At 37.8% G+C, this 142,611-nt stretch overlaps 11 protein-coding genes, 1 long non-coding RNA gene and 2 pseudogenes across 17 annotated transcripts in view; 9 read left to right on the plus strand and 5 right to left on the minus strand.

Annotated features, from left to right (window-relative positions):
* Nucleotides 1-4,347: 4,347 nt before the first annotated feature.
* On the plus strand, nucleotides 4,348-7,737 carry LOC130717392 (26S proteasome regulatory subunit S10B homolog B-like). Its single transcript, XM_057567608.1, has 10 exons — nucleotides 4,348-4,522; nucleotides 4,645-4,764; nucleotides 5,273-5,409; nucleotides 5,511-5,672; nucleotides 5,776-5,862; nucleotides 5,944-6,030; nucleotides 6,114-6,251; nucleotides 6,869-7,060; nucleotides 7,138-7,236; nucleotides 7,348-7,737. The coding sequence occupies exons 1-10, from the start codon at nucleotides 4,417-4,419 to the stop codon at nucleotides 7,420-7,422; spliced, it is 1,203 nt and encodes a 400-aa protein (XP_057423591.1). The 5' UTR covers nucleotides 4,348-4,416; the 3' UTR covers nucleotides 7,423-7,737.
* Nucleotides 7,738-7,973: 236 nt separating this feature from the next.
* Nucleotides 7,974-12,271, minus strand: LOC130717393 (uncharacterized). 4 transcript variants are annotated; one of them, XM_057567613.1, is made up of 6 exons: nucleotides 12,137-12,271; nucleotides 11,469-11,707; nucleotides 10,988-11,128; nucleotides 9,835-9,954; nucleotides 8,491-8,586; nucleotides 7,974-8,378 (listed from the first exon to the last, which is right to left on the minus strand). In XM_057567613.1, exons 2-6 carry the CDS (start codon nucleotides 11,685-11,687, stop codon nucleotides 8,220-8,222), a joined length of 735 nt encoding a protein of 244 aa, XP_057423596.1. In that variant the 5' UTR covers nucleotides 11,688-11,707; nucleotides 12,137-12,271; the 3' UTR covers nucleotides 7,974-8,219. The 4 variants fall into 4 exon arrangements, with proteins under 4 accessions (XP_057423596.1, XP_057423592.1, XP_057423595.1 ...); XM_057567609.1 differs by having other exon boundaries at nucleotides 11,469-11,718; XM_057567612.1 differs by having other exon boundaries at nucleotides 11,469-11,718; nucleotides 12,021-12,150.
* Nucleotides 12,272-17,780: 5,509 nt separating this feature from the next.
* Nucleotides 17,781-29,326, plus strand: LOC130716970 (uncharacterized). Its single transcript, XM_057567042.1, has 8 exons — nucleotides 17,781-18,031; nucleotides 18,114-18,206; nucleotides 19,031-19,109; nucleotides 19,223-19,301; nucleotides 20,218-20,257; nucleotides 20,354-20,488; nucleotides 22,362-22,499; nucleotides 28,861-29,326. The coding sequence occupies exons 1-8, from the start codon at nucleotides 17,859-17,861 to the stop codon at nucleotides 29,126-29,128; spliced, it is 1,005 nt and encodes a 334-aa protein (XP_057423025.1). The 5' UTR covers nucleotides 17,781-17,858; the 3' UTR covers nucleotides 29,129-29,326.
* A 1,035-nt stretch (nucleotides 29,327-30,361) lies between these two features.
* On the minus strand, nucleotides 30,362-33,622 carry LOC130717927 (uncharacterized). The gene is made up of 5 exons (XM_057568336.1): nucleotides 33,379-33,622; nucleotides 32,708-32,765; nucleotides 32,296-32,610; nucleotides 31,548-31,579; nucleotides 30,362-31,439 (listed from the first exon to the last, which is right to left on the minus strand). Exons 3-5 carry the CDS (start codon nucleotides 32,603-32,605, stop codon nucleotides 30,501-30,503), a joined length of 1,281 nt encoding a protein of 426 aa, XP_057424319.1. The 5' UTR covers nucleotides 32,606-32,610; nucleotides 32,708-32,765; nucleotides 33,379-33,622; the 3' UTR covers nucleotides 30,362-30,500.
* Nucleotides 33,623-37,244: 3,622 nt separating this feature from the next.
* On the minus strand, nucleotides 37,245-50,844 carry LOC130717404 (60S ribosomal protein L7-4-like; annotated as a pseudogene).
* Nucleotides 43,931-45,501, minus strand: LOC130720498 (bZIP transcription factor 44-like). The gene has a single exon (XM_057571147.1). It carries the CDS (start codon nucleotides 44,947-44,949, stop codon nucleotides 44,482-44,484), a length of 468 nt encoding a protein of 155 aa, XP_057427130.1. The 5' UTR covers nucleotides 44,950-45,501; the 3' UTR covers nucleotides 43,931-44,481.
* A 4,352-nt stretch (nucleotides 50,845-55,196) lies between the features above and the next one.
* Nucleotides 55,197-59,507, plus strand: LOC130720631 (alcohol acyltransferase 9). Its single transcript, XM_057571302.1, has 2 exons — nucleotides 55,197-55,831; nucleotides 58,368-59,507. Exons 1-2 carry the CDS (start codon nucleotides 55,400-55,402, stop codon nucleotides 59,307-59,309), a joined length of 1,374 nt encoding a protein of 457 aa, XP_057427285.1. The 5' UTR covers nucleotides 55,197-55,399; the 3' UTR covers nucleotides 59,310-59,507.
* Nucleotides 59,508-75,108: 15,601 nt separating this feature from the next.
* Nucleotides 75,109-79,324, plus strand: LOC130721501 (bifunctional nuclease 1-like). The gene is made up of 11 exons (XM_057572302.1): nucleotides 75,109-75,367; nucleotides 75,920-76,211; nucleotides 76,536-76,706; nucleotides 76,809-76,858; nucleotides 77,025-77,081; nucleotides 77,197-77,262; nucleotides 77,386-77,460; nucleotides 77,750-77,868; nucleotides 78,042-78,133; nucleotides 78,785-78,839; nucleotides 78,990-79,324. The coding sequence occupies exons 2-11, from the start codon at nucleotides 75,929-75,931 to the stop codon at nucleotides 79,003-79,005; spliced, it is 984 nt and encodes a 327-aa protein (XP_057428285.1). The 5' UTR covers nucleotides 75,109-75,367; nucleotides 75,920-75,928; the 3' UTR covers nucleotides 79,006-79,324.
* Nucleotides 79,325-80,457: 1,133 nt separating this feature from the next.
* LOC130721500 (phosphatidylinositol/phosphatidylcholine transfer protein SFH8-like) lies at nucleotides 80,458-86,072 on the plus strand. 2 transcript variants are annotated; one of them, XM_057572298.1, is made up of 14 exons: nucleotides 80,458-80,745; nucleotides 81,015-81,321; nucleotides 81,841-81,940; nucleotides 82,049-82,315; nucleotides 82,409-82,486; nucleotides 82,601-82,702; nucleotides 82,833-82,882; nucleotides 82,972-83,071; nucleotides 83,184-83,279; nucleotides 83,368-83,481; nucleotides 83,590-83,725; nucleotides 84,219-84,616; nucleotides 85,579-85,653; nucleotides 85,763-86,072. In XM_057572298.1, the coding sequence occupies exons 1-14, from the start codon at nucleotides 80,712-80,714 to the stop codon at nucleotides 85,784-85,786; spliced, it is 1,881 nt and encodes a 626-aa protein (XP_057428281.1). In that variant the 5' UTR covers nucleotides 80,458-80,711; the 3' UTR covers nucleotides 85,787-86,072. The 2 variants fall into 2 exon arrangements, with proteins under 2 accessions (XP_057428281.1, XP_057428282.1); XM_057572299.1 differs by having other exon boundaries at nucleotides 80,460-80,745; nucleotides 85,766-86,072.
* A 5,546-nt stretch (nucleotides 86,073-91,618) lies between these two features.
* LOC130721419 (uncharacterized) lies at nucleotides 91,619-92,595 on the plus strand. The gene is made up of 3 exons (XR_009013446.1): nucleotides 91,619-91,791; nucleotides 91,907-91,960; nucleotides 92,344-92,595. It is a non-coding gene; the product is annotated as an uncharacterized LOC130721419 (long non-coding RNA).
* Nucleotides 92,596-95,945: 3,350 nt separating this feature from the next.
* On the plus strand, nucleotides 95,946-97,654 carry LOC130717409 (probable aspartic proteinase GIP2; annotated as a pseudogene).
* Nucleotides 97,655-98,792: 1,138 nt separating this feature from the next.
* LOC130717465 (inositol-pentakisphosphate 2-kinase-like) lies at nucleotides 98,793-103,409 on the minus strand. Of its 2 annotated transcripts, XM_057567696.1 has the most exons (9): nucleotides 102,683-103,409; nucleotides 102,325-102,506; nucleotides 102,119-102,236; nucleotides 101,817-102,026; nucleotides 101,093-101,240; nucleotides 100,919-100,959; nucleotides 100,646-100,756; nucleotides 99,850-100,446; nucleotides 98,793-99,184 (listed from the first exon to the last, which is right to left on the minus strand). In XM_057567696.1, exons 3-9 carry the CDS (start codon nucleotides 102,218-102,220, stop codon nucleotides 99,038-99,040), a joined length of 1,356 nt encoding a protein of 451 aa, XP_057423679.1. In that variant the 5' UTR covers nucleotides 102,221-102,236; nucleotides 102,325-102,506; nucleotides 102,683-103,409; the 3' UTR covers nucleotides 98,793-99,037. The 2 variants fall into 2 exon arrangements, with proteins under 2 accessions (XP_057423679.1, XP_057423678.1); XM_057567695.1 differs by lacking the exons at nucleotides 102,325-102,506; nucleotides 102,683-103,409 and having other exon boundaries at nucleotides 102,119-102,285.
* Nucleotides 103,410-120,300: 16,891 nt separating this feature from the next.
* On the plus strand, nucleotides 120,301-122,336 carry LOC130717411 (uncharacterized). The gene is made up of 2 exons (XM_057567630.1): nucleotides 120,301-121,300; nucleotides 121,537-122,336. Exons 1-2 carry the CDS (start codon nucleotides 120,301-120,303, stop codon nucleotides 122,334-122,336), a joined length of 1,800 nt encoding a protein of 599 aa, XP_057423613.1.
* Nucleotides 122,337-140,455: 18,119 nt separating this feature from the next.
* LOC130721386 (probable jasmonic acid carboxyl methyltransferase 2) overlaps nucleotides 140,456-142,611 on the plus strand; it is a 28,932-nt gene continuing 26,776 nt past the window's right edge. Inside the window, exons 1-2 of the mRNA XM_057572179.1 lie at nucleotides 140,456-140,596; nucleotides 141,052-141,235. Coding sequence (XP_057428162.1) covers nucleotides 141,161-141,235 — 75 coding nt within the window. The 5' untranslated portion in view covers nucleotides 140,456-140,596; nucleotides 141,052-141,160. The remainder of the gene's footprint in view (nucleotides 140,597-141,051; nucleotides 141,236-142,611) is intronic.

The following is a 142,611-nucleotide window of genomic DNA, read 5'->3' on the forward strand; positions in this document are numbered from 1 at the left end:
AATGAAGCCGCACTCTTTTTTCCTTTCTTTGGAGAGGTTTTTAATGAGGCGGCATGTAAAAAGAATGGAGACAATTGTTCTCATGTATGAAAGAGAAATGAAGATTATTTCAACAAAAGTTGCTTTTTCATTTTTTAATTTATATTACGAGTTTATGCAAAATAAATCGTATCAAGGTATATAATACCGCGAATAAACCTTTCGGAATAAGAAAGTATCGCCATCCAATATTGCAAGCCTTGGCAATTCTAGTGGCCACTAGAAACCAAGCCTCGTCGAAAAATCGACTAAGGTATATAGACCTAAGTAATAACAATAATTGATAACAACTCAAGGTAACAACAAAATTTAAAACGGTCTTCATTAAAAGCAAGAAAAAGGGGCGACGCCCGTACATAATTTGGAATGAAAAAAGACAAAAGGGGCAAGACCCCAAAGATAAAAGATGACTCAACAAAATAAAAACAAATTACAAATTCAAGCCAGATTCTCATTGTTGGCGTTGTTGCCCTGGCTTGTCCCAGCTTGAGGGTCTTCCTTCTCGTGATCCTCGTTCTTGTGCTGCTCATTCCCATCCTCGCCATCTTCTTCAGGCTCACTTTCATCATCGAATTGGGGAAGGAGGTCGAGGCTAATGTCATCATCACCAACTACTTGACCATCCTTGATCTCATTCAGCCACCCAATACGGGAAAGATCAAAGCCTGGCTCAACCACACTAATTTGCTCTTTGGCCGCCAGAAAGCCTTGAGCAAACTGGAGAGAAGCACGCCCCAAGATGGAAGCACTTAGGCGTTCGTACTTCTTTTCCAGATTTTGACACTTGGCCTGAACAGCAGTGTGTTTGTCGTTGATGGTTTCCTTTAGGGACTTGGTCTTCTGAAGGAGCAAGTCAGAAGCAGCCAAGTCATCAGCTAACTTAGCACACTTCTCCTCGGCGGCCTTCAGCTTCTTGTTGGCGGTTTCCGCATCGGCCTTCGCTCGCTCATATGCAATCTTATAATCAGCCGCCTTCTTTTCATAACGGTTCTTGGCCGATATCAACTCCTTCACGCACTGAGCCATTCCCGCCACAGTACTGGCGGCAGAAAGCGCGTGATGGATCGCCACGGAAGCAATGTTGGGGGGGCCTTGACCGGAAATGTCCTTGTGAATCCGGTTGTCAAAAGTACGGGTCATGAATTCCAGCCCATTGAAGTGAGGATCCGACAAGTTCAGCAAGGGGGGAGGAGCCTCGCCACCAATGGCTGAGCTAGGGCCAGCTTGGTTAAATGGAGTTGGTGGGCGGTTGATTAGCGCGCTTGAATCTTGTTGAGGGGCGGGACATTGTCATGTCCCTTCTTTTTCTCAGCCGGATGACTTTTTGGATCGAGAGTCGATTGGTGGAGAGGCTTACCACCAGCAGCACCTGAAGTTTTTTGACGCTTAGGGTCCCTGACGTTGTCAGAACCCGAAGTACCTTCATTCTTCTTCTTTTGCTCAGTTTCGGCGGCCCTCTTCTTCGCCGCTGCAGCAGACTGGGCGAGGTATTCCTTCATCTTGATTGGGTTCGCGTCAACCTTGCTTTTTCCCATCGTAGCTGTATGGAAAACACCAATTAGACGAGATACATGAACAAAAAGAAAAACAAGTTACGTGCAAAGATTATAAACTTACTAAAAAATTGATTTAAAGTGCCGGATTTCGACGCCTCAATCAAGTCGTGACCAGAAATTACTGGTAGTGTGCGGAGGTAATCGGCGACGCCTTGTTCAGATTCATCCAAGGCGTCGTATGAAACAGATATTTTTCGGCGAGGGTTTTTTTTCCAGTAAAAAGGGAAGAGAGGGTTATTGTCGGAATCTCGGAACAAGTTCTTTATTTCGGGCGACTCCATAACTTTAAAGTATTTTTTCTGCCATACTTTGTAATGGCTTTTAAGGGCGGTGAACCGACTCATGTTCTTACGGGCTAAAAGTGGAACCCATTTCAAAGAAGTAGGTTTAGTGGTGACTGACTTATAGAAAAGGAAGAACAAAGGATAGGTTGGAGTGAAACTCAAGTGTTCACAAAGAATTTCAAAGCAGCGGATAAAACCCTAGGCGTTGGGCTGGAGTTGGCAAGGCGCCACATTCAGAAAAGAAAGAACGTGACATATAAAAGGTGAGAAGGGAAGTTTGATATTCAAGTCTAAAAAGAAATAACCATAAACAAAAAAGAAATCAGGCGATTCATCGGTTGGCTCTTTGCGCAAAAGAACACAGTCATCCTCGCCACATGGAAGAACATTCAACTGAAGGTCTTCATTATTGGAGGTGGCGGGGTTTATCTTCGTGAACCCTTGGGCAGATATTCGAAGCGAATTAATGCTCCCAACACTGCTTCAGATAGAACGCAAGAGACACTTATCTTCAACTAAATGCGCGTTTGAGCGCCATTCAGGTGAAGACAACTCTCCATTGGAGGAGAGAATTGAATCTACAGAGCCGGCGGGACCGGAATCGTCGTGGGTAGAAGGCGAGGAGTGAATTTCAATTATGGTGTGGGCAACAACTTCCTCCTCCGTAGAGGGCGAAGAAAGTTCTAGGGAAGAAAAGCTGGCGTTTGGCAACGACATGCGAGGCAGTTTCATAAAAAGAAGAAAGAAGATAAACAAACTAAAAGAAGAAAGAAGATGAACAGAGTCAAAAGAAGAAAGAAGATGAACAGAGTCAAAAGAAGAAAGAAGATGAACAGAGTCAGAAAAAAGAAGTAAACGAAGAGTCTCAAGAAAGAGGAAGAACTAACCAGGGGAAGAACTGTGGATTTGAGAAAGGAGAACGTCGGCAATGGGGGAGCACCGCGCAATGACGACGGCCGGAGTAAGAAAGGTTCACCGGAGTTCAAAGAAGAGAAAGTGAGCGCTGCGGTGAAAAGTTTTCAGAACGAAAGTTTCAGGAAAGTGAAAAATGAAATGTGAAAAGGGGTTTTTATAGAGAGAAAAGGAGGAGAGAGAATGAGTGGGGAAAGATTGTGAAAGGACGTGGTATTTGAAATTTGAAAAGGCATGAACTGAAAAGGTGTAACTCCTCGAGACGCACAACCGCATTCATGGCAAATGATGACGAAATCCCGGAAAACAAGGATTACGTGCGTCAGTTGAAAAGACGTGATTGACGGTTATGACAAATGGCGGCCCATCTACAAAACGGCAACAAAAGTGGCGACGCACGAAAGTGGCGTCGTATAAATGAACACTGAAATGGCGATGAACGAATAAACAATAGAGGCGAACTACTAGGTAACATGATGAAGACATTTCGACTCATTACTCGAGTCTCATGTCTTGGGGGCATGTGGACTGGGCGGGACATAAAGAAGATTATGTCCCGCCCAAAATGAACAATAAACCATTGAAGATAGCCATGGCGGGAAGTGCGACACAACGAGCTTCTTCGCCCTCCCTTAGATGATGGACCCACAAGCCAGCTGGAAGATTCCTTTGGATTTGTCTTATATGTACAGGGATTTGGGCCCTGATTGTCAGGCCCAAATTTAGGAAAAGTCCATGTCATGACTTTACCCTCTATAAAAGGGAAGGTCATCAGCTTGTACAACTTAACCTTTAAAAACATTTAATGAGAATATTCCTTTTGTGATATTTTTAGTACTCTGCTAGGGTTTACTTTCTGTCAGTTTCCGACGTCAGATCTCCCTAGTACGGAACAGTCTCCTACACATTTCCCAAACTTCAATAGAGCTATCATCAAGACCTTTTATTATACGATTATTCATGCGCTTGAGAGTCTTTTTAATTTTAAGTCTGCAATGTTATAGTTCGATCTTTGTCCAACTAATACCTTTGTCTCCAACTCAAAAAACGACGACTCAAGGACTTAAAGGCCTTTAGAAAGGGATAGGGCACCATACTTGGCCAAGCAATCCACTGGAGCGTTGCAATCACGTTTACGCGATGGAGACGAACCACCTAATCCCTGTGAAGAAGCTCAACAATGTCATTCAAAAGCAGCACAAAATTCTTGCTATCCTGATCATCCAACGTCGACATGACCTCCGCATAATTCACTTCACATTTCACCCTTCTAAAGCCACAGGTCCAAGCGAGGTTCAAACCATCCTGCACCTCTGTTGCCTTTGCTGAGACACATTTATATTAATTTCATTTCATTTTATTTTTTCACCAATTGAAATATTTTATTTTCCTTTCCATTTGCTCTTCTTTTCTCTCTCAATTTAAATAACTAAGAATTTGGCTCTTTCTTTTTCTATTTTCTTCCTCTTCATTTTCTTTATTTTTATTTTTATTTTTATTTTCTTTGGTCTCAATTTCACCCCTTCTTGGAAACAAAGTAACTATTTAGATTAGAATATGTAAATGCAAAGTGCAATCTCACTGTTCTATTCTTCAGATTTGTTTTCTGCAACCAACTCACAACAATGACAGACGCTGCCGCTGAAGACGCCGCAAAACGCCGTAGTGCTGCGGCGGCGTACCAGAAGAAGCTCCTTCAACACAAGGAATTGGAATCCCGAGTACGATCAGGTTCGTTTCTTATCCTCTCGTTACTGCAATTCAATCTCGTTTTCGTTTTTCTTGAGTATTCAGAATGTCTAGGGTTTTGTTGCGATTGTGATGATTTTGCATTTTGAATCGCGAATTTGCAGTGAGGGAGAATTTGCGAGCTTCGAAGAAAGAGTACAATAAAACTGAAGATGACTTGAAGTCTCTTCAGAGCGTTGGACAGATCATTGGCGAAGTTCTCAGGCCTCTGGACAAAGAACGCTGTAATTGTTCTATCCTTTCATATCTGGCTATTCAATATACATATTGAGATTTAAGATTGAGATTATGTGCAAGAAGTTGATGTTTCATTTTTATTATTTATGTAATCAAATTAAGTAAAATTGATTTGTTTGTATATTTGGAGAAATTAACTGTAATTGTATGAGTGTGTAAACTTTGTGTAGGAACTAGGAATAGATACTCACTATTTAATTAGTTAGCAATACTATTTGGCACGAATTATTGGTAAACGAAACCTTTACGAGTGAAATAATTTGTCCAATCAGTAAAAAGATGGGATACAAGTTTCACTTCATGCTACAGGAGAGAGAAGGAAAAAAATCAAGTATGGCAACACGTAGGATTCGTACGTTTCGTTTCGTCACATTAACCATTTTCCTTAATTAGTTCATTTACCTGCTTGATAAGATGTCTTATTTGTTTCCTTGGTTGGTTGTTGTGAACTTGTGATTAGTGGTGAATGATTATTGTATGTTTTTGTTATCTCAGTGATTGTTAAAGCAAGCAGCGGGCCTAGGTATGTGGTTGGCTGCCGCAGTAAGGTAGACAAGGAAAAACTGACGTCCGGCACGCGAGTCGTTCTTGATATGACGACACTCACCATAATGCGAGCCCTTCCACGTGAAGTAATGTTTATTTGATGCATATGTTCATGTTCTTGTTGGGTTGTCTAATTTTGGTACCTTTTCTGAAAATCATCTGCTTGTTTCTTATCTGAAATTGACAGGTCGATCCAGTGGTTTACAGCATGTTGCATGAGGATCCTGGTAATGTTAGTTACTCCGCCGTTGGTGGTTTATCTGATCAGATAAGGGAATTGAGAGAATCAATTGAACTTCCTCTGATGAATCCTGAACTCTTTCTTCGAGTTGGAATTAAACCTCCTAAGGTGATTTGATTACCTTTTCACTGCACTATTTAGTCCCGGTCCTCCATTAGTGTTAAGTTATGTTGCTTTTTTTATCAACAAGTTCTCAATTCTGATCTTCCAGGGTGTTCTCCTTTATGGGCCTCCTGGTACCGGTAAAACATTGTTAGCTAGAGCAATTGCCAGTAATATAGATGCTAACTTCTTGAAGGTCAGTTTTTGTTTCTGTTCTGAACTCAATTATGTTTTGAAGTTTCCTTTGGTATAAATATACAGTTCCATTCTTTTGTAGGTTGTCTCAAGTGCAATAATTGATAAGTACATTGGAGAAAGTGCCAGGTTGATACGAGAAATGTTTGGGTATGCCCGTGATCACCAGGTAGATTCTTTTCTAAGGTTTCTTCCTTCCTGTTTATATATTCAATGAGAATGTAATTCTGAATCTCCACTTTGTTTGTTAAGCCCTGCATCATTTTTATGGATGAGATCGATGCCATTGGCGGTCGTCGTTTTAGTGAGGGAACAAGTGCAGATCGTGAGATTCAAAGAACACTAATGGAGTTGCTAAATCAACTTGATGGGTTTGATCAACTTGGGAAGGTATATCTTTCTTCATAATCCCCATTTAATTTAATTTGAAAACCATAATATTTGCTTTTAGATGAGGAGCTTTATCCTACTTTTGTATTTTGGTGGGAAGGCTAATAGATGGTGAACAATTGGTCAGCTTATAGAGTGACTGCATTTCAAAGTTTCTTAATTTTCATGTGGTCTTTATTTTTTTCATATTGTTGAGGTATATAATTTTTGCTGATGTATAAGACTTCAAAGATGCAGTTGCAAACATGATGGTTAATGTTAGCAAATAAATTCTTGTGTGACCATTTATAATCCAAAAGATTGAGCTACTACTCCATGACATTTTTCCTGTCTGGAATAGCGAAGTTGTAATGCTTACTTTTTTATCAGCAACGAAGTTGTAAAGTTGAGCTGAAATTTGTCAGGAATTTTCTCTTTGTCAACTTTGTTTATACATTTGAATTTCCGTGTATCTAGTACAGGTTTATTTCATTTATATGAGATTTAATTGAAATATCAACCTTTTCTGATTAATTTGTCTTCTGGATATGGTGATTGATTCTATATCTAGAAATGATTGTCAACCAAATTTTAATATTGGGTTGATAACGGAATTTCTGTCTGCATGGATGTTGTAGGTTAAAATGATAATGGCAACAAACCGGCCTGACGTACTGGACCCTGCTCTTCTGCGTCCAGGTAGATTGGATAGAAAAATAGAAATCCCATTGCCAAATGAACAATCAAGGATGGAAATTCTGAAGATTCACGCTGCTGGGATTGCTAAGCATGGTGAAATAGATTATGAAGCTGTTGTTAAGCTTGCTGAGGTGAGTCCAGTTTGGTTTAGTTTTGTTTGCCAATTGCTGCTTGTCTAATGTGCTTTATGTTGTTGCTAATTGCTCAGGGATTTAATGGGGCCGATCTTCGAAATGTCTGCACGGAAGCTGGAATGGCAGCAATTCGTGCAGAACGTGATTATGTGATCCATGAAGATTTTATGAAGGTGAGTTCTTTCTTTGAGGAAGCAATTTTCTGTGTATTAATCATCTACAAAGGGATTAACCCATCTTTATCACTCACGGGGAAATAACTTGACTTCTTGTTTCACTTCCAGGCTGTTAGAAAACTAAATGAGGCAAAGAAACTTGAATCCAGTGCTCACTACAATGCTGATTTTGGGAAAGACTAAAAACTGCGTTAAAATTCTCAGAGCCAGGATACGTAGGCAGTGCATTTTTTTAGGCCAGAAGGTCAGACCTTGGTAAGTAGTAGCCTTTTTGGGCTATGCTTTGTAGTTTGTACTATCTGAAAATGCAGTTAGATGAAAAAATTATCAACCAAAAATCAGATGGTGTTCAGTTGAGTTATTTTCCTAAACAATTGCATTGGTTTTTAGTTTTGTATTGGACATATTACTGATATTTGAAATGGGTCTTAACTTTGAGTTTCTCCCCATTTAAGATTGAAGACAGCTTATTAAATCAATTTGCATAGTTTAGTGTTGTGTTTGGATCCAGTTGAGTTCAATGTGAATGAACTTTCATTGCAATTGAAAAGTTCCGTTCACTTTTTGTCTCAAAGTGACTGCTAACGTCTATTTGCACTGGTGTCCAAACATTGCTTTAACCATTTATGCTAGCCTCCATATTAACCATTTTTTGAAATAATAAAAATATTGTTATCTCCCGGGTTAATAGGCCAATCAACTTTAGCAGCAAAATTGCTGTGTAGTTACATATATTTTCTTCACAAAGACAAATTGATAGCATGTTTAGATTAGCTTATTTTTTCTCAAAATCAATTCTGGCGTCCAAAAATTACTCACAGAAACTTCTCCCCATAATTGGTTTTGGCTTTAAAGTCAATTATAGAAAAATTTACAAACATGCACTGAAATGATTGATCAAGCCACTTAGATTTATCCTTTTGCACCGTGTCTCATCATCGAACTAAATAGCAGATTATTAAGTTCTCAAATGTTGATCTCTAGCTATGCTGAAACTGTGAGTTAGACATCTTCCTCCTTGTGTCGGCGTGCTTGATGCCATTTGTCATTGTTGATCTCTTGGTTAATTTGTGTTTCATTATTCTCACAATTTTGAAGAACCAGAAAGTGCTTACCAGCTGCAAACCCAATCCCATAGCCTGTAGCAATGGAAGGAATTAAGCACATGTGTGATGTGGGTAGCCCAGAATACAAAAGGAAGGTTATTTTGAGGAAAAAACTTCCTCCTAATGAAAAGCTAACAAATCATACCTTTATGAGAAATGGGTTGTTGGCAGATAAAGTTACATAAGTGAGACAAGGTCCAGCCATCATCCGAGCAAATGTAAATATTGCAGCAAATAGTATCTGTGACATTGTTCCAAATTCAGCTGTTGGCTAATTTAGATATGGTTCATGCATGCTTAAAAACTCTTGACACGTTTTGATTTATTTTATTTTATGCTTAACCTCTTATTTGCTAGTGAACATAAAACCATAAGATCCATTTCAAAATGACAATGAGTGATTACTCAACTATGTGGCTTGGGTTTAGTGCGCTGCCCCGAATGTTCTTTGATTGCATTATCGCAACATCTTCGGCAGAGCCGGCTGAGCTCAAAAATAAAGAGAGGGAAAAAAACGAAAAAAAATGATTTAAGAAGCATTTAGCCAAAGACCTAGTTTTAGTGACAAACTTGTGTGTTATTATGGATTTATGGGGTTTCTTATTTTCTCCTGTGTTTATCCTTGTGTTACTATGGATTTGTGATCAAGTGTGTCATGTGATGTATGGCATTATGTGTGAAGCATTGTTGTATTGCTTGTAAGATTTTCCCATTTATCTTATGTGGGTGTGGTTTTGCTGCTTTCTGGCTTTAATCGAATCACCGTTATAAAAAAAAACTATATCGCCCCTGTCCAAAAATACTATATTTTGCCCCTGAAGAAATAAGGTGTGCTTGTTGTTTCTGCAGTTATAATCCCATTAATGCTTGAATGTTTGTGTAGGAGATGTCTGAAGGGATTACCACACGAGTTTGATTTTGAAGCACTTATTAACATGTAATATTTTTAACAATGATTCAATTTTGTATTTGATTATATTAACAACTATTTGAAATGCCAAACTAATTAAAGAACATGACAATACATAACTAGTACTAGTAGTATACTTATATATTCTTTCAAAAAGGAAAGTAGTATACTTATATAATATTTTCAATTGCAATGCGCTAAAATTAAATTCCTCTCACATTTATTATGACATTTTAGATGTAGAAAAATGTATGTCGTTATTTAGCTAGGTCCGGTTCCTTTAAAATGAGTGAACTCACTTTAAAATGTAAAGTATCACAACTAGTGATTGAATTATTTTATTATTTTTTTAAGTAAATAGTCACTAATAATGCTTACTTATAAATAAAAAATCACTAATAATGCTTTTTTTATCATCTAAAGTACTCACTTCAAAGGAGGTGAATTCTATTTAGCTAAATTTAACAGCCACATTATATTTGGTGTGCTCAACAAAAATGTCGGTGATATGATATAACTAACAGATGCAGGTAATGCAGAAAGAAAATATAGTACTATGATAAGGCCTTAATTACTTACATCAGCAGTGAAATTAAGGAGGGTATCCCTGTAACCAAGCTCCTTCAGAAGCTCCCTCAAATGCAAGAATGGGCTTGACATTTCTGTTACCCATAATGCCGCCACCATTTCTGACCCACACTACTCACAGTCACTCCACATATATGGCAAAATGTTACTACCTTGATATCAAGAAAGCAATTTGGCAGTACTAGTAGAAATTAAGGAAATTTATTGCCAAATTTTACGGGAATTGATCACCAAGGTTTTGGAGAGAAACTCATTGTTTGAGTTTTACTCAAATATATTGTGGAAATTGTTTCCAGGTCTACGGTAGCGCATCTACTATGAGTCTATGAGTGTTAGGGCATAAAGAGCTTGATGTATGTTAATAGCTACTCAGTATGTAAATGTTTATTTATAAGTAAATTTAAGAAACTCCAAAAATAGGATTAAACGTACTGCTATATCATATAAACTATTATTTATAAGCTAAAAATAGTTTATAAATAGATATAAGTGCATATTAATAAAAAACAACTTATGAAAATAAATAAGGACAAAACAATTTATAGAGTCCAAACATTTACATAATGGTTTATAGCATAAACTCAAATAAGTTTTTGAAAACATTTTTTGTTTTGGTTGCAACACATGTATCCCTCACATGAGACAATTGTGTTCTAGGCAGGAACATTCACAACATGGTGAGATTAGCTCTTCCAACAGAGGGTTTTTTTTTTCATTCACAAGACTCGACCTCCAGATTATATAAGAAAAATCAATCATTTACCATTTTTATTTCAAAAAATATAGACAAACCTTATATACAATAGCTACCACACCATACACTCACTTTTGTAGTGGTTTTTTACCATCTCAACTTTATAACGGTAAAAAACCCTCACAAGACTTTGTGGCGGTAAAATATCTCCACAAAAGTAAGTGTCTGGTGTAATTTGCTGCCGTTATCGTGGTCTATGTATAAGTGCCCTTCTTTTATATATTTAAGCAGTGCTCTGCTAGGTATTACAGATGAATTCTCTTAAATACTCTATCTGTTTTTTTTTTGTTAATTATTTTTTTGTTACTCTATCTGTTTTTTTAATAAGGAATAGAATGCTAGACATAAACAATCTGAGTGAGAAATAATTCAATTCAAGTGATTAAATACCTTTTGATAATAAAGACCTGCTCCAATTCCAACAATGCTCACCAAATGGTGGATGGTGTTGTCCATATTGACTCTTCCATCAAAGAGACAACACACTAAATCATAAATGAGGTAAGAAAGGCTCACTGCCAGAACTTGCATCTGCTCAGAGTTCAAACATTCCACTTTTAAAGCAAAATCTACACAATTCATAAAAATGATGACATTTCCCTCAAAATCAACCCATAACATAGAGGCTCAAGGATGATGATTGCTCATACATTTATAAGAATTATTTTAACTATATTTCTTATCAATGTGATACTTTAACACTCTTCTCTGTCGTCTAAGACTAAGACTGGACATCTGGAGGGTGATGTTTGTAGCACTAGAAATATGACTAAATAAGTCTATATAAAAGGTAGAGTAATCATCGTCTCTGAACTAGTTTTTGAGTTAGGGTAGGCCTAATCCGAACTCTAAGATGCAATAAACTCAGTACCTTTGGATGGGAAGATTTTGAGGCCACAGGACAAATTGGACACTTCCAATCTTCGACAGAAAGGGAAGCCAATGTTACTGCTAAAGTTGCATGGATTGTAGAGACAATGCGGTTGGAGAAATCAAAGGTGCGTTTGGGAAAGATTCTTCTTACTAGGACAAAGGCTGTTGTCCATGAAACAACCCCAACAACTATGATCTTTGTAATGTAGTCTTCCATTTCTCTCTATACCATGCCAGCTGCAAAAATTCTGTTTTTGTTTTCAAATGAAGTTTCTGCAAATATATTACCATAGAAGATATACTACACTATAAGCATGTTTAGACTGCTTCTCTTTTCATAATCAATTCAGATAAGCGAAAGCTACTTGCAGAATTGATTTTGACTTTAAAATCTAAACATACACTATAAAAATTGACAAAGAAAAGTATGCTAAGCACATATAGAGTAATAGAGAGAAAATGAAATTTCAACGGAGTTGATAGATTGATACTTTTCTCCAGATATACAATATTTCTAATGAGGAATTCTAAGAGAAATATGCTTGCTTACATCTCAGAGTGAAGATTTTCATACATATGTATGTGTGATAAATTTGTGAAGAAGCTAAACTTTCAAACCTTGTAACTCAATATAATTAATATCTAAGAGAATGGATAAGAAAATACCACAAATAATAGCTTGCAATGGATGTAACAACTGCGGAACTGCCACCAGAAACGGGTGAAGCTGTGCAGTGTTGACAAGAACAGGTAGGCATGGACTTTACAGCAAATTATGACCCAACTACCATAATTATGATTATGAATTTATGATAGATGATAGATAATAATAGAAATTTTTTTGTACCTTTTAAATTTTTTATTCACCTCTCTATTTGACTTCTTCTTTTCTTGTCACACCATTCACCATATATTTTAATTAATTTCATCTTTACTAGAAGCAATACACACACATATATATGAGGCATTGAGGCAATATTATAAAAGATGAGAAATTAAACCAATTAGTTAGTACATCATGTTTTAAACTTACAGAACTGTTTGTAGTAAAAAATATAGTAAATGGTGAGGAATACCTATTCATATTTATGTCTCCCTTAGACCCTCACATGTATGTCGATATCAAGTTTAATGGGTGGTTTGTGGTCACCGAAGGGAAGGACCATGGAAAGATCAGACAACAAATTTTGCTATTAAATTATGTATGGAACTAAAAAAAGTAACTGATTAATGTATAGCTGTCAGAAAACGACAAATATTAATGATCTCTGAGAGCGCTATTTAATAATTAAAAGTAAAACATTTTATTAAATATTTTATTAATACATTGAATACTAAACTTTTAAATAAATAAATACTCATCTTTCAATAAATAAATTCTGTGCTTTTGGTTTTTTTAAATTTTTTTTTAATAAGCAATAAGAAATATATTGAATAAAAGTACAAGGGGTACTTCAACCCAATAGACTATCCACAATGGTTTCAACATTCAACACCCTCAACACTCCACTTTTTCTCTTCCCAACACTCCACATCACCTTCTCTCTCCAGTTCAACACTTCATTCAACTTTTACCCACTCCAATGGTTTTTCATTCAACACCCTACCCTACCACTTTTATTTCATATTTTGATTTAATTTTATATTTTTCTTTTTATGATTTCATAAAATTAAAATTTTCGATAAAAATTAAATTAAATAAACTATTATCGATTTAATTTAATTTAATGTTTTTTTTGTTTATTTAAATTAAATTAAATTAAATTAACGTAATATTTTTTTAACGTAAATTAAATTAAAACACTTAACAATTTAATAGAAAGAGGATAGTAGAAAGATAATAAGATGATGAAAAACTTGGTTTTTTTTTGTGTCCAAATCAAACGAACCAAGTCTCTATTTATAGAGAAAAAAAAATCATGAATTTTGGTAAAAAAATTATATTTTTAAAATTTTTTTTGAATGAAATAATTGAGTTGGAAAGATTAGGATAAACGAAAATCGCCCGGACCAATCAAACGGAGCCACGTGTTGATCTGCAACCCTTCTCTCTCTCCACTGGGTCCCACACGCAGGTTTCAACTATGTTGAAAGTTTTCAACACCTCTCTCCTCCTTCCAACTTTCAACACCCACCTTCAACACCATTAAACTACCATTTCAACATTAAACTACCCACTTTCAACACCATTGTGGGTAGTCATACAAGAGATAGAAGAAGGAAGTAGAGAATAAACACAGAAAATTACAAGTACAAATACATAACCCTATAAAAGATGAAACTACCCCACCTAATACCCCCTTGAAAATAAACTTAACAAAACAAGCCTCATTAAAACCTTGATAGGATAAAACCCCCTTGGGAAAACCTAACAAGGAAAAAGAGTACCAATTTTGAGAAGTCAAGAGGAATTTTCAAGGGTGTTTACAAAGAAAACTAATGCCCAACCCAGACCTCACTGCTAAACCTTCCAAGATCAGACCAAGCCTTCAACCAAGGAAAAAGAGTACCAATTTTGGTTTTTTTAAATGAAAAGAAAGTTGACAAAGCAGAATAGAAAAAGAAAGAAAAACGCGCTAGCCCGGCCTACGGCTTCACAAAAGAGACCTCATGGAATCAGCCAACAACAAATTGTCCAAGCCCTCATGAGGAGCCATCATCGAAATCATAAGTCTTCCTAGCGAGCTCCCGGCTTAGCCAAAAAGTTTGCACAAGTGTTTTGTGCTTGTTTAGCTTGCTTGACATGATGCTCTTTCAACAAATCAGCTTCGCCATCAGCAAGGGATGGCTTCCTTCTCTCTGTGCACTGTTTGTAATATTGTTGATGAGTCTGTTATCCACTGCCTCCGCGACTGCTCCTAGGCCAGGATGATTAATTTGGTCTCTCATGCAGTTTAACGTGTCTGCCCCAGTTTTTTGGGTTCAAGGACGCTTGTGTTTGGGTTCACCAAATCCTTGCCCGTTCCTCGCCATCACTAATTTTCTATCTCAATTAACCTATTAACATCACTAATCAAACCTATTCTATCATATTTTATTATTTACCATCAATTTTATAACCTTCAATTTAGGGGAAATGGGATAGAAAAAAAACTTTATGATCACTACTACAATAAAAAAACCACTTTTATATTTCTACCAATATTGCACTGTTAAAGTACATTTTAGTTTCATTCTCAAACACAATAGAATGTACCAAAAATTCTCAAACACAATAGTAACCAACCTTCTTTATGCATTAACTATTAACATGTAGTACAAGTTCTTACGAAATACTCCATAATAAAGTGGTTAAATGTTTTGTCTTCGAGAACCCCATAATTATTGTAGAGACTTTTTGTTTCATGACAGTACGAGAATTTCGGTGAAGACTACGGTGTCTACCATTTTAGGGGATGCACCGATGTCTCCTAAAAATTCAATGTATGACAAATTTGTCCCCTAAGCATTCTGGCGGTTTACAACCTCCAGTAGCTAGCTGCCAAAAAATCTGTCTTCTTCCTCTGTAGTTTCTTCTTTCTTTCCTTCTCCTTTCATCTGGGTTTATCTTTCTTCTCAATCAAAACATAAAACTCAACAAAGGAAGCAATCATCACAAACCTTGCTAAAGATTTCAGCAAAATAGATGAGAAGATTTATTTTTAGGATCCATTTACTTATAATAGTGAGAAGTGTCAATTGTACATTATGAATTCAATCATCTAAAATCCTAACCGATAGAACATGAGGGAAATCAAAAGATAAATTCTATCTTCAAAACCCTCAATTGACAATCCTGAGAGGAGAAACCCAACGCTGTGAATGATGATTCAGTTGTGAAGATTCAATGAATTGGTATAAGACAAATTAGTGCATGTTTTATTAACAACTGATCTGGCACTAAAAAGATGAAATTGACACCATCCAAAAATATATTTTCATCAATCTTTCTAGATCTGAACAACAATGGGTATTTGCTGAGAATCCAAAAATGAAACACATATCTCGAATCATCGCTGAGGAAGAGGAAGGAAGAATTGGAGGTCTGTGCATGTGGCATTCAGTGAAGAATCCTTGAGAGACACCGGAACGGGCGTCGAGGAGCTTCGATCGGTGGCGAATGGCGTTCGAGTGGAGCATCAGGTCGCGCACGATGTCGCGGTCACAAATAAGCTAATTGATGGGGCGGAGATTTGGGTGAGATTTTCGGACTCGATTAAAGGGGTGCAGGGGTGGGGTGAAGGGTGGTCGTGGGAGGGTTGTTGATGCGTCGTGGGCGGAAAATGACCAGGCTTGGGCGGAGGAGGAAGAAGGTGGTTGTTGAGATTGGGGGCTGATGAGGTTGGGAGGAAGAGCTTTCTTTTTTTTAAGTGAAGAAAAAGTTAGGGTTTAAAATGGGTATTTTGGTTTCTTCACTAGTTTAATCTGGACCATTCAATTTCTCTAATATTAAATCATTGGTGGAAATTAAAGAGGTATTGGGTGTCCCCCTTTTCATAAAAGTTTTTTCCATGGGGGCATGGGTGGAAATAGGCCGAGCCGAGCCAAGCTTTGTGTGGCCTAGGCCTGGCCTACATTCTCTTTTGGTGGTCCAAGCCTGGCCTGTGGCCTATCAATAGGACAAATTTTATGGTTTGGCCTGACCTACAAGCCTTCTTAAAAGCCTAACTTAACAAACAATTTTATCAAAAGAAGGTCATTAGGCTGGCGGGCTAATAAGCATTTTATATGTCATTGCACTTTCATTTCAAATAAAAAAACTTGTATCATTGCATTTCAAAAACTAAACCTATATCATTGCAAGAGAGGTGGACTTGGCAGCGGCAGATCAACAGTGGCGATTTTAGTAAACGAGTCAAGCCGGGCCGAGCCTCAAACGAGCCGAACCATAGGCCCCTGACGAGCCGCCTGGCCTATTTCCACCGCTAGGTGCATCCCATAAAAAAGGAGACATTATAGTCTTCACCGAGAATTTCTTTCTCAATGTTTGTTTTAGTTAGAGTTTGTTTTTTTTGTTACAGTTAGAGTTTGTTTATTTGTCCTCCTTCTAAAAAAACTCCATAATATGTAAATTTTAAAATTTTAAAATTATTTTTAAATGCCTTTATAACATATATAATAAGTTTTATTGTCACCGAATGATAGCTCAAGTCGTAAGACCTCGTGGATATGGGGAAGGTCCAGGGATCATTGCCGGAGGACAATAGTTTATCTTTCCCGTTGTAAATATATATATATATATATTAAAAAAGATAAAACACAATTTTTTTCTTGAATAGATGAAAACTAAAAATAAGGAAACAATAAACTAAACAAAACCAGCACAACAACGCCGATCCAAGATAAGCATCAGACTCAGCTCAGCCGGGGGCAAGGACCAAATATGAAGATCAAATTGACAACACAAGCCCAAATAAGCAAGTCCGTCAACACAAATATTAGCCTCACACGGGGCATGTCATAAACTAACACGTCATATATGGGTTGAAATATTAATAATCTTCATCGACAATGCTCCCAATTGCGATGCCAGGGGGGATTCAGCATCTGAATAGCATCACGAGAGTCACTCTCATAAATGACATGTCGACAATCCAACTGTCAAGCTAAAAGAAGACCATGTTTGATGGTCATCAACTCAGCCGAGAGCGCACAAGACTTAATGGAAGAGTCCGAGAAACCACCAACCAAGAAGCAGAATACATTACGAACAGGACCACCAAAATTAATCAGCTGCCTGCAGGAATCGAAGTTGCCATCAATGTTAAACTTAACAATAGAACCACTAGGACAAGACAAAAGAATCTTACAGGAGTGGGAAGAACCATAAATGAGAAGAGGACTCAAGAACTCATAACCCACTCTGTAATTAAAGTCGTAATTTGTTGTAAGACAAATTCTACAATCTGCATAGAATCCTTAAAAATAACACTATTATGCCAAAGCCAAAGCCACCATTGAATAATGATAAAACATAAATTATAGTTACATATTATAAATCCTTAAAAATAATAACTATAATTCATTTCATTCTATCAATTATTGAAGTATTCATCATAATATTATTCAATTAACCAAGTAGGTTGATGTAGTGGTTCAACACTTCATCTTTAAGCAAGTGGTTGGGGGTTCGAATCCCAACTCTTGCGAATAGAAAAAACTCTTTGGCCAGCCCCCTACCGCTTAGTACGCTGACCGTGGGACGAGAGATTAGTCTCACGACTGTCGGCTGTGGGATACCTTGTTCAAAGACCAAAAAAATAATATTATTCAATTCATAATGAGTTTTTTTTTTTGGTTCATTTTCATTTCTCATTCCTTTCACTCTCATTTTTGTCTTTTTTTCAGCTGCAATATAACATGGAAGCAAAGTAGAGAAGTGTAGCAGTGTGAGAGTGAGGAGTTTGACATGGAAGTTGGTCAAATTCGAGGTTCAGCGGTTTATCTCCACCGTGGCCATCATCGGAGAAGTTTGAGTGTCTCATTGTCAATAGCCCCACCAAAATCTGAAAAGCGCATATTCATGTTAGGAATGGGATTCGTGGGGCAAACACTCGCACGCAAACTCCACAACCAAGGATGGTTTGTTTCATTTGTTTAGTTTCCATTGTTAATTCTTGGTTCAAAGTTCCTGTTTTTCTTATGTTGGGTTAATTGTTTGCAGGGTTGTGTCTGGGACTTGTACAAACCATGTGAAGAAGAAGCAGCTTGAGGATATGGGGTTTCATGTTCACCTCTTTGATGCAAACTACCCTGAGTGAGTCTATTGGTAAATTAGTTTTTAATTTGAAAAAAATTAATTTTCTTTATGTGGGTTGTTAATGGATGTCAAACTCAAAGGAACCTCAAGGGGTTGCTCTAGTGGAGCATGACAGGGTCTCACACCTGTTCGAATCCCGGCTAGGCCCCTTGGGGGTGAGGTAGATGTATAAGTGTTCTTTGAACCCGACAACTTTCCTTGCCTTAGACGGGAGCACCATGCCCTCACCCTAAAATTTCAAAAGCCCAAAAAAAAAAATGTCAAAGGAGTTTGGATAAAATTTTCAATAAATACTTGTATGGAAGGAAAACAAATTGAAATGATCACCTAATCATAATGAGTTTTGCAAATAATAGTTTACTACATGGGTTGAAATCAGAAAATCAAGGAATTATCTCAGTTGAGAAGCTCTAATAACCTAGAAGCTAAACCAAATGAGACCCAAGTAGAGGATTATAGCGTACCTTGTTTTGGTCCATCAATTGATGATGTTGAGTTGTGATCTAGGGCTGCATCATATATGCTATGTAAGCATTTGAAAAATAATTAACAAGGTTACTTGATTTCATGATATTCAAAGGAAAGCAAATCTAGCCATGACTAGTTTCATGTGTTTGGATACCAGTTGTGTGTAACATGAATGGACATTCATACCAAATCATAAGAAGAGTTCCATTTCATTTTGTCTTGAAATGTGTGCTAACGTCCGTTTGCACTATACCAATGGAAACCAAGACATAACCGACATAATTTGTAGTCTTGGTTTATTGTTTTTAAATACATTTTCCTGGTTAGACCTGAAAAAGATGTTTGTTTTGCAGTCTGAATGTCCTACAACTACTGAAGAATTACACTCACTTTCTTGTTTCTGTCCCTCCTATGTTGGGCATTGGTGACCCGGTATGATATTACTGCAATAATTTTGAAGGAACCATGCTAAATAAATTTTGCATTCTGGTATTATCTCTTTGTGCTTCCCCTTTTTACTTATATTTATTTTATTTTATTTGTAGATGCTTCAGCATGAAGAACTTATAAGAAGCTCGTTAGTCAATGGGGATATGCAGTGGCTCTGTTACTTGTCTTCAACTAGTAAGTCTTCCGTGGAACTAGTAATGAAGTTTAATGTCACTTTTTCTTGATGCATCTAAATGAAAAAAATAAAAATGTGGCCAGGAGCTGTATTATCTATTGTATAAATGTTCATAAAATACTTTAGCTGTTCAGAGGAATCAGAGCAAGTAAACTTTGATAGTTGGAAGACATCATGTTTTATTCATACAAATGGCCCTTCACATTCACACTGACCTGAAATTGCAGTGCTATCTAGTACCACTGCTGGTTGATGACTGAAAAATCAACATTCTTATGACAATTCTAAACTCAGGAGATGTTTAGAAGACAAGTTTCCTAACAAACTGTTGAGGAACTACATATAATTATTACGTGCATTTTTCCTGTTAACAAGAAATTCAGTTTACTCAACTGGTTAAGTCTGATTTATGGCCTATTTGATTTGGATTCTTGTGCTCGTGAACTGCACAAATAATATGGTCAAAGTACATTTTTCCGGTGATGAAAATGTTCCTTCCTCCCAATGGCGTTTCAAGGGGTAAATGAACAGGCGTTTACTGTCAACAACAATCGTAAGTTTAAGTATTTGTTCCAGAAACAAAGAACAGTTTGACCTTTAAGTTATCGGATTGAATCAATTGACCTAAGGTTTGTTAGATTCCTTTTACAGCTAGCACAAAAATTTCATATGTTCATAAAAAAATGTAAGAACATTGTAAAAGAAATAAATTGATTTATATATGCATGAAGATACTAAGATAGGAATCAATTCATTTCAGAAATTAAGTTGGCACCCTGGTTGTTAGCTGATATGCTTCATGCTTTCAAGAATTAGATTTGGTCACTACAAGTCATGTGCTGCTTCTGCTTAAGGCATATTTTTCCAATGCTTTCAAATTCAAATATGATGATGGATACACTTTCTGTCTAGCAGGCGTTTATGGAGACTGCGGCGGTGAATTGGTGGATGAGGAGTAAGAGAGTGTAACGCAGTAAATGACTTTTGTCTTCCAAAATTTCTGAAACTACTCTGTTGGTTGGTTCTTAGTGTGTACATCATGTTGTGGCAGTTATCCAACAAATCCTGAAAATGAGTTGGCTAAATTAAGGTTAGCTTCTGAGGAAGGCTGGTCAAATTTGGCTCACTGTCTTGGGTTCTCACCACTAATATTTCGATTAGGAGGAATCTACGGCCCTCGGAGAAGGTACTCACATTTTTGTTAGGCTTAAATACTCTATTGGTCCTTGAAATTGTAAAGGGAATCAAACCTGGTCCTTATAAAATTTTCGTATCAAATTGGATCCCCAATTTTTTTTTTTAATTCAATTAAGGACAAAGTGTGCTTGCCGCTGATGTGTCTTAATTTTTTCATTGTCAGCTTTTCCACGTGGATTTTATCTTTTTTTTTAATACAAACTAATGCCACCTGATATGATTAAATGAAAATTAACATGAATTCCTAATTAAGCCCTAATTAACTAAGGTTAGTGAAGAAAGAAGGAACTGATCCAATTTTGTTTACTTCCCCTTTTCCCCCATTTTTTTTCTGGATAACCAAACGCACAAACAGAGAAGAAAGATCAATCTAGCCCGGCATGGTGCTCTGCCCTCTAGCCTCTTTCTCAGCTTCATCCACCCCAACGGAAGGACCCGCTCCGCTCTCATCGTCGTTTGCGGCGAAACGCTTCACCTGAGAGAATCTGGGTGCTTTGGGTGAAAACCCGATGAGGCTGCCACTGAAAGAGAGGTTGGGAGATAACAGGGGTAGGGTTGTGGTCGACATGGCTATAGGTATGGGTGTCGATCTTGGATCTAGAGAGGAATTGTCATTGCAGTGTGTGATAAAACATAAACAAATTCAGCAGCAAAGCTTGAGCAAGACCAAGAAGTGGAAGAAGCAGAGGCTGCCATGGAACAAGCTGTGAACTACCTCGAATCGGCCACGGAAAGCACCATGGTTTTGATCTGGGTTTTAGATCCAAATTGAGGTTCCTCTTCCTCTGTCATATGGGTTTCAAATTCAGATTGAGGATCCAGAACGTGTCTCTTCACTTATGTTTCCTCTTCCTTCCTTCAACTTCAAAGTTCAAATCAAATAAATCGTTGATGAGGGATTTGGGAAAATATGGAACCAAGGGATTTAATCAGTGTTGATGAGGTTTTGAGAAATTAGAACCCAGGGATTTTTTCTGTCAAATTGTTGATTAGGTTTTTTCTCAGATTCAGTTAGTTTTTTTTTTATTAGATTAGAATTTTTTTAATGATATGAGTTGGATTTAAAAAAAAGGAATAATAATTAATTATATTTAAAATAAAAGAAAAAAGCCACGTGGAAAAGCTGAGTGAGATAAAAAATAAGCCACATCAGACCAAGACACACTTTGGACCCAATTAGATTAAAAAAAAATAATTTAAGGACCTAATTTGATGCGAAAATTTTACAAGGATCAGATTTGATTCCCTTTGCAATTTCAGGGATCAAAAGAGTATTTAAGCCTTTTTGTTATTGTAATTTATCTTTAAAGTAATGTCTGAATCCCCAAATTCATCCCTAACGTTTATAAGGGCCATCAAATTAGTCCCTAAACTCAACAAAAGTAACAATAGGATGATCATTTTTATTTTCTGCAGGTCACATTAGGCCCCCATCTTTATTTTGTCTGTCAAATTAGTCGTTAATCATGGATTAAGAAGGACGAGCGTGACCTGCAAAAAATATATTGAGGATCCTATCACTAGTTTTCTAAGTCTGGGGACTAATTTGACGACTCTCGTAAACGTTGAGGTCAACTTGGGGATTCACTGATTCACTCTTCAACTAATGATCTTTTATTAGTTTCTTAATGAGATTTGCAAAAGCATATACTTTTTTTTGTCCAAATTGGACGTTGTGACAATCAATTCAAGCTAGTCATTCCAAGGATATATCATTCTAATAAGTGGCATACGAGATGTATACTCACATTAGGAATTTAAATTATAAATTGGGTCTATGTTTACATGGTGCATCTCTGTGTCACTTATGTATCCGTTTAGTATTTTTAATTCTTTTTTCTTAAACAGTTGTTTTGTTTTAGTGCTATTGATACATTAATCAAGCAAAAGCCCTTATCAGAAGGTCAGAAGAGGCGAACACATCGAAAGTACACGTCCAGAGTTCATGTGGAGGATATCTGTCAGGCACTTATGGCTACTATTGATAAACCTCCCCCCAGGTGAGTTTCTTCTATAATTATTGATAGAGACTTGTTCAGAAAGTAACAGTTACAGAAATCAAGAGGTTTTATTGGTGTACTCCTCTTTCCTTGAATCAAGATAACTCAATATTCATAAAAACAGAAATCTAAAATGGAAGCCACCAGGTATTTGAGAGCCTGGCTTCTCCCAGAATCAATAACCAACTAACTGCCCCTTCTTTCCTCTATATCCTTTTGGGTAAACAACTTAATTAAGTGTTTACTTCCATAAGTGTTTATCACATAAACTCGTATTCATAAGCTAATTTGAGAATCGTATTGAGATAAACTCAAAATAGCATATAGGTGGGTATAAGCGCTTGTGAAAATAAGTTCAAAACAACTTATAGATAGATATTAGATAGGTCATTAGCTCTTTTCATAAGTTTACCTAAACACTTGCATAATCACTTATGCCATAAGATAAGCTCAAATAGACTCTTCCAAACATGGTCCGGCACTTGTCAAACTGTTTGAACTTTGAACAGCTTACAAGGCTTGCTCTCAACTGACAAAGACTCAGTAATAGGCTGGGCCCACTTGATCTCTTGTAAACCTTCCTGATAGAAATCTGAATGAAGAGGTGGGCTTAGTGGTAAATGCTTCAGTGGGCCAAGAAGAGAACAGGCCCAAGGTTTGGCAAGTCTATAGGAGGAAACGGGGCAAGGCTGCTGAGGTGGCATTGGCTCAACAGAATTAGGTGTTAGTATAAAGTAACCAAGGAAAAGGGAATAAGATTATGCTGGATTGATAATTCTGTTATAGAGAGAGAGTAGCATCTCCCTCGGAGAGAACGCTCTAGAGCTTCTCTGGGTTGTTAGAGTTTTTCTAACAGCACACCTTATCACAATATCTTCTGTAATTGTCCACTTCAATCAATACAATTGCATTTCTATTCCTTCATTTCATCTTCATTACTTGTTAGCTTCCTAATATCCATCAAATTGGTCCGACCTGCCGGATCAACACCGTGGAAGGAGTCTCAACAAGCTGGTAGATGCCACCGAAAATGACCGATCGAATGGAAGCTCTGGAAAACCAGATGGGAAGCGTTACGACGGCGCTGCAAGAGCTCGCTCTCCAACTGCAGCAGCAGAGCTTGACTCTCACTGAACTGAGCAAGCAAATGGGTCGAAAGGAAACGGGTCACGAAGGAGATACCCCGATAGCGGATTCACACCCCGGTGAGTCTCGCTTGGCCGGAAAGAAGGTGAAGTTGCCGGTGTTCGAAGGAGAGGATCCTGTGGCTTGGATCACGAGAGCGGAGATCTACTTCGACGTGCAGAATACGCCGGATGAGATGCGGGTGAAGTTAACGCGATTAAGTATGGAAGGATCGACGATCCATTGGTTCAATCTGTTGATGGAGACTGAGGATAATCTATCCTGGGAGAAGCTGAAACGTGCGTTGATTGCACGCTACGGAGGAAGAAGATTGGAGAACCCTTTCGAAGAGCTATCGACATTACGACAGAAAGGAAGTGTAGACGAATTCGTCGAATCCTTTGAGTTGTTGTCATCGCAGGTAGGGAGGCTACCGGAGGACCAATACCTAGGATACTTCATGAGTGGGCTGAAGCCTGCGATCAGACGCCGAGTGCGCACACTTAATCCAGGAACTCGAATGGAGATGATGCGAATCGCGAAAGACGTGGAAGAGGAACTAAAGGAAGAAGACGAAGACGATGGCAAGAAAATGGTAAAGAGGAGCGGGTTCGATCGCTCGGGTCAAAGCAATTGGGCCGGGTCATCCGCCAATCGGGTTGGGCTTTTTAGTAGGGATGTGACCCGGTTCTCTAAACCAGGCGGGTCAATTCCAAGTCGCTCCATGAGTTCAGTAGGATCGACGACGAATTCAGCCGCGTCTCTGGGTTCCTCAACTCGAAAAGGAGAAAATGATCTCCGTACAGGATCATCGGAGAAGTGGAAAGGGGTCCGCAGCTTCCAGGTGGATGAAATCGCTGAGCGGAGAGCCAAGGGCTTGTGCTTCAAGTGTGGGGGAAAGTATCATCCTACCCTGCACAAGTGCCCCGAGAGATCCCTGCGTGTTCTAATCCTTGGAGACGGGGAAACCGTTGATGAAGAAGGTGAGATTGTGATGTTGGAGGGAGAACCGGAAGTGAGTGAAGAGGACGAGGCAGTGGTTGAGTACAAATTAATGGGGGTTCTGGGTCGTATGGAGGAGCATCATACGATGAAGATTGAAGGGCAGGTTGACAATGTGAACTTACTGGTGCTTATTGACAGTGGAGCTAGCCACAACTTCATCTCCCCAGCAGTCACCAATGCTCTGGGTTTGGTTATCACCCCTATAGCTTCCCGACACATCAGGTTAGGGGATGGACACAGGGTGGTTACACAGGGAGTGTGTAAGGGAATTAAGGCCAGGCTGGGGAAGATTGAGGTGGTGATTGATGCCTTGGTGTTGGAACTAGGAGGTTTGGACATGGTATTGGGGGTGTCCTGGCTGAGCACACTTGGAAAAGTGGTAATGGACTGGAAACTACTCACTATGCAATTTGTCCATGGAAATCAGGTAGTCAAGTTGCAAGGGCTAGGAGGAAAAGGGAGTAATCACAGTTTTCTACACTCATTCCTCATGGACAAGCAGTACAGAGGTGGTATGGAGTGGTGGTGGTCTCATCTGAATTCCGCAGAAGTCACCAATACTGAGGTAGAAACACCAAGAGAGCTTATGGAGACACTGGAAGAGTTTCAAGAGGTATTTAGGAGCAAGATTCAACTGCCACCAGAGAGGTCTAAGGTGCATCAGATAAAGCTTTTCCCTGAGCAGGAGACCATCAATGTGAGGCCTTATAGGTATCCTCACCATCAAAAAGAAGAGATTGAGAGGCAAGTGGCAGAGTTAATGGAGGCAGGAATCATCAGACCTAGCATGAGTGCTTATTCAAGTCCTGTGATCTTGGTAAAGAAGAAAGACAAGAGCTGGAGGATGTGTGTTGACTACAGAGCTTTAAATAAGGCCACCATTCCAGATAAGTATCCAATTCCGATAGTTGATGAGCTGCTGGATGAATTAAATGGAGCTTCAATTTTCTCTAAAATAGACCTGAAATCTGGCTATCATCAAATCAGGGTGCATGAGGATGACATAGAAAAAACTGCATTTAGAACCCATAATGGACATTATGAATACTTAGTGATGCCATTTGGGCTAATGAATGCTCCAGCTACATTTCAAGCAGTAATGAATGATATTTTCAGACCTTACTTACGGAAATTCGTGTTGGTCTTTTTTGATGATATACTAATCTATAGTAAAGACTTACCTGAACACCTCACTCATTTGAAGTTGGTACTATCTGTCTTGTTAGCTAATTGTTTTGTGGCTAATCAGACCAAATGCAAATTTGGATGTGCTTCAATTGATTATTTGGGTCATATCATCTCGGGAGCTGGCGTGGCAGTAGATCCAGAGAAAGTAAAATGCATTATGGATTGGCCTGTGCCCAAGAATGTTAAGGGAGTGAGGGGATTCTTGGGGCTGACCGGATACTACAGGAAATTCATCAAAGATTATGGGAAAATGGCTAATCCTCTCACTGAGTTGACTAAGAAGGACAGTTTTTCTTGGGGACCAGAGGCAGATAGGGCTTTTCTTCAATTAAAGAGGGTAATGACATCTCCTCCTGTCTTGATACTACCCAATTTCACTCTTCCCTTTGAAGTAGAGTGTGATGCTGCAGGGAGAGGGATTGGAGCTGTCTTAATGCAACAAAGACAACCTCTAGCTTTCTTTAGTAAAGCTTTATCAGCTGGAAACTTGGCTAAGTCAGTGTATGAAAAAGAATTAATGGCCTTGGTTTTAAGCATTCAACATTGGAGGCACTACCTATTGGGGAAAGAGTTCATAGTCTATACTGATCACAAAAGCCTTAAGCATTTCCTGCAGCAGAAAGTTTCTTCACCAGACCAACAGTGTTGGTTAGCAAAATTACTGGGTTACCAATTTCAAGTCAAATACAAACCCGGCTTGGAAAATAAGGCTGCTGATGCCTTGTCCAGGCGCTATGATGAGGTGGAGCTGCATTCTCTGATCTCATTTCCTCTCTGGAATGACCGAAAGAGACTCTTGGAGGAGATTACCCAAGATCCCTACATCCAGGACTTGCAATCTGCAGTACAGAAAGATCCTGCAAGCAAACCTGGATTTGCAGTACAACATGGAGTTTTACTATATCATGGAAGGCTAGTCTTATCTCCTACCTCTCCTTCCATCCCATGGCTACTTGAGGAGTTTCATGGCTCACCTTCTGGGGGTCACTCTGGCTTCCTGAGGACCTATAGACGCTTGGCAACAACATTGTATTGGGTAGGAATGCAAAAGAGGGTCAGAGATTATGTCAGAGCTTGTGATGTTTGTCAAAGACACAAATACAGCGCCTTAAGCCCTGGAGGCTTGTTACAACCTCTTCCAATCCCTAATGCTGTGTGGGAAGACTTGTCTCTTGACTTCATTACAGGTCTACCCAAATCCAAGGGCTTTGAAGCAGTACTGGTGGTTGTGGACAGGCTGTCAAAATACAGTCATTTTATTCTGCTCAAGCATCCCTATACAGCCAAGTCTATTGCAGAAGTGTTTGTAAGAGAGGTGGTGCGCCTCCATGGGATTCCTAATTCAGTCATAAGTGATAGGGATCCTATTTTTGTTAGCCATTTCTGGTCTGAACTCTTTAAGCTGCAGGGGACCAAACTGAAAATGAGCTCGGCTTACCATCCGGAAACTGATGGACAAACAGAGGTCATAAACAGGTGTTTGGAAAGCTACCTGAGGTGTTTTGCTTCTGATCATCCCAAGTCTTGGTCACATTGGATTTCCTGGGCAGAATTTTGGTACAATACTACTTTTCATAGCTCAATTGGACAGACACCCTTTGAGGTAGTCTATGGAAGACAAGCACCCCCTATTGTCAAGTTCTTATCCAATGAGACTAAGGTAGCCGCTGTGGCCCTAGAGCTAAGTGAAAGAGATGAAGCCCTGCGACAGCTAAGGGGTCATTTACAGAAGGCTCAAGAACAAATGGCTATTTATGCAAATAAGAAGCGGAGGGATTTGTCCTTTGCAGTAGGAGAGTGGGTATTTCTCAAACTGAGACCCCACAGGCAGCATTCTGTGGTGAAGAGGATCAATCAGAAGCTTGCTGCCAGGTTTTATGGACCTTTTCAGATAGAGGCCAAGGTAGGAGCAGTTGCTTATAGGCTGAAGTTGCCTGCAGAGTCCAAAATCCACCCAGTTTTTCACATTTCTCTGTTAAAGAAGGCTGTGGGAAACTATCAAGTGCAGGGTCAGTTGCCAGCGGATTTGGGGGTTGATGACACCACTGATATTTACCCTGAAGTCATAGTGGGCACTAGGACTGTCAGGCTCGGGGACAGTGAAGTGCATCAGAGCTTAGTCAAGTGGAAGCATAAGTCAATGGAGGAAGTCACCTGGGAAGACAATGTCGTTCTAGCTGGTCAGTTTCCTGAATTCTGCCTTGAGGACAAGGCTGTTCCAATGGAGGGAGGAATTGATAGAAATCTGAATGAAGAGGTGGGCTTAGTGGTAAATGCTTCAGTGGGCCAAGAAGAGAACAGGCCCAAGGTTTGGCAAGTCTATAGGAGGAAACGGGGCAAGGCTGCTGAGGTGGCATTGGCTCAACAGAATTAGGTGTTAGTATAAAGTAACCAAGGAAAAGGGAATAAGATTATGCTGGATTGATAATTCTGTTATAGAGAGAGAGTAGCATCTCCCTCGGAGAGAACGCTCTAGAGCTTCTCTGGGTTGTTAGAGTTTTTCTAACAGCACACCTTATCACAATATCTTCTGTAATTGTCCACTTCAATCAATACAATTGCATTTCTATTCCTTCATTTCATCTTCATTACTTGTTAGCTTCCTAATATCCATCACTTCCTTAATGGGGTTTGGATGCTAATATTAACTTTCTGGATATCACCCTTTGTTGTGAAATGTTTCTTAACTAACTAGGCAATTTTTTTCAAGATTGGAGTAAATAGGCAGGAATATCAAACAATATATTCTACTATTCTAGTCCTTCACATGTTTAGTCTAATGTAGTGGAACGTTATGATTATTACAATTAACTGCCACCATGGTTGGAAAAACTGGACTTTCTTGTCAGCAAACATGCAAACCATATTAACTGCCGTAATGGAATGGTGGGTGCTAGTTAGTATTTCCTATCTTCTCATTCTTCGTTGACTTGACTAAGAAGTTCCACTTTCTTATGAGTCACATACTATCGTCCCTAATAAAAAATGAACTGGAGAAATGGGTTTGGTTCATTGATTGCAGTTTCGCACTTGTCATTTTCAGGGAAGTTTACAATATCGTTGATGATGATCCTGCTCCAAGAGAAGAAGTATTTGAAAATGCAAGAAAATTGGTGGAGAAAAAGTGGCCAGGCTTGAACCTACAACCGCTGGAGCAGAAAGACAGGTCTATTGTAGAAACAAGAAATTTAAAGGGCGAGAAGCGAGTGTCTAATGCTCGAATGAAGAACGAACTAGGGGTGCAGTTACTTCACCCAGATTACAGATCAGGACTGCAAAGTATAATTGACCAGATTGAGAGCCCTTTCTAATGCTACTCATCTTATTTTTGTCTAATAAATATGCGGGCAATTGACTCATTTCCATGCCCAGTCATGATTACATATCACATCATGTTTGTGTTGAAGGTTAAAAGTAAACAAACACTTCAGGATCAGGAGGATAAATAGTTCTACCATCTAACATGAAACTGTTGAGTTCTTAATTTATTTCTCCCATTTTCTTCTGTATGTCGACTCCTCCGGACATCGTCTTAATTGAACAATGAGAACCACGCTAGCGTAAGTTGATGGATTATAAACAATCCTACAAGATTCTAGCGTTGCCATAATTATTAATGATTTTTTCACACTTTACTTTCTCGTCCATCTCATTTCTACACGTTTTTCTTCCTACTTTAACATTTTCTGTCACATCACATATTATATTACAATTTTCTCTCTTTTCTCTTCATATCCCTATTATTTTTTTTGACGGAAATAAGCATTTCATTGGAATTAAAAAGCCAAAATATCTGACTGAATACAAGACATGAAACAAACTGGAAAATTATCTACCCACACCTTATCCCTATTATTACCTAAGGTGGAGGTGGAAGAAAACATATATATGTCAACCAAACATTATTCATTATTACACTTGTACTTTCCAATCGGAGATCATGGACTCCTACGCATACCCCTATTTCAAAACACAGGAAAAAGTGCTTCTTAAATTTTAATGACTGGATTCTCACGCACAGATCCTGTTCAGTTTTAAAATTAGTTTTACTCTAAACATAATTACACAATATGTTTGAACATAACATGTGGTAACTTACTTTAGAAACAACTCACTTAGCGCAATCACAAAGGATTAGACCTGAGCCAACATTTATCAGTCAACATTTATTATATTGTTTGGCTTATCAAAAAAAAACATTATCAGTCAAAACATTAACAGTTACTGTCCAGCTTCAGATTCACCTTCCACTCTCAAGGCCAAGCCTCCTTAAAACTTACAAAATCGGTAAATTTCTCAAAATATAATAATGAGACATACACATTTTTAATATTCCGGCATATGATATTAAAACCTTAAGATTTTGCCTAGCGCAGAAAACTGGAGCTGGTAGCATGAAGCAGCCTGCATGTTACCATAAAACAAGTTATAGCATAATATCAGACATGCACTTGTTGCCTCCTTGTGCTTGTCAGTGCTTTAGCTGAAACATTTGCCAAGGGAATATATGCATACAATTCATGTGCTATATCAACCTGATGGAATTTCTGGTCAAAAGTCAAAACTAATTAATTTAAAATTATCAGTAATTCAGTAAAGTAAACTACATGGAAAAATTCTAGTTCTGAATTGACAATGGCATATTACTACAACAACTAGAGAGAAGCTTGCAGCACATGGAACTCAATCTTTACGATATCTTGCCCAAAAGCCTTTCTTCCTGGCAGAATCATTCTCAGACATTGATCGCCTCCACTTGGACCCAATTGAAAAGTGACGCCTCAAGAAAGGCTTTCCATTTGAGCTCCTTGCACTGGAGCTAGGCTCCATCTTTGGAATTTTTCCTCCCCATTCTTTTTGTCGATCAAAAACATCAAAACCACCATCAAGATAGCTATCAATAACCCTGTTCTTGGATATTTTGTGGTTCTTGGCCTTTATCTCTGATTCAGCTCTAAGACCTTTTCTGAACATCTTCGACAAGTGCTTATCTCCAACCATACAAATTGGACAAGCTGGATCATACCTATCTACCTCTGTTGTCATGGTCTCTAAGCATTCTGCATGATATGCATGACCACAGTCCAGTACAGCAACAACTGAGAGGTCATTGTTGGCAACAAACTTCTGGTTGTTCCAAGCTGATCTCTCAGTCAAAAGTCTTGAGCAAGCCCCACATGATCGAAGATCCATCGAAGGGGAATATGAGAACCTACTACTACAGCCACTTAACTTGCGACGACCTGAGCCTAAACACTCACTATCAAAAGACAACCCTTCTCTTTGCGATGAGGCCACCAGCTCAGAAAAGGTGCGCATGGACCAGCCATCAGATGATCCGCATTGGGATCCAGCTGCTATTTCGTTGCTGCAGGTGGAGAGTACAAATGATGGCCTTCCTTCAGAAATTGAGTTGTCAGGTGATTTCAGACCCAGGATCTGATTGTCAGAAATCTGTCTCAACAGAGGGTAGCCAGGAGATCGATGTGCCCATCTTGTCGGGGTAGAGGTGGGATGACGATGATAATCATGATTAGATGAAAGATCTGCTGTAGGCGTTGAGAAAACTGAAGGTATTGAAAAGAAAAGATTATGTATTGGAGATTCAGCCTGATTCTTCACCTAAACAGAAATACAGATTAAGAGTGAGCCTATTACTACAGTAAAAAACCTAAAAATAAGATAATGCACCATAAAGCTCATGTTCCAATTCAGTTGTTCAAAACTAACCACTGTAGAAAAATTGCTTGACATGGACAGATCTGCAACAAGCACATAGAGGAAGGAGAAAGAAAAATCAATGCCAAACAAGGAAACAGCAACCAAGGAACAAAGTGTATAAAAGAGAGCATGAGGAACTAAATATCAATAAACAATGTCTGGGATCATTTAATAAAACAAACCAAGTATGAAAACTTTATACTAGATGTGAAATAGCAAAAGAGAAGGTGGTGAACAAGGTGACACATGATATAAAGGAGACACATGTAAGATAAAGGATCCCTTGCACATATGAAAGAAACAGCAAAGCTTTTCATTTTTCAGAAGACACCTAAAAAGCCTACCTACTATGTTAGAAACCAACAGCCTTGTCATTTCCTTATTGTTTATATGTAGCAGGCTAGCAGCATTGTTGGGGCTATTTCTACTCATTCTCAGTGTCATTGTATTAATTTTGTGGATTATGATTTTTGGAAAAGCAAACTAAAAGAGCTTTAGAAACAAGGTTGACTAAGGGAAAGAGAGGAGTATTTTTCATGGGATTACTGCACTGCACAAAAGATTTTCATGAAAGAGAGGCTGGATTTCAACAGTTGTAATTGCAGTATCCCCTATTATGCGACTAAAAGTCTAAAACGCAAGATTTCTAACCAGAAAGGGGTGGGAGAGGACCTAAATGTTTTATCAAATGCCCACCACTAAACATTGTGCTCAAGGTAAAGAACAAAAGAATAAGAGTTCGGGGTTTAGCATTTACCAGAAGATAATGCGTCATCAACAGGGGACTTCAGAGAAATAGGAGTCACAGAATTCTCCAGGATGCTGCCCCCATCAGATAAATTACCTCTTTCAGAACTTAACGAACCTTTGAACTCCATGCTTACATTTCTGCTGACCACACGGGACGTGTGGTATGAAGGATTCTCAATTTCATCAGCAACACGTCCCCGACTATCCCACTGAAAGCTCCAAGACGGAGAACACACAACATCTCTATGCAAACTCTCACCTCCAGTTGTGTTAGGAAGACTATGATCTTTCGCAGCAACACAACAAACTGATCCCATGATTACTGCAGACACACAACCACAAGATAGTCAATATAAATCGTAGACACAATGACAAATACTAGGTATCAGTATCACACAGACAAATTTGAGAGAATGTACCCGAAAATTACAATCGAAAACTCCAAAGCCACCTCAATTTCCAACAGAAACTGAAACCCTGGAGAATAAACAGAAAGGAAATAAGATTAAACTGAGATTTCAAGGAAACAAACAAGCATTAAAAACCATCTACAAGTATCATGAATTTTCTAAACAAAGAAACACACTCTAATCTTCTGATTTTCTTATGCCCGAACAAAACCTAATTCAGTAAGCATCATGATATCATAGATTTCGAGGCCTCTGCAACAACATCACAAATTTTCCCCAAATATCAAGCATATAGCCGAGTTCGCAACCGCAATTTTAAACTCGATGAAAACATTCAATAATTTGATCAACAAACAAACGTTTCTAGTTCTAATAACTGCATACAACAACATCTAGAAATCAAACACCAACAAGCTTCAAAAACAGCGATTCAACAGTAAACACAACAAAATGAAGAAGAAAGCATCCATTGACTAATTAATTACTCTTCAAACTGAAAAAAACAAAATCAATCATTTCCAAATCCATGAAACTCTCAAAATAAACAAACCAACATCACAGCAAAACAAAATCTCGAACTGAGCGTCATGAACGAAATTTCTAGGGTTTCAAAACCTTCCAATGAGTGAAAGAGTAGCAGAGAAATCAAAGAGTAAGCACGAAACACACACGAATCTTACTTGCAAAACCAGAAGCTGAAGCTGAAGAAGAAGAAGAAGAAGAAAAACGGTTACGGAGGAGCGTTCATCGTCTTCGTTGGAACGCTATGAACACAATGGGACAACACACACACACACCGCTTTTATCTAACGCCGTGTTCTGTTAACCGTTAAACGATCTGCACGCGGCAGCGGGAGACGTTATAACGGAGTTAACGCAGAGAGAGAGAGAGAGAGAGGCTCTTCCTTTTTCTATTTCTATAAACTCTGACTTGACTGTCTGCAACTTCACTACTCTTTTATGGCTTGTTTACTCTTTAATCAATGTTTCACTTTTTTTTCTTAAATTATCTTTTGACTCGAGCATTCACTACCGACGACAAGGACTAATTTCTTTTTATATGAGTATTTGCACCAAGTAGTAAACGACTAACCATAATATGCATTTCACCACTATACGCGATAATGAACCGTAATTTCATAATTCAATGACGAAATGAGCTAGTCACTAATCTAATCAGAATTTAGCAAGAAAATTATTTGCACGTTGAATTGAATTGTAAGCACTTGGATGAGAATTTGGTGCTTTAATTTCCACCACGTGGACCGCACTATAACCAGCACTCACATGGACGATGCAATTTCCATTCATTCTTCTCTTCGTAAAATAATAATAATAATAATAATGGCAAGTATTAAAAGAAGTATTGAAAAGTAGGGTAGTATTAGTAGGAGTACAGTCTTGCAAATTGATTAATGATTCTGTGATTTGTAATACAATTTTTTTCTGACTTTTATTCTCTGACAAAATCGCACTTTGTTGTTCACATTATTGTAAAATATAATGGCTTGTGTGAATTAGTTGACAAATATTGATTCGTTTATGCATACAATCAGGGGCGGATCCACCGCCTGGCTTGACTGGGCGCTTGCCCGAGCTCCATGGCAAAAAAAAAAAATTGATTTGAACTGAGGGGTCCTTTTTGGGGAAAAAAATAAGGGCAGCCTAGGCAAAAACTCTACCGTGAGCTACTCTGCTACTGTTCAGCCTCTGTATAACACACTGCGATCGTGTTGAAGGGGGAGAAGAGATAATGTGTCGCACAAAATGGAGAAGGAGATGGAGGGTAGAAGAGTTTGGAAGAAAAAATCAATCTGTAGCATCTTGAATCTATTTCTCTCATTTTTGAGTAATGCGGCGGTTGCAAGAGATGGTGTGTACTGTGTATCCTTCTCTCTCTTTTTTTAGGTTTTAGGTATATATTGGGCTGGGCTAAAGAGCTTATCTATATGTGTAAACTAACATTACATCATCGTTATATTACGTTTTAAAGTATACTACTGTATTTGACCCAAAAAAAAGTATACTACTGTATATAGATTTGGAAAAAAATTATATAGATATAGTTTTCTATTGACCAAAAAACAATATCAAAATTGAGTCCGTAAAATTTAATCAAACTTTAGAATTCTAAAACATATATTAAAGTAGTCAAAAAGAGTAATTTGTTTTAATATATTACTTAATATTTATTTAAAATATATTATTTAACTACTATTAGTTCAACCACGCTGATCCAAACACACACTGTTTCAAGTTGGATGTTTAATTAAGAATGCGGCATATTTGTCACTGCAACAAGCTATCCACCCCGCAACACCGCATTGCCCGCAATTGCAATTTAAAATTCTAGGTTAGACATCAGGTGCAGTTAGTTAGGCTTAGGTTTAATTTTGCCCAGGCTCCCCGAAAATCCTGGTTCCGCCACTGCATACAATCACTTCATTAATCATGAAAGCTAATCATCTAGAGAAACATTATTACAAAGTACATGCTTAAAACTCTTTTACAATCAATTTTAGAGAGAAGTTATCGGTAGCATATTCAAATTAACGGTTGTGCAAATTTAATCTCTAAATTTATAATTTGTTGCAAATTAAGTCCTCATTATTACTATTATTGATCTACTTAAAACTCTTAAATTTTGGGTTACGAAAAATCATCACAAATTGAATGAATTCAAAACCCCCTAATAATCAAAAGATTAATTTCAACAAAAAACAAATTTATTTCCTCTTTAATCTCTGATTTGATATCCTTCAAAATTTAAGAAGTTTTCACTAATTTTTGTGAAAGACTATATCACATATCAAACCCATCATAAAACCTAAATTATTTAAAATAAAAATGAATATTCAATAATTTTAATTATGCATATGAAAATTGTGATAGAGATCAAATTTAATTAATTTTTTTAGGGATTTGATTAACTCAAGATAAACTAAGAGAGACTAAAATAGTACATGGCATAAATTAATGTGAAAAAATGCAATTAAGTATATTATTTATAGAATTTTTGTGTTTTAATTGTATGCTCAAAATTATTAATTAAGTTTCCAAATCTACACCGAAACTGTATTAAATATTTAAACAGATTGCTTTACTAGTACTACAGTTATCTTATCTTATCTTATCTAATCTCAAAGAAAATTGTTTAGTGAGGAAGATATATTAATATATAGAGTAGTATAGATGTAAAATAATTTCTTCTCTTAAGAAAATTCATCAACTTTGACGGCAGGAAAACCATTGACCAGGAATAGTTACGTTCCAAGTTCCAACGGTGGTCAATTTCAGCTGTGGTCATTTTTCTACGAGTATGTACGACCATAATTAATACGGTAACCAACAACTTCAAGTCATCTTCAACCATGACATGATGACGATATTTAGACTTTAGTGCATATATACGTACATATACTTCCAATATGGACCAGGCGCACCAATGAAAGTGACTTGACCTTTATGCTTAAATTAAATTACCAACACTTTGGTTGGTCCAAGGTTGCTTCGGCACCAATTGCAAATTGAAAATGTTACAAACTTGTAATGAATGTTTTTTTTTTATAGTTAAATAATGTTAGTTGTTAGAAATGTTAATAAATTAATATATTCTTCGAATTTAAACTCGGGATCATTCACCCTTATTTCACTCAACCCTTATGTACATAACTCTTACTACTTGAACTATTCTTCCGGGACAACATCTAATGAATGTATATATACCATGAGGGATCCATGAATTTTGAATAACAAACACACAAAATTTTATTCCCATTAAAAATTAACATATCACAAATTAAATGTGAAATACATCTTAATTATTCTCAACTAGTACTTTTACCCGTGCGATGCACGGGGATACTAATTTTTGTTTATAGCATGTAATTGATTAAAATCTGTGTTTTTTGTTATTTTTTAAGAAAAATTTCATGAATAAAAAAATAAGATTTAAAAAAAAACAAAAAATTGATTTTTTTGATAAATGTGTCTGATTTACTGAAATGAAGGTCTAACAACTGGTTCATTCGCCAAGATTTGATTCCTGACTTTTCACCTAGCAAATCTCTTCATTTCCCTTTGCTCACCAAGTGAGTTACCCTTCCCCTCGAATGCCTAATAACTAACCACTAAATTGTATTTAATTTCTATGTTAAATGATTGATAGTGCAAATACATTACCCCCGCCTCCCCCTTGCATAGAATAGATATTGCAGTTAAACCACAAAAAACAGTAGATGATTGATATAAAACTCTAGTAAAGTGCACTCATCTACCACGTCATGAAATAAATTCCATCACCTAAAACTAAATATATATAAATGAAGACTAACCGGATATTTACAAACTCTCAAGCTGAAGTTCATTTATTTTAGGAGACCATAGCATTAGCCATTAACATTAGCATCATCTTCATCAACATCTCTTGTTTCACTGAACATGTAATGACTTAGATATTCCATCAAGTAATGACTTAGACATATATCAAGGTTGTTTCTACACCTATTTTGGTTAATTAACAAACACTTTGCGCCTTCAGTCAACGCTACATCTTTCTCATGGCATCCAAATCCAGAGATATAAGTATAATAGAGGTATAAACTTTGAACAATAACAGGCCCCCCTCAATGACAGAGTTATCAATCAGAGCAAATATCTGCTTGTTCAACTTTCTGTATCCTCTATGTTGGTTCAACTTTCTAAACATGAACTCTTCAAATTCGGGATCAACTATGTATTATGCAGCATTTTCATTGTTGATTTGTTAACTTTAAGAAAAACACCATTAAAAATTTGTCTCAATCTCAATAGTTGTAGAATCCTCCTTGTCTTAGGATGCATGGCATTAATGCCAAGGATACGAATAATAAATAAGAGAGAGCTTAGCATTAGGATCTACATAAAATCAACCTTTCAGCTTTTCCTCACATTTCAATGGAATCAATTCCATTTCCTGCTCATTGCACTCCTTCGTGCACTGCTTAGTCCTGTTGTAGATAATCTTACGACTCTTGGCTCTTTTTTCTTCTTAGCAGCTTCAAGCTCCTGCGTTTTCACCAAGGCAGGTCCCTCTTCCGCTTCTTACACAATGTCCTACATGCAAAGAGAATTTGATCAATAATAGTAAAGAAGAGGTTACCTAGAATAATGCCCCTTGACTGACTAAGACCTAAAATAATTTGTACACTTGATGCTAAAATTATTTCACCTTCAGCCTCAAGTTATTTCAGTAAATTATTTCAAGCTTTCATGCCAAATCCCAATATCTTAGATCAAATTTAATTCCCAAAGATCTGAAGCAGCAACCAAGCAGCCTCAAGTTATTTCAGTAAATGAATAAATCAATGTACATGAAGATAAAAGTTTGTTAATAGATCATGGTAACTTAGGTTGATCATGGGAAAGGGGTAGGAGCTAAATTTGAAAGTTAAAGGGGGAAAAAAAGAAAAGGCATAAATGCAAGAAGGTGAAGTTGGACCAATAACCTAAGAAGGAAAAGAGCAGGAAAGAGCTTGTTGAGGAAACATATGTATGAATCTAAATCAATTTATTTGAAAATGTAGATCAAGTGCACAAATGTCCCAGAACAGCAAGTCTCGGAGTCCAAAAACACAACAGATTTTGTATTAAGGAGACAAAAAGTAGTAGGATGAAATAAAATTTAATCAGCTATAGGAAAGATATATGTCTAGCATTGGAATTTATTAGTTGCAGCTAATGTAAGAACTTTCTTTGACAACATTACATCTCCAACATGGTCACACTCACACCCAACATAGAAAGTGCTAACCTGTTAAAACTCCCCATGTTATGAGATCAGCGAATTGCATAACAAACATTAGATGTTAAGAAAATTAACAAACTTGCTGCATTAAAGAAAGAAATTTATAAAATGCATGTAAATGAAGCAATTTAAGGGTGAAGCGAATTAAGCCAAAGCCAAAGACAGAGCACACTTACCTATTCATTTTTTGAGATGTAAAATTAGATTCCCATTGGTTTAGAACTTTCTCCTCCCATATGTTGTTCGAAACCTTGTAAGCTACTCAGTGGTTGCAGCTGATTTTGAAGTAAATCCAGCAGGTACTACCAAAATGAAGTGTTTTCATGCTCTAGCTGATACATTAAAATGAATAAAATATATCAGAATCATGGATAAAAGAAACAAAGAGGTGGGAGTATATTTGGCAGCAACATAACAATCAAAAGAATGTCAAAGTAGTATGAAATATTTTGAATTTCTTTTTAGGTCAGATAGGGAATATGATAAGGATAATTTTTCCAGACCACATGCCCACCACGGTTTCCTTTTTTTCTTCAAGTTACCTTCTTGATTTTTATCATGTCTGATTAATTGCTTATGCCCTGGTTCATAGCTGCATAGATAAATATTAATGTGCTTGGAAAACCAAAAGTCTTCCATCTCTAAGACCATAGACATGAACAAATTGGATAAGAAATAGGAAAAGAAGAAGCTCTAATTAAGAGCTTGTCTAACAATCAAAACCCAGTAAAACCCTTTTAAAATTACACTCTTTCTTAATACTTTTAGAAATAAAATAGAAGAGTAGTATTTGTGAAGCCAGTCCAAAGAGCATTGATTTAATAAAAAGGCATTAAAAAAGCACTATGCAAGAAACAATACATGACCTGCTATTCTCACACTGACGCATCATGTTCCTTGCACATTACGTGTGGAAGCCCAGACACCATTTCAACAGCCATTTCTCCTACATAGTAAATATCAAAGAATGTAAAATCAGCAGCCTTTCAAAAAAAATTTAGTTCTATAATTTATGTAGGAGGAAAAAAGAGAACCATTCTTACAATGGGGATTGACAACTCCATAACAGTAAAAAAACACATGCATAAAAAACATCAATTCAATTCTAACCCAGAAAATGCAAGCATGGGCGTCAGTTCAAATGAATTAAAGTCCCTCAAATTCGGCCTGTCCATAGCATAACTGCAAGTAAATTAAAAATGAAAGAGAAGATGAGACCCTAAATCACATAATAAGGTTGATTGAGATGAACAAATGAAAGATAAAAAGAAGAACAATCAAAGAGTTGCAGATAAAAAAACCTAACACCATGATAAACCCAGCCAAGGCGCACCGCAGCGGCGAAGCCACAAATCCAAGGCGGAAGCAGCGGTGCGGTCAGCATCGGCGGCAGTTCCAAATCCAACGGTGAGATGAATCTAGTGAACAACAGCGACAAAGGAATTAAATGAGGCAGTAGGCAGAGAGAATAAATGGAAGACGTACAACAGAACTGAAACTGTGCAAAAGAGAAGAATAAGAACGGTAGGAGAAAACGAAAAGAGTGAGCGGATACGTTTGAGAAGCCAAAAAGCTAGGAAGATTGTAAAGGGAACTAACGGCTGTGATTGAATCAAGAAGAAGTAATAAGTATTTTTACCAAAATAACCATACTTAAATTTTAAGTATAGTACAATAAAATATTGAAGTACCAAATTGCCCTCAAGGTTGCAAAAACTCTTCCTTTATATATAGTATAGATAGATAGATAGATAGATTTTCATAGTTTTTAGAATTAGGCACAAATGTTTTATCCTTAACACTATTAATATTTATTTTTCTACCTAAGTAACAAATTACTATACAATCGTTTAGTCATTCACCTATGATACAATTTTATATTAATTTTTATTACTCCATTAGAGCTGTTCCTACTTATATTATCAAATTAAAATAAAAATTTTTAAAAAGCGTACTCCATATATCTAGTAGAGATAATTTTGAGAGAAGAGGTATAGGAGAGAGGTCAAGTCAACCTTTTTTGTTAGAAGAGAAAATTGGAGTGCGAATGTTTTACCTTTTTTTCTCATTTTATCCCTAATCATTATCATACTTATTCAAAATTATTTGTATATTTAAAATGAAAATGTTATTTAATTTTATACTGAAGTAATTTTTTCTCTACACAACCAAATAAAAGGAGAGAATAAGCGACATCTCTCATTCTTTCTCTTATTTTTTTTCTCTTTTACTAATATATCAAATGACCAATAAAATCTTATTTTTTTCTCATGACTTTCAATTTGCTCATCTTCTCCCTTCTCAATTTTTTTATGAACAAATTTTTTTTTTGGCAGTATATACTTCTAGCTTTGTGGGGCAATATATCATCACTCTAGACCCTTAGGGTTTTTTTTGGATAATAATACATATTCCTTTATCTTTAAAAAAAATGTATTGGTGCAATTTAAGAAAATTTAGAGTGACACTTTATTTATTTTTATATATATCTCTGATAGTCAGAATGAAAAAAATAAGAGAAGAGAGAAAAAAAATATCGATACAATCAGGGACGGATCCATAAATTTAATGTTGTAAGGGCAATATATACATATAAATTTGTAATAAAAAATTAACAAATACTATTAGAAGTGAGAATATTTTTAACCAAAAGGGACACAAGTGAGAGCACTTTTAACAAATGGTCCATAAAAAATCACATACTTTTACTACTTTCGTTTTTTGATAAGTCATACTTTTACTACTTAAGTGAGGACATATAGCAATGTAAGACACAAGTGAGGGCATTTAGCAATGTGAGACATAAGTGAAGATATTTTTTACCAAATGAGCCATAAAAAACTATACTTTTACTACTCAATTTTTTTTCTATTGATTTTTTCCCAAATCAAGTGAGGGCACTTGCCCTCATAGCTCAACACTTATATTCGTCTCTGGACAGGGGCGGAGCCAGGAATTTCAGAAGGGGGGACTGAGATCTAAAGGAATATAATTTGTAAGAAAATTTTAATTTTTATGAAATAAAAAATTTGAAAAAAAAAATATTTTGGTGAGAACAAAAAATTAGTTTGAGTGCAAGAGATATTTTATATAAGCATAAGAAATAAAAGATTAGTTTGGGGGCAAGAGCGCCTCATAAGTATTCTGGTGATAATAAAAAATCATAATCAATAAAAAGACTATCTTGTAGATAATTGAAGAGAAGAACCACAAAATATCTCTTCCGCATCAAAAAATTATCAGCACAAAAGTCCACTAAATCTTAAAGGATCCTTTTTACAAACTTTGGTAATTTGTATCACTTCTTTTTCAAGCAAAATACAAGCACCACAAATTCAATCTCATATAATCAGACCAATTAAGCAACAAAAAAAGAGAATTAAACCAATAAATTCAAGTTTGAATTCATGAAAGTTGAATATCCATAAAAAGTCATACATGAGAAAGTGAAGAGCAAGAGAGAAAATTGAGAAGTTCTAAATATTGTACCAGCTAAGCAAAATCTCTTGTTCTTTTTCTTTGTCTTGTTTGAGTTGTTTCTTTAATTAAACAAATCCAAACAAGGCAATAAGTTTTCTTCTCTATGCCTTGTTTTTTCATTTCTCCTGCTTTTGTTTCCTTCCATTAGAAAAACACGGCCTCACTACTTTGGATGTGTGTAGGTCCCGTTACATGTGATTATTAAAAGAAAAAAATAGAAAGAGGAGCTGCATGTGCTGTATGTGCAGACGGTGGTGCTCACACCCTGTGACTGTCACTTCCTCTTGCCTAGTTTCCTTTAAATGCTCTGCTTCATAAAAATTTCTTTAGAAATTTCAAGAAGCCAGGGGTGACTAAGCACAGGGAAGTCACCCCACCCCTGTGCTTCCGCCACTGTCTCTGGATACAATATATGATGTAATATGATGTAATGTGATAAAAATAGAGAAGTTGAGAGAAAATGTGGTGTTTGCATGTGACATATTTGTATCGTTTAATATGTAGGTATATGATTTTTTGTCATATACTTTAACAAATTAAACAAGCACGGTGGTTAGAACCACCCCTCTAAGGCTCTAACAGAAATTAATTTCAATTTTTACCTTAATTTGCGGCGAACTCCTATCCCTCCACTCAGCCATCACTACTGCTAGCAACGAGCTCCGATCCCCATGTGGCTACATGTGAGGTTAAAAACTTGATAAAAATGGGTATAATAGTGTAGGTTAGACAATGAAGTGGTATAACACAACTGCTCTCATGCTAGAATTTCTATACGACAGGAAAAATATATTAGATTTGGAATCAATTTAAAAAAAAAAAATTGGAATCTAGATATTTTCTACCATGTGTGATTTGAACTCTATCATTTTACCTATTGGTGTTGATTAATATTTTTTCGTTGTACTAGTTGTTTAAATGGGTGAGCATGTGAGCTTGATTTGAGCACTGTATTTTTTGTTCACTATTGTAGTGCTTTGAATATGGTTTGATTGCCCTTGTGTCTTTTGCCTTAAAAGATCTAATACACCCACGGTGATATATTTAGGCATCGTTCGGGATGGTTTTTAGTTTTATATTTTAAAATTTTAAGAATTAAAATTAGTTTTCAGTTTTATAAATCCAATTTTGGTTTATTATGGTTTTGAACAACAATTATCAACTTTGTGAATTCACGACAATGGATAGTAGCGGCGAGCCGGCGACATAATAACGGAGCGGTCAGATAACAACAATGATAGAGTTCCGGTGTTATTTAACGGTAGTGATAGTAGCGGTTGTGGTGGTGGAGGTAGTGGCAGTGGCCGTGTTGGGGTGGTGACGCAAGTGGAGGCGGTAGTGCAGGTGGTGGTGCCAACACCGATAACGGTGGTGGCGATGAAGGTGTGGTGGTGGAGAGAGTGTTACTTGGTGGTCGTGATGATGATTGTGGTGGCAGTCACATGGTGGTTGTGGCGGTGGTGATTGTGGTGGTGGTTGTAGTGAAGGCGGTCGTGGTGGCTGTGGCGGTGGTGATTGTAGTGGTGGAGGTGGTGGTTGTAGTGGAGGCAGTCGTGGTAGTGGAGGTAGAAGTTGTGGTGATAGTGGTAGTGACAGCAGGGTGACGGCGGTGGACGTGGTGGTAGCGGAGGTGACAATGGTGATCGGGTGGTGGAAGTGATAGTGGCGGTGAAGGGTGGTGGTTGCACGGGTGGAGGATGCATGTGGAGGTGGTAGCGGTGGAGATTTCGATGGTTGCAGTGGCGGTGGTGCCAACGATGGTGGTGGTGGTGATGGTGGTTGGTGCATGGTGATGGTAATGAATTACATGTTGTTGAAATTAAAAACCATAATCACCAAATCATATTTTGTGATTTTGAAAAATAGGTTAAAAGCAATTTTAAAATTGAACAAAAATTCAGTTCAACTCTATTTTTGCCGAACACATTTTATTTTCAAATTCACATTAAAATACGAGAGACCGAAAATAACCACCCCAAACGAAAACAAATGTTTTTTTTTTTAGTTTTTCTATTAGTAAGAACCAACCAGTACAATATTTACACTTACAAAAGCACACTTACAACAAATAGAGAACGCACTTACACCAACATCCATTTTTCCCAAACATTAGACAATGGTGAGCACGAGGACAGTATTATAAAATTAATAAGTGACCCAACATCTGCAGAACCTGCCATTATGTCATTTTTTATTCAAGCATTACTTTGCAAATTCTGCTTACCTAATATCTTAATAACAAACATTGCCTCACCCAAGTAGCTACTAATATTTACCCTCCCTCAATAATTTCCACCATGACGCAACTCCAACAGAACACAACTACAATAAGCAAACATACACTTTTTTTTTCCTCTTTTTCAGCATGAGCTAATGAACAACTTTCATTCACTAAATCAATCAATTCTAGTACTCAGAAACTTCAGGCATGAAACTTCTTCCCAAATTGATTTCGACTTTTAAAATTAATTGCGGAGAGATTTCCAAACACACATGCGCAGATGTGCCGGACAATAATTCACCACTGAAAAACTTCTGCAGAGGCCACAATTGGTTGGTTAAGATAGTGCATGTTCATGGGGTTCATGAAGTTATCAGCAATTGTTAGAAAGCAATCATTTTGGCATATTCCAGTTGTAGTGGTTGTGTTGATGAGGCTGATGATAGCATTCAGTGATTGAAGCCTTTGGCTAAGCTCACCCATCTGGGCCCTCAAAATGCAATTCTCTGCCTCAACATTCACATAGTGCTGTGTGATGAGATTCACCCTATTGAGGATTTCACTGTTTTCCTTTGTGAGCCTCTCCACTTGGACATTGAGATCATCAAAGTGCTTCTGCTTTCGCATTCGAGATCTCCTCGCTGATTCGCAATTTGATTGCTTCCTCTTCCTCTTTCTCTGGTCCATCAGAAGCTGCAAATCTTCTTCAGAGCCAGAGCTATGAAACTTAGTGGAAATGCTGGAGTTTCCACTGGATGAGGCCATCACATATATATAACACACCAAAGAAATTAATTGATACTAATATGATGCAATACCTTCAAAGATTTGATTTTAAACTAATATAGATAATTTTTACTTAATTTGTAGTCATATTGTTTATGAGAAAACATAGAACCAGTAGAGGAAGACAACAGAGAAAGATTGAACTAAAGGGGTTCTGCGTATGAGAGAAGAATTTATCATAAACCCGGAAAGGAGGATTTCATTGAGAACTGGAGACATGAATGATGTCAAACATGAACAACAAACAGATTTTATGCATTTAACATTCAAAGTAGGAAACTTCCATGGGGCAAGGAGTAAAATGTGGAGATGGGGTTTCAAGAGATAATTGGATGAACAAATGGGGTTGGTTTTGTAGCAAAGAAGCCTACAAATCTTCACACACAACACAAGTATGGAAGGAGAATAGTGCAAGAAAGTGGAGTGTGAAGGGGTGGGAAAGGAAGAGAGGAGAAGAGGAAGTAATAGAGGTAACTGAAGAGGCAATTTATAGAGCAAAAAGTGGGTGGATGTGGAGAGTGAAAGGTAGGGAAAACAGAGAAAAAGGGGAAGAAAATAAATGAAGAATGGAAAATGAGAGGAAAAAAGAAAAAAGGCAATGGAATCGAGGGTTTGGTGGGAAAGGGGTGATTGGGCAGCGTGGGATAGAGAAAGAAAACTTTCACAACTCTCCAATTCCAGCTAGGGGCGGTGTGTGTGTCCACTCTCACTCTTTGCCCCTTGTAACACGTTTGTTTTTGTGTTCACAAGCATAAGAGACACTCTAATTTGAGTGAAAAATACATTACAATTTGGTGGAGCTAATTCGGGTGGCCAATTTTTTTCATGAATGATGGTGATATATAGAAATACGATTTCCATCGGGCATATATAGCCAACATACACTTTAGTGTCAGTTTATTATCGCTGTAAACATTAGTAGCAGTTAAAAATCGCCGTTGAACGACATCATTAAATTGTGAACAGATTTTGACAACTAAAATATCACCATCCCATCTAATCTCGATTGATTTTAATCCATTATGACTAATGTATTTATACAATAGTCATCACATTTCTTCCACTAATTAAAAAATCTGTTAATTTCTTGATAATTAAATCAATTATATTGAAGTGGGTTAGAAGTATCTCTGAAGACTGACTTGTTAACCTTTCTTAGGAACCTATTATGGCCATGATACCACGTTGCCATCAAGATGGAAGAGCTTTCCCGACGTCATGGAGAAAAGTGACTTGGATCTTGTTGTGGTGCGGAAAGAATATCCTAGAGGGTGGTGCTCATTTAAATTTGCTATGAGCTTATCAAATCACTGCAAGTTGGAAGTAGGAACATCTCACATTCACTTTCTTACTTTAGATTGGCCTAATTTATTAACTTTGTTCTTTTTATGTATCAGCTGGCAGTAATTTCTCATTTGCTTTGCTAGCTGTTTAAATTGTTCTAATATTAAAGCTGATTTACACATTTTATATTCATTTCACTCATTCTTTTATTTTTTTCTTTTTCATCACATATAATCTCATTCGAAGGAAAATTTGTAGGAAGAACAATAAAATAATGTAACAATTGTAAAATCAACGTTCAAACAAACACATCCGTATAATCTCCTAACATGCACTTAGGTGATTTTGAGCTTCTTCTTCAAGGGAAAGAGCTCCCCCGATGTTTGTGATATACTAAGCTCGTTACGATTGTCTTGAGATCCCCAGTGGGTTGAAGTCTAAACTCGGAGTATTGACAAATCGAGGGTCCTAACTGGAGAAATTTACCTTAAGAACTTCATAGGTTTCCGGCCTCTTTGGTCTTTGAGATAGGTTCTAGTCCTCTTGTTGCCACGGTGAATCTCTTTACTCTCGGTTGGGGTCTCGGAAAGTCTAGAGCCCTACGGTGGGATGTTCTCGTAAAAGTTACAAAGCATAGTGTTCATGCGAGTATAGGAAAAACATAAATCAATATTACAATGAGCCTAAGTGGTTACAACTTACAAGTGAACATACCCGTCCTTCCTTTCCTATCCTACCTTTCCTAATGAGTTATGATTCATATATACACACTTCCACACCTTTTTCACCTTCATTTTCTTTCTATTTCTCTTTTCATTATCAATCAAATAACCTATCACATTTTTATTTTTCTCTTCTTTCTTCCTAACTCTTTCTTCTTTCACTCTCCACACCTAAAAAATGAAGTGTGAAGATATAATTATTCTTCTCACGGGATCCTTTCCCTTTGCTTGGTGATGGATTGCTCTAATCCGGTGAGGCATAAGGGCACACAAACCCTTAAAGCAAGAGTTGTCAAACGTATACGTTTACGCATGTTATTTATGCCAAGGCCTCTCTCGAGTTCTGGGTACCTTGTGATTGCTATGTCATTGCCCCTGCTCGTGATAGATTGTACGTGCTAAATCAATTGGACAGAATGAAAGGTACAATAATACTTGTATATATGTCCGTTGACATAAGTGCAAACAAACATTAGCTGACACTTGAGAACAAAAAGTTAACGAAACTTTCTTATAAATAAGAATGAAAGTCTATTCGCGTTATATTGACGTGGTACCTAAACACACACTAAACTACTAGAATTGTGCGTTCAAAAATAGATTAATAACATATTTGGATTTACAAGAATCAGGTACAGGATATAATCGTGTATAAGGGCATATTTTAGAAGCTGAATATAGTAGTTTATGGATTGAAGAATGGCGTATGGAATATTCAAATTATGTTCCGAACATGCTAGAATTCTAGTTGGCTTAGCTCATGCTTCTTTATCAAGTGCGCTTGCTTTGACAGATCAGTATATCGTTATACATAACGACCAAACTTCAGTTTGTACTTCATACACCATGTGCTGCTGCGCTCTGCATACCTAAAAGTGACTCTCAATTGAAGCTCTTTTTCATCTTTCTTATGGCTCCGTACCTGTTCTGTGCCTTTCATTCCTACTCCTAGTTTAAAAGAAATGTAGTGCATCAGTATCACTGCATTAGTTTCCTGTTTTTCCCCGTTGTACCACAACTACTTTAAACTGAATAAGATTTGCTGCTTGTAATTACTTATATCGGGGGAAAAGTGGAGAGCTCAATGCACATGCAAGGAATCAATTTGGATTCTCCATTCAAACCTCTTTTTGAGCAAGTTTGGAGATGAGTCTAAACTCTACCATTTAATTTTAAATCCAGAATCAATTCTATAAAAAAATTATAAGTAACTTATGAGTTTTAGAAATGATTCTGGAAAAATACTATAAAACATGTAATCTCTCTTCATCCAAGATTAAAAAAAAAGGTTAAATATATTTTTGGTCCTTGTAAAACATGCTTGGTTTGATTTTAGTCCCTTGCCCAGAAATTATGGGTTTGACTTCACTTCAATGAGAGAAAAAAATTAAACTGAACGTATTTTACAGGGATCAAAAACACGGATTGCACATTTATTTTGCAAGAATTTTAAAATAAGGATTCTAAAATTCTTACTAAACACTCTTTTTAATCTTCACGTTTACGGCGGTTGCGACGGTTTAAACGCCACGAATTCGTAAGGTTAAATATGGGGACCGTAGATGAAAACAATCTATCAGCGATGGCCTAGTGCTTTCATTTCATCTTTCAATTCATCCCATTTTATTTGCACCCTTCGTATCTACACAAAGTTTTTTTGTTTCACTTGTTTACTTAACCCCGAAGGCAATAATATATTAGCCATGATGTAAACTCATAATAAAGATATAATATCTTTGTGGGGTTTAATGTCTCCTGTGAGTGGAGCTATGAAATGCGACTTATATGTTTTTGTTATATAATTTTCTGAATCAACTATGCAATTGGAAACTATTTCCTCCTTATTTTCGTTTCATATTGGTCTCCCCCAATTGAAAACTCATATATTTTTTTTTTTGAAAGGAACGAACTCATATATACTCTTTAAAATTAAACTCTCAAGTTTTCAATCACAGTTTTATTGATAAAGATAACACAAGAGCAAGATATATTCAAATAAAGAATTTTGAATGAGAAATGCACTTTGCATAAGCGTGCAAATTAGTGAGAGAAATTTCGAACTCCAAGTGCTCAACTTTTGCTGCATTTTTGTCATAACAGACTTCCAGAACTACTTCCCTCGTGGGTTTCCTCAAAGGACATCCCAGATAATTAATAGGCAAGCTACCCACACAAAATTTTTGCATGGCAGCCACACGTTGTTCCAACTCATAATCCACATTACTACATTAGCACCAATTAATTATGACTTTTATTTATACATTGAAAAATTATTAATTCTGACTCATGAAAATTGTGAACCTATTTTATTACATGTGTTGAGTACGGTTCAGGGGTATTATTGTAATCTGAATTATTAGTATCCCTATATAAGCTAACTTGTAACAATGTAACTCTAATTATTGTATTCAGAAGAGAATCAATAAACGGAACTATAGCTGCTCTATAGTCGTAAACGTAGACAATTTGACTGAACTGCGTGAACAAACTTTCGTGTGTTTCTCTCTACTCTTGATCTGTATTCATGTTGCTGTTCTACCAACATGCTTCACAATTAAACTTTTTTCTGACGGGTAAAATTAGGGATGAAAATGGGTAGATTATGGTACTATGATACCATCTCATACTTACGTTTTTAAAAAGTACTCGTATTTTTCCCTGTCCCATACCTGTGTAGATATCAATATGAGTACCCGTCTCGGTACCTTTTAGGTATCTATATGCTTGTATCATTGCTCGTTACCTGCAATTTAGATAAGAAAAATATTATCACATGATTTTTTCAATAGAAAATTAAAATCTAACTACTATTATAAAATAAAAATCATTAATTTAAAATACAAAAGATCATCCAAATGTTTTAACAAGTAAAATTATTCGAATAAGTATAATTAAAAAAAAGAATAAGCGATCAAGTTAAGCTTTAAATTTATAATTTTAGATTTGTTAATAAATTATGAAGTTATAGGTTACTAACTTGTTTTAAAATAAGCTAGAGTAAATTAACAATAATAAATTTAATTAATATTAAGAATTCACTTACTGAAATCTTAAAAGAAGCTAGAAGTTATACTTCAAGTTTATTAATATACTACCAATTATGTGTGTGTGGGTATAGGGCGGGTTGGGTACTATAGTACCCATGCCCATACCTACCCAAGGTTGTTAGACTCGAGAGTCTACGTAGACTCGTTTTGGGGAGGTAAACTCGTTTCGTCTAGTTAACTCGTAGACTCGTAAAAGTCTACTAAAAAAATTTAATAAAACTTGTCATGGTGTATAAAAATAGACACTACAACCATCAAGGAGAAATTAACGAAATAAATTCAACATTCAACTTCATAATAAAGCAAAGTTCAACATAACACATAAACAACCAAAGTACCAAGAGTGCATCAAAGTTCAACAAAGCACATAAACAACCAAAGTACCTCCAAGAGTATATAATTCATAACAAAGTCTTAAAGAGACCTAAAAATAAAAATCAATAGTGCATAATTCATAATCTTTAAACTTCAAATGATCAAACATTTTTCATGTCATCATCTTCGGATTCTCCTTCATCATCATCCATGTTCTCCTCTTCCTCATATGAAAATGTTTCTTGAATGTAATCATCATCAAGGGTAGGTGGATTACTTGAACTTGCAACCAAATCATCATCAACATGTTGTACATCATCATCTTCATAGACATTAACATTGAAGAAGAAAACGTAATAGTTTGTAATTGGAGATTCACCGATTAGAGCTGGCAGAGAATTGCACAAACCTGCAGCAGCAGCGACGGAGGGTGAGACGACTGCAGCGGTGGCCGGCAGCGCGACAGCGGGTAGCGACAGCAGCGGCGCGACGGCGGGTGGAGACATCAGCTGCGCAGGTTCTCTCTAGGGTTAAAACTTCTATCGTGAAAAGGAGCAAGAATGAAGAGAACCTGATCTGTGTGTTTTTTCACAAAAGTTTCATGCAAAATTCCCAAATTACCCCTTCAATATGGGAATTTAGGGCAAAATTGAATTTTTTTCAAAACTCGTAAACTCGGTTCAGACTCGCGATTTTGTACGAGTTTACTGAGTTTACTCCGAGTCTGCCCGATTCCATGAAATTAAGTGTTTACCAGCGAGTTAACTCGTTTTTTGGACCTAGAAACGTAGACTCGTACGATTCTACGAGTTAACTCGCGAGTTTGACAACCTTGTACCTACCTACTATTTTCTGCGTGTATTTGCCCATGTCCAGCTGCATACCTATTTAACGGGTTTTTATCATACCCATTATGAGTATATTTTGCGGGTACCCAATGGTTTTAAGACTCACTACCCTTCCTAGATAAATCTACAACTAAACTACTTTTTTAAGTACAACTATACTATTTAATCTCTCATATAGAATTATTTTAGTTTAGTTCAAAATATTAATTTATTTTGAAACAAAATCTACCTATCCTATTCAACAATAAAGTTATCCATCATTATTCTTTAGATTGATCAGTCACCGGTATAAAATTAGTATTAACTAATCGAGCTGATATGAGTAGTCAAAATTGTATTTTGCTTTAAGAAAAAAAATTAGTACATCAGAAATATAAATTACATCATTCAGGGATAAAATTTCACAAAGTAAATTAAATAATTATATTCTATTTAAAAAGCATTGTGAAGAAAACAAAATGAAAGTGAAAAAGTTAAACCATTGTTTTTTTTTTGGTTAAAAAAACATTGTTTAAGAAAACATTATTTTTGCATATTGTTTGGGTGTAGTCACTTGGGGCTAGGGGTGTACAAGGGACGGGTTGGGACGGGTTTTAGTTAACCCTAACCCGGCCCTAAATATTGATCGGGTCAATTCATAGACCCTAACCCGTCCCTAGACCCGAAGCAACCCGACATTATGCGGGTCCAATTTAGGACGGGTCTATGTAGGACGGGACCGGGTTGGCCCGAGGGACAATAAGTTTAAGACTATTTGATACTAATTGTAAAATTTAAAGATAATAACATAGTAAAAGAGTTATAAGTTGGAACTATTTTTTGAAAGAAATAACTTGAAAGGATCCAATTCTTTCATAATCTATTGCACTTGAGGTTTACATTTTGTTTGATCATTTCTTCACATGTCTCACATATGCATAATACACACACATGATTTTCTCTTGTTAGAACATGAAAGTGTGCATAGTTTGACAAACGTTTATTTAATTCATAAGGTAGATGTTAGACATTTAATCTCATCTACATGGTAAAATAAATTTGAGCACCATGTATCACATTTTAATCATTATAACAAATTAAAATTTTATAAAATATACATGTGGGACGGGCCGGGTGACCCGAGTGTCAACCCGAACCCGACCCTACCCGAAGTCGGGTAACTCAAAGATCAACCCGAACCCGGTCTCTTTTAATAATCGGGCCGGGTTCAACCCGGCCCTAAAGGCTTGGGCCGGGACGGGTTGGCGGGTAGGGCCGGGTCTTGTACACCCCTACTTGGGGCCTGGCAACTTGGGCCGATCAACCATTCTTTTTGTATTTCAACCAAAAAGTGTATGGCCCGTCAAAACCTGTGGAAATGGGTTTAAATGTGCCTATGTCCATAAATCCCATTCTTTTGTGTATGTGGTCCATCAATTAACCCATTTTCTTATGACCTTCAATAAGTAATTCTTTGCGAGAAACCCAACACATCAATCTTATACACAATCGATAATAAAATTAAACCTTAGTTCTGGTGTAGTAACGCCTTGCTTTTATCATTTTTAAATTTACAGCAACTAAAAAATGAAAAGCAAAGAGTTGGCTTCCGTCTTTCTTTAAGAGGTTGTGAAACTTATAGACATTTGCCAAGGATGATGCGACGATGTTGACATAGGCGGATTTACCGCCTGGCTTGCCTGGGCCTGTGCCCAGGCTCGCCGGAAAAAAAAAACTGTTTTTCTTTGGCACAGATGAGTTTTTGGGCCCAAAAAAAAAAGGAGAAAAAGGGCAAAATTTAAAGGGTGGAGTAAAATTAAGGGACTAAATCATAAAAACTAAAATTTATACACAAAGAAAGGGGAAAAAAACGGAACCCTATCGATCCTGTGCTTGTGTCTGAGCAGTTCTCCTTCAACCTCACATAATCTGCAATCCCTTCAATCAACCCGCCACGAGCACCGCCGGCGCCATTCCCATTTCATGGCAAAGCACACCTGAGATTTCTCTCTTCAAGCTGCCGTCGAAGTTGTTTAGGTTTCTTGGCTCGATCCACAATCTCCACCGCCTCCAATCGTCTCGATCTCTTTCTCTTCTGAGATAAACCTCTTTGATTTTGTGTCTCTGTCCACTGTCCTCTGTCTCGTCCCCAATTTCCATGTGGGTGAGGGTGAGTGTAGAAGGCTAGAAGGGGGAGCGGTGGGTTGTGTCGCTGTGGCGGTGTGGCCGGTGGGTGAGGGCTGCTGGGAAAGCCGCGGTGGCCGGTGGGTGAGTCAAGGTGGAGGCAGTGGGATTTGGGGTGAAGAAGTAAGCGATTTCACGATTGGAAATTTGGGATTTAGAGTGACTTGAGAGAGAGTGAAAAGCAGGCTTAAAGGAATTTGTGACCTGTGATGAATAATGTTATTTCAATTTTCAAAAGACAATGAACTGCCTAAATAGTCAAACATGCTTAAGAAGTAGACAATGGACATTGAACATTGCTTAAGTATTGCAATTCCCTAGACTGGTACAGATGCAGATCATTTGGAGTAGTGGAGATAAAATGTGGCAAGTGGTGTGGATATGGAAAATGAAAATGTGGGCATGTGGCAATAGTAAGCAAATGGATATGGGAAAATGTGGCTATGGAAATTGCTAAATTTAGTACGTGTTTTTCATTACGGGGTACTTAGCACACTAACGATATTTTCCATTTTTGTATTGTGTTTTTGGATGTGTCACGTGTAAATTAAATCGAACTCAAATTTGCTATATTTTTGTTGGTAAAATGATAAGTCTATTTTATTTCGATTTATATATTGTGGCGTGTGAGTTTACGGTTTTAAAATTTGCCCAGGCTTTCTAAATTTTCTGGTTCCGCCACTTGTAGCGGTGGGAGAAAAGGAAGGTTGCGTACCAATAACTTATAAGAGAATCTAATCCGCATATATGTGAGAATATCAAAGTTCTTTCTATTTTTATCTTGATATATAGTGCCATAGCGTATATGATGGAAATGAAATGCATCTAGCTAGAGGAAGTGTTCGAAACTTTTAGTGCCTCAGCCTCCATAATCAAAGGGGGGAGATTTCTCTAGGAAAAAAAATATGAACGGAATTTTATAGTACATTTTTTTAGGGAGAATATATGCTCACACATGTATATGAATCTAGGCTCGGTTTGACCGGTATTGAATTCACTTGTTTCTTCTCTTTGAAGTCAAAAAGGGAAAAGTGCTGGACTAGATATTGAAAAAATTCTCTAATATAGTGTCGGATAAAGTACTGGACTAGTTCTAGCAAATATATTTCTTTACCTTTATGCTGTGGCTAATACAACAGTTGTTAATCTGACTTTTCACCTCATCACCTTTCTGCTAACCCATGGTTTGTTCAAATAGCTTTTAACTAGTTGCGAGTTTCCACATGATTAATTTAGTTTTTAGGATTATTAAGTTTTGATTTTTATATATTTAATTTAGGGTCAATTAATAGTTAAATCAGTCTCTATATCTTTGTATCGAGTTTTGAATTTAGTCTCTTATCGAAAAATACTAAGCGATATCTCTCTAACTTTCACGTGTTTTGATATTAGTCTTCGCCGGAGATCGGAGCTCCGGCGAGACTCCTCGTGGCGCGCTTACGTAGAAAAATATTCTACGTGTAATTGTTTTTAATCAATTACAACTCAGATTATTAATTAAAACAAAAAATAGAATGTAAAAAACTCTAAATTCTTCTAACTTGCATCTTTGTTTAAATTCTACTTGCATCTTTGTTGAAAAGCATCAACAATCTAAGAAGAGAAAAAAAAACCACTAAATGCAAGGTGTAAAAAAATATAAAACAGTTCACGTAGCGTCAAATAACCGCTAAACACATATGTCGATTGAATGTCGTGAATCACTTTATTCGGGTTTGCATGTCAACAAATAAAAGAGGAGAAAGGATGGAAAACACTATTGGTAGCACTCATAAAAAAGGAATCTCATATGGTAGTCTAAACCATTATCCAAACCGTAAACTAGAGAAATGACCCGTCTCTAACCTCACATTCACCTTTTTTTTTTTCAACCAACTCCTCTCCCCACTTCACTAACCTTCTTTCTTTGATTCCTTTTCTCACTTTTCTATATATATCTTCACCTGCCATAGATTGCCATCACTCATCAAACTCACCATCATTATCAACTGCCACTCCAAACTTTGCATACACATCAATTGAAGACCCACAAATTCATAAGTCGAAAAACATGTTACAATATGTGGAACTCCCTGATTGTTTCTATCCTACACCACCAGTAACAATCCCCCCAAGTGCTCCAACGCCAAAACAATCTCTCTATCTCTCTAACCTTGACGACCAAAAGTTCCTCAGATTCTCCATCAAGTACTTGTTCCTCTTCAAGAAATCGGTGAGCTTCGACACGTTGAAGTCCTCTCTGGCTAGAGTTCTGGTGGATTACTACCCTTTGGCTGGTAGGTTGAGAACCAGCATTGAGGAAGATCACAACAAGCTTGAGGTGGATTGTAATGGAGAAGGTGCAGTTTTTGCTGAGGCTTTCATGGATGCAAGTGCTGAAGAGTTACTTGAATCTTCCAAGTTGCCAAACAAGTCATGGAGAAAGCTCTTGTACAGGGTGGAAGCTCAGAGTTTCTTAGATGTTCCTCCACTTGTAATCCAGGTAAGATCATGTGAATTTTATCTCATAGAACAGACTTTGTTCGAATGGGTTTATTTAATCTTATCTTATAACATAAACACTTATGCAAGTATTTGAGAAAGCTTATGTAAATAACTACGTACCAATATTAACTTATGAGTAAGCGCTTTAAGCACTTAATGAGCGTTTAATTAAGTGCAGTGCTTTACCCAAACACATGCACCCTTATAGCATATTTGAAAATCATACTAAAATTGATTTTATAGTTAAAACTAAAATCAAGCAAAAATTATTGTGAGTAACTTTCGAGTATCATAATTTTTTTTAGATAAAGTAAGTGAAAATCTCACATTGACTACAAATTTAACCGAGATAGTTTACTTTTTATATATGAAAAAACAATCTTCTTCTCATGAATAGTTTTTTAGTTGAATTAGATATCCTAAATTCTAATTGTAAGTGATCCAAACATGTTAAATGTTTTTTCATTTCCTCTATATATGTTGGCTTCTTTTACTCATGGGCTATGGGGTTGAGGAGAGGGAAGAAGTGACATTTTTCTCCCCCAAATTAGTTAGTTTAGTGTCTAAGTGCACATCAAGCTTATATATCCCTAACTCTATCATTTGACCTATATTGGAAGTCTATTAAAGTTGATTACCATGTATCATAGCTAGGAGAAAAGTTCAAAACATGATTTTGCATTTCTGCCTTATTTATGCACTTTTATCGAACAGGGTGATTGATGGACCACTAAGAGTTTCCAATACCTTATAGCCACTCAATACATGTGGTAAAACAGTGAGAGGAGAGTTAGGAAAAAAAAGGAGTTTTAGTACAAGAAAATGATGAGTGTCTGAGTGTATGGTATTATTAGGGGATATATGGAAGTCAAATTCATAAACACACTTATTTTCTTTCTTTTTAAAAGGAAACAGCAAAATGCCAATCAGTTTTTGTTAGACCATTTTTAGCTTAAAACATAACATATCTACGCTTATTTTTAATTGAAAAAGAGAAGAAAAAATAAACAAAAGTTAAAAAGAGAAGAATTTAATAGTGAACATGATGAGAAGAAAAAAGATCTAGATAGAGAGAAATGTGTAAAAAAATCAGAGGTGCTTTATGAAAAGAGATAGTGGTTAGCTAGAGTGGTGACAATTCAGGACATGGTGCTTGCCTTTCATTGGCGCTCGCTTTTCCTTTCCCTTCTCTATTAGTATAAAAAAGGTTCCATTCATGAATCTCAATTAGTAACAAAACAATTTGAGATTAATTTCTATGCACCGACGGTGTAAAAAGTTTTACACCATCATTTAATCACAACCTTCCATTTCCTATTTTTAGATATTCTTAAATTCAAAATTAATTTTAAGCTAACAAAATGGAGGGATATGATTGAATGATGGTGTAAAACTTATTTACACCGTCGGTGCATAGAAATTAATCTCAAACAATTTATACACTCTATTTTTACTCTTTATATCTATTTTCTTATCGCATTAAATCATATATTAAATCGATCACTTACTTAGTGTTCTTTTTTCTCACACTAAAAGTCTAAAGTCTAATGTAATCGATCATTTTCATAAAAAGTACTATTGTATTTACAAAAAGAAAAAGGTTAAGAATGAATGATTACTTTAAATTCTCCTAATACGTCTTTTTTTTATTCAATTTAGATATTTTCAAATTAAATTTCTCTTTCACCAAAATTTCATTTATTTATTTTATCACACTACTTATTATATCACTCGTTTTTCACTATTTTATTTTTTATGTGGTTTAAATTGAATGATGAACATGGTGGTGTGTAGGACTCTACTTTGGTTGGGTTGGAATTTTAGACTAATCAAGATTCGAACTAATCAAAATTGTTTGGGTTGGATTCGGTTGGATTTCGTGAATTTTCACCTACGGACCCGAACCAACCCAATTCGACAATCTTAGGGTTGGTTTTGATGGATTAATTGGATCGGTATATTAAACTAAAAAAATTTAGAATATTGAAAAATATTAAAAAATAAGTGCTCCAAATTTCCAACATGGAATTATATATATCACAAGTTCATAATTACTGTCTGCACACATCCATACAATAATACATAACTAAACAAGTACTACATGTGTTTAAATATGAAAAATAATTACAAACAAATTAGTCTTCAGGTCTCCTAAAAATCACTCTAGTAATAGGACTCAAAGTCTCCATAAATTACATACACTCTATTAGTGAGTTAAGTAAAAATTATAGTTATTAAAAATATATATTAAATAATATATTATTATTGAATGATTTGATTTCGGGTTGAGTTTGATGAATTATTATGGAATTCAATATCCAATCAAAAAATGATTGAATTGTAATAAATCATCAGATAAACCCGCTTGCCCACTTCAACCCGCATTTTTACCATTAGATTGGGTTGGATTAGACGATTTCATTGGGTTAACCCGACCATGCGTAGTGCTGAGATGATCTTTATTCTTATTTTATCACACATTTCTCACTGTCACATATCACTCATCTATATTTTTATTCTTTTAATTCCTTCAGGTGACAAGTCTCCGCTGCGGGGGAATGATCCTATGCACCGCAATCAACCACTGCCTATGCGATGGCATCGGCACGTCACAATTTCTCCACGCCTGGGCCCACCTAACCACAAATCCCACCACCAACTTAACCATCACACCCTTCCACTGGCGCCACGTGTTAAGATCTCAAAACCCGGCACAGGTAAAACTCCCTCACCCGAGTTACACCAGAACAAAGCTCACACCTCAAGTGGACCTCTTCACGTGGATGCAAACCCAATCACTAGTCGCCACGTCATTCACCTTCGGCCCCACCGAGGTCCTCCGGTTAAAGAAACATTCCCGCGTGCCGCGCAACACCACAACTTTCGAAGCAGTCGCAGCGCACACGTGGCGCTCGTGGGTCCGATCACTGAACCTGGGTCCCACAGTAACAGTCAAGCTTCTTTTCTCGGTCAACGTTAGAAAGAAGTTGAATCTCCCAGAAGGGTTTTATGGGAATGGTTTTGTGCTCGCATGTGCTGAGTCTTCGGTGTGGGACTTGGTGAGTTCTGATGATAATTTTCACCATGTTGTAAAACTAGTGCAACAAGCGAAGGGTGATTTGAGTGAAGAGTGTGTGAGGTCGATGATTGATTTGTTGGAGGATAAAAAGGTGAGGACTGATCTTTCAACTAGCTTGGTGATTTCTCAGTGGTCGAGGTTGGGGTTGGAGGATGTGGATTTTGGAGAAGGGAAGCCAGTGCATATGGGTCCTCTAACGAGTGATGTTTACTGCTTGTTTTTGCCGGTGGTTGGAGATGCTAAGGCGGTGAGGGTGCTCGTGTCGGTGCCGGAGAGTGTGGTGGAAAGGTTTCAAGGTTACATGATGATAAATGAGAGTTGGGAGAAAGATCATGGAGATGGTGATGTTAACAACACAAATAATATTAATGGGGTAGCATGCGTGATGAGGAAATGATTGTGGATATCAATCTGGATTGTGTAATGTTATACTATGTATCTATCAAGTTGCATTCAGGAAAGTCTTGAGAATAATGATAAGGGGGAGAATTATATGTTTGTATGAATTTGAGTGCATGTAGGCGGGACAAAAATGATGAGTGGACAACCGTTGGGGGTGGATATGCAATGATAGAAAGTAAATGGTTTCATATGATATGAGATGATCGAAGCATAACATGTACCACATTTAGACACTTTTTTTTTAACGGGTTTTAAATGTCACAAAGTGGAAAGTTTATTTTATATTTCTAATTTTCGCTTTGCATAAATTTTCCACTTTGTGACTATTAAAAACTATTAAGACATGTGTTTAAATATGATTGAAATTGTACATGAATTTATTTATGGAGGTTGATTCATGAATCTTTAGTATGTATTAGGATGTCTAACTCAACCCAAAAACTAGCTCAAGAGTTGAGATTTGCACAATCATATATAAGCACTTGATTGACCATGTCTCTAGCCAATGTGGGCCTCTAACAGTATGTATTGACCTATGAGGCTTGTTCGGTTGCAATTTTATTTTCTATTTCTAAAATTGTTTTCAAAATAGTTTTGAAAAATGTATTTTAAAATAGGTAATTGTTATTCGGATTCCCGACATCTATTCAGACCCCCACACATCTATTTTCAATTTTCGCTCGACCTACGCACTTTCAAAGTGCGTTATGGACGCACCTCTAAAGTGCGTTATGGTCGCACTTTGAAAGTGCGTATATAAGTGTTTTTGCATTTTAAAGGGGTTCAAATAGATGTGGGGGTCCGAATAGCAACTCCCTTTAAAATAAAACTAGAAAAAACTAATTGAATGAGATGTTCTCCAAAAAAGAAATTGTAATTTGAAAATTAAACAAAAATAGAAAGTTATGATATTTTAGCTTTCAAAACTGATAAAGAGAACTATTTTCAAAAATGGTTGTTGAAAACAGGTTGTGACAAATGAGTTTTCAATTTTTAAAAGCAAAACCAAGTTTTCAAAAACTTTAATCAAAGAGGCAGTTAGTTTAAATTTTTTTTTTTTGAAGCAAACTAGTTGTTGGGAAAACCTTGTTTTATATTACGACCAAAATGAGGTTTCATTAATCAGCAGTAAAAGAGAGTACATCCATGGTAAGATAAGGCAACAAATCCGTCTGATACTCTGTTGTTTGTGGTTGAGGATGAAAGTTTTCTGAGCAAGATAATCAACAATTGCGTTACATTGACACTTAACATGAACAAAACTACAAGAGGCATAACCTAAATCCATGAACAAGAAATCTTGAAAAATGGATGATATTGTTTGATAGGTGTGAAGGTGAATCGAGCTTTGTGCTCCAAACACAGTGTATAACCTGACAGTTATTCTAAAAAATTACTCCTCTGAAATCTAACTCCATTGCAAGACCCAAAGCCCACCTAAAATAGCTAGCTTTGGCCACCACTGGAGGTGATATATCTGACTAGAAATCTGTAGCGCAATCGTCAAGATTTGTCCCAAACTGTTACGAGCCACCAACCCAAAGTCTGCACCATGTCCCTTCTTAAACAAGGTATCAAAATTGACTTTAATTGTACATCGTGGCCGAGGCAACTAACCTTCCATCCTCTCTTGGGTTCCTCCATGCACTCGATTAGTTGAAAAATACAAAAGGGAGCTAACTACCTCTATCCTACTGGCTCCAAATTCCTCCGCACCTCATCTATGACTCGGTGTGTTTGGATCAAGACCTCATTGAACACTAGGTTATTCCTTCTGTTACAAATAGACCACACTACAACACTTTCAAGATATAACCATTGTCCACTTCCACCTAGATATCCAGCCACTCAAAGAAACAAACCTCAGCTGTCGGGATTCCAATGGACAAGGGAGATGCGAATCAAATCGTTTGGGATGCTGGACACTTTAGAAGCATATTTAGAAATGAAGAATCAAGCATTTAACTTCGGAGTTTGCACATATGGTAACGATGACAGGTTTTTTTTGACATGAAGGTGCATGGTTTGGGTCTTTGGATGTCGTTCTTCCATCGTGTGGGATGCTGGACACTTAAGAAGCATATTTAGAAATGAAGAATCAAGCATTTAGCTTCTGAGTTTGCACATATGGTAACGATGACAGGTTTTTTTGACATGAAGGTGCATGGTTTGGGTCTTTGGATGTCGTTCTTCCATTGTTTTCCAAGTTCTTCCATAGTAACGATTGCTCTAGTCTTGTTTTATGGTATGCTGGTCTGACCTAATTAGAGCATGTGCATGGTCCTCTGGTGGCTAATGTGGTGACCGATGCAACTGGAGTTTGTCCATGAAGTCGTTGCGTCAAAAACTTTGGCTAGGTTTTAGTTGACTTGATGATGTTGTTACGTGACGTGTCAAGTAACTCCGGCTTTCCGTTCATTACCTTTACCCGAGCTTTACTCTCATGTGAGAACCAAAATCAAAAGGTCTACAATTACAAAACAATAAACAAACTTTTTTTTCCACATAAACTAATATCTTTTTATCGAAACAAAAGGTTTTATTAATTTTTTTCCTATACAGCAAATGATAGGCTATAGTGGAGCTTTGTTGTTGATTTTTGTGGTTCATTATTTTCATTTACATGTAATTTGTTAACTTTTGAGTGAGTATGCACAGATTTGTATTATTTTATTGTAAAACACTGCATATATATCATTGTATTAGATATTATAACCTTGTTTTATCCTCTTGTAAGTGACGTTTGTGCCTCAATGAATCTTACCGTTGAAAAAAAAAGTAGAAACACAAGCACATGTCATTTTCGGATATCTTTGTACGTATGAAGAAACTTAATTTAAGGTGTCTTGTCAGGGTAAGGCCTGTCCATCAGAACCGAACCCGCCCATTAGCCGACCAAACCGGCCTTTTTTTTGCTGTTTCGGGCGGTTCGGTTCGGCCCACGGGTCCAACGGTTGTCAAAAACCGGTTTTTGTTGGTTATTTACGGTCGGTTTCGGTCTGGGCTGATGCCCGACCGAACCGACCGAAGTAGATATTAAAAAAAAAATATGCAGCCCAGCCCAGAGAAGAATGAAAGAGGGAGGAATAAAAAAAAACCAACCTATTCTAAACCCTTTTAAACACCACCGGCCCACATCACCTAACCCTAACCCTTTTAAAACAAACCCTGAACTGAAGAGGAGTGAATCCAATCAGCAGACAGCAACCACTCTCTCCCCATCACTCTCACCTTCACACCTTGCAAACCCTAGCCGCCACCATCACTTCTCATCTCCTTGCAGACACAGTTCTCTGCTTTCCTTCTCCCATCATGCAAAATTCCTACGCTTCTTCTCCTTTCCCCGCACAGCTACTCCTTCTCCCATCACCCAACAAACCTTATCATCTTCTCTTAGCCTCAAACTTCTTTTGCCTCGCTTCAAGCCTTCAACCCCAACAACAAGGATTTGATGCGAGGAACCTTCGATGTGCAACTGTCGTCGTCCATAAAAGCAATCATGGGCCATGAACCCTCTGGATTTGCGAGAGAGGGGTTGGGATTTGATGCATGCAGAAGGCGATGAAGATGAAGAAAGTTGGTAACGGTTGATCTCACTATCTCTTGGGATAGGATTTCGGTTTTTTCATTTTCCTCCTCTTCATCTCCCTGTAAAAACGTCATCTTTTGTATTACATTAGGGTTTTTTCCTTTTTTTTTTATAATTGTCTTTTGTAATATGGCTGATGTAAAATTTCTCTGTACTGGAAAGCAGAAATCAATATCTATATTCTCATCCTTCCATCTTTCTTCTTCTGGGTTGTTTATCCGAACAAACCGATCCGACAAACCCGCAAACCGTATAAACCGAACCCGAAAAAACCGAAGCCGTTGAGCGGACGGTGGCAGGCCTGGTGGGTTGCAAGTTTCAACCGACCAAAACCGAGGTTTTGGCCCGAACCCGCCCGAAACCGCCCGGTGGACACCCCTAGGGTATACCTCAACCCACATGATCTAAAGGAAAGCTTAGTGGTGACTTTGAGGCCAAAAAGAAAAGAATATCAAATAATTATGATTTTTAAATTTGATAAATAATATTTAACTGTTAAATCCCAGAATCCTATGTTTTGCTCGCCACCCTTAAAATAACAAATACTAGTTAAAAAAAAAATACTACTATAATCTTTTTTTTAAATGTAAAGATATTATACTAAGCAAAAGCACCGGAAGCAACGCCTGATATATTTGTCTGAAGGAAAGCAACTAGCATGGATCTCCACCCTAGAAATACTACTATAATTTGATTAAAGAAGCTTGATATTTAAAAAAAAATATTGATATTAATGAAGTGGTAAAATAATTAAATCCTAATTAAATGTTATCTATAATAATTTTCACACTTTAATGTATAATTATTATCTTTTTTCGTTAAATATTGCATGACGGAAAGAAAACACATCGTGCTGGCGTGACATGCCGGACAAATCAACATATGTACACTCTTAGAATTTTACTGTACGCGAAAATTAGTTGTGTCACGCTCACTTAAATGTGCAATTATTGAACTTCTATATTTGTCCAACTAGTTTTATGCTAAAATGAGGAGATACTAGTCTTGGTTGTTGATAAAATTGTCCATCATCAATCGTGCAATCATTTCACTGCGGAAAATTTAAAGGTTGATACCGACATAGAGATCTCTATTTACCATTTAATTTGGTCGCTACTGAATGGGCATAATCAGATCATGGTGGAGTGTGGAAAACTTATCAATCGTATCCTTCTCCTCCCTGCATTATATGAATATGATCATATATATGTTATTAGTTTTGTGAATGGTTAACATAAAAAATTTGCATCGCAAAATAAAAGAATTTTTCTGAGAATTATTTTTAGGGGCATGTTAGAAATAATAGGGAGTACTAGATATTATTAGTTACAAGTGGCGGATCCAGGACCCCGAAGTCAGAGGGTTCAATTTTTTCAAATGAACACATCGGTCAAAATATAATTAAAAATAACTTCAATCAATATGTTTATACATCAGAAATTATATAAGTCATAGTTGTCCTCTACGTGATTTCATATTCTGAAACCGTTAAACAATAAGCTCATAGTCAATGTTATTGAATACATCACTCTCAATGTAAGGAACTAAACAATCGTTCATCTGCATGTATCTCCAGGGGTTCAGAGGAGTGTGTGTGTGTGAAAGAGTGAGAGGAGTAAGTGAGTGTGTGTCTTCAGTATAAATAGGTGCAAAACTTGATCTACTAGTATAATTTAAAATTTTTCAGGGGTTCAAAAATTTTTTTTATATAAGGGGATAAGTGCAATTTAAATTTTTTTTAGGGGTTCATCTTAACTCAGGGGGTTCAAATGAACCCCTGGATATAAGGTAGATCTGCCACTTGTTACAACATAGTTTTTGGGTAAATCAAGTTTTAATATCCAGATAAGTGGATTGGATTTTACATTTTTTTTCAAAATCTTAAAAACATTTAGGGCCCATTTGGTGGCCAGGACAGGATATGATAGGACAGGATAATAATCATATCCTGTTGTTATCTGTTGTTTGTTGCGCCAACAGGATAAGATAACACTATCCTGTCTCCTATCCTATCCTGTCAATCATGTGCAAAAGTTATCCTGAGGGGGGAGTTAGGATAGAACAGGATAGGATACGAGTTATATATTTTCTTTCAGTATCCTAACTTCAAATTAATTTATTTTAATATTATATAATTTATAATAATATTAATTAATAATATATAAATATTAATTTAACTAAAATAAAAAAATTATTATTCATAAATAGTAAAATAGACTACTCACTTATAGATATTGATTTATTAATAATAATAGACTAATTTAATATTTTCATCTCCTATTATTTAAAAATTATTTATCTACTTATATAATAATTTAAATATAAAGTATTTTTGAAATAATAATATTTTTAATTTAGTTAATTTTTATTGTTTATCACGTGTCACAACTAAGTGAAAACCATTGATTACAAATATATATTGATTTTTTAATAGTAATAAATTAATTTTCTATTTTCATCTCCTATTGTTTAAAACTACTTATCTACTTATATAATAATTTATAATTTAAATATAAAGTACTTTTGAAATAATAATATTTTTAATTTAGTTAACTTTTATTATTAATTATCACGTGTCACAAATAAGTGAAAATCAATTGGTTAACTGCTTAATTTTATTTAAAATATAGGTTATCTTCAAAACAATAAAATAGGCTAATTAATAAAATTTAAATTAATTTTATTTATTTTAAAATATATACTCATTCATAAAATAGGCTAATTAATCGAATGATCAATTTTAAATGTATTTTTTATTAAATATAAATCTGATACATTTTTCCTTTTATTATATCCTGTCCTTATCATGTGCACCTCAAACACAGGATATGATAAGAGTCTATCCTGCTCTTATCCTATCATGTTGCTATCATGTTCACATATCATATCCTATCCTATCATATCATATCCTGACCACCAAACGGACCCTTAAGTCCATGAATATTCTCACGTATAAACTGGTTATCAACACTATCTTTTTCTTCCAATATGAGACTTACTTATATTTTTTATTAATAACTTCTCACTCAAGTGTGAGTATATCTCAAACAGAAATTGCTGTTGAACTAACTCTTCACTAACGGAACATGCCACCTGGTCACCACATTGTTATAAGACTTTTGACACAATAATTTGTCACAATGATCAAATCAATCATTAATTTTGATACCACTATTGGGTAAAGAAAATGCTTAAAATTATGAGGATCTCCACATTAGGTTAAAGAGCAAACTATAAGTAAATTGAACACTATATCCTTCACCTTAGAAGAAAAGGATAGTATCGACCAGTTTATAAGTGAGATATATGATTCATATATCAAATACCTTAAGATTTTACGTGTAAAATGTAACGACAAATCCACTTATATTTTGCTCTTTAACTAAATGCAGAAATTTCCCCAGTTTTAAGAATTTTTTTTTTTACAACAAAATCAAATGTATGTGAAGTATGTGTATTGTTTTGTATCTACCTATCATGATATCATAACTGTATCTCCACTATTAACCAAACTAAGATTTTGATTTTGAAGATACTTGGTCCCGCACGTCGTCATTTCTGTCAGTTCCGATAAAATTATTTTATGTCCGATGTCATTTTCACTTCTAAGATCTATTGTAACTGTGCTAGATATTGGAATCTTACGTTTAATCTCAAAAGAAATATATTCCAATAAATAAACGTACGTAGGTCAAGTTGCGGTTTAATGAATTCATCTAATCTGAATGATGCTAACTAGGAATAATGGTCGGTCCACATCTCAAAGATGAGGTGGAAAAGACGGATAAGGAGATAAATAGGAAGAAAAGAAAAAGTAAGAAAGAGAAAATATAAGATGTGATAAATAAAAAGAGAAGAGAGATATAAATAAAAATATGTGAAATTGAAATGTATAAAAAGTGAGGTGTGATAATCAAAAGAGAAGGGGGAGAAGGTGGTGGTGGGAAGGGCACGATCTTCAAATCTTTTGTTATAATAAGCATTAAGATTGGGAACATCTACATTGTGCTTTGAGTATTCGAATCATCTTGTTACATGAAACAGGATAGACACAAGGCATATCGATCGTCTGGATTGAGTATATTATCCGAATCATATATTCATACATCTATATCCACTCCATTGTGCTTTGACTAAGCTATTTGATGATTTGCATGCTTTAATTTGCACTATCATCTATCCGGCCTCTATTTTTACAGAACAAAACAAGCAATCCTTTGTTATGCAGACGATGTTCTAATCCATAATTTATGGTCTGTTTGATACTGAACTTGAATCTTATTTATCTAAATGCATAGCTATATCGATCAATGTAAAAATTTGACCAGAACTGTTTTTATAATATAAAATGATTTTCATGTTGAGGGTGAATTGAACCGATAATGTAATAATTTATGTATGCTTTGTTTGGTCTATAATATAGAGTGAGAAAAGAGGGAAAAAATTGTGATTATAAGTTTTGGTTTAACTCTCACATTCTCATAGGTTGAGAATTTGTATCTCTCTACATCCAGTAATATTTCGATCGATCGGTGGCCAACCCTCATTAGGGAGATTTCCCGCGCTCCTACCAAGGAGTGAATCTCTGCTGGCCTCCGAGTATGTCACTAGTGCCCTGCTCGGTAACCTAGAGGTGTGTTCTCTTTGTTCTACCATTTAAAAACAAAATTGGGAAAAAATGGGTGAAACATGAAATAGTTGGAAGATGAAAGGAGTGAGTGGAAGTGAAGATAAAAGGACAAAGGAGAATGACTTAATTGGACTGTTGGTCTCCACTATACCCGATTGTGAAAACGGGGTCTCTAAACTTTAGAAATCTTAGTTTTGGTCCTCACATTTGCTATAGTTTACAATTTTGGACCACAAATAAAGAAAAAGTAACGTTTGGCAAGAAATTAAAATGGTGTTGTTCAGAACACCATGCTCCGCCTGTATAGAACAAAGGGGGCGGAAATCCCCTTCATGGCGGAAACCACTAGCGCTCCGGCTACACCAAACTATAGCCTGACCCCAAAATAACAAATTAGTAAACAAGTTATCATAAGTAGGAGGAAGAAGGAAACTACCTGAAAGTCAAGAAAACATTGCACATATCTCACTATAGTGAGATTGACACAATTGCCAAACACCCACAACAACCCTCTGGAAGATGAGAAGTTCTCAATACTCAACGCTTCTTATCGCGAAAGTGCTAGAAGACTCCAAAGAGAGTGTTATATATAGGTTTGGCCCAACCCATATTCAAAATGTCGCCATTACTACACACCTAGGATAGCGTGAGTCACGAAACACCACGACCAACCAGGAGAATCTACGCATCCTAAAGTAGAGAAGGCACTAAAAAACACATCTCTGCGCTCACCTACCTGCGTCTTTTCAGAATTCAGAGGCGTTTTCAAATTCAAAAAGATAATGATAACCTATGAACCTACTATTATCTACACCCACGTATAAATCATGCAGTGAGAACCTTCATGACCTCTCAGCATACAATCATGGATCCGTCTCGATCCGATTGTCTAGATTATGTACCTCTCAACATTCATTATTGAATGTTAGATTTAGGGGACTACTGTTTTGAGGGTCAATATGATCGTTTAAAATTTGTATCTCTCGACATTTATTATTGAATTCTAGAGCTAGGGACTATTATTCTGTGGTTCAATCCGACCGCCTGTTCCCGATCAGTCCCTTGTTGATCAGCCCTTCCCCGATCAAACCCTACTCCGGATCATGATTAGCCCAATGAAACTAATTCGACCACCTCTACTACTCGTATCCACTCCAAGGTAAGGTTTAACAACCAAGGGTGTTTATGTTACCTCTTCACATCCCATCACGAGTCTTTTCTTCTAGCTATAGGCGTAGGCACAAAGCTGAAGATTCCATATCTCGCTTACGAGGCCACCCCAACCCTCCGATTGCTGAGGGCAATAGGGTATTCAACAGTTTGAGGTTGAGGCCGTACCAAGAACTCATCGCAGTCCTCGATACCTTCCCGCCCCGTGTTTCTTATAAAAGGCAAGATTCAAAAACCTACCAGATACGCACACTTTACTCAAACACTTAGAGAATTTCTCCCAAAATCTCAGTTACTAACTTTGGCATCGGAGTGTCTTAACAAGGACCCCTCCCGAGCATATCGACGACGGTCCACTGTGGCAATTCTCTTCCATCAACACTGTTATAGTCAATTGACATGATTCGTCTGATCAAATACTACTCAAAGAAGCATAAGAGAAAACAATTAGCGAAAACTTAAAGCCGTTATGGTTTTTTTTTTTTTTTGTCGAAAAAGCCGTTATGGTTGAAGATGTTCGATGTGTGCTCATTTAACGGATTTCTAATGCAATTTGGGTGGTTGGGCTTTTTATTATCCGGATCCGAGCCCACAGTATTAGCATGTTTGGTTACATAGGAACAGCCCATGGTATTAACATGAATTTAGAAAGCTAAATAGAACCATTTTGTCATTTATTGACAAAAAAAACCATTTTGTCATTTCCGCAAAGCACATGTTAGTAGGTATACTAGCATTTTGAGGAAGAAAATCTGAATAGGGCACAAGTACAATTTTACCAATTTAAATAAGAGCATGAATCCAGTACTCTTGAAAAATGAGAGGGTTCAATTTCATGAATTACTATTTTTTATTTGCATATCATATCCTAATTAGGCAACAGTAAAACTCGCAGAAGATAAATGCCGAAGTTTTGTCCTAAATTATATGTTATTGATTCTTCAAGTGCACCGATAACATGCTAGAAATGTATTATAACTTGTTTTTTTTTTAATTCATTTTTTATCGACAGAGTTGACCAAAACTTTACGTTCATTCTGTCAAAAGTCATTTTAGCCCTTCCCCGCCAAAGCTGTGGAAATATGTGTTAGAAATATTAATTCAGAATTAGGTCCTCTTAGTTTGTTACTGATTGTATGTTAGTCCCTAGAGTTTGTGGTCATTAACCATTTAGTCCTTGTGTAATTGACTTTAAATAAGACACACTGTGAGAGTGTGTGGTTAATGCAGAATATTCATTCTCTCCTTCTCTGATTAGTTTTCTGTTAATTGCATTACTCCTTCTTCTCCCTCTGTTCTTGAATGTGCAACAGTGTGTGTCAATGGTGTTGTGTAGCCATTGAATCTGCATTCAATTGAGGTGTTGAGTCTTCTTTATTCGTAAAGATCTAACAGTGGTATCAGAGCAAGACGATCCGGTGACCGGCTACGTGAGCCACCACCAGTGCACGGCGATCTACGGCGGAGTGTGAATCAGTCACAACGGAGGTGCTTGCTCCGTTTGAAGCTCCGGTGGAAGTGGACGCTTCTTTGAAGGTGATGGCTGGAACGAACGGCAATTTCCCAGCTTCGTTGCCGGTTCTTGACGGCAAGAGTGATTGGGAACGGTGGAATACCCAGATGCTCGTAATCTTCGGGTTCCAAGATGTTCTGGAGATGGTGACTTCTGGGTTGGAGGCTCTACCGGCGGAACCCACGGCTGAGCAGAGAGCAGCTCACAAGGAATTGAAGAAGAAAGACATGAGGGCTTTGTTCATAATCCATCAATGCGTTAACCCTGCTAATTTTGAGAAAATTGCAGCGGCGAAAACGTCGAAAGAAGCCTGGGATATTCTGACCAAGAGCTACGAAGGTGTGGCAAAATTGAAGAAGGTCAAGTTGCAGACTCTCAGAAGACAGTATGAAGCTCTGAAGATGGAGAAATCAGAGACGATTTCCAAGTTTTTTACTCGGCTTCAGACCTTGACAAACCAAATGAAGACAAACGGAGAGACCATGAATGATCAAATGCTTGTAGAAAAGGTTCTTCGATCTTTGACTACAAGATTTGATCATATAGTCACTACGATAGAGGAGTCTAAGGATCTTGAAACTATGAAGGTGGAGGAGCTTCAAGGTTCATTGGAGGCTCATGAAATGAGGTTGAACCTGCGAGATTCTGAGAGAGAAACTGAGCAGGCACTGTATGTTAGAGGCGGTACTAGCAAGAAGAAATGGGGTAGCAACTCTAAGACCTCCAAGGAGAAGATTTGGAAGAACAAGGATTCTGGGCAGTCTTCACATGAGGATGAGGGTGAATCCAAGAAGAAGTGGGATTCCAAGGAAAAGAATTAGGACAAAGATAAGTTCAAGAAAGGGAAAAGCAAGAAGAGTATTCAGTGTTTTGCATGTAAAAAGTATGGACACTATGCCTATGAATGCAAAAATAAGAAGAAGGGTAACAAGACAAGTGGTAATGATCAAGCTTACTCTGCTCAAGATGATGAGTCAGATTCAGAGCAGGTACTCTTCATTGTCCCTGCTAATGATGATCATGATAGTCCTGATGAGATCACTTGTAGTATGCCTGGTGATGAACAAGTTTTTCCTGATCAAGTTGATGGTTCAGAATCAGAGCAGGTACTCTTCATTGTTCCTGCTATTGATGATCATAATTGTCCTGATAAAATCTCTAGGAGTATGTCTGATGTAGTGATTAACTCAGTAGTAAGTTCTCACAGAAATGATGATAGAACTTGGTACTTAGATTCTGGATGTTCTGCTCATATGACTGGTCATAAAAACTGGTTTGTTGATCTTGATGAAAGCAAGACAAGTGGTGTGAGGTTTGCTGATAATAGTGTGATTACATCTGCTGGGAAGGGTAGAGTGTTAATCAAAAAGAAGGATGGTAAACAAGCTTTTATTCCTGATGTTTTGTTTGTACCTAGTGTAAAGCATAATTTGATAAGCCTAGGTCAACTCATAGAGAAGGGATACTCTATGAAGACTAAAGGGAAGAAACTGATGGTGTTTGATCCAAAGAGAAGATTGATTTTGCAATCAATTTTATCAGCAAATAAGACATTTCGTGTTGTCTTAGATACTATCAATTCAGAGTGTTTCTCAGCTAAGATACAAGGTTCAGATTGGCTGTGGCATTTGAGATATGGACATCTCAATTTTAAGGGTCTGTACCAGTTGCATCATGAAGAGATGGTAAAAGGTTTGCCTCCAGTTAAGGCTTCTGGACATTTGTGTGAAGGTTGCTTACTCAGTAAGCAACCTAGGAATTCTTTCACTGATAGTATGTCAGTGGTTTCCAAAGGTCCTTTGGATGTGGTTTATTCAGATGTGTGTGGACCATTTGAGGTTGTATCATCAGGAGGAAATAGATACTTTGTGTCATTCATTGATGATCACACTAGAAGGATGTGGATTTACTTACTGAGCAAGAAATCAGAAGTGTTTGAAGTTTTCCAGAAATTCAAGAAGCTGGTTGAAAAGCAAAGTGAAAGGAGTATCAAGACTCTTAGGACAGATGGAGGTGGAGAATATGTGTCCACTGTGATGAAGAATTTCTGTGAAGAAGCTGGCATTATCCATGAGGTAATAGCTCCATATACTCCTCAGCACAATGGTGTGGCTGAGAGGAGGAACAGGACTATTGCTAACATGGTGAGGAGTATGTTGAAGAGTAAGCTACTACCAATGAAACTGTGGGGAGAAGCAGTATCAACAGCTGCCTATATTCTGAACAGATGTCCTACCAAGAAGTTGAAGTCCATGACACCTGAAGAGGCTTGGACAGGGATCAAGCCGATAGTTAAGCATTTCAGAATTTTTGGTTCACTATGTTATAGACATTTGCCAGATCAGAGAAGAAAGAAGCTTGATGATAAAAGTGAGAAGTTAGTGTTAGTTGGTTATCATTCAACTGGGGCATATAGACTGCTAAATCCTACAACTAATGCTATTATAGTGAGTAGAGATGTGGTAGTTGATGAAGAAGCTACTTGGCAATGGAATGAAAATGATGACCAACAGCCTGAGACTTCAAATGCTAGGGTTTCTTTTGACTTCCCTGAGCTGATCTCTGCAAGTGATACTGGGAATGCAAGAGGTGAAGATCATGGTAGAGCCAATGGTCAAGCAACTGATGAGATACATTCTGAGAATATGAGTACTAGAAACCAAAGAGTTAGACAATTACCTTCTAGATTGAGTGACTATGTGTTATTTCCTGATAATGAAGTCACTCATGAGGGTGATTTGATTCATCTGTCATTTTTCATTGAAGCTGAACCAGTGAGTGTTGATCAGGCTTTTAAACATGAGAACTGGGTTACAGCTATGAAAGATGAACTTGGTTCTATTGAGAAGAATGGAACCTGGAGCTTGGTAGATTTACCAAAGGATAAGAAGGCTATTTCTGTGAAGTGGGTTTATAAAACAAAACTGAAGCCTGATGGATCTGTGTCAAGATACAAGGCCAGATTGGTGGCAAGAGGTTTTCAACAAAGAGAAGGATTGGACTATACTGATGTTTTTGCTCCAGTAGCAAGAATGGAAACAGTGAGGATGGTGGTTGCTACTGCCAGTTTGAAGAATTGGAGATTGCATCAACTGGATGTTAAATCAGCATTTCTCAATGGTCCCCTTGATGATGAGGTTTATGTTCAACAACCTCCTGGGTTTGAAGTTCAGGGAGATGAGCACAAGGTGTATAGATTGCATAAAGATCTATATGGGCTCAAGCAAGCTCCTCGAGCTAGGAATAAGAGAATTTATGGATTCTTGAGTCAGTTGGGGTTCTTAAAATGCATGTCTGAGCATGGTGTGTATGTGCTTAAGACCAAGAGAACTGGTATGCTTATTGTGTGTCTTTATGTAGATGATTTACTAGTCACTGGAAGTGATGAGACTGAGATAAGCAGGTTTAAAGAGAAGATGCAATCAGAGTTTGAAATGAGTGATATGGGAGAGCTAACATACTTTCTGGGAATAGAGTTTATCAGAACTGAAAGAGGAATTTTCATGTGTCAAAGGAAATATGCAGCTGATGTCTTGAAGAGGTTTAATTTGGCTGAGTGCAATGCAGTGACCACTCCAGTAGAGTGTGGTGCTATTCTAACCAAGTCAGATACAGGAAAGCCAGTGGATTCAACATTGTTTAAGCATATAGTGGGTTCACTAAGGTACCTATGCAGTAGCAGGCCAGAAATTAGCTATGGAGTTGGATTGATAAGCAAGTTTATGGAGAGTCCAAAAGAATCACATTTCCTGGCAGCAAAGAGGATACTAAGGTACATTAGAGGAACCCTTGATCATGGAATATTGTTTCCCAATAAGGCTTGCAATGTGAGAAATGAAATTACTGGTTATGTAGACTCGGATTGGAGTGGAGATAAAGATGACAGAAAGAGCACAACTGGTTATGTGTTCTTGTGTGGAGATGCACCTGTGTCTTGGTGCTCAAAGAAGCAGCCTATAGTAGCTTTGTCCTCGTGTGAAGCTGAGTATGTAGCAGCTTCTTTCAGTGCTTGTCAGGCCTTGTGGATTGGTATGGTTCTGGAAGAGATGGGTCTGAAGGTTCCTGAGATGATGAAGTTACTGATTGATAACAGATCAGCTATTGATTTAGCTAAACATCCTGTGGCACATGGAAAGAGTAAACACATTGAGACTCGTTTTCATTTCCTCAGAGATCAGGCGACAAAAGGAAAGCTTGAGCTGGTTCATTGTCCTACTGAAGAGCAGTTGGCAGACTTGTTCACTAAACCATTGAGGGCTGAGAGGTTTAGTGTATTGTGCAAGAAGCTGAACATTATGTCTGCAGCTGAGATTTTGAATTAGGAGAGAGTTTTTGTGAATTCTGAATTAGGAGAGAGTGTTAGAAATATTAATTCAGAATTAGGTCCTCTTAGTTTGTTACTGATTGTATGTTAGTCCCTAGAGTTTGTGGTCATTAACCATTTAGTCCTTGTGTAATTGACTTTAAATAAGACACACTGTGAGAGTGTGTGGTTAATGCAGAATATTCATTCTCTCCTTCTCTGATTAGTTTTCTGTTAATTGCATTACTCCTTCTTCTCCCTCTGTTCTTGAATGTGCAACAGTGTGTGTCAATGGTGTTGTGTAGCCATTGAATCTGCATTCAATTGAGGTGTTGAGTCTTCTTTATTCGTAAAGATCTAACAATATGAATAATTGGGAGAGGCAAATGTAATTTTAATCCACGAAAATAAATTAGCTTTAATTTAACAAAGGAAAATTAATTTATCTAGTCTTAAAATTAATCGATTTTGGATTTGACTTGTTTTTTATCTGTTAGTGTTATACCTGTAAATGAATACGTAGGAGAGGGTATAAAAGTAATTGTACTTTATACTTAGATTGAAGCTCACGCACGCATGCTCGCTCTCAGTACTCTTGTATTCTTTTTCCACCCGTCACTCTCTCCCTCTGTTTCTTTCTTTGCTTTGACATTTTTCTTAAGGAATCTCTTATCTCCTTCTTCATCTTCTTTCCTAATCCTTACTTCAACGTTGTGTTTTCTCCTAATCACTCCTTAATCAAATTCAAATATTATCAATCCATTCTCCAATTCAGATTTTGTTGCTGCGGTGATCGCTCCCGCGTGATTGTCTTAACCCTTTAAGGAAGGCTCAGAGCAGAAAAAAAGGTAATTCCGATTATCATAATCACTCATTAGTGTTTAATTGCAATCCACGAAAATAAGGCATAAAGTAAAATGATTTTTCCTTAAAAATTCTGAACTTATATCAGTTAATAATTATTTTAACACTTCAAATTCAATAATTTCTCTGTTTGTTTGTTGTGTACACGTTTGATCATGATCGCAACTATTAAGGTTTCATCGGGTCATGATTTTGCATTTATAGTTTTTTTATTTCTTCCTAATTTAGGATTATATTAATCTAATTACTGGGTGTAGGTAATATTAAGCTAATTAGTGGGTGACGTTCAAAAAAAAAGGTTAATTAGTGGGTGGTTGGGGAGGGGAAGGTCAATAGATCAATCATTCGTTGACGGGCGTAATTTATCTTTCTAATGTTAAAAAAAAAAATTAATTAGTGAGTCCTGGTGGCATGCTGTGATGATAACCGGAGCCGAACCCACCGAAACTTCTATTCATGGGAAAAAAGCTAGTAATTAGTGTTTTCAGTTTTGTGACAATGATGATTGATGCAGGTTTTTGTTTTCTTGTGGGTAGGTTTTGAAAATGGGTTCTGTGCAAGGACCAGCTGTGTGTCCATCTAAACTTGCTGGGTTCTGCAGTCTTCCAATGATGGGGCCAATGAATGTGAGATGTATTAGAAGTGAATTTTTGGGACTCAATGGCGGCGGTTCCAAGGCTAAGCAGCGGGGTTTCCTTTCTTGCGATGTAAACACACGAAAGTGCTGGACGGTAGTTCGTTGTAGTTTCAATCCATCATCCTCAAATGACAGTGAGAATTTCATTGAAAAAGATGAAGAGTATGTTAACTCTAGTGTGATTGAAGCTGGTATGTTTTAGCTACTACGATAAGTCCGGTTAAAAACGTTGAATTGTTTACTTGATTGTAAGTTAGTTAGCATGATCAGTATCCTAGACAGTGTGCTGATACCACAATGTTATGATTATAAATTGTTTCTAGACTAGATTGCATTTACAAGTAGCTTGCCTTTGGAGATTTCTGTCTGTGATAAAAATATGTGTTTTAATGAAATTGTCGACTTGCGCTAACTGATTGTGTACAATTGCTTGTGCAAGAAGCTTTGGCAAAAAGTGTCTCCTCCCCCCATTTGGCTCTTATGAAATTGCCTTGTTCTGTGATTTTGTTGAATAGTTGAGGTGAAGAGTGGAGCAGATGGTTTCATAATCAAAATGAGGGATGGAAGACACTTGAGATGCGTTCACAACAATCCTCAGGGAGGACATCTTCCAGATTATGCACCACATCCTGCTATTGTATTGAAGATGGAAGATGGGACTGGTCTACTTCTTCCTATAATTGTTTGTATGTCTTTCTCATACCCTCATATGAATCCAGTTCTTGGATTTGGTTTTGATAGATTCATATACATAGCTCTGTGAATTCCTGGAATGTCTTTATTTGCAGTGGAGATGCCAAGCGTCTTGCTAATGGCAGCAATACGCGATGTTCCTATAGTATGTCTTCTTTGTCTGATGAATTTCACTATGTTACCCTCACATATATCTGAATATCTCTTTTCCTTCTTCCAGTATGTATAATTAATTAAATGTTTGATCCAGAAAGATTCTGGTTTCATGTAATATAGCCACATGGATATTAACTATATGTTTGCTGTATCAGGCCAGACCTACTTTGTATCAAGTAGTGAAGGAAATGATTGACAAGATGGGTTATGAAGTATGATTCTGTTTATCTTTATACTCTCACTCCTTATCCTTATTGTATGCTGGTCATTCCATCAGATTGCGTGATGATATTAATTATTGAATCACGCCATTTCCTGATTTTGTAGGTGAGACTTGTCAGAGTGACTAGGAGAGTCCATGAGGCATATTTTGCCCAGTTGTATCTTACCAAGGCATTTACTTCATCCTCTTCCTCTTCTTTCTCCCCTCCCCTGTCCCTCCCAAATGGGAAAAAAACATACACATTTACATCCAGTGATTGTATGAATATAACAGTACACTTATATTTGATATAGGTTGGGAATGAGGCAGAATGTCGGACTTTCGACCTTCGACCTTCAGATGCTATCAATATTGCAGTAAGATGCAAGGTAATCTTTGTAATTCATGCATATGAACACATCATCACATACAGGATATTGAATTCCCTGATTGCTTTGCTTGGCAGTTATTCATTTATGCACTGATTGATGTTTGAAAAAATCAAGTGGTGACATTTTTTTACACTTATCTTTCTAAAAAAGGTTCACTTTGTAGGCAAGTTTTCATAGCCCTGAATGCACTCATGGATTGTTTTGACTAAATGCCAAATCCTAGAGTTGTACTTGTTCACAATGGAACTTGTTTATCAAACGTTTCACCATTTTATCAATGATTTAGGTGCCAATACAAGTCAACAAGTACTTGGCATACAGTGATGGAATGAGAGTAATTGAATCAGGCAAACTGTCAACACAGTTCCCTGGTTTCGATGGCCGATTATTTACTGAAATGGACCGGTATGTGTGAAAAATACCTTATAGTTAGTAACAATGCAATATGACTTGTCTGTAGTATGTGTAATTTTTCTTTTTTTATTTAAAAATAATAATAAAATCTTAGTATCTTTTTCATGATTAGTCATTTTTCCATCGTGAAAGACGTCCTTTAGCTAAAGGTGACATAATTGCAGGCCAAATGGTCAGCCATGTGTTGAAACTGAGGAATTCAATCTTTTGCACAACATGTTGAAAGCTGTTGGTGAAGAACGCTATAAAGATGCTGGTAATTATTGTTTTCTTATTAATTCTATAATTTATTGACTTTTTTATGCTCTGGGGCCATTTTTAATATATGATTATGATGTATAACAAAAGTGGTTTAGATGTCATATGTGATTGATGATAATGGCTGCCAATCAACAAAGTTATTTGGTCCATAGGCTACAGCCCTGGTTTGACATTTTTTACCTTGTTAGTTGGAGAAGTATCAATTTGTTAACTTTTCTCTTGGATCAGGATTCTCTCTTGTTACCAACATGAGGGGGTCTTGTTATGTGAAAGATACCAAAATAATAAGAGCCACTGTTATTCGAAGGCCCTTAATTTTTTGTGTCCTCTCTCTTATTACATGACCTTTTTATAAGTTACATGAGAGCATCCTAGTCCTTTCCTCTTTCACTACCTTTCTAGTCTATAGGCATTTGCTAGTGTCAGTTTTGATCAAAATAAATTGCTATGCCGCATGCCCCAAGAATTAAGAAGAAAACCTTTGATATTGACTTAATGAAATTCAGTTGTCTAGATAAGTGACTTTTTTCAGTACATGCATTTAATTAAATTGCAAATAACGATTGCATGTCATATGGACTGGAGTTTAAATTGTACATCTCTGATGTTATTACTTTTACATGTCATGATTCTGATGCAACTTCAGCTTTGTGGAGGGACAGACTTAATCAACTTAGGGCTGGAAAAAATGTGAATAACAGGTATGGAGTTTAGTTTATATGACAAATTTACATTATGCACCGCCGTGAGAATTCTCTAGCCGAGTCATTTCACCCTAACCCATAACCTTCTTCTGGCCTTCATTTCGTTCTGTGAGACAGCTTTGAGAATGTTGACATATTTTGTTGCAGATCCTGGACACTTTAGTTGTACATACAATACAATATTAGAATACCAATGGAATTCGATGCAGAAATAGTAGCCACGTCTCTCCCTTCCTTGGTCTATATTATGCTTAAAATGTGAATAATTGTATATATTTCTGAACATTAATGTTAATGTATCATCATGTGGAACTTTTCAGTACTTTTCTGAAACTTCTGAGAAGCTGTTAATATGTAATGTGGTTTCACTCATGGGTCCCGGCATGTCGCTGATGGTTATGTTTCGCTGTGTAATTAACATATTTGGGATGGTTGGATAAAATCATGTAAATCAATTACCTAGTTCTATGTTTTTTTGTGCATTCCTTGCTTAGAGAAACTCTTAAAGGCATGGTTACAATGAGGGATCAAATAACCTTTCACAATGTAAATTCAATTAAACTCTTTATCTTAATTACAGTGAACAATCACTCCATGTACGTATTAAAACCCTGTAAAGAGAGCTATTCCCACTAAAATATGGATGTTCGTGGATCAAATAAGATCAGTTGGAATAGAGTTTGTGTAAACTTTGTGATTTTAAATCCAGTTGATGGAATAGAATGATATTCATATACAATCTAATCCAGTTGATCTAATAATAAATGAACAAAAAATGAAAGTAATAAGAATTGCTTGGAAGGTTTGGGCGCACCAACTACCGCCGCACCACGGGAAATCCCGCCAAGTTGCAGGTAATAATGGTTGACCCAGCAAAAGACAAGGTGGAAGGTGGCTGGCTAATAATGCAATACTTGTAGGACCCACAAAAAGAAAAGCCAACGGCTTGTGAAAATTGGGTAAAAAAGTAACAGTAAGAGAATAAAAGTACAGTGTTCTTTAACTAAAGTTTCCGGGAATTATATTCCTTATTCTTGCATCAAATTTTAAAATTACAGTGGATGAGTGGTGCTTATCCAAAAAAAAAAAATTGTGGATGAGTGACGATCGCAGTGGTTAAAAGTGTTTGTCTGAACTTTTAGAGTCGAGTGTTCAATTCTCAAGAGATATACTCATGGGGGAACCGCTTTTACTAGACCTGAATCGAAGAAGGTCCCAGTAGATTTGATAACGTGTGGTGATTAAACCAAAATATTTTAAAATAAAAAAAGAGTATAATTTCAAAATCACAATCATAATCATTTGTATAAGACCATGTCAAGTAAGATTGCCCCAGCACAAAGTTCTGTCCCATAAATGACGGGAATTTCAACCCATAATAAAATAAAGTTCTCCATACTTAATCTAGCATATATCCAGTCCCAGCCACAGCCAGCCAATGAATAAATATATATTTAAAGAATGAGAGATATTATTGATATCCTCTAATAAATATTTAATCACTTTCTTGTACGAAATCGAAATTCACACTAACCATATTAAATTCGAAAAAGAATATTAGATAGAGACTTTATCACTCATAAGGAAGGCACTAGCATGCTGAAGAGGCAAACCATCTCTGACTTTGAGATATTTAATTTAATTTAATTTACAGTTTGAAACGTTTTTTCACCGTTTCCCTTCATTTCACTTCATCTTCATCTTCTTCTTCCTCTTTCCTTTTCTGCCGACACCTTCTATCATCTCAATTCTCAATTCTAGTTTCAACGTAATCGCTCTTCACTGTTCATCATCCTCTTCAACTTTGATTGATGCTTCCTTCACAACGCGAATTCCACACCACTCTCGTTCAACAATCTCCTCCTCGACATGTCTGGACCGCTTGATCGCTTCGCTCTTCCCTGTGAGTATTCAATTTTCTGTATAATTCGCTTTCGATTCATCCAATTATCTCTAATTCTGATCTAGATTGCTAAACGAACTATAATTCTTTAATTCAGGCTTCAATCAGCTGAATCTGAATTTGATTCAGTCAAAATATGCATACACAGTCTTATAGATTGAACAAATTAGCATTAGTTTTAGTCTGATTAGCCACTAATCTTGATATAGAATGTTGAATTTTCTGTGGTGAAATATTGTTTGATTGTTGATTGTTGATTGTTTTGTTAGGCTTTGAAGGATTCTCTGGTCATCATGATGAGAGGAGGGATCGGAGATCGGATTATGAAGTCTCTGAGGATGAAAGGCGAACGAGAATTGGAAGCCTGAAGAAGAAAGCGATCAATGCGTCGAGCAAGTTCAGGCATTCGCTTAGGAAGAAGAGTAGTAGGAGGAAGAACGCGAGCCGGAGCAATTCTGTTTCCATTGAGGATATTCGGGATGTCAAGGAGCTTCAAGCGGTGGATGCGTTTCGACAGGCGCTCATGTCGGAGAATTTGTTGCCATCAAAACATGATGACTATCACATGTTGTTGAGGTTGCTGCCCCCTTGTCCCTCCTTCCCTGTTAATTTAGATGTCTCTTTTATTATCAATGTTGATTGCATCTTTTCGCTTCTAGCTGAAGATTGAATCTGTTAGCATTTGATAGACAAGTTAGAACATGGCAGAGTAGTACATATAGGTTCTGTGAATCTGTTCTATATCTGGTGCAGAGTAGAAACAGAATAGAACACAACTGATATTTAAAAAGTGATACATTTTGGTTCCATACAAGAGTGGAATCATAGAGAAGAGACTATAGCATGTTTTCTATTCTGTTATGTTCTGTCTGAGTGTCGAAGGCTGCCATGAGTCATTGATAGTAGATTAGTTTGAGTCACGGCCTTCATTATTCCAACCTACACATAGAAATCATACAATTTTGAACCATGGCATTTCTGATTTGTGCAGACGGATCTTTGCGTATTCACAATTTACATGCTTCTTAAACTGGACAGATGGCCTGTTCAACTTGAAGCATAATTTAAAACTCAAATTAACTGATGTTGTTGCAGATTCTTGAAAGCGAGGAAATTCGACATTGAGAAAGCAAAGCAAATGTGGGCCAACATGATCCAATGGAGGAAAGACTATGGTACTGATACAATTATGGAGGTGAGTCATCTGATTCGAAAAATATATCCAACCTTTTACTACTTTAGTTTTCTTCAATTACTTGTTCATACGATAATACTTTGGTTTCGTCTCTCTTTCAATCTCTAGGATTTTGAGTTCAGTGAGTTGAATGAAGTCCTGCAATACTATCCACATGGTTATCATGGTGTTGATAAGGAAGGGAGACCTGTATATATTGAGAGGCTAGGCAAAGTTGATCCCAATAAGCTTTTGCAAGTAACTACCATGGAAAGGTATTTGAGATATCATGTACAGGGTTTTGAGAAAACGTTTGCTGTTAAGTTCCCTGCATGTTCTTATGCTGCAAAGAGACACATTGATTCAAGTACAACCATTCTGGATGTTCACGGCGTGGTATGTTGTCTGTGTGAATAGTCTTGAAAATTTCCTTGGCACCACTTTAGTCAATAATTGGTTTACGTTATCATGCTGCCTTATGCTTTGTAGGGTTTCAAAAACCTAACCAAGTCTGCGCGGGAACTCATCATGCGGCTGCAGAAAATTGACGGTGACTATTATCCAGAAGTATGTGGCTTTAATACCGATGTCGTCCTTGCTTAATATTTTCCAATTGTTCATGGCTTCTGAACTTACTTTTTGTTCTTTTATCTCTTCTAAACTTTAAATGATTCTGTGCAGACATTATGTCGAATGTTTATAATCAACGCTGGTCCCGGTTTTAAGCTGCTTTGGAACACAGTGAAATCATTTATTGATCCCAAAACTTCTTCAAAGATAAATGTATGTGTTGATTACTTGAGTTATTCTTTCTATTTGAGATCTTTATAGGATTTCAATCAAATAATTATCTTACAGTGGACAGAGATAATCTATAGATGTAGTATTAATCGATACTTCAATGTTCCATTAGGTTCTCGGAAACAAGTTCCAAAATAAATTACTTGAAATTATTGATGTGAGGTAACTATGCATTAATTTTGTTGATGGTGTTATTTCTGACTCAACATGTATTATTATCTGGAAATTCTTACTTTCTGTATGGTTTTCAGTGAGCTGCCAGAATTTCTAGGTGGTAGTTGTACTTGCACAGATCAAGGTGGTTGCATGAGGTCAGATAAAGGTCCGTGGCAAGATCCAAACATTTTAAAGGTTTGCTGCTTATTGCGTAATTGTTAGACTCCATTTTTCATTAAACATTTACTGGTTATCTTGTGATTGCTTCTGCTATGCATCTGTAACTCAAATAGTTTTGCGTGTGCAGAAAGTTCTTAGTGGTGAAATACAATGTTCTAGACAAATAGTGACGGTTTCTAATGATGAGGGAACAGTGATTGAGTGTGATAAAGCTTATCCAATGGTATAGTTTTAATATCATCTTAGATGCTTCATAATTTTGAACTTTCAATTTTTATAATTCTGATAATCATTTTTTTTTTCGGGAGTAGACAAGAACCAGTGATACATCAACAGCAGAGTCAGGATCTGAAGTTGAAGATATTACTTCCCCCAAAGCTAGTGTGAATTATACAAACCCTAGATTGACTCCTGTCCATGAAGAAGTAAGTGGTCATGATAATTGATATTGATGTTTCAAATTGAAAGAAATAAAGAGATTGATAGAAAAGTGTTGCAAGAAATCAAATAATACTTATTTGATGTTTGTCCAGGCAAGGTTGGCTGGTAGGGCTAGTCATGCTGGTGGTTTCTCTGTGTATGATGAGTATGTTCCCATGGTTGACAAGACTGTTGATGTTGGGTGGAAGGAAAAGCATTCAACAACTCAAAACTCATTTGGCTCAACAGGTTGGATAATTAACGCATTTTCTCTGAAGTCAGTAATTTTGATATATTATAAACTTAATTGCATATTATTTAAGCCTGCAAGAGTGGAACTACATTGTTTCTTTTCTTTTCTTTTTTGTTTGTAAACTCACTGAACCTAACTGCCAATGAAATATTCAAAAATGTTTGTAGTTTTACATAGCATACATACATAATAGCATTAGTAAGCTCACAATTTTGCTTTAAAATATTTTTGTTTCATAATTTTGTCACAGATTTGAATTGATCAATGTGTATTTGTCCATGTCCGAGAAAGCAAACACGAATTTTTTTAACACATGTAACAGAAAATAAATATTTGTCTATAATGAAAGGATTAAAGATAAGGAATTTATTCATTTACATCTAGATACATAAATTGAACATTTTTCACCATTTAAGCTTCGGATTTTACTACCTGGAGTTATGGCATCCAAGTAAAATATGTTTGTAATGTATTTGTTCTTGGTTGCAGAAAAATATCTATCGAGGACTGGAAAGTCTGATGGAAACTGTGCATATTTCTGGGCTATTATAGTGGGCTTCTTTGTTGCCATTTTTACTTTTGCTCGTTCAATAGCATTTCGTGTGACCAAAGGAATACAGGACTCTGAAACTGGCTCTTCCCAAAACCCGCCAAAAATGGCTGTTGATTCAATAGTCAATGAGGAATTTCGTCCCCCATCTCCTGCTCCCAGATTCACAGAGGCAGAACTCCTTTCGTCTGCTTCGAAACGCCTTTGTGAGCTTGAAGAGAAGGTTGACATACTAAATTCAAAACCTAATATAATGCCATATGAGAAAGAGGAACTGCTAAATGCTGCTGTTTATCGTGTGGATGCTCTGGAAGCAGAATTGATCGCAACAAAGAAGGTATTTCACTTAAAATCATGTTATTTCTTTCTAGCTAGACAGACTGCAATTCTCTCTGCTTACTCAGTCTCAAATTTTGATGAAAAGGTGTCTATATTTTGCTATTATTTGCCAATTAATTGGCCTGTCCACCAATTACTTACTCAGCTGTCAATTTTCTGATAGTGGATATACAGTTACATTTTATGTAAGTAGTGAGCTTATTAACATAATCTCTGATAGGTTCAGGTAATTCAGAATAGTTTATTTATGTAAAATAGGGAATAGGGAGCTCAAGAGCTCTACAAGATGGTAACCTTTCCAGAGTCTATAACTCCTACCAGAGAGGTAATCTCTCCTAACAGAATCCCTTACTCAGAACCAGAATGAATCCCCTCTCTTCTTCCTCTCCCCAAATACCCCAAATCCCTGAAATCCCGGGATACATGGGACACGTCACTAACTAACTCACATTTTCCTCTCCTGACCCTACTCTTCTTTTCCTAGTGTAAACCTTCCATATCCTGGGCCTCTCACTTGATGCTCCTATGATTGGATCCTCATATCACTTGACTTGCAACCACTATAGATGTAGATAATTTCAATTAATGCCCGACATATTGGTACATTACTGCTCTGTTTAAACTAATAGCAGGCTTTGTTCCACAGTGAAATACACTAGAACAGTAATTTCTAATTAGAAGCTACAAGTCTTATATACTTTGTTAGGATCAACTTCTGTTTCCTCATAATCAATTCTGACACTCAAGCTACTCACACAAGTTTCTCGCCATAATTGATTTTGTCTTTAAAATGATTTGTAGAAGAATTTCCAACCATGCACTTATCTTATGAGTAAATATGTCTTGGATTCTGCAAAATCATGAAACCAAACATGCACTAAGATTAGTTTCAAGCTAAACTGCTCAGTAAATTTGGGTATATATATATTAAAAAGATATTGTATTTCATTTACTTTACAGGCATTGTACGAAGCTTTGATAAGACAAGAAGAGCTTCTGGCGTACATAGATTGTCAGGAGAGAAGGAAATTTGAGGTAATTCAACTATATTTGCATCTTGTGTGAATTCTAAATTTTAAAATCCAAATGCTTAGAACAATCTTGCTCGGGAACTCATAAAAATATGTCCTACCTATTTGCATAGCAGAAAAAGAAGTTTTGCTGGTGAAGAGTTTAACTGTACAGGACGGAGCAGTTCAGCGGATTCATGGATTTTACTTCTTTCCTATCTGTATATTTTAGCTGCCAGGAGTTTGTCTTGATGCTGGCTTGTTCATTCTCGGCTCGAAATTCTTGTATGATAGAATTCTATATATTCGGCTACTTCTCTCTCCGTCTGCAAATTTTAATTTGATGAATTTGATTGTTGAATTTTAAGTTATTGTCAATTTGTCATGCATTTATACTATTGATTTTATTAAAAAATTGTCGGAAGTAAGAGTGATTCATGTTTAGATTTTAATCACTTAGAAGTTAGAACACTAAAGCTGCACAGTTACTTTATTAATCACATTTAATCAAAATGTCATGTTCTTTTTACGGTAAATTCATGCACTTCATTTATTCAAACTAAACAAATACAAATCCGAAGAAAGGGGAGGATCATGACCCAGAGAAAATGCTAGTTTAGACATGAAGTCTGCAGCTTCCTTCTTTGTAACAGCAAGTTGGCATCCATCGAAGGCAGTTGCCATAAGTCTGCAATCATTCATGATCAGAGCTAGGTTGGATATTTCAAAATTCCATGTTTGAGCCCAATTGTCACATGATACATGTTGGTTTCATGCTATAGACCAAATGAATTATTACATGGTTGACATGGATGACTCCCTGCATGTCATATGGTATAGGTGTAATTCCACATGAATTACAGTGATTTAATGCTTGATTACCATGTGGACAAGTGGGATAATTTTCACGAAAGTTTCATGTCACATACATAGATTGTACAGTTGAGGCATAGATTCAAGATTTGATGGTCGAATCGTGGTGGTACTAATAATATTATTTACTATAATACGTAATAGTAGTATTAACAAATTTAGACCAACAAATTTTAAATTATTCTAGGTTAGGTTGTTCATTTTTATATATTTTAGATGATAAAAAATTGATAATAATAAAGGGCTAACAATATTTTTAAAAAGTTAAAAAACTAAAAAATAAAACTAAATGGCTCAATAACTAAATGGTTCAACCTGTGTTTCATCACATGTTCTAGAGTCTAGACTGATACTCATCAGTTTTTCTAATGATTGAACTAGTCATTAGATTGTTTCCGGTCAGACCGACATGTCAGGTTTGATTATCATAACAATGTATATGTGTCATGCTACATAGACCATTGCAATTCAATGCATGACTACCATGTGGACTACGATGACTCTTCATGCCCAATTGTCACATGATAATCATGTTTGTTTCATGCCACAGACTAGATGAGTTAGTACATGGTTGACATGGGCGACTCCCTGCGTGTCATATGTATAGGTTTTTTTAGGTAAGCCAAAGAATTGTATTCAACTAGCACAAGGGGTGCTTAACCCGAATACAAAAGAGAAAAAAAGAAGAAGATAGGTAAAACTACAGACTAGTAAAAAGGACACCATCCAACCCCCCAACAAGCATAGGTGTAATCCCACATGAATTATAGTGATTCAATGCATACTCGCCATATGGACAAGTGTGACAATTTTCACGCGATAGTCACACAAGTATACATAAGACAAATTAATGCATGATTGACTTGATCGCCACAAGTGAATTCTTGCGTGTCATGGGGTAAAGCCATGTAGGTGCATGCCATATGAATTGTCGTAATTCAATGCATGACTGCCATGTGGTATCCATATATGTTCAATGTTTTGAAAACAAACCGATCATTGAAACGGTTGAGACAGATTCAAGATTTGAAGGTCGAATCGTGGTTGTACTGATAATATTATTTACTATAATAAGTAATATATTTACACAATATATTAAAACATTTAGACCAACAAAATTATAAATTATACTAGGTTAGGTTGTTCATTTTTTTATATTTTAGATGATTAAAAATTAATAATAAAGGGCTAACAATATTTTTTAAAAAGTTAAAAAACCAAAAAGTAAAACTAAACGGTTCAACCCACATTTCATCACATGTCCTAAACTGATATTCATTAGTTTTTTCTGATGACCGAACTAGTCATTAGATCGTTTTCGGTCAGACCGACCCGTCAGGTTTGATTATCGTAACAATGTATATGTGTCATGCTACATGGACTGTTGTAATTCAATGCATGACTACCATGTGGACTACAACGACTCTCCATGCCCAATTGTCACATGATAATCATGTTGGTTTAATGCCACGTATACTAGATGAGTTAGTACATGAGCGACTCCTTCACTACTAAAAAAACGTGAATTAGCGAGGGATTTTAGCGACAGAACAAAATCCCTCGTTGTTAGCGACGGAATTTGACGGAATTAGCGACGGATTCATGTTTTAGGAATAAAAATGCTGTTTTAAAATTTTGCGACGGAGTTAGCGACGGATTTTCAACCTCTTTGTAGTTCCGTCGCTAATTCCCTCGCTAATAATCTTCTATATTTTATCCAGGAAATTAGCGACGGATTTTTACCGTCGCTGATGTCCACCCGTCGCTAATTCCCTCGCTGTTTTACCGATGGATCATAATTGTCTTATTTCCGTCGCTAAAGCTTTTGGTTTTGTTATTTAAAAATGAAAAATTGGATCCCCGAGGTTCGAACATCGGACTTCCTTGTCAAATGAAGGGGCTTGGCCATTTCAACTAAGGACCCATTTTATACATAGTATGTGAAATAAATTTATTAGTAGTTTAAAAGTTTTCAAGTCCAGCCACTTAAATAAGATTGAATCTATTCACACACTCATACAGTCATACTCTCACAAAAACCCTAAAGTCTCGATTTTCTCAGAAATTTCCTCTCACGCTCATGGCCGCCGCCATCGCTCGTGGTGGAGGTGGAAGTGGAGGAGGTGGTTCCCGTGGCGGAGGAGGTGGTTCGCGTGGAGGAGGGTTTGTACCCCGCAGCGGAGCAGGCGCAGGCGCAAGAGCAAGTGAAGAATCTTCCTCTCAGGAGCACGGGAGGAATGGTTCAAGTTCAAGCATGGCTGATGGATGCAAGAGTTTGCTACCGTCTCTAATACTTGCCATCTTTGTCACAAGCATACTCTCAAGTCTCAACACTGTGTAGTTTTAGTGTTGAATAAATATGTTCCCACTCAATACTCATAGTAGTTATAGTCTAATCCCTAATATTGAGTTATGGGTTTGAAATTTTCTGAATTTACTTCTTGTTCCTTGTCTCTGGTTATTTCTTCTGATTTCTGTTTTATGTTTCTGATTTGATTGTAATTCTTTTGCTGGTTTCATGTACTTTTGGTTCTCCTTGCTTGCAATTGGTGAGTATTTTCTTGTGGTTGATATGGTGAATGGTAGATGTTTGATTTAATGGGCAAATGAAAATATACTAATGGTAGTTTCTTATGGTAGTTTCATTGGATCTAAGTCTTGTATGTGTATGTCCCTGCTGATGTGCTTTTGTTGTGGTGGGTGTAAGATCAAGTTTTGATCTAGTAGTACAACTCTATGTTTTGATGATTACAAGTTAACCTTTTGATATGAACAATTATGGTACTCTAACGTGTTTTTTCTGAGTGTGTTATTTACAGGCTCTGACCTCAATTCAATCTCACACAAATCAGAAGCACTGTGCATAAAGAGTGACCTAAGCAACGCTTTCGCAACATCTATGTTCACTCTGATCAGTAGAAAAGCTTCAGAAGATCTGAAGTAAATCAAGCTCTGATAAGGACTCAACTCACTTGAAGTTCTGAAGATTCAGAAGTTCTGACAACCAAGAAACTCTGAAGGTTCAGATGTTCTGATGGTGTAGAAGACTCTGAAGATCCAGAAACTGAATAGTGGAAACTCTGACGTCCAGAAGCAAGAAACTCTGAAGACCATGTACTTCCCTCTGAGTTCAGAATCAGAAGATACAACGGTCAGAGGATCTGTGCTTTCCCTCTGACTCTGATCAACTGGCTTCACAAGTTCCAACATGAAGCATTCCCCTGATCAGAAGTCTGCTAGGTTTAAAGGTCAAGTCACTATCCAAGTACAAAAGCAAATGTACTGTTCTGACGACCTACCTAACGTTCTCAGCCACAGCAGAAGCTGGAATTTCCAGAACTGCCCTCCAACGGTAGCATTTCCATGCAGCGTTCAAACCCTAATCCTTGGAGTATAAATAGAGGCTGAATATTGAAAGATGCGGTTGGAAGAATTTACACAAGCACAAGCTATATTCAAAAACCTTCAAGCATTCTTTCATCTGAAATTCATTGTGTTTACTATTAGCTTTTCAGAAGCAAATCTCTTGTAAACATTCCTTGTTAAACAGTTTGTTTAGTTACCTTTAGGAGATCAAGGTTGATCGGATCCTAGAGAAGACTAAGAGAGTGAATCTTAGTGTGAGCTAAGTCAGTGTAATTGTTAGTCACTTGTAGGTTTCAAGTGCAGTTGTAACACTTTACCTGATTAGTGGATTGCCTTCATTCTAAGAAGGAAGAAATCACCTTGACGGGTGGACTGGATTAGCTTGAGGGATTTATCAAGTGAACCAGGATAAAAATCCTTGTGTGCTTTCCTATCTCTTATCTTTAGCACTTAGTTCTCGAAAAGATTTGTCAAAATCTTTAAGGTGGAAGTTTTATATTGAAAACGTTATTCAAACCCCCCCTTTCTACCGTTTTTCATACCTTCAGTGGGTAGGACCACTGCAAAATTTACTCTCTTTAATTTCATGAATAGACTAATTGTGGTTTGAGCTTCTCTTTATCTATGGTAATGGGTTACATTTTCTATACTTTGTTACTCTAGCCTTTGTTGTGTTCTGTTTATATATGAGGTGTTTTGGGTTTATACCTTGTCTAATGAGGGAAATCTTAGTGGACTAGTTCAGTATACTTATGTTAAGCTCTTAGTTATACTCTTTTGTGTTGAGTAATAGCATTCAGACTTCCAGCTTACTCTTTCATGGTCTATTTCCAATTCAAACTTACTCTTTCATGTAAATCACTTATGTACAATTCAAACTCAAGAAATAGCATTTAGAAAATTTTCTTCCAACTTACTCTTCCATGGTCTATTTCCAAATGTGTTGGATGAATATGATTCTTCTTTGTTGTTTAAGTAATATGATTAACTGTTTTTGTGCTTCTTATAGATGTTGTTGAACCAACATATACCACTGTAATCATCTCTTACTAAGTATTTATTTTTGGACTTTATGGCAATTGCAGATCTTCCATTTCTTCCACTTTATTTTGTTCCTCAATTTCTTTATTTGTTTCTTTATTTTGTTTCACTAACTAAGCCGTTCAAATATTTCTCTCGTTGTTCTTTCTATTCTCACTTGCTCTTTTTGTTCAATTTCAAAACTTTTTCGATTCAAGCTGTGATTGTGATCTGATCTAACTCTTTTTTCTTTCAAAGTTTGTATCTTTGTGAGTCAATATTTGATTTTTTTTAGTTATGACATTTGGATTTGAACTTTATGTGTTTCCATTTGTGAAAGGTTTTGAACTCTTTGAATCTGTGATGTTGTTCCTGACAAAAGAGTCTATAAATGCTATGACCTATACCTGGTTAATATGTTATATACATAGGTAAGTGTCAGAATAGATGGTAAGACTTCATTTATTATTTGTTCTATAGCACTAGTATGTTCCTTTTATTTGTTCATGAAAAGTTGAGGGTAACAACATGGCTGATAGAAGGTCTGAAAACTGGAACTAGTCATTTCTCTTCAAGTTTCATAGCACTGTTAAATTGTGTCTGTAAACTTTGAATAATGTGTATGTGCTGGATGTCATAAGTGGGTTTGATTTCTTTAAAAAAAAAAACCAATTCCCCCCTTTTCATTACATTTTGGCTTAATTTCTTTGGCTCCTGTATGTTTACTGCTCCATGTTGTAATTCAACTGAGACATTGGTCTTAACTCTTAACTGATAAATCCAAGTACAGTTTTTTGTAATTCCTTGTGCAGACTCTAGGGTATGCCCCTCTAACATATCAGGATTCCAACCTGGAGAAGTATTCATGATACGTAACATCGCCAATCTTGTACCTGTGATGAAGGTATTTGCATAATTGCTTCTGGTTATTTTTCCTTATAACTATAACTAAGTCACGTTCAAACTATTCTTATTTGTTATTTCCCTTCTCATCATTTTTCTCTTCTGTTGGAGGGCAGAATGGATCATTAGAGTGTAATGTTGCTCTTGAGTTTGCAGTAACTACTCTTGAGGTAGGTACTTATTTATAAAGCTTTTATCATACTTAGATTGATAGTGTGTTTGGATCAACTTCTCTTTCCCCGGAATAAAGACATTGGTTTCTTAGTAAGTGCCCAAATAAAAGCATTAGCCAAAAATTTCAGAAAATGCAATCTCAGCACCTCAAAGTACTTACTCTTTAAAAAAGAGCAAGAAAGTGTTCTCATAATCTCTCTCTATCCATATTATACTGTTTCAGCACCTTGAGGAACTTTTTGTTTCCCAGTCCCATAAAAAATTATTGTTATCCCAAGAGAAAAGGAAAATGTATTGTCATTCATTTATCTTTGTGGATGTAGTGCTTCTGTTTTTTTAGGCTTAATTTCATAAAATGACTTCCACTCTTTGAATGCAGGTGAATAAGGTGCTTCAGTTGGGCTGGTCTGCTTCAAATTTTTATTTTGGGGTCAGATGTTAATTCTTCAGGTATCATCTTTGTAACATGCCATAAATTTATAATGCATGTTTTTGCAATTTACTTGCTCATTGATGAATGCTTTGATTTAAGCTTGAATATGCTTGTAAATTGAGGATTCATTTACTGAACTGCTACTTATTGGTTGTTTATTGTGTTTGTGTTAGAAACATGGATGTGCCTGAAAATAAGAAATTGATGAAAATAAGAAATTGATGGATAATAGATTATACTGTGATACGCACGTGACAAAAGAATTTCATATAGGAATTCATGAATTAGCGAGGGAACCATTCCGTCGCTAAATTAGCGAGGGATTTAGCGACGGAATAGAAATAAAAAGGTCAGGTTGTTAGCGACGGAATGTGATCCTTTAGCGACGGCTTGTACCGTCGCAAATATCGACGGAATAAGAACTAATACGGCAAATGATATAGCGACGGAATTAAATAAATTAGCGACGGAAATATTCCGTCGCTATTAGCGACGGATTGAAGAATCCCTCGTTAAATATTTACCGACGCCACTTTGCACGGCGGATGCAGTTCCGTCGCTAAATCTTTAGCGACGGAATTTTCCTTATTTAGCGACGGATTTTGTCCCTCGCTAATTTGCTTTTTTTAGTAGTGTTGCGTGTCATTTGTATAGGTGTAATTTCACATGAATTACAGTGATTCAATGCATACTCACCAGGTGGACAAGTGTGACAATTTTCACGCGATAATCACACAAGTTTTATGTCACACAAGCCATGTAGGTGCATGTCATATGAATTGTTGTGATTTTGGACAAGTGTGACAATTTTTACTGATAGTCACGCAAGTTTTATGTCACATACATAGGACAAATTAGTGAATGATTCCCACGGGTGATTTCTTGCGTGTCATGGGGTAAAGCCATGTAGATGCATGTCATATGAGTTGTCGTGATTCAATGCATGACCGCTATGTGGACCAGCATGCCCCCTACCCCACGATAATAGTTAAACTCATGGTAATTATAATTTTTATTATTTTGTTAAAAGAATGATGCTATTTGTTACGAAATTAAATTTCCCAAAATGTAAACAATCACTAGTGGGAGAAAATTTTGACATTTGATACCATATATGGGTAGATTTTACTCATTTTCAATTTGTAAGTAAATGAGTAAATCTATGGTATTAAATGTCAAAATTTTCTCCCACACTACTAATTTTTGAGCTTTGTGGATTTAATTTTGTGACGGATAACATGATAAAATTATATCAAAAGAATTAATATATATTTTTTTTGAAAGAGAGTGTTAATATATTACTAATACATTAGCAATATTTATTTTAAAGTATGTTCCTTAATATATGATAATATACTGGAGAAGATAATCATTATAAAAGGGAAGATGAGGAGAATGATACGGGAGAGCAACTTCAGAGTGTTATGGGTCTTTCAAGTCTTAACCTTGTCTTTGTCGTCTTTGTGATCTCTCTTATATCTCAGCTGGTCTTGGTCTCTCTCTCTCTCTCTCTCATTATATTTGGTCTACTTTTATTCATGTGTGACTGTAAATATGTAATCGATTTTGTGTTTATGTTTTCTTTGTTGAATGTGGTTGGCATTTATCCTCTCTTAGTGGTTTACTAATAGGGATTATAATCAATGCTATTGGTATCCTGTGAACAGAGAGATACACAGAGATTGTGTGATAAGAACAATGAGTCGAGGTTGGAGTTGCAAAACATGGTGCAAAAAAATCACTTGCAACACAGTAAGTTCATGATGATGGTTTAAATGTTTAGTTCTATATGATTCTATTGTGGTCTATTTCTTTTTTCGAACTAAAGTTATTGGTAAATCATAGTATGCCATATAAGTAGCTGAAACATGCTGTTACTTGAAAATTTATGTCTCATGATTAAACCAGTGAAATTCATATTTGGAAGCATGGAGAATTCATTTTTATCTTAGTAGCTCAGTTATAGAAAAATAGTAATTAATTTTTACTAGTAGCATTTAACAATGCATTCAAAGAGGAAATTCAATATTTGCAAGTACTGACAGGACAAGCTAAGCCTAATGGAGGAATTATGAACTTTGCTTCAATTGGAAGGGGACAACAATGCTATCCCTACAATCTGGCCATGCACATTCTTTTAGCTGAACAGAAACTTCAGCAGTTTCGAATTCGTTCCCAGAATCTAGAATATCAACTTGAGCAGTTGCGACAACATCAACTTCAACGAGAACAGCAACAACAACAACAACGACGACAACAACAACAACAATTGCATCGACATCAATGCCAAGTTAACAACAACAACAACAACCACAATCACAACCAGAGCAGCAACAATAGCCCCAAAAAAGATAAATAGTATCAACAAATGAAGGATTTTAAAAGGAGATGAAGACTCAAAGACAGCGTTTTATCATATGGAAATCCTTCAGTGGTTGAGGATTTTACATACTACAAACTGCCTTTATTTTCTTCATTACCTTTAATCACCCCTGGTCTTATGTTTAGAGTTTGTTTAGATAAGTCTTTAAATTACTTTTAAATGCATCTTCCCTATGTAGATCAAAGTTTGGCAAAGTGTAAGGAAATGCATTTTTCATTTGATACAGAAAAGCATCGAAGGTTTTGTTGTGTTGGATCTTGATTCTCTTGAAGTTGAAATTTTGAGGGATGTATCTTTTCATGAACAAGTCCTTCCCTATCAAATTAAAGCTTCTCAGATAAACATGTTCCATCTTATCTGTTATGCACAGGTCAAAATAACCATCATATAACTGGACTGAAAATTGAAAACTCTTAACCCATGTAAACTATTCCAAACATGTTATAAATGCCTCTATTAGAATTTAGAAGGTCTTACTCTACCTCAAAAGCTAGCTTAGATGTGGAGGTTGCTCTAACCTTTATAAGACTATCTTGGTCATGTATCTGATTAATGTGAGACTTCTAACACAAGGTAACACACCATCTCATACTCAAGACTGGACATCTGGAGCGTAGAATTTGCAGAACAGGACATCTGCAATATGGCAGGTCTCTAACAAAGAGATCTAGGATAAACTCTATACCATATTAGAATTTAAGATGCCTAACTCTACCCAAAAGCTAGATTAATTATTATATCTTTTATCAATCAATTATTCGCAATTCTCTCATTTTCTTTCAATTTTAATAGCATCTTTAACTAATTGTGTACAACAAAACATTTCACATCTACTGTTGCCTCTTGAGTAAAAGAAACTTAATGCAACTATCGTAGTCAGTATGTATTAGTGGTGTTCATAATTTTCACAGTGGATAAATTAAAACCAAGTTGCATTACGAGGGACATATATCTATAGACTAAACATTAGAAATAATAATGAGAAGATTTATCATTAGTAACAAACAAGCTTCTAGGAATGAGGGAGTCGCCCACTGTATTTGTTCTCCTTAAATTTGTTCATGCCTATGTACTTTTTCTGGTTCAGCACACAGATCAGTTCAAACTTAAAGAAACTAAACATACCAGGAATGTTTACAGTTTACGAGATCAGATCTTAGTCAACTAAAAATGAATAATAATGTATCTGATTAGAGACTATTCTTCATATCCAGTTCTATAAATAAAAAGGGGCACTCACTCCTACATCTACATGCATTATGTGCCCCAACACAGTATCTGTAGTAATAACACAATGGCTTCTTTTGCTAGCTATATCATCATCTCCCTCCTTACAATCGCCCTTCTATCTGTTTCCTGCTTATGTGATAGCCTCAAACTCCATCCTTTTGTATTACCCATTGCCAAAGACCCAATTACCGATCTGTTCTATACCTCAGTTGGCATAGGAACTCCTCTACACAAGCTCAATCTAGTCATTGATCTTGGAGGACCATTCCTATGGTATGACTGCAACAATCACTACAACTCTTCAACCTACCGTCATGTTCCTTGTGATTCCAAAAAATGCCCTGGAGATGGTGGATGCACTGACTGCAATGGCCCCTTTAAGGTTGGTTGCACAAACGACACATGTGGTGCCTTCATAACCAACCCCTTCGTTAATGCTATTTTTACCGGAGACACTGGCGAGGATGTGTTGTTCATATCCAGGACCATTGTGTCTGGCCTCCTTTCCCGGTGTACTAGCTCAGATGGGTTTTCTGATGACCTTAGACTTCTAAAAGGCCTACCCAAAACCAGTAAAGGGATCTTAGGCCTTGCTAATTGACAGGAACTCAAGGTTAGAGGTTAGTTAGTTAGTTAGTTATACTTAGTGAGTTAGTTAGAATGTTATTGAGGCATGTAACCTATAAATAACAAATAACAGACATTAGAGAGTTAGGGGTATCTTGGTTATTCAGTTTAGGAATTGGGTTAGAGAGAGAAGTGGTTCTCTCTTAGGCTTGGAAGGGTGTTTGGTATCCCTTTCTCTTGTATCTCTCCCTAGTTTCCAATTGGGAATTAGGGTTTTCTATCAATAAAATCAGGGTTCTATCACTAGGACACAGCTTGCAATACCAGCACAACTCTCATCATCTAATAACTTTCCTCTCAAGTTTTCTCTTTGCTTACCATCTTCAAACAAGAAAGGACTAGGCAACCTCTTCCTTGGTGGGGCACCAAATTCTCTTCCTCATCAAAATGCTTCTTCTTCTTCTTCTTCTTCCAAGTTTTTGCAGACCACCAGTTTGATTATTAACCCCTTCAGCACAGCTCCTATCTTTAGAGAAGGCGCTGCCTCTTATGAATACTTCATAGATGTGAAATCAATCAAGGTCGGTGGCAAAGTTCTCAACTTCAAGCGCTCCTTGCTGTCCATTGACAACAAGGGAAACGGTGGAACCAAAATTAGCACAATGAATCCCTTCAGTGTTACATAGTTCTATCTATAAACCCTTTGCTAGTTATTTTGTGAAGAAGACTGCTGTTAGAAAAATAATGAAAGCGGCAGCAGTGGCACCGTTCGGAGCATGTTTCGATCTCAGCACCATTGACAGGACGGCTACTGGACTGGATGTGCCCACTATTGATCTGGTGCTGCAGGGGAATGTTGAGTGGACAATTTATGGTGGCAATTCAATGGTGTTGGTAAAGAAAAATGTAGCATGCCTCGGATTCGTGGATGGTGGGAAAGAGGCAATGGCAGCAGTTGTTATTGGTGGGCACCAGTTGGAGGACAACCTTCTGGAGTTTGATTTAGCTTCCTCCAAACTTGGCTTCACCTCTTCCCTCCTCCTTCACCATGCAAGATGTTCCCACGTCAGAGCCTAATTTCTTTCTCAATTTGACTGAGCGTGATGATATCAGTTTAACTTCTAGTATGCTGTGAAACTTTTAACATCTTGTATCTTGTGCGTTGAGTTTTTTTTTTATACGCAAAGAAATGCATTATTGGGAGTACAAGGGGTACTCAACCCACAATACATCAAAGAGAGCCTAGAAGGAAAATTAAAATCATAAGGCCAAACATGGAAAACGACCCCAACATAGACCTGCAAAATTACATGCCAAAATAAAATACCCCACCTACCTTACAGAACGCATGACAACCCACAATATCCCCGCAAAGCTAACACAATCAGCACTTGCCATACAACCAAAGTAACACAGCCATCCTTCCAATTTTCTCTGCCAGTATTGAAAGAATCAAAAGTCACGGTCCCAAGCCTGTATACAGCAGAAAAACCTTCTATCCTGAAAAATTTCACACACTAAATCACCTCTTAACCGGCAAGGCCGGTTGACACTACAATTCCTGCAAACAGATAACGGGGTGAGAGAACCATTCAAATAGAGAGCAACTAAACCTTCCCGTCTTGTGCGTTGAGTAATTCTACTCCCAATATACATTTCTCACTTTGCTTTCATATCATCTTTGTTGGGTATCTATATGTTTATTCACACCTTGACACCCTGATTTTGAAAAGATAATCGTATTAACTAAAAACATAACATTCACCATTGTATTTGTAAAGAAACGACCAAAACATAACTAAATGTTAAATAAAAAATACTAAGATTATCCAAATAAGTAATAAGTATAATCAATCAACTAACATCATCCAAATGCATAATAAGTATAATCATTCAACTAAGTGATTTTAGTATATATAATTGTCATGCAAATATTATATTATTTAAGGGTTGAATTAGTGATAAAGTAACTCTATATCCAGACTATCACTCATATTTTATATATTGAGATTAGATCACATGTTAAATTAAACCAAGGGTAAAGCACGTTCACTTGTCCCTGGATGGCAGGGGCGGGCTGTGAGTTTGTGACAGCCTTATACAACCATCATTTTTTACTAGTCATTATCATAATCTATTTGAATATCGGATACAAACTGCATGCTCCCTGCAAAGGTCAATCGAACAAATCACCCAAATATACCACAGCATGGGGTTTATAATGGCTTTCCATCCTTCATTTCTTCCTTCTCAAATTTCCAGTACAAATACAAACAGGAATGGTAAGTAAAAGGGGAATCTGACAGCCCCAACATACAGAAAATTAAAGTAGTAGCGTAGTACAATAAGTGAGGAGGGTTATGAAGCAACATACAACTAATTTCTATCTCCTTTTAAAAGTATTACAATTTACAACATTTCACACGGAAGAAAAGAAAATTATCAAACTCACTATCTTAATTAATATGATGCCTGCAAATTTGGAACTTCATTTCTCCCATGATCCATTTTGATCATTTGTTTGTAGCAACTCACTATCTTCTTATCCAACTCATAGTATTCTTCCATTTTACCCAAACGCTTCAAATCGAGGTCAATAAAATACACCTAATACAGATAAAATTGCAACCAGGTGACTCAAAAGTATTACAGATGTTATTCTTTTTGTATCTAAAGATTAAAAAAAATAGGATCTTAAACCATGGCTAAAAAATCAGTGCAGAACTTTGTCATATAGAAGAAACATAATTGCAATGACTACAAGATATTAATAAAAGTTGTGTCACAAGTAAGTAAGTACCGATGGAATCAAAGTAAAAAAAGTTTTTCCTACAAAATGCTATGGCTTGAGCTTGGTTCTTTTCATCTAAAATTAGCAAAGGATGAATGTGTAGAAACACTATAGTGGAAATGCTCTTCAAAGCTGATGTGACTCCAAAAGTTATGATATACCTAAAACCATTTGCCTTCTCTTAAATTCTGACTTAATCTTTTCCTAATTTAAGCTGGTATTATATTATATTTTATATTTTTTTCTTATTTTTGTACCAAACCCAATATTAAGGTCCAATTCACATCATATTTTAGATTACTTTTACCATAAAAAATTGAACGTCTGTTCGCAATAGCCTACCGCAGCATCAACTAGACATCAGTTTTCTAGATGCTACCGCACCCCATAGCAAGGCCTAAATCTACCAACAGAAAATGAACTGTGAAGCACTATACCCTAAAATGTTAAACCAATAATAATAACTGTAAAGTTCGACTACCTTAAAATCAAAGGCTTGCTGAGTTGACTCAAGATATACATGACTGTATACAGATCCAGAATCCTCCTCTTTCCTTGCCCTGAAACATATCATCAAACTGCAGTCTTTTGCAGTTGCAGCTATCAAGTAGTCTTTTACAATTCTCAAGCTTTCATCCAATGAAGCAGAATGCACAGAAGTATATTTTTTTGCCTGTTCTTCACTCAATTCTCTACAAACCATGCACTCTTGAGAAGTAATGTCATAGTATGCATGGATGACTCCTTCTATGTCAATATTATCAAGCTTCTGAACTGCCAGGAGCTGATCAAGGACACCTGATCTTTGCAAAGCCTCAGTAACAAGAGTAAATAAGGTCTCTGTACGTACACCATCATCAGCTAGGATGACTGACTTAAGTTCATCTTCAAGTACTTTAGCAGTATATGCATCAGTACTTTTTGTACCACCTCCCAGTCCTCCAAGTATGAGAGAGCCATCTAAAAATACACGAAAATTGTTTTGAGGGGTAGTAAAGAGATCCTTGACACCTTTATAAATTCTTTCCCCGGATCCAGAGAACAGATCAAGCGGATTATACACACTTTGGTGTGAAATCTGTAAACATATTGAAAATTTTTCTCAATCAGATTTATTGCTAAAATAACAATGGATATTGTCTTTTAATGTCAGCCAGAAGACAGTGGATTAAATGCTAAGGCTAGAATATATGACAACTGAGACTGAAAGTATGCATTGGCTATATAGTGACACTGCAACAGGATCACTATCCAAGGTTAAATTTTACGGGATGTACCTCTCCTTGATGCAACTTCAGAGCTTGGTGCATTTGAAATCGAGTTATCCTCTTCTTGACAGCATTTTCTTCTGATATGAATCTTGAAAGCGGAAGAAATCCACATTTGGGCTACTTTTTAGAAAAATAAAATAAAATATTACAACCAAGTAAACGAGAAAGAGGAAACGACCAAGGGTAAGATAAAGATATTCAGTTTAACTAAAGGCATACATTAAAGGAAGAAAAATAAACCAGAGAGCAATAATTTGTGACATAATGAAGACCATATACCTTTATCTCAACGGATATGCTGGGGCTAGATCCTTGGCTACCTGCAATGAAACAATTGATGATTTCTCAGCAAGGTATGATACAATGCTAATACTTTGATGCTTAATTTAAATGAAAAACCGAAAAATCGTAACCAGAGGAAGCAAGTCCAATGATATGCGTCTCAATATATACCATGAGCGAAGATTGAATGGTCAGACATGAGAAGACCAAAATAACAATGTGTATCAACCCGGGCAGCATCAACTCGCCAAGCAGGCCGTAAACTAGAAATATTCTTCTCAACCGACTCAAGGAACTCCTTGGTCACCAGGACATGCATCTAAAAAGTATCAAAAGAGTATAGGTGAGAGACCAAAGTCACTAAACTTTCCCAAACATCTTAACCGTTTTATTCTAAAAACAAGGGTAATTCACTAAACCCATTTAACAAAACTGATCATTTACTAGAATCCGATTTGGAATCCTCAAGTTAAGCACACAAAATCATAAAAACAACCACTTTGGGTTAATGGGTTTCCCACATGATGATAAAGATAACAACTTTCAGTTAAAGGATTTCAAATATCTAATTTGGAACAGGGAAAGTAAGCCGGAGGTGAGAGATCACAAACACTAACAGTATGTTTGGTCAAGCATTCCAAACTCTAGAATTAGTACACAAAGCTAAAAGCTACTCTGCAAAGCTTATGAAAATTGTTACAAATTACACAATTCTCAAACAGTTTTCAAACATGCACTCAAAATCTCAAACATCTTGACCTCAAGCACACATGATGTAAAAACAACCATTTTGGATTGATGGGTTTCCCACATGATGATAAAAATAACAACTTTCAGTTAATGGGTTTCCAATAAAATAAGCAGGAGGGTGATCAAAGCAGCAATAATCACATACCCCAGAATCAACATACTTGGCACCAAGCAAAGGCTCCATAACATGCTGGACAAAGAGTTGACCTGCAATTTCCTTGTCAGAAAATGAAATGAGTTCATGCACATCTTTCCAGATGAGGCGTTCATGTGGTGTCAAAGCTATGGAGTTCCTCACACCCTGTGACTTCGACCCATTGTTTGGAACTTTGCGTATTCGTATCACCTTCCCAATCTACACACACAATACACGTTAAGCTTGAAATCTAAGCACAACTCAGTTACAAACCAAACCAAGAGAGAGAGAGAGAGTGAGAGAGAACGCACATAAGAAGGGGAGGATCCAGTGTAAGCAAGAACAAGATTAACAGCACCTTCGCCTCTGTAAACCCAGAAAGCAGCGTCTTCTTCTGTCAAAGTCAGGTCCATGTTAACTTGCAGACAGCTAGTTCCAACCAAAACCCACAAGAACAACATGGTTGGGGGTACATATTGAAGGTCAAAAGGTGAAAAACAAAAGGAAAAGGTTTTACCCTTAAATTAAGGGTTAATCATCTACTTGGTCCCTGTCTTTGTCTCGTCGTCTGAAATTAGTCCCTCTCCGGAAAATTTGCAAATCTGGGTCCTCTCGTTTGCAATAAGTCTGGAACAAGTCCTCGCCGGAGGCCGGAGCTCCGGCAAGTGATGAATAAACATGCTGACTGAATTAATGAGACTGACGTGGCAATTAAAAAAAATAAAAAAATTACAAATCAGAATTTTTTATTTAAAAGACCATAATTAACCCTAAAAATTAACTAATCCTACTTAAAAAAACAAAAATAATTAACAAAACTAACCCCTAATTTAACAAAACTAAAAGAAATGCATAAAGGCAAATAATTAACAAACCTAACATCAGAATGTAACAAATTTTTTTTTAACAAAACTAACATATCAAAAAAAAAAATTCCCAATCTTCTCCTTCATCCAAACACGCAGCCCCACCGCTTCTTCACCCCACCACAGTCGCAGTCTGAGTCGTCGGAGGTCGATGAGCCAGAGAGGGTTTTGGCGTCGTCTTTTGTGACTGGGAGGAGGAAGAAACAAGGAAGAGGATTGAGAAACAGGGGAAGAGGAAGAGAGAAGAAAAAGAAGAAGTCGTGGATGGGAGAAGAGAGGGAAAGGGTTTGGCGGGTAGTTTTTCTGGGTTGGAAGGGGGGAGGGTTTTGCGCTTGGAGAAGAGGTCGCCGCCGACGGTGGGGCGGGCTTCCTTTCCTCCATCATCACCATCCAGTTCTGTGTTGCTTGCTACCACGGCGGCGTTAAGGACTGAGAAATTGGTCTGTGCTTCATTGTGACAGTTGGGTATTGCTCAGGATCAAGGTTTGGCCACAAGATTGGTCTGTGTTTACAGCATCTGCAACTCTCTAAGAAATGACCATCTCTCGAACTAGTTCTGGCTTCCTCTCTCTTGATCTCTTGTTTGGATTCCTCTTTCTGGTCGTGTTTGGGTTTTTAGGTTTGGGTTTTTCAGGTTGAGGAACGGTTCAAGGTTCAGGTGGACGTGATAGAGGGGGGGGGGGATGAAGATAAGGTTTTGTTACAGTAAATTGGGGAAGAAGAGATGAAGAAGATGAACCCTAATTTGATTGGGAATTGGGAATTGAGGTTAATTTGAGGGAATTGGATTTAATTTGGGAGGAATTGATTTTGCTAATTGGGTTAAATTATCTGATGTGTTATTTATTTATTTATTTTTTCAAAAAATCCACGTAAGCATAATTTATCCAGTCAGCATGCTTATTCATCACTCGCCGGAGCTCCGGCCTCCGGCGAGGACCTGCTCCAGACTTATTGCAAACGAGAGGACCCAGATTTGAAAATTTTCCGAGGAGGGACTAATTTCAGACGACGAGACAAAAACAGGGACCAAGTAGACGATTAACCCTTAAATTAATTATAAAGAGAGAAAAAAAGGAAAAGAGAAAAAGGTGAAAAACAAAAGGAGGTTTTAGTGGACACCCATTAAACTCATATTACAATTATCATTTTCATAATGAAAAGATATATAAATATTTTTTTAATGAGGGATTTATTCCAAAGCAAAATCAAGTTGACTCAGATTCGATAAATCATTCAACATAATAGCAAGAAGATTTAGAGGAACCTCCTAAATTAAAATGGAGGGGAATAAATTTGAGCTTTGAGCCAAATAATCCGCCACATTATTCTCAATTCTAGGGACAAACAATAAATTATATGAAATAAATGACCAGACTAAGTCTCTACGGTCATTAAAATTAGAAAGCCCTTTTCCGATGTATAAAAAAATTAAAATTAGAAAGCCAATATGAGATACCAAGAGGACCCACTACAACAAAGGGGAAACAAACTCAAGCAGCCTGTTTCAAAGCATTCGTGCCAGAAGCAAAGGTCCAACACCATGGAAATGACCCATAAAAAAGTAGCAGCTTTCGTGAGCAACGGTGAGGGAACATCCACTGGGAAGATAGCAGCACCAACAACATAGTTGCTTGAATAGATAAAAGGAGTGTAGTTTAGTCTTTGTTTGTTTGCGTGGTGTTTTATGAGTTTGCGGAATTCAATAGGATGACTATGTAAATAAAATTTGGCTTTGTCATTTTTCAATATTTTTGGTTTCCCTGGTTTCATGAACCCCTCTGCTAGGGTTTATGGGCAATGTTCCCCTGGGACGGCGGTGGCGTGTCAGGAGGGCTCGTCGGCGGTTCGCGGTGATGGCAATGTTGACGGCGAGGTAGAAGGCGGCGAGAAGGACGGTGATGCAGACGGTGGGTCCGGTGGAAGAAACGGTGGTGGGAGGAAGTGTTTCTCTGTTTTCATTGACGGAATCGATGAGAAGGCTGATTATCTCCTTCTTCGCAACTTGTGTTCAAAGTTTGGTAAGGTTCTCAATCTCTTTGTTCAGAGACAAAGAAAGATTGGGCGACTTTTCCGTTTCGGTTTTGTTCGGTATGAGCTTCGTGATCAGGCGGAGAAGGCGATTCTGGGTATCAATGGCGTTTTGATGGGGAATGCCTCTCTGTCGGCTGCCATGGCCAGATCCCCACGGGGTAGTGGGTCTTCTCCTTGTTCTTCTGGTGTGGAGGTCCAGAACGCTTCGGCTCAGGGGAATCGTTGTTCTGCTCCAGTTCAACAACGGGTGGCTGGGTCTTTTCCCCCTTTTCCCAATTCATGGCGTGATGTTGTAGTGGGGCTTAGGAGGGGCAGAGTTGCGACTTCTTTTTCTGAGGATGAGGATAGGATGCTTGATGGAGTTGGATATTCGTTTGAAGAGGGGATGAGAGTTCCGGTTCAGTTCCTATTTCCAGAGATTGCAAGGGCGGGTTTTGGTGGGGATAGCATCGTGAGAGGAGCAGAAGAGAGAGGTGGTGAAGTCAGCGGATGTTTAGCTCTAGGTTCGGATAGGATGGAGTGGCGTAGCAGAGACGGCTTAGTCGATGTTGTGGCGGCGGTAGCAGAGGTTGTGCAGGGAGGTGAGGCCGCGTTTGATTCTCGGTTTGGATTGAGGGGGTTTTGGGTGAACGGCTTGTCTTTTCTTCTCAAAGGGTCCTCGGTTGGGTGTTGGCACCGGGACCTTATCTTGTCTGTTGCTCCATCTCTTCTGTCGGTGTCTGTGGGTGTTAGGAATGCTTTGAGGACTTTTACTCCTTTGAATTTGTGTCTTGCAGGTTTGAGTCGTGGTTCTGGGTTGTTGGAGAGCTCTAAGTCCTTGGAGTTGGTCTCCTCTGGTTCTTGTGCAGTTGCTGCTGTTGTTTCTCCGATGCAGGCGGGCTCAGTGGTTATGTCAGTGTCCTCTCCTTGCCCAGCTTTGGGTTCTTTTGATGGGGGGTCGGGTGTCGTTGGTTCTGCGCTTGAGGAGGGATGTGTCGTTTTGCAGCAAGTTCAGCTACCTCGTAGACGTGGGCGTCCCAAAAAGGTTCCTCCTCCCTACCAGAGTAATCCGATTTTGGGCTGCTAGGAGCAGCGGAGTGATTTAGAGGAAGCTGGCGCTTCTCCTGGTAGTGGTGGACCTTACTTCACGCGCTCGAAAAAGACGTGGTTGCTTGGCAAAGTATTGGGGTTAGAGTTCGAGGGAAGCGAAATAGAGGCTATCCGTGGTTTGGAAAAGGTCTATGAGGATCATTTTAAGACTTGAGTCACGCTTGTATATCCTGGTTATGTCTGTGAAAGAGTTAGGAGGTCCTTTGTGGCCTATGCTCTTGTTTTTTTTGCCTGTTTAGTTCCTGTTTGGTTTAGCGGGCTTCTTTTTGTTCGTCGAAGCGCCTTGTTATTAGTGGGTGATCTTCGCCCCCTGAGGGTCCTGTCCTTAGGGGTTTTTTGTGTTAATCTATTTATATACTTTTATCTTTCAAAAAAAAAAATTTACATCAAAGGTGCACGTACCTCTAATCCTCATTTTAAAAAAAAAAAAATCAATACATTTTTCTCACTTCAAATGTTTTGACTTAAAAAATAAATAAATCAATACTAAGAAAATTGGTTGGAGTGTGATTAAAAAATATATTGCTAGCAATATTTTTAATACTCCTCTTATACAATATTCAAATGCAATTATCATTTTCTCTTAAAAATATTTTAAATCTTATTATTTTATTTATTAATCATTAAATTACTCCATATTAGTCCCCAAATGAAAGCTTGAGTGGTAAGAGCTGGTGACATATGAGTTGGAGAAGGGAAGATCCAGGGATCATTCATTTAGAGAGTGTAATTTATCTTTTCAATGTACAAAAAGAAAATTACTCCATACTAAAGCAATTTATTATGCTCAAGAATTAGTTCCGTGGGTAAAAGAATATACTTCTTACGTCCCTAATTATAAGCTAACATTGAGACTTTTGTGATGTCAATAAATATAAACTAACTATGCAAAAGCTAATATTTTTTTTCCTATATTTCATTTTCAAAAAAAATATAACTTAGTAACATGTATTTATAATTAAAATCGAATAACTTTTTGAAAATTGAAATTTCAAAATCAAAATTCAAGACTTTTTTGAAACTCTAAAATAATAAATTAATTAATTACTTCCAAAAATTATGAACAAGAAAATAATATTGATATTGATATTAGACTATTCGGTTTTGAATATCTAACTTATCAAGATTGTTCCCAAACAATTTCTACTAGTGTTTGTCATGTTTATTTAACTCATTAATAGAGACTAATGGTTAAATAAATTAAATTTAAATTTTTCTGAATTTTAAATGAGACGGAATGAGGTTAGAAAATTTGATAATTGTAATGACCAAATTTATTAAGTTTCTATAATAATAAAGATTGAGATCAATGATTTTGTAGTTGTATCAATTTGTTATCATCATATTAGGAAATCATCATTTTCAAAAAATTTGAATTTGTCATAATTTATAAATATGATTGAATGATGATAGGAAACTTGATAATTGTAATGACCAAATTTTAAGACAAAATTTATTAATTTTCTATAATAATAAAAATTGAGATCAATGATTTTGTAATTCTATCAATTTGTAATTCAAAATTGGAAATATTTACGACATAAAATAATATTTTGAACTATTTGTTATCAAATAAAAAATATGCATAAAATTGAATATGACATGATCGGGTTACTAACTATAATATGAGAATGGGTGTAACAACATTTCACCTTTAATCACTATTTTATATAACTAGTTCGATAACCCGTGCGCTGCACGGAATTTTATGTTGAATTTTTTTAATAAATAAATAAATAGTTTTCATATAAATGTAATTTTTTAATTATAAATAAGTCAATCGTGCATAAGTCAACCGTGTAATAATATGCGAAGAGAAAAATGAAATTGTATTGTATACATCAAACATTTCCAAAATCTTCCTTAAACACTACATTTACAGTACTAGTCTGTTGTTTGCCCGACTCATCCAGTATACAAAGTTTAAGACTCTTTCTTGAGCATACTCTAGAGAGAGCTATATATAACTGACCGTGAGTCACGACAGGCCTCAAAAGGAAAAACCCAACCTGAGATAGTGTTTGTTCGTAGCTTTTGTTTATGGTCATCGTAAAGCATACGACAATTGGAAACTGTCTTCTTCTGAATTTAATTAGAAATTTGGAATTAGAAGGAACTAAGTCCATTCTTGAAATGTGCAATTTGTCATTAGCATTTGTTCCCGTGATAACAGTTGCACCAATAACACGTTCACCAAGTTCCTCCACAATTAACCTACAAGTTCCATTGCATAAATATGATGCTTGGTCTATATTTCTCAAAAGCATGATTGGAGTACCAACTTTCAATAATAGTCTGTGGTTATGGATTCTTGAACTTTTAGTGTCGTTCAAAAGTTATGTGGTAAACCACTCACTTCGGATTTCAGAATCCACATCAGATTGTAAGACAGAGTCGGAGCTCAAATATTTACGTTCTGGTGCAGCTATCATGTCAAACATGTAAGTGTTTATCATTTCAACAACCTCAAGTGTAGGGGCCTATATTTCTCTATCTTGAAAGAATTGCAGGTCTTTCATTTTGCATTAATGGGCTAGGACTAATTGGGATGAGCAGATCTGGCGAGATTTGAACATCATGCTCTCCTGCTCCTGAATCAGGGTGATCACCATTTTAAATTTTAAGAATCCAATCTGCAAACTCTTTGATTTCTTTTGCTTCATCAGTCGTCTGAGCTGCAGAGAGTCCAACTTATGACCTGGACTCCGAAAGCCTCATAAGCCAAAAGTCTCACAATGATTACAGGAAGTTTCCTCTTATATATGATAAGAACTCGAAGACCGCTACCAATTTTTGATATAGAAGGAATGTCTCTATTGTTAGTAAAAGGAACTGAAGCACGAACAAACATAAGATTTTTAGGTTTTGTGACAATAGGATAACTGTGGTACTTTATCTCGTCTAAAGTCTCAATATAAATAGAGATATTAAAGGTGACTTTTCTTATTTGGCAAAAAAAAAACCAACAATTGGAACTGAATTTGTAAAATGATCAGAGGCCAGCCAATCCATCGGTTATTATAGCAAAACCGTCATGAACTTCGAACTTCAACACTAAAGTGTTTCCTAGAGGGTCAACAATGTACCACGTCCAGACGTTCAGAAGTTTAAGTCACATGACATCGTATCCACTAACCAAGCCAAAATCAAGCAAAGTAAAACAAAAACTAAAATTATATTTGAGCCAATACAAAAGAGATAGGACCAGCCATTTCATAAAAGAATAGGTAAGATTAAACCTTCCCCATATCGTGTAGAACAACAAAGTTTTGCAAAGTCATGGATCAAAAAATATGTAATTGCAAGGAAAAGATAAAATCAACAGTATGGAAGAGAATTTTTTTCATGCGTGAATTGTTATGAAGTTGAGGAGTTTTATAGCACTAGGTGTATGAAATTAGGTCTTTTTTGAAAATTTTAAATTTGTTCAAAAGATAACACCAGCATATTGATTTTCAAGAGAAGTCTTATTTTGAAAGATTATAAATCGGTGAAATTTTATTTTAAAATATATGATTACAATATGATTTATCAAGCCAGGTTCATTCTATTCTGATTTCTAGCAATTTTTTAGTCCATTCATCCGATGATATCTCGTTTTGTTTCTTAATTTGATAACATAATTTCACAAATGTTAATTCCAATCTGGATGCTAGGAGTTGGACCGCCCTTGGCAGCATCGTGAACTTAACAACCCCAAGTATTCTCACTTCTTCTTTGTGTACGAGTTCCTGTTTCTCGATTTGGGCATTAAACTCCCCTTTTTCGCCTTTTTCTCACCCAAATGCTATGTGACATCAACGTTTCTCCGTGCCAACTTCATCCTTGTTCCTGGACCTATTTGCGGTGCTTTGAGATCCTTTGTCATAGTGTTGATGTAGCGCCTTCCCCCGCCCTTTTCTCTTTCTTTTTTGGAATAGATCCTCAGTCTCAGGGGACCCACGGCTGGGTCATTCTGGTTCCCCGGCCAGGCCGAGAGCGGTTTATTCCTCATCAGGTCAGTTCTGAATCTTATTTGGCTCGCCGATACTTCTGGGTTGTTGTCCACCCTGCTTATTCCTCGTTGTTTACAGAGAGAAAAGGAAAAGCTCTCTTTCCATTTTACTGGACACTGCGCCCTAAACCCTTATCTGATTCCCCCAAAATTTCTTCTTCTTCAAGAGAAAGTTTCTCTCTTGGGCTCTTATCCCAGCTTCCCCTTTTTAATTGCGCCGAACTGCTTGGCGTTTCTCCTGGATCTAAGTTGTTTCGTCGAATAGGTTTCCTTCTTTTTCCCTTCATCGCCCTCTTCTCTCTTTTCTTTTGAGCTTTTTATTTCTAATGACTGTTCTTTGTCTTTTTGTCAGGAAAAATGAAATTCTCTACTACTGAATTGATGGAGGCCTTTCTTTCTGGGATTGTCAAAGCTCCTACACCTGTTCGCGCCGGAGAGAAGAGGCCAGACTCACCGGCAGACGACGGCTCCTCAAAAAAGAAGAAACTAAGTGAGCCAGACTCTCAAGCTTCTCAGCTGGATACCGCGGGCGGAGGGAAAGTTACTCCCGCTCTCTCTGCTTCAGCCGGTGCACACGACTCCTCCATTCTTGACCAAGGCGAGGAAGCGAACACTTCCTCGGCCGAGGACTTACCTCGCCCACTGTAACATCCCGACTTGACGACTGGCCTCACGGTAACAACACGAGTCTTTTCAGTGCGCTTTGTCCTCCCTCGCGCACTTCCCGGGAAAACTTCCCAGGAGGTCACCCATCACGATATTGCTCCAAGGCAAGCACACTTAACCATGGAGTTCTTATCAGTTGGGCTCCCGAAAAGAAGTTGCAACTTGTTGTTATGGGTAGTACAATCAAATCATATATGCCCTCCTCAACTGTATAGTCCATCCCTACACAGTCTCGGAATACCTCTTGTTCGGGTGTGGTGCGTCCCTCCACATAGAAGGCGATCAATCCTCGCCCTTCTCATCTCAGGGCGTCACACCCACTGTCTCAGGCGGAGGCCCAGCTGTCGCCATCCTCCGTTCGTCCCTCTTCTCTTGCCTGTGTGACTCCTGATCCATCTAACCCCACTTCCTCAAAGGTTGGAGACGGAGAATAGGGTCTTCCTCTAACTGTCCAAAAGAGCCTTCCCGCGATTCCACTTCCGACCCCTTTTCCTTCTTGCTCTCCCATCCCTATCTTGAGAAGCTGAGGGAGGTTCCCAGCCAGAACCCGCAGGACGTCGCTCAGGAGGCTGTGTAAAACCTTCTCCGCGCCTGTTGTTTGTTCGCTCAGGTGGCCTGGCAGGCACGACCCCTCACCAGGATCGCGGGGCTTCGTCAGGAGGTGGAGAAGCTGCGTGCTGCCAATCTCCAGGCCAATGAGACCTGTTCTGTCCAACCAGCTGGCTTGTGAGGTGGACAAAAACAAGAAGATACAGAAAGCCCTCACAGAGGCAAAATTTGCCCAGGCTGCAGCGGATGAAAAAGAAAAACGACTTGAGGACCAGGTTGAAGAGCTCTGCAAAGACCTCAGCTCCAAGGAAGCCATTGTTGCTTCCCAAGAGAAGGACCTTTCCGCTAAGGGCGAGGAAGTTGCTGATTTGCGTAGAAGATTGGAAGACAGGAGCAAGACGCTCGCCGACGCCCAGTTGGAACTGGAGTCCAAGTGCAAGCTCTTGGTGGAGAAGGATGCTCAGGCCCTCGCCTTGGAGGATAAAATAAGGAAGGAAGCTGCCCGCACAGTCGCCAATGAACGTATTCGCGGTTTCCTGATCGCCAAAGCTCAAGTCAAACACCTCCATCCTAACATCAACCTTGACCCTATGGGAGTTTTCAAGAAGATTACCCCCGCCGAGCTGGAGGGCCTTGATGATCCCCCAGAGGTCGTTTGTGTTGACCTTGGAGATGCTGTGGAACAAGAAGAAAAAGACAAATAGATATGAAACTTCCTTAATTTGGATTATTGTAATGTCAGTACTCCTTTGTTTGATTTGCCTATTACTTCAAGTTAATTAATTCGATTTTAGTTTCCTTAAATTTTTTATGCATGCTTGAGCGCTTTCTAATTTTCTTCTCTCGGGCCCTTACGATTTCCTTATTTCTGAATTACGTCTGACGACATTGATGGTGTGCCGGGCTCAACTAGGACTTTTTGCTCAGTTTTTGAACCGAGGCTTTTGTTTTGCACACACGTATTTCCCGTAAGAGCAGGTGTGGCCCCACTAGCCATATTAGGCGGGGTCTTACAATTGCTCAGGGCCCAATGGTCATATGGGTTTACCCGAGACTTTTGCCAAGTTGAAGAATGCTCGCCCATATTTCGGGGAGGTTATTGGGATAAGAAGCTTATCCGCACACATCGTCGATGAGTGACGGCGAGTTGCGTCGGCTTTTCCGGAGCAATCCCCGGACATCAAGGTCGTGTTGGGATTGACACCTTCAGAGAATTTTTCCCACCGATCTCTCGCCGCAATTCAGTGTGATTGAAATTGCTGGATACAATTTTTGTATTTTCAATCAGACGTGATAGTCAACAAACTCCCGAGATGGAGAACAAGAACGTGTCTTTGTTTTAACCATTTAGGAACTTTGGCCAATAACTCCTTGAAATGGAGTACAAAAGTATACTTCGTCATTTTTATTTTTAACTCTTCAGCCTATGTGAGGCGCGCTTCTTGCCCTTGCATCAAATCCAGCTCTCCATCGATTCATTAGCTGCAGTAGTACTTTAAGCTTGTTGCGTTCCAGGATCGTCCCTTTCCCAAAACTCTCAAGATTCTGTAAGGTCCTTCCCAGATTGGGCTTAGCTTGTTTCCGGTGATCCCTGTCCGCTTCTTAAGCACCAAGTCCCCCTTATGCATTTCCCTCGGCCGTACTTTTGAGTCGTATTTGGCTGCAGCTCGCTACTTCATTGCAGCCTCCCTGAGGCGGGCCTCATCGTGCGTTTCTGATAGCAAATCTAGCTCTGCCGCCATGTTTGAAGAATTCTCACCCTCGAACTCCGGCACTGTTCGCCACGAACTGTTGTCTATTTCCACGGGAAGCATGGCGTCCGCCCCATAAGTCATCCTGAATGGAGTTTCCCCCGTAGTTGAGTGTTGCGTAGTGTTGTACGACCAGATTACAATCGAGAGCTCATCCAACCAGGCCCCCTTTGCTTCTAAGAGCCGGCGCTTCAAACCTCGCAAAATGACTTTGTTTGCCGATTTCGCTTGCCCGTTAGTTTGTGGATGTTCCACCGAGGAAAACCTCCTCTGAATACCCATCTCCTCACAGAACTCTCTGGTTTGATTACTCGCAAACTGCGTTCCATTTTCTGAGACGATCGCCCTCGGCACCCCGAACCGGCACACGATCCTTTTCTAGTAAAAACTTATGATTTTGGCCGCTGTAATGCTCGAAAGGGGCTCAGCCTCCACCCACTTGGTAAAGTAGTCCACCGCCACGAGGATGAACTTCATTTGTGACCTGGCGGTAGGGAAAGGTCCGACCAGGTCAACCCCCACATGGCAAAGGGCCAAGGGGAGCTAATTGTGGCCAATTGCTCTGGCGGGGCTCTGGGCAAGTCCGCAAATTTTTGACACTTTTCACATTTCTTTACGAATTCCGCACAGTCTTTCCTTATTGTGGGCCAGTAAAAACCCGCTCTGAGGACTTTGCTCGCCAGTGACCTTCCTCCGATGTGGCTAACGCAGACTCCCTCGTGAACTTCTGTCATAACAACCTCGTATTTCGCCGGCGCAAGACATCTTAAGAGAGGCGAACTAAATCCCCGCCGGAAGAGGATCCCATCCAGTAATGTGTAGTGCCCCGCTTCTCTCCTTTGTGCCTTTGAGTATTTCACTACATCGCTTGATTCCCCCGCCAGGATGTCGACGATGGGATCCATCCAAGTCTCCCGGTGACCAACCGACGCCACCAACCAACTCTCCCTCTATGCTGGGGTTGGCGAGCGTCTCCTGAATCACGCTTCGATTGTTTCCAGGTTTTCGAGTGCTCGCTAATTTCGCGAGGGCGTCCGCCCTTTGATTTTGCGCTCGTGGAACAAACTCAACTACAACCTCTTGCAAACGACCCATGAGCAGCCGTACGCGCTCCAGATACTTAACCAAGGCCGGATCCTTTACTTGAAACTCCCTGTTGACTTGGTTCGCCACTAACAATGAATCTGTTATGATTAGCAAACTGTCGATTTGTACTTCGATCGCCAGCTTTAGCCCTGCAATCAGAGCCTCATATTCCGCCTGGTTATTACTAGCCTTGAACTGGAATATGAGGGATTGCTCCAACACTAGCTCCCCTGGTCCTTGCAGCGTGACCCCAGCTCCACTTCCGTTGTCATTTGACGACCCATCGACAAACAGAATCCATTGCGTGCTCACCTTCTCGCCCTCTTCCGGCGTTAATTCAACCACAAAATCAGCCAAAGTCTATGCACCGACCTTCCCTCTTTTATCATACTGTAAACCATACTCTGACAATTCTACCGACCACGCGACGAGTGTTCCCGACAGATCTGGCTTCTGCAACACCTGTCTCAAAGGAAGATCAGTTCTTATTTTTACCTGGAAGCTTTGGAAATACGGTCTTAGGCGCCTGGCGGTGATGAGGACGGCGAGCGCCGCCTTCTCTATCTTCTGATATCTGATTTCTGCGCCTTGGAGTGTATGACTTACAAAGTAAACGATTTTCTGCTCTCTGTCTACCTCCTGGAGGATCACCGAGCTGATGGCGTGATCGCTGACGGAGAAGTATAAGTGCAAAGGAAGGCCTTGGGCTGGCTTTGACAGAACAGGTGGTGCTGACAACATCTCCTTAAGGCGGGTGAAGGCTTCTTCGCACTCCGAGCTCCACTCGAACGCTGCATTCTTCTTAAGACATTTGAAGAACGGGGTTGACTTATCGCCCGAGTGAGGGAGAAAATGGGATAGGGCCGCAATCCGCCCCATCAATCACTGCACTTCCTTCACGCTGCTCGGGCTTTTCATCTCCTGGATCGCCTTACACTTATCTGGATTAATCTCAATTCCCCTTGACGTAATCATGAAACCTAAGAACTTTCCCCCCTGTATGCCGAAAGAACACTTCTCCGGATTAAGTCTCATGTTGTGCTTTCAGATTCTACCAAAAGCCTCTGTTAAATCCTCATGATGGTTCACCCTCAAAACTGATTTGACGATCATATCGTCGACATACACCTCCATGTTTCTTCCTACTTGGCCCTCGAACACTCTATCCATCAATCGCTGGTACGTCGCCCCCGCATTTTTCAATCCAAAAGGCATGGTTTGATAACAGTAATTTACTCTGGCGGTCATGAAGGTTGTTTTGTCTTCGTCAGCAGGATGCATTTTGATCTGGTGGTATCGTGAATAAGCGTCCATCAAGCTAAGGAGTTCATTCCCCGAAGCTCCGTCTACCAGCCTGTCTATGCTTGGCAGTGGGTAGGAATCTTTAGGGCATGCCTTGTTTAGGTCTGTATAGTCCATGCACATTCGCCATTTTCCGTTCGGTTTTTTTACCATTACTACATTTGCCAGCCAGGTAGGATATTTGATTTCTCGAATAAAGTCTGTAGCTAGTAACTTGTTCGCCTCCTGTTGGATTGCTTTTTCCTTTTCATCGCCCATTCTCCGGCGAGTCTGGGTCACTGGATTTATTCCTGGGTTTAATGCCAACCTGTAGCGTAGCGCTTTCGTGCCGCGCTAGTGACTCCTCCTCCACCGAACCCTCCGGCGATCGTGCCTACTTCCTTAGGCGTTGAAGACACATTGTCCCATGCTTTGGCAATTTTTCCTGTTGTTATTAACTTCCCCACCGCGGTTGTAAAGCGTGGCATTCTTCGGTAGCGTGGCTGGAGGCTCGGTGATAAGCGCACCATTCCGCCTTCAATCTCCCTTTTAAGGAAGGAAACTTTGGCTGTCGTAAAGATGCTCGGTAACTCCTTTCATATGAATCACCAGGCGTTGGTGTTGCGTCTACTGCTCGGCTCTCTTTATCTTGTCGCTCCAAACAGTTAACGACATCGGAAATCAGCCCTTGCCAACCGCTACCAATATTCGGTGTCTGAGGCGGAGGTTGCGCGCCGCTTGAGACGCTCGACAAGAAAACTGAATACCTCACCCTTTTCTTGTGCTTTCTCATGTTCGCGCGGTGCCGCAGCGGAATTCTTGTACTCTTCACACTTCCTTTTTGTGATCGTCCATGTTCCTCCATCGAGCTTCGCCAATGTATTAAAGAAACGCAATCAGAAAACCTTGAAAATTGGAGAAAAATCGCACAGAAAATCGAGTTTCACGTAACTGAATCGCGATCCACGTAGTCCGGGAATCGAAATCTACCGTTCCCCACAGACGGCGCCAAATGTTCTAACCTGAGAACATCGAAAGGGGTAGAGTACCCAAAGTGTGAGGGAAACGGTATGAACGATTTAGAGAGAGAAGCTCTAACTGCTTAGAGAGAGAGAGAGAGAGTAACTGAATTTCAATCTGAATATTCTTCAAATGAGCTAAGAGTCCTTTACAATTGGTATTCCCCTCCTATTTATAGGGGCTGAGTCAGGCTTCCGCGCCTTTAATCCATCTAAATGGGCCGGTTGGGCCTCAGTGGGAGAGGCCCAAGACCTTGGCGCACTCCCAGTACAGGACTAGCGCTCCTGGGCGAGGGTCCCTGGAGTCTCGCCCAGTCCAGATTAGAACCCCAATGAATTAAAATTTAATTCCTGAGTTAACACAACTATTTCAAATTAGACTTTATTCAAAGTTAGGTTTCTCCACTTTTTTCAATTGATACAACTTATTTAAAATATCAAAAAACCAGTTTTTTTAAAAAGTTTATTTAAGAACTGATTTTAATATATCTCTCTTAAAAAAAACATATATAATGGAAATAATACAGATTGATACATAAATCAAACATTAAAATATAGTAAGAACCATTGCATCAAACAAAAGGATGAACATAATATCATTGAAACATTCATTACATCCAGGAACCCAACTCATAGAGCAACTTGAAATAAAAAAATAAAAAAAAAACTAAATCAAGGTTCTTAAAAGGGAAACCATGGCTCAAAGAATCAGCAAAATACATCAAAAAACAAAACCAATTTCAATAACCAAAATATCTTTCAGATTTTCTCCTTCTTGACAATCTTTAATGGATGACTTTAAAAACATCATCCCTGCAGAGAGAAATGAAAAGATAGAATAGAGTAAAAGATTGGGGGAAAATGAGATCTTCTACCTAAGTTAAGAATTAAATGAAAGTGAAGTCAAACTTTCTTATAAGAGATTCTATAATAGAAGCATGAATTTGCCATCCTTGATATAAAAAAAAATAGTTAGACTTTAGCATGAAGTTGTTCTTTTTGCTGCTGGATAAAAAGATAGTCAAAGAGAATTAAAAACATGTAGTTCTCGTGCTTACGGTGACACCTTGCTTAATAACAAAGCATAGAATCATATACACAAATCTTTTGAGGGCCCATCTTTTGATATGCAGCCAGATTCAAAACATTTTCCACAGCTTTCTATTGTACCAGAACAGTCATATCAAGAGAGCTATTTTTGAATTGCAATCTACAAAGAGAATATACATCAACATTAGATGCATTAAAGGACTGCAAAGACAACAAAAAAAACTAATAATGCAGAACTTAAAGTTTTTATTTTCCTCACCATGGTCCTGATTGGGAGGAATCTAGATTATCTAACATCCTCCCTACCAACAACAGTGAATTAACATTAAGCCTACTAAATTGAATGAAGGAATGATGATTGTACCAATTCTAAATAAGAGAACAACTTTGGAGAAACCTGACCTAATAGTGTGCAACAAAATAGCAGCAGAGTTGTAGTGAGAATGATGAATGCTTCAAGGGAATATTATGATGAAATTACAAATAACAACTAAAACTTCTAATGAATTGAGCAAGAACCTCAGTAGCAACGTCAACTAAAAACAATGACCTCATAAAAAGGAAAGATATAGGCAAATTCCAATTTCTAAAGCTTCCAACTATTACTTTATTTTATAATCAATCCCATGAGTTTATTTAAGAGATATGCTTGCTCAATAAACTTATGTCCAATAAACTACTGATCCCAACAGAACTCAGGTATAGCTGTACAAATTTCATTTCCTCTCCTCCTGCATACGGGCCTGCATCTTGTTCAGAATCATTGATTTTAATAAAATCCAACACTGCGGAATAGCATACTGGAGATTAGAGAAAAATAATGAGGTTAGCTTACTTAACATTGATAAAATTAAATGTTATTGAATTGAAATATTTGGACCATGACAGCAGAAGCAATATTGAATGTCATCTCCAATATATTCTGTCCATTTCCTTTGAATGGGATTTTGGTGTTCACAATGCTCACAAAGACACCAATCCTATCTTAGAGTTCGAGAAATTTGACCAAAATAATAAACACCAAATTGTTTTTCCATATTAAGACTTAAGAGAGGAAAATAAGACTTCTTCATAAACGACATAATTTATATAAAAATCACTCCTTCCATTACACCAAAACAGTTCTCCAAAATACAAAAATAGAAAGTGTTATATGAAAAGAACATACTTTTGTGATAAGAAATCAGATGCAAAATTAACAATGATACATCAATGAATGGAGTCCCAAAAATAGTATATCCAATACACGTCCAAACAAAAACGATATGCTTTTAGAAAAGGATGAAGAGTTGATTAGAGAAATCTAGCCTGCTAAGAAAATAAACCTATTAGAAAAGGGGAAGATGAACAGGGTAACCATTTTGCAACAATTAAGCAAAAATTGACTACAGAGTATAACAACAAAAAAGATAGGTTAGAAATCGTTTCCCGACACCTGGATCATAGCCAAAATCAATATTTCTTTACAACTTATTCACATCAAATCATTATTTGGCCAAATCCGCAGGAAAAAGGGGTGTTTGGGGTGTTTCTACTATTCCTATGTCTATGAATCATTATTCGTTCTCATTAATTGCATTGGAATAAGAAATGCAAAAGACTAAAAGTTATTTTGTGTTGAAGAACCAAAAACCAATTCCAATTCAGTTTTATTAAGTCCCTCAGTTTTTTTTTTGAAATGTTTGTAACAATATAAAATTTTCAACACATCCTTTTTTTATTTTGGAAAAATATGTGAGATATTTTCTTATTTTTGTGAAAATGTATAACTGGTTGTACCTTTTGTTTTATTTTTAAAATTTTTTTGTTTAATTATTAAAAAAGTTAAACATGTAATGTCCCTAAATTTAGTTTTTCTTCCAAAATATAAGACTCAAATTTAGTTTTTTCATTCATTAACTAAATAACTATTCGAATGTGCATATCCATACTATCATTTAAAGTTGTAACAGTAGACAAATAATTGTGGCATATTTTTGGACGGAATTACGTTTTATAATTGAAGATATTGGAAATAGAGAGGAGGGGAATAAAATATTCAAGTATTCTTGTTTTAATATGAGTATAGATAGATATTCTAAAGTTGTTTAAAAAAAAGAATGTCTAACGTTAAAAAGAGCTTATAAAAAAAAATTTAAAGTTAAAAAGTATTTTAAATTTTAAATAACCGTAAAAGAAATTAAATAAAAGAGAAGGAATCAGAATGGTAAAATAAAATTGAAAGTGGACTGGGCGAGACCCCAGGGTCCCTCGCCCAGAGGCATTTGACCTTAGGCAGGGAGCGCGCCAGGGACTTGAGCCTCTCTCCCCGAGGCCCAAATGGCCCATTAAGACATATCAGAAGAGCCAAGCCCAACTCCACGCCTATAAATAGGGGATGATTACCAATTGTAAGGGACTCTGAGCTCATTTGAGAAATATTCAGATTGAAATTCAGTTATTCTCTCTCTCTAGCGGTTAGAACTTCTCTCTCTAAAACACTCGTATCACTTTTCTCACACTTTGGGCACTCTACCCCATTCAATGTTCTCAGGATAGAACATTTGGCGCCGTCTGTGGGGATCGGTAGATTTTGATTCCCGGACTACGTGGATCGTGATTCAGTTGCGTGAAGCTCGATTTTCTGTGCAATTTTCTTCAGTTTTCAAGATTGTTTGTTTGAATTCTTTGCCTCACTACCGAAGCAGATGGAAACGCGTCGTAGACGACGTGATGAGGATCGAGAGCGACGACGCGTTTCGCCGCCGCGTCGCGTGAGAGGTAGACCGCGACCAATTAACTTCTCCTCCTCCGCCACCGCCTCCGCCTCCGCCTCCTCCTTCTCCGACGCCTCCATTGCCTTCTCCACCTACTTCGCCGGAGCAGCAGAGGACGCCGGAGCATTCACCTCCGGACTCGGGAGAGGAGACTCAGGCACCGATCTCCAGTCAAGATTGGAGACGCTTGATTCGTAGTGTTGATGACATCCGCCAGTGAAACGATTATTTGTAGGAGCAACTGGAGTACTATCGCGTCGAACAGCAGGACGAGGGGGAGCGCGAGGCCAAGGCCGTAGCTGTGTTTGAGCCGTTTTCGGCGGCTGTAAGGGAAGTTGCGATTCCAGATAATATGAAGAATATTGTCCTTGAGACGTACAACGGGAAGGTTGATCCCAAGGAACACCTGCTATACTTTAACACGAAGATGGTGATCAGTGCCGCTTCCGATGCTGTAAAGTGCAGGATGTTTCCGGCTACGTTCAAAGGCACTGTCATGGCATGGTTCACAATACTGCCCCGAGGATCAATCACGAATTTCCGTGACTTCTCATCCAAGTTCTTAGTCCAGTTCTCGGCAAGTAAAACCAAACAAGTGACGATTGAGGACTTGTACAATGTGCGCCAGTCTGAGGGCGAGACTCTGAAGCAGTATGTGAAACGGTTCGGCGCCGCGTCGGTAAAAATAGAGGAGTCAGAGCCGAATGCCTGTGCTCGTGCCTTCAAGAACGGATTGCAACCTGGGATGCTAAATAGCAAGTTGAGTCGCAAGCCGGCCCGATCAATGGCTGAGGTTCAGGCGAGAGCAAACACTTATATACTTGACGAGGAGGACGATGCTTTTAAGCGAAGGCGTACGAAGGTAGAGAAAGATGGCGATCAGAGGGATGCATCGCCAGAGGATAAGCCGAGCACAGAGAAAGCGGAAGGGAGCAAGAGACGAGACAGAAAGATGCGTACGAATGAAAAAGCGCCGAGAGAACCATTGTACCCCAATAAGGAGAATTCCGAGCGTCGCCGACCCTGGCAACAAGTAGACTCTCGTCGGCGAGAGGAGTCAGGGAAAAGTTTGAGTGCGCATTTGACGGAGCTGCTGCGTGAGGTTAAGGCGACACAAGCAGTGGAGGAAGGCAAGAAAGAAACAGGCTCGCCCCGGGCGATGTTAGATAAGACCAAGTGGTGCGAGTATCACCGCTCGGCGGGACATGACATTGGGGACTGTTTTACTCTGAAGAATGAAATTGAGAAGCTCATCCGAGCGGGGCGGTCACAGCTGGGTGACCGTGATGATCGCTGGAGCGGGGAGCGGCAACGAGGGAACCGGTATAATGGGTCTCGCCAACAAGCTGATCGTAAACGGGAGGATCACCGCCGTACCCCAAGCGCCGACAAAAAGGAAACACCGGCCACACGGAAAATGGGGCGGAGGAAACCTTCAATAAGGACCTTGAGCCGCCGGTTGGGACGATAAATACGATTGCAGGTGGTTTCGGTGGAGGCGGAGAAACAGCTTCGGCGAGGAGAAGACATGTCAGGGCAGTAACGTCGGTATAGCAGTATGATACCCGTTTTGGTTTCCAACATCCAGATATCGTGATATCGTCGGCGGATTTTGAAGGAATAAAGACGCACAAGGATGATCTCGTGGTTGTCATGATAAGGATAAACAGCTTCAATGTGCGGGGAGTTCTTCTGGATCAGGGAAGCTCCGCTGATATCATCTATGGGGATGCGTTTGACCAGCTAGGATTGACGGATAAAGATCTGATGCCTTACACAGGGACATTGGTAGGTTTCTCGGGCGAGCACGTATGGGTACGAGGGTATATCGATTTGGACACAATCTTTGGTGTCGATGAGAATGCCAAACTTCTTCGTGTGAGGTACTTGGTGTTGCAGGTTGTGGCTTCATATAACGTCATCATTGGGAGAAACACACTCAACCGCCTTTGCGCAGTGATTTCAACAGCACACTTGGCGGTGAAATACCCCTTGATGTGCGGAAGAGTGGGGAAGATCGTGGTGGACCAGAGAAGGGCAAGAGAGTGCTACAACAACTGCCTCAGCATGTACGGAAAGAAAGGAGCTGGAGAGGGACACCGGTGCCACGAGGTGGAGATTTTAGAAAGCAAACAAGACAGGTTGAGTGGGCAGAAGCAGGAGACAGAACAGACCCTCGACAGGAAGGAGAAGAGACAACGGGACAGTCGGAGCCAGGTTAAGCAAGAAGGTAAGGCAGGGCGAAACAGGCAATTCACAGATATCCGGGCAAAGGAACGTTGGGCAGGAATTATTGACGACTTGGAAAGGTATAAGTTTAGTAGGGGGTGCTGGCGATCGAGCCTAGGCTCACGCCAGGGCAGGAGCGGCGATTGGAGAAGTGGGTAGAGGACAATTTCGACCTCTTCAGTTGGAGTTCGAAAGATGCGACACTATGGGAACTTCCGCGGTTCAGGACACCAACTCTTTCGAGCAAGGGACCGAACGAGCAGGAATGGAAAACGGCGATAAGCCAGGAAATGGACCCAGAAATTCTTCGGCGCCAAGGTTACGAGCAAAAGGGAAATGAAGTGTTTGGGCGGGCCCAGGGAAAGCAGAAGGCGGGAAAGAGAGGCCCGACATATCGCAACAAGAACAAGGGAAAGGCTAAGGTGAAGCAAGGGAAATCGGCCAGAACAATGACTCTCGAGAACAAAAAAGCCAAGTGGAACGAACAAGAGAGTGAATTAGAGGCAAGCTGGCGAGAAAGGCAACTCTACAATAGCAGGGAGTGGGTGGCGAGTACGTCAGGCACGAAGGGCGAGGTGCTGGGCATAATACTTTGACTTGACGGCTTGGCAACCGGGGCGAGGATGCAGCCAAGGAACAACATTGGAAGGAATATCAGAAGGAATAGGACAAAAAAATAAAGATGCACTCTTTTTCTCCATCTCGGGAGTTTTTTAATGAGGCATCCCTCAATGTACCAAAAAAAAATCTTTTACAAATGAAATACAAAAGGATATTCACCGGCAATACTCCTAACTCAAAAGATGCGGTCGCCCGGTGGGAAAAATTCCCCGGAGGTGGCAATCCCAACACGACCTTGATGTCTGGGGATTGCTCCGGGAAAGGCCGGCGCGAACCGGGGCTATCCAAATAGCAACTCAACTAACATGCCACGTTCGCTTGGTGGGAAAAATTCCCCGAAGGTGGCAATCCCAACACGACCTTGATGTCTGGGAATTACCCCGGGAAAGTCCGGCGTGAAGCGCTGACCTCTCGTTGGCTATGTGTGCGGGAAAGCGACTTATCCCCAAAATGGGGTGGGTCCTTTATTCCCTTAGTCTCCCCGAAATCTGGGAATACGAGGCCTCCCCGAAATATGGGCGAGAACACAAACTAGGCGTAAGTCTGGGTAAACTCATATGGCCATTGGGCCCCTAGCAATGTAAGTCCTTGACGGGATAAAACCGCCAAGGCCACACCTGCTCTTACGGGAAATATTGGTGTGAAGAAAAGCCTCAGTTCAAAACTGAGCAAAAGTCCTAGTTTCTTTGGCACACCTTCAAAATCGCTACACGAGCGCTAAAGGAGAAACAAAGCCTAAACGGTGGAGAAAAAATGAAACGAGGCCTTAAAGGCGACGAGGCGACCACAAGGAGAAAATTCACAACGAAACGATGCGTAAATTAAACTAAACAAAATGGGAACAATATTCAATTACAAAACGGGAAAAGGAAAATCAGTACAAGATAATATACATTGACATTTTCTCTCTTTCAATTTCAGCAGCAGCAAAACGCTCAGCAGTGAAGCCTGGGGGATCGTCAAGGCCAACAAGCCCATGTGGAGTAACCTTCTTGAAAGCTCCCATTCCGTCAAGGTTAATTCCCTTGTAGAGATGTTGGACCTAAGCTTTGGCATCAAAGAAACCGCGGCCACGTTCTTCCACGACCTCGGCAGCAACTCCAGCCACCAACCTTGCCTGAGAGGTCTTGATTATGGAGTCCATGTCCGCAAGGGCCTGGGCCTTTGACGCGAGTTGGGACCTCACGTCGGCGAGAGACTCGTTCTTCGCCCCCAACTCGCTGCGAAGGGACACGATTTCCATGTCCTTGACAATATAAGCGGCTCTGTTCGCGTTGATCGCCTCCATCTTCGCCTTTACCTCTTATTGCAACTCGTCCCGCTCCATCTCCAGTTCCTCCGTTCTTCATTTGCAAGCAGAGAAGTCTTCCTCGCGCTGGCTCATCTTAACACCCAAGTTGTTCAGCTTCGCCGTTTGAGTCACCACTTGGGTCAGCAACTTGTCGCGTTCGCTGTATGCTTTTTGTGTAGCCACGCGGTATTCCTTAGCCTTCTGGTGAAGATTTTCCACCTCCGCAGAAGAGGCGGAATCCCTGGATAGCTTGGCAAAGAGACACCCCGCGCGCAAAAGGTTGAGGATGGCTTCCTACGCTACCTCGTCGAGGTCAGGATTCCTAAACTCCCCAGACTTCCGAAAAAGGAATCGGTCAGCATGAAGTCGATAGGAGAAGGTTTCTGGTTTGAAGCACAACCCATTTGACCATCAGCTATGGGATGACTAGCATCAGGGGAAGAGTGGCGAGGAGCGGGTGAGGCGCTGGGAGTTGGACTTCCACCGTTAGGACTCACTGGTTGAACAAGGGGGACCACAGGTGGGTTCGCCTCAACCTGAGGAGTTGAGCGATCAGGAGAAAGGATCACTAGGGGAATGCCTTCAGGAGTTTGTGGACCAGCGGAAATTCCCTCAGGACAGGGCGAGGACTCCGCATTGTTCTCGGGAACTGTCTTTTTCTCGCTCCCCGGATCTTGGCGGGGGGCCGAGGCTTCACCAGCATTGGATCCTTTGGTTTTCTTCTTCTTCTTTTTCAACTTCTGGGGCGAGGAAGTCTCAGCCCCATATTTTCCATCAGGGCCAGGATCAACCCTTTTTTACTTCCGGGACTTTTTTGAGGGGGAAGGCTGAGTGGCATCATTGTTGGGCCTAGAAGCCGGAGCGTCAGTTACAGGCGGCGGGGCGAAGCTCGGTATAGCTTCTCCAGATCCAGCGGCATCTGGGGAGGGGTCAGTCGAAGAGGACCCTTTGACCTTCTTCGACGAGGGAACGGTGGCCTCGGCATCAGAGTCGGCGACAGCACGCTTCCTCTTGATCACCTTGGTATTAAAAACAGGAGGGAACTCGAGTGAGTCAGAAGCCAGAGCGCGTTGCAACGCGGCCTTAGTAAAGTTTATTTCAACTAGGAATTGACGGAGGGAGTTTTCCCGTGCAGCCTCAAGCAACTGTGAGCGTTCAAGGATAGGAAACCCGACGAAAAAGCCAAGGATGGCTTTGTCTTCGTCGCTTAGTGATGCATCCGACGGCGGAGGAACGTCGCGGGGGCTCTCGGTCCAATAGAAGGGAAACGGAGCGGTCCTGTCCCGGCGAGTGAAAGCCTCTGGGTAGGTGGGATGCACGATTATGCGAAAGTATCGGCGCCCAGGCACCCTCTTGACGTTGCTCTTGTAAGGAAGAAGGCGTTGCCGACCCGTACGGGATTTCAGAGAGATCCACCCAGGGTCTTCGGTCTTCATGGATTTCGGCTCCACGCCGTAGAAATAGAAGAAGTAGGAGGTCTTCGCTTCGAGACCGACGACATTACAGAGAATCTCAAAGCATCGTATGAAAGCCTAGTCGTTCTGATGGAGTTGGCTTGGGGCTACGTTGATCTCCCTCATAATCTGACAGAGAAAGGGAGAGAAAGGTAGCTTGATTCCCAGATCAAGGAAGAAGTACTCATAAACATAAAAGAAGTGGGGCTGTTCTGCGCCCTGCTCGATCGCGCGACACTTCCAGGGACGACGAATGTCCAACCCCCGGCCGGTGATGAGGACATCTTCAAGGGACTTCTCGTGGCAGAACCCTTTGGCTTGGCGAATCAACTCGGCGATGGACTTGTCGGTGGACAACTCAGAAGGTTGGCAGATGGCCCCTTGAGTGGGTTCCCGAACTATAGATGGGGAGAGGGTGAAGAAGATTTGGTGCCAAAAAGCGTTTCTCTCATTCTCATTGAGGGGAAGCCCCCCGGCGGGGGGAGGGTTAACCGGAGAGGGAGACGCTTGAGCGATGTTGCGGGGTCGAGAAGATCTTTGGTGCGGCGTTGGGAGGTCATTTTTCGCTAGAAGAGAAAGTTAAGGACGAAGGGATAGAAGAAGCAAGTTGTCAGCAAATTGTTAGGATTCCAGAAGTGGTGAATGAGAGAAGAAAGAGGAATTTAAAAGTTGATATAAGAAACTGTTGGGGAATCGTGCCTCATCATGACAAAGGTGGAATCATTACTTGAAGGAGCGTGGAGCGGTTTTCGGGAAACGAGGGCAGTGCATTAAATGAAAGTTACAACAGTTGAGGATGATTGGTTTAAATTGTCAGGCTTTACCACGATTCGAAGGGACATTTCAGAGATAGTAGTTGGGATTCGGTGGATTCGCTGACCCAAGCATCACCTCAGGGCGTGACGCGTGACGAAGGCTCGACACATGTCAAAGTGTCATGATTCAAAGCACGTGCGTAGCTATGGTGAGGCGAGCGAACCAAATTCTATCGCCACAAGCCTGCTTGTGGACTCAGACCGCCCAGAGAAGGGGAGCGCAGCAAAAAGTTTGAAGTGTAGATTTTAAAAGCTTTACTCACCGAGCCATGTTGGCCATTGTTCTTCATTTTTAAACTTTAGGTTTTAGCATTGATTAGTTTCTTACGGCACTCGCCCTAGTTTTTCTTCTTAAAGACACACTTAGCTCTCATGCTTCGAGCTCGGTGTCTTGTGGACTGGGCGAGACCCCAGGGTCCCTCGCCCAGAATGAAGAAAGAGAGAATAAAAAGTAATAAAATAATACATGAGGGGACAAGTGTAAGCTTGGGATTGGATGGAAGAGGGTTGGATAGCTCTCCTTGCAAAAAATTTCTTGGAATGTTAGTGTTTTAATATAAGTATAGATTTTCGCAAAACGAACACCACCATTGCATCCAGAACGGTCGAAAACCTTAGAATCGACTCCTCTTGGACCCAAAACGGATAAAAATGACCTAAATTACCAAAAAACACATTACTACTACATTTTATTGAAAGACATTGATCTGGTCATATCCACAAATCTGGAAAGATTTTAGCGAAATGAACACCACCGTTGTGTCGAAAACGGTCAAAAACCTTGGAATTGACTCCACTTGGACCCAAAACGGATAAAAATGACCCAAAATTTTAAAAAAACATATTATGCCACATGTCAGCACCGGAACAAGCCACGTCAGCGTGTCTGACATCATCAGCGAGTGTGGCTCACAGCCGAGAGTGGTCGCCACTCTCCTTCTTGCTCTAGCGCAAGTGGGGCGCGTGGATGAGAGTGAGCTCACTCTCCGGCGACCTCACCGGTAAGTGGGGGAGAGTGTGGATCCGTCCGGCCTCCGTTTGAGATTCTGGAACTTGTTACGGACCCGTCTCGGCCTTCTGAATCCATCTATGACCTCAGATTTTAATTTCAAACACTTTTAAAAATGGGTCATTTTCGAAAATCACCATTTCGGCCGCCTCGAGTCACCACCAAAGCTCTAATATGACTTGTTGGGACCGTGACTTGACGAGGAATATCAAGGAGACACAAATTTAGCACAAACTCTCACCAAACATTGAATGAACAACAATATAAAATTATTTTTCCTAGCTAGTTACCACTTATGGAGCCCAAAAAGTGAGAATAATTTTATGCAATTATTTTTCTATTATTTCACGATACTTATCTATGAGATTGCCTTATCACCAAACCATAGACATATTTTTTTGCCTTGGACAACCCCAGTTTTAGATCCACCACTCATCAATGCACAATTCCTACTTTTGAATCCACTACTCTCCATCCTCATTTGGTTTAATCATAGCAACAACTTCCTCATTTGAGACAACATCCCATAACACATCACTAGCCAAGAAAAGGCTAGGCTGGTGAAGAAAGAGAAACGAGTCAAATCCATGGTCACTTGTAGGAGAAGGAGAAAGTAAGTTTAGAGAAGAGAGAAGAGCAATGGATCCTTCAGATTTTGGATGCATAAAATGAATTTACTCCATGGTTTTGTGTACATATAGTTAGGACTAAAATTAAGATATGAAAACTCATAGGGTCTATACTGGATTAGAGAAACTTTACAGTCATTTACGTGAATATAGAAATGTAATAGGACCAGAGATATTTTTGAATAGTGCATAGGACCAAACCATAATTATTTTCCTCAACTAATCCGGACCATTCCATTAAAATTTAGAAAATCAGCAGCCAGGAAATGGGAGGCACCCATGCTTCTCCAGAAAATTGGGGCATGGAAGCCTGTCCCAAAGAGTAAATAAGTCCAAGTTCAAATCCTAATACAAGAACTAATTTACTAACATTACTATCAACGAATTGAATATTGCTTATAGAAAAAGATATATAATTACATTAAGCACTCATGATGCTATAAACACTTACTAATAAGCGTTTATTAATAAGTATATATAAAATTTGGCTTAAATACTTTGGAGGTCCCTGGAATTGTATGACATATGAAAATAAGTCCCTGAATTTTTTTCCCGATTCGGGATCCCTAGAAATTTTCTTAATCTAAATAAGTCTCTACTCGTGTTATGTGCTTATGTGGCTCGAAATTTGCACAATCACTCATTCCACATGGCACTTTTATTTTTCTTTAATTCCAAGTGAGTTAATTATTCAATAAACCAATCAATTTAAATATTAATTGTTAATTAAACCCTTTCATCAACATCTTTTAACATCTCGTCCATCATCATCAAAATTCAGAAGAGATGGCCTCCATTGGTGAAGTCCATAATCAAATACAACTTCGATTTGGTTCGGAAAGAGTAGCGGAGCTGAACAATGAAAGGGTGAATGAGCTTAGTGAGAATGTCCTCAGCTTTTATGTAATCAACGTGATTCTTTTTTATAATGGTGTCTTTCCTCATGACCTTCATTGCGAACACGCCGTCACCGTCGCCGGAGGAGTCGGCGGCGGCGGCGGAGTTGTCGTTTTTCTTCCTGACGAGAAAGACCTTCCCGAAGGAACCCTGGCCGACAACTCTGAGAATCTGGAAATTGGAGGGGCCGAATTTGACTTTTTCGGGGATTAGTTCTTCATCGTCACTGCTGCTGCTATGGAGATCAAGTTCGTCGATGGTGAAGATGTCGGAGTTGAAAGGAGTGGGACCTGCTTTGGATGATGGCAGTGTTGGATGGAGATGGGTTGATGGTGGAGTCTCAGATGTTGAATGAAACAGCCATTGAATTGCAGAGTGATTGGATTGAATTGGGATTAGGGATTAGGATTAGGGATTATTAGGTTTAGGGATTAATTTTAAGATTAAAATGTTAAATTATAATTGATTATAACATGTGTCATAAAAGAAAAATAAAAAATGTCACGTGGAATGAGTGATTGTGTAAATTTCGAGTCACATAAGCACATAACACGGGTAGGAACTTATTTAGATTAAAAAATAATTACAGGGATCCCGAATTCGAAAAAGAAAATCCAGAGACTTATTTTCATACGCCATACAATTCTAGGGACCTCCAGAGTATTCAAACCTTTAATTTTTTTTATTAAAATTGTATTGGGGTGATAGATAACACTTTTATAGCTCGGGGGGCTTGAGATATATTTTAGGTTTAATCCTCATATTAGTCTCTGTTTTTGTGTCGCCGTCTGAACCAGGTCCCTGACCGAAAAAAATTGTAGTTTAAATCTCTCTCTTTTAAAAGCGTATGGAGCCAGTCCCTGCCAGAGCTTGGAGCTCCGGCGAGTGATGATGTAGCGTGATGACTGTGTAAATGAGGCTGTTATGGCACTAAAAAAAATTAAATTAATTTACACATATGATAATTAACACAATTAATCCAATTCTAATTATAAACCAAAACTAATTAGACATTCTTAATCCCCCAACTAATCCTAATTCCCTAACCAATTACCCTAATTTCCAATTTGTAACGCCCCAATTTCTCAAGTGAGGAGTCACATTAGTAACCTAACAAAGTCTAAGGACTATTTCGTAATCCTAAGAAAATACGATAATTTTTTTTTTCAAAACAACTAAACACAGTTTAATACATAAGCAAGTTTAGTGTCTTACAATAGCATAAGCAAGTTTCCAAAATAAGTACGCACACTTAAACAGTGGCGAAAACAGGGTTTTAGTAACAGAGTTTTCAGATAACAAAGAAGACTCAAGCATAAACTACTAAGAGGAAAACTATACAGCTTCTTCCATCCTTGCTCCGCCGGTTACTATCCCTCCTCCATCTCAGCATGGCTAAGCATCGCCAGAAGGCTCTTCATCGCCTAATAGCGTTAAGCGCCCAAATAACAAGTAGCAAATAGAAAGGGTTAACTCCATGCAACTACCACATATAAATGAGAAAATCATGCTATTCAAATTTAATTACCTAGCATGGTAAATAAACTAGCAACTTAAGTTAATCCCGATATCAACAAAACCAGCAATATAACTAAACTCATATATCAACAACTTAACATAGATTAGATCAGATAATAATAACCTCAACAATATAACATCAAATCAAATATCAATAAACCAATAACTAAAATCCAACAACATAGGGTCAAGTGTTAGTTCCCTATAATGCAACTATATGCTGCTACCAAAATGGATCGATCAATAATGTCTCGCAAGACAGGACAGATGAGGAACGAAAACCCCTGAACTGCCACTTAATAACGCCCATGAAAGACGGGACAGACGGAGAACGATAACTCCTGAATGCCACTTAATAACGCCTTGAAAGACGGGACAGTCATGTGGAACGACAACCATTGTACTGTCACTTGGCGTCTCGAAAGACGAGACAACCACGTGGAACGAAAACCACTGGACTGCCACTTTAGTTTCAACCCTATATGCCAAAGTCAGTCAACAACATCTCGTGACTTCATTAGTCACTCGATCAACAACTTCCGATCCAATAATCAAGTCAAAGTAACCACATGTTATTCATATTCTCAACAAGCAAAAGTCAATTCAATTATGCATACTAGTTCATTAAGTAAATCATTATGCAATGAATAATGGCCTAAGCCCAAGAAAACAAAGGCGTAAGCCTTGAGGTTTAACAATGGCCGAAGCCTCAAAAAACATTTAGCAGAAGCCTCAGAAACGAAAGCGTAAGCAAGTATATATCACAGTAAAACATGTCAACTTCGCAATCAAACTAAACACCTTCATCTCAAACACATGCAGTTAAATTAAAGCAGACAAGACTCAAGGACACTTCTATACTGAGTTACCCTTACCTTCGTGAGTAGTACATAGAAATTGCGAACCTCGTGACCCTTCCGATCTTAGAAAATTAATCGCTGTAGAAAATTCTAAGCTTCAAGATCCTAGCTTCCGCTCCCCAAAACTCAAGAATCCTCTCACACTCAAGACAAATACTCAAGGATTTTCACCAAAAACTAATTAAAAATAATGGTGTGTGCCAATGTTTCTCTATTTCTCTCGTGTATCCTTTTCTTGTAATTTTCAAAGTCATTTTCGTTCTATATATATAGGCCTGAAACTCTCAAGGTTATGGAATGAAGAACTCATCAGAGCATGCCACGCCTAATAAGTCTAAGGAGGAGGTGGAATGCTTAGGAGATCAAGCATGCTTTGTCATGCTTATTAATTTGATGATGAATCATACATCAAAGAGGAGGTGGAAAGTTCCTATGTGATGGCAGCTAGAATGTTGGACACGTTTTTATTCAGATAATATAAGGAATCAAGCAAGCATTTTACCCCTGGTGTGAAGGAAAAATAAACCGACTTTACTAGAGTTAGAAATGGACCTTAGCTACTTGCATTTCCATCCGTTACGGGCATGCATAGTGTTTATTATCATTATAACTTTGTTTTAGTTTCATTCACATCATAGGATGAGGATAGGAATTTGGATATAAATTAATTTTGGTAGTGTTGGATTTAACTCTTAGATCTATAGAAAAAATGTTAGGAAGATAAATCATTATCCTAAAAATTCTTAGGGACCCTATAAATTAAAATCACTTTGAGCAAGTTTAAGTGATCAAGTTAAAATGATCCATGAACAAGGAAATGAGTAAAAACTGGCTAAAGAATAATTGTGAGACAATTAGAACAAATATGACGTCGTCATATTTTGCGTCTAAGCTAAGTATGAATTTATAGAAAAATGACAATAGTGATTATTATCATTTGAGGAGAAAATATTTTAGAAACAACCTACTCCAAAATCTGACACAAAACTGATTAGGGAAATATTCTCCAGATGAGAAAACTTACTTTACGGAAGAGATTTCTAGAGACGAAAGGATTAAAGCAACGCGGACGCAAACTACAGAAAGAGCTCCGAACACAAACCCCTTTGGTTCAGGGTCTTGCTTAAGTCCCTGCGGAGATAAAGTCTAACTTTATCGAATTTCTGGAAAATGAAATCTATCGATCTTACAGTCGATAGTTATGTAATGGAACATTTGCCATAATCAAACATATTCTGAATTTAATTATCATATGTATAATTTTCATGACTCACAAAGGGTTCGAGTCAGGAAAATAACATAAAAATAATAGAATATAAATACTTAATTAATTAATATGACGAAAGTAAATAAATAATCTAGTTATTTATTTCAGGGTCTTACAATACTACCCCCCAAAAAGAAAGTTTCGTCCTCGAAACTTGGTCAGAGACAGCTCGGAAATATCACTCCCTTACATTTCCTTCCAACCTACAAGTAGCGTCAAACGCATTCCAAAACTGGGAGACGTCACAACGAATTCACCTCAAAAGTGACATACAAGACAAAAGCAACACCTAGATATCTATCAATCATCTAGATAACATGTTCATGCTAGTGTCCTAAGCACCTAACTCAATCGCCTACAGGAACGACCTCACAAGTATCGTCATGCTCACACACTAACAGCTCAACCATAATATTCACAACCATAAACATCATGCTAATATCATTCTTATCTCGTCACAAGCGTCTTCTACCAACAATTTCACGCTCAACGTCCATTAACCAAAAGCTCTTAAGCAAATTGTTATCTTTAGAGTCTAACAATCCATCAATGAAATCTCTTTTCCGAACTACCCTCATTCGAACCATAAATTCAACCATCCACTTAGTCACAAATCAAATCACCACTCACTTCAAGTCTTAACACTCTACACAACTCGAGACTCATCATCTCTAGCTTGCTCAGTCTCACATCAACAATCCTTAGTCTCTCAACCTCAAAAGATCTAACTGCTAACATCACAACTAAAACTACTAACTCTCTTATTCACCTATGATTCTCATTTTATCAAAATCAATCTTGACCCTAAGATTCTAATTCAGCATATCAAATCTCAGTTGTTAATCTTAACATGTTTCTCAAAAATCCAAAAGCATTGCTTGATCACCACTTATTCCTCTAGAGTCTAACTAATCCATCAAGTCTAGCTTCCTAGTGTATTTAGTACACAATCACATGGTATTATAACTTTCGAAAGAATAGTTAAGACTCTCCAACATTAAATCTCTTGACTTAGTCTATCTCTACTTTGAGCAATCACGTGAACTAACCAATTACTACTATCTGACAATTATCGACTTGCATAGATTTAAATCTTAATCCCCTACAATCGAGTGCTTATGATAGAATCCTTAAACTCCTCAAAACTCAAGATCCAGGCCTAAGGTACATCTCTAACGTCAGACTTTCGACAAAACTTAACCCACTCGGATCAGTCCATCCTCATGGTTCGTTCACACTTAGGCTCTGGGTGACTCATCCACATATAACAACATCAAGTCTTCAACTCAACACTAGAGCTTTCCTTCCCTAGTCTTGTCACTCCTACGTCAATCAAATTCTTTAGTTTCCTACCCTAAATCTCACAATCTCTAAATCTTACACACTTAAGACAAGAATTCCTAGACTTAAAGTCTAAAAGTTCACCAAGTTTGGACCTCTATTGTCCTTTCACTCTCCTACCTTCCCCAAGGGGAAATTCATTTCTTAAACTAAAACTTATTCGCAAGGAAAATCAAGCACTTAACATAAACTATTCTTCCAAACTCGACTAATCAACGATCAACTCCAATTAACCCTCCTATCATAGTTCATACTAGCTGTGATTCTGAATATCACCCCCTCAATATTAAGTTGATCAAGCTCAATATCTTGAAGATGGAAATTCAGAAAAAACTCACTAGTAAGGCCAATGAGCCCATCTCACCTAATTCGAGATCATCTCTTAATCTATTCAATCTCTAATAATTCCAGGTACGTCTTCGAGGGACACATCTTCAAAATCTTGCACAACGAAAACTCCTTCCACCCCATTTTCCTTAGTCTCCGCCACAGTTGTAGTCAAAGAGAACTAAAGCCCTTTTTCTCAAAGAAAGCTTTGAACAGTATGAGTTTAAGAACTCGGCGAGTCCAACATCGAGGAAGATAACAACCTTATTGGTGCAATCGATAAGAACATGGTGGTGGGACGGCCAATCCATGCCTATGATTACATCCAATCCCTTTAGAGGTAAACATATTAAGTTTGCTACAAACTTCTTATCTAGATACGTTCAAGGACACTCTAAACATGGAGTCTTAGCTACTAGACTCTTAGAAGCAGGGATAGATACTATCAGGTCAAACGGTAACTTTGACACATGTATCTTTAACCTCTTCGCACAAGCTAAGTCTATAAAAGAATGTGTAACACCATAATCAAATAGCACGATAAAAGAATTACCCGCAATCTCGCAGGTACTGCGGATCAGACCATCGTCCTTATCAGCTTCTGTTCCACTAATCGATCAGCTTCTGTTCCACTGATCGAGTATGATCGAGTATACCCTTCCACCAACAGTAGGTCTCCTTGCCCTAGCAAAATTCGCAGCCATCTCAACCTTAGGAATCCTGCACTCTACAGCAGTGTGACCTGGTTTGTTGCAGTTTCAACACATCCTAGGATTCTCAAGACAACGATTAACAAAATGCTCGTTTTGTTGCACTTGTAGCAAGTCACATTCTCCAAATTCGTTGATAGAGTTCCTGGTGCAATTGCATTCCCGCCTGAGGGATAAAAAGACCCATAAGCTACCTATATATACCTTTATACATACATAAAATATATAACCAATACTAACTAACATAAGGTTATTCACTCACGAACAACCTTCAAACACAGTCAATATTAGAGCAATCAAGCTCACCCTTCCTCCGATTGACACCCCATCAATCGGTCTCAGAGTTCAAACAACTTAAGCAAACAAGTCTACCCAAAAGCTCTAGTTTTCTCAACCAAAGCTCTGATACCACAAATGTAATGCCCCAATTTCTCAAGTGAGGAGTCACATTAGTAACCTAACAAAGTCTAAGGACTATTTCGTAATCCTAAGAAAACACGATAATTTTTTTCTTTTCAAAACAACTAAACACAGTTTAATACATAACATAGTCTTAATTAAACAACCCGTTCCCGACATATAATAATAGTGTCTTACAATAGCATAAGCAAGTTTCCAAAATAAGTACCCACACTTAAACAGTGGCGAAAACAGGGTTTTAGTAACAGAGTTTTCAGATAACAAAGAAGACTCAAGCATAAACTACTAAGAGGAAAACTATAGAGCTTCTTCCATCCTTGCTCCGCCGGTTACTATCCCTCCTCCATCTCAGCATGGCTAAGCATCGCCAGAAGGCTCTTCATCGCCTAATAGCGTTAAGCGCCCAAATAACAAGTAGCAAATAGAAAGGGTTAACTCCATGCAACTACTACATATAAATGAGAAAATCATGCTATTCAAATTTAATTACCAAGCATGGTAAATAAACTAGCAACTTAAGTTAATCCAGATATCAACAAAACCAGCAATATAACTAAACTCATATATCAACAACTTAACATAGATTAGATCAGATAATAATAACCTCAACAATATAACATCAAATCAGATATCAATAAACCAATAACTAAAATCCAACAACATAGGGTCAGGTGTTAGTTCCCTATAATGCAACTATATGCTGCTACCAAAATGGATCGATCAATAATGTCTCGCAAGACAGGACAGATGAGGAACGAAAACCCCTGAAATGCCACTTAATAACGCCCATGAAAGACGGGACAGACGGAGAACGAAAACTCCTGAATGTCACTTAATAACGCCCATGAAAGACGGGACATACGGAGAACGATAACTCCTGAATGCCACTTAATAACGCCTCGAAAGACGGGACAGTCATGTGGAACGACAACCATTGTACTGTCACTTGGCGTCTCGAAAGACGGGACAACCACGTGGAACGAAAACCATTGGACTGCCACTTTAGTTTCAACCCTATATGCCAAAGTCAGTCAACAACATCTCGTGACTTCATTAGTCACTCGATCAACAACTTCCGATCCAATAATCAAGTCAGAGTAACCACATGTTATTCATATTCTCAACAAGCAAAAGTCAATTCAATTATGCATACTAGTTCATTAAGTAAATCATTATGCAATGAATAATGGCCTAAGCCCAAGAAAACAAAGGCGTAAGCCTTAAGGTTTAACAATGGCCGAAGCCTCAGAAAACATTTAGCAGAAGCCTCAGAAATGAAAGCGTAAGCAAGTATATATCACAGTAAAACATGTCAACTTCGCAATCAAACTAAACACCTTCATCTCAAACACATGCAGTAAAATTAAAGCAGGCAAGACTCAAGGACACTTCTATATTGAATTACCCTTACCTTCGTGAGTAGTACATAGAAATTGCGAACCTTGTAACCCTTCCGATCTTAGAAAATTAATCGCTGTAGAAAATTCTAAGCTTTAAGATCCTAACTTCCGCTCCCCAAAATTCAAGAATCCTCTCACACTAAAGACAAACACTCAAGGATTTTCACCAAAAACTAATGAAAAATAATGGTGTGTGCCAATGTTTCTCTATTTCTCTCGTGTATCCTTTTCTTGTAATTTTCAAAGTCATTTTCGTTCTATATATAGGCCTGAAACTCTCAAGGTTATGGAATGAAGAACTCATCAGAGCATGCCACGCCTAATAAGTCTAAGGAGGAGGTGGAATGCTTAGGAGATCAAGCATGCTTTGTCATGCTTATTAATTTGATGATGAATCATACATCAAAGAGGAGGTGGAAAGTTCCTATGTGATGGCAGCTAGAATGTTGGACACGTTTTTATTCAGATAATATAAGGAATCAAGCAAGCATTTTACCCCTGGTGAAGGAAAAATAAACCGACTTTACTAGAGTTAGAAATGGACCTTAGCTACTTGCATTTCCATACGTTACTGGCATGCATAGTGTTTATTATCATAATAACTTTATTTTAGTTTCATTCACATCATAGGATGAGGATAGGAATTTGGATATAAATTAATTTTGGTAGTGATGGATTTAACTCTTAGAGCTATAGAAAAAATGTTAGGAAGATAAATCATTATCCTAAAAATTCTTAGGGACCCTATAAATTAAAATCACTTTGAGCAAGTTTAAGTGATCAAGTTAAAATGATCCATGAACAAGGAAATGAGTAAAAACTGGCTAAAGAATAATTGTGAGACAATTAGAACAAATATGACGTCGTCATATTTTGCGTCTAAGCTAAGTATGAATTTATGGAAAAATGACAATAGTGATTATTATCATTTGAGGAGAAAATATTTTAGAAACAACCTACTCCAAAATCTGACACAAAACTGATTAGGGAAATATTCTCCAGATGAGAAAACTTACTTCGCGGAAGAGATTTCTAGAGACGAAAGGATTAAAGCAACGCGGACGCAAACTACGGAAAGAGCTCCGAACACAAACTCCTTTGGTTCAGGGTCTTGCTTAAGTCTCTGCGGAGATAAAGTCTAACTTTATCAAATTTCTGGAAAACGAAATCTATCGATCTTACAGTCGATAGTTTTGTAATGGAACATTTGCCATAATCAAACATATTGAATTTAATTATCATATGGATAATTTTCATGACTCACAAAGGGTTCGAGTCAGGAAAATAACATAAAAATAATAGAATATAAATACTTAATTAATTAATATGACGAAAGTAAATAAATAATCTAGTTATTTATTTCAGGGTCTTACACAATTCATCTAATTAGTCTCTTTGTTCCCTAATTATATAGGTTGGCAACAAAGAGACTAATTAGATGAATTGGGAATTGGGGTAATTGGTTAGGGAATTAGGATTAGTTGGGGGGAATTAAGAATGTTTAATTAGTTTTGATTTATAATTAGAATTAGGTTAATTATGTTAATTATCATATGTGTAAATTAATTTAATCTTTTTAGTTTAATGTCAGCTTCATTTACACAGTCAGCACGCTACATCATCACTCGCCGGAGCTTGGCAGGGACTGACTCCATACATTTTTAAAAGTGAAGGATTTAATCCACAAATTTTTTCGATTAGGGACCTTGTTCAGACGGCGACACAAAGACATAGACTAATATGAGGATTAAGCCTATATTTTATTGTTGAATTCTGTGTCTGTTTGGAGGGGTTGGGATAGTTTTGCTGGACCCTTTTAATTGACAGTGCACATGTCAAATTTGGACTTGGTGGAGCAACTAGGATGAATACATCATTGCCTATATAGATCATGGTGGCCGTGGTTCTTCGTTTCTCTTTTGGTGGCTTAGTGACTTATTGGGCGGTTGGAAGAGCTGGCCAAGAATTGTTGCTTTTCCTACAGCTGTCTATGGACCTTCTGTTTCTCTTTATTATCTCTTTGTCTTGCCCTGTCTCTGCTGTTTATTTCCTCTGCACACCTCTTTGTACTTTCTATTCTTCTCTTTTATTTTCTTTTTAAGGGTTGCACTCCTTGTGCCTCTTAATTCATTGCCAATCTAAAAAAAAAGGTGAATTTTGTGATACTGAGAATATTTTTCTGGATGTGATACTCACATTAAATGACATAGTAAAAAGAGAAAGAGAGAAAAGATCGAGAGCGAGATCAGGAGACCCTAACCGATAAAAGAAGAGTGAGAAGGATCTAGCTGTCGAGACTTAACAATAGGGAGACTGGGAGAGCAAAATTTAGAGATCATAGCCGGCGAACGAAGAGAACAGTGGTGGTGGTTCCGATGTAAAGGAGATGAAGGCTTCATAATAGCTATGTAAATGACTACGTAGGTAATAGTGATAATTATATTAATTTTTAAAATTTATAAAAAATATTAATACAAATATATGAATACTCACTTAATCACAACATGTATGTTTTCTATTAGTACACATCAAGTATCACATCTTGATTTGACTTAAGGTACCACAATAAGCACAAAATAACCACATTTGGATGAGAAGTAAACTACATTAGTGAATTACACTACATCACTTACTCAAAAATTTTAGACATTGCATGTAAAAATAAAGTGGGTGTAAATTTTAAGATATGAGCTTTGACACAAAGGAAGAAGAATCATTCAAGATAGAAAAATTCTGAATGTGTAGAAATGAATTTATTCAGTTGTGTTTTCATTACTATATATCTCCCAAATAAACCAAAAGTAGTTCAAGAGTTGAGGGTTGCTCTCTACCACTATAAAGACCATTTATGTCAAATCTCTAGCCAATATGAACTTCTAACACAATCCTTCACGGTCAGGGCTGAATATCTGGAGCGTGAGATTTGCAAGATTTGACATTTGCAGGGTGTCTCAAATTGGGAGGTATCCCAACAAATGGATCTAAGACAGATTCTGATATCATATTATAATTTGAAAGGTTTAACCTAACTCAAAAGCTAGCTCAAGAGTTGAAGGTTGATCTACTCTGATAAATATTATTTATGTCATCTCTAGTCAATATGAGACATCTAACATAGTAGTTAATCTAACTATCATCTAACCACACAGTTAAGCTAAACTAACTAGAGGTAACTAACTATAGTTAAACTGAACTGACTAGTGTTTGCACAGCTACATAAATACTCCATCCATTACAATATAAGTGTCTACTTAGAGAAGATGCACACATATTAAGGAATGCAATCAATTTTGTAAATTTTTTAAAACATATAATTTGTATCCCTATTTTACCCTTTACAATGTACTTTTATCTCTTCTCATAGAGGCATTATGTGAACAAACATCAATTAATGCTCCATTGAAATTCTAAGTGGACAGTTATTGTGAAATAAACTTTTTCTCTTTAAGTGGACAATTATTATGAAACGGAGGGAGTAATCTCCAGTATTAAGGGGTTGTCTAAATAACTCATGCGCAATTTTGGGCTATATCACCCATGACCTTGTTGTACCAGTTATATTGTGACACGTGTCACGTTATTATCCACATCACTTTTAATATTTTATTTTCGTAATATATATTTTATTATTTAATTTAATTTAAATTAGTTAATAGCTTTGTACTCCTTTTTAAAAATAAAATTCCCAATCCCCCCTTTCACGTTCTTCCTTTCCGTTTCAAAAAAAAAATTGTTCTTCCCTTGGCCGACGGCACAGCGACCTAGATCGACGTGGTCCGGTGGTGGATCTCCGACAGGCCGTTTCTCCAACCAGCATGCTGATGTCGTTTGCCTCTTCTCCTTATGTCCTTCTTGAATTGGTTCGTTTTTCTTGAATTTAGTTGTTTACAAGTTCAATTTTTCTATACTATTTTTATTTCAGTGGTTGATTGTATTCATGGAATTTTAAGACTTTAATCTGAGTCTAGTTTCTTTTATGCAATTGTAATGTTGCATACACATCTCACCCAATTTGGAATGAAAATGAGTGAACATCGATCTTGGCATCCGGTGACCAGAGATTGTACCTAATTACAGACAATTATTGTACGGATGTTTTTTTTTTAAAGGATCGACCACCTACAAGTCTTTGCTTCTATTAGTGTTCATTGTATTTTTGTGATAGTGTGATCATATTGTTGTTCAGTATATGTGGCTTTTTGTTTTGAAAGAATATATGTGGCTACTTTAATTTCTTATGCTGGCTATTTCCTTATTAAAAAAACAAAACTTTCTATTATATAAACAGCTTTTTTTCCTATACCTAATGAGGCAGGTGAATACTGCTAGGTGATCATCAAGTTTGGGTTTCTCTTGGCTAGGTGATCTTCAAGCATATATATGAAGTAGTAAGCGCGCGCCTATATGCAAACTAGAGCTGAGAAATGGAAACCGTAAAAGTACTTCACATGAACAAAGGAGTAGGGGAGACTAGCTATGTCATGAACTCTACTCTTCAGGTTTGCTTTTGCATATCAGTTTAGTTCTACCCATACTCATTTTTCTTCTTTTGCATTTTCATAAGATTTCTCTATGGGTCTGTTTGGTGGTCAGAATAGGATAAGAGCATGATAACATAAAGAGTAAATTACACTCCACTACCTTGAGGTTTCCCTATACGACACTAAACTCCAAACTTACACAACTTTCGAAAAAAAAACTTCAAACTTACGCAAATATTACACTCCACCCCATCCACTATTTATTACTTGTGAATTTTGTTACCAATTTATTTCACCAATATTTTCCATCGAATTTCTCTTCAAAATTGAGTAAAATTCTTACAAAATTATATTTGTAGGTAAATTCCACAGATAATTAGTGCAATTTTCTCCAATTTCTCCTTTTGTTTATTTTTTGTAATTTTTCCTTTTTTCTTTTAACATGTTTCTTTTAAAATTTTGATGCAAGTGTTTTAAGAATTAAAGTTTAGTTTGTTTTAGATTAGTTTTGTGAAGATTGAAAATTTAAAATTGCTATGATTCCAGATCGATTTTATTGTGCTATTCTCCAAACATTTGGGTTGTGTTTCAATGAATTTAAATGACTAATTTTAATTTAAAGGTAGGATTCATTCAAGCTTCCATCTCGATCAAATAAACATTTGCAGATTTCACTCAAAGGCCTCAACCATCGGAAGCGATTTCAAAATCTAAGCAATCAACCATAAGAATAGTATTGCGCAACGATTCATTTTTTTTTTACATCGGAAAAGGCACAACGATTCATATTAATCATTCAATCAAACACAATTGGAGAGTAACACAATAAAATTAATTTGAAATTTGGAATTATAACAATTCAGAATTTTGAATCTTTACATTAGTAACCTAAAATAAACTAAACTTTAACTCTTAAAACACTTGCATAAATTTTTTTTAAGGATCATATTAAAAGTATATAAGAAGAAGGAAAGACTAAAAAAAAATAAAAGGAAAAATTGGAATTGCACTAATTATCTGGGGAATTACTTGAAGACATAGTTTTGCAAAAAATTTACTTAAATATGAAGAAACATTAGGAAAATATTGGTGAAATAAATTGGTAACAAAATTCGCAGGTAATAAATAGTAGGTGGGGTAGAGTGTAATATTTGAGTAAGTTTGGAGTCTAGTGTCATATAAGGAAACCTCACGGTAGTGGAGTGTAATTTACTCTAACATAAATGATTGGATAAAGAGAGGATATGATAAGAACATGATATACTCTTATCATATCCTGCATTTGAGGTGGACATGATATTGATAGGATATGATCAAAACAATGAAAAATGTATCAAATTTTACTTTGAAATAAAAAAATATATAATATTTTTAAAACTTTAATTTTCTAAATA

Source organism: Lotus japonicus, chromosome 5, assembly GCF_012489685.1.
Source record: "Lotus japonicus ecotype B-129 chromosome 5, LjGifu_v1.2".
NCBI lineage: Eukaryota > Viridiplantae > Streptophyta > Magnoliopsida > Fabales > Fabaceae > Lotus > Lotus japonicus.

Bases quoted from the DNA above. Each gene is read 5' to 3' on its own strand.
- LOC130717392 (XM_057567608.1), top strand. From the start codon at position 4,417: ATGACAGACGCTGCCGCTGAAGACGCCGCAAAACGCCGTAGTGCTGCG. The intron at 4,523-4,644 runs GTTCGTTTCTTA...GCGAATTTGCAG, and splicing joins GGAATCCCGAGTACGATCAG to TGAGGGAGAATTTGCGAGCT. The intron at 5,673-5,775 runs GTGATTTGATTA...CTGATCTTCCAG, and splicing joins TTGGAATTAAACCTCCTAAG to GGTGTTCTCCTTTATGGGCC.
- LOC130717393 (XM_057567613.1), bottom strand. From the start codon at position 11,687: ATGGAAGACTACATTACAAAGATCATAGTTGTTGGGGTTGTTTCATGG. The intron at 9,955-10,987 runs GTATTTAATCAC...GACTGTGAGTAG, and splicing joins CAGGTCTTTATTATCAAAAG to TGTGGGTCAGAAATGGTGGC. The intron at 8,587-9,834 runs GTAAGTAATTAA...ACAATGTCACAG, and splicing joins TCCTTAATTTCACTGCTGAT to ATACTATTTGCTGCAATATT.
- LOC130716970 (XM_057567042.1), top strand. From the start codon at position 17,859: ATGGAAGTTGGTCAAATTCGAGGTTCAGCGGTTTATCTCCACCGTGGC. The intron at 20,258-20,353 runs GTAAGAGAGTGT...ATGTTGTGGCAG, and splicing joins GGTGAATTGGTGGATGAGGA to TTATCCAACAAATCCTGAAA. The intron at 20,489-22,361 runs GTACTCACATTT...GTTTTGTTTTAG, and splicing joins ATCTACGGCCCTCGGAGAAG to TGCTATTGATACATTAATCA.
- LOC130717927 (XM_057568336.1), bottom strand. From the start codon at position 32,605: ATGGGATCAGTTTGTTGTGTTGCTGCGAAAGATCATAGTCTTCCTAAC. The intron at 31,580-32,295 runs GTAAATGCTAAA...TGCTTGTTGCAG, and splicing joins TGATGACGCATTATCTTCTG to ATCTGTCCATGTCAAGCAAT. The intron at 31,440-31,547 runs GTTAGTTTTGAA...ATTTCTGTTTAG, and splicing joins CAAGCAATTTTTCTACAGTG to GTGAAGAATCAGGCTGAATC.
- LOC130720498 (XM_057571147.1), bottom strand. From the start codon at position 44,949: ATGGCCTCATCCAGTGGAAACTCCAGCATTTCCACTAAGTTTCATAGC.
- LOC130720631 (XM_057571302.1), top strand. From the start codon at position 55,400: ATGTTACAATATGTGGAACTCCCTGATTGTTTCTATCCTACACCACCA. The intron at 55,832-58,367 runs GTAAGATCATGT...TAATTCCTTCAG, and splicing joins TTCCTCCACTTGTAATCCAG to GTGACAAGTCTCCGCTGCGG.
- LOC130721501 (XM_057572302.1), top strand. From the start codon at position 75,929: ATGGGTTCTGTGCAAGGACCAGCTGTGTGTCCATCTAAACTTGCTGGG. The intron at 76,707-76,808 runs GTATGTCTTTCT...CTTTATTTGCAG, and splicing joins ACTTCTTCCTATAATTGTTT to TGGAGATGCCAAGCGTCTTG. The intron at 76,859-77,024 runs GTATGTCTTCTT...TTGCTGTATCAG, and splicing joins CAATACGCGATGTTCCTATA to GCCAGACCTACTTTGTATCA.
- LOC130721500 (XM_057572298.1), top strand. From the start codon at position 80,712: ATGTCTGGACCGCTTGATCGCTTCGCTCTTCCCT. The intron at 81,941-82,048 runs GTGAGTCATCTG...TTCAATCTCTAG, and splicing joins GTACTGATACAATTATGGAG to GATTTTGAGTTCAGTGAGTT. The intron at 82,487-82,600 runs GTATGTGGCTTT...GATTCTGTGCAG, and splicing joins ACGGTGACTATTATCCAGAA to ACATTATGTCGAATGTTTAT.
- LOC130717465 (XM_057567695.1), bottom strand. From the start codon at position 102,268: ATGTTGTTCTTGTGGGTTTTGGTTGGAACTAGCTGTCTGCAAGTTAAC. The intron at 100,757-100,918 runs GTATATGGTCTT...TCTAAAAAGTAG, and splicing joins GCATATCCGTTGAGATAAAG to CCCAAATGTGGATTTCTTCC. The intron at 99,185-99,849 runs GTAGTCGAACTT...TATCTGTATTAG, and splicing joins AGCAAGCCTTTGATTTTAAG to GTGTATTTTATTGACCTCGA.
- LOC130717411 (XM_057567630.1), top strand. From the start codon at position 120,301: ATGAAGAATATTGTCCTTGAGACGTACAACGGGAAGGTTGATCCCAAG. The intron at 121,301-121,536 runs GTAAACGGGAGG...TCCAACATCCAG, and splicing joins GTCTCGCCAACAAGCTGATC to ATATCGTGATATCGTCGGCG.